This window comes from Mustela nigripes, chromosome 15 (assembly GCF_022355385.1).
Source record: "Mustela nigripes isolate SB6536 chromosome 15, MUSNIG.SB6536, whole genome shotgun sequence".
Taxonomy (NCBI): Eukaryota; Metazoa; Chordata; class Mammalia; order Carnivora; family Mustelidae; genus Mustela; species Mustela nigripes.
The window spans coordinates 11,451,295-11,581,868 of record NC_081571.1 but is presented as its reverse complement, the minus strand read 5'-3'; the positions used below and the strand labels follow the sequence as shown (position 1 = coordinate 11,581,868).

The 130,574-nt window shown below is 47.6% G+C and overlaps 3 protein-coding genes and 1 pseudogene across 10 annotated transcripts in view; 1 reads left to right on the top strand and 3 right to left on the bottom strand.

The window, feature by feature from the left end:
* Positions 1 to 532, bottom strand: part of LOC132002953 (transmembrane protein 126A-like) — a 73,705-nt pseudogene extending 73,173 nt beyond the window's left edge.
* Positions 533 to 9,041: 8,509 nt separating this feature from the next.
* On the top strand, positions 9,042 to 88,290 carry SLC7A1 (solute carrier family 7 member 1). 6 transcript variants are annotated; one of them, XM_059378280.1, is made up of 13 exons: positions 9,042 to 9,297; positions 47,386 to 47,485; positions 62,125 to 62,508; positions 65,490 to 65,648; positions 67,680 to 67,854; positions 73,789 to 73,910; positions 74,540 to 74,762; positions 75,754 to 75,893; positions 78,460 to 78,562; positions 80,334 to 80,551; positions 80,812 to 80,978; positions 81,647 to 81,755; positions 83,241 to 88,290. In XM_059378280.1, the coding sequence occupies exons 3-13, from the start codon at positions 62,139 to 62,141 to the stop codon at positions 83,342 to 83,344; spliced, it is 1,890 nt and encodes a 629-aa protein (XP_059234263.1). In that variant the 5' UTR covers positions 9,042 to 9,297; positions 47,386 to 47,485; positions 62,125 to 62,138; the 3' UTR covers positions 83,345 to 88,290. The 6 variants fall into 6 exon arrangements, with proteins under 6 accessions (XP_059234263.1, XP_059234264.1, XP_059234268.1 ...); XM_059378281.1 differs by having other exon boundaries at positions 62,122 to 62,508; XM_059378283.1 differs by lacking the exon at positions 9,042 to 9,297 and adding an exon at positions 9,364 to 9,566.
* On the bottom strand, positions 37,799 to 38,460 carry LOC132002569 (AP-3 complex subunit sigma-1-like). The gene is given in 2 exon segments (XM_059377629.1): positions 37,799 to 38,266; positions 38,269 to 38,460. Coding segments are annotated over 2 exon segments (588 nt in total). The 3' UTR covers positions 37,799 to 37,870.
* A 3,573-nt stretch (positions 88,291 to 91,863) lies between the features above and the next one.
* The window catches only part of MTUS2 (microtubule associated scaffold protein 2), a 569,391-nt gene continuing 530,680 nt past the window's right edge, over positions 91,864 to 130,574 (bottom strand). For all 3 annotated transcript variants that reach the window (XM_059377684.1, XM_059377685.1, XM_059377686.1), the window contains 7 exons: positions 119,656 to 119,870; positions 112,190 to 112,295; positions 106,256 to 106,329; positions 103,282 to 103,380; positions 102,089 to 102,208; positions 98,831 to 98,928; positions 91,864 to 94,775 (listed from right to left, as the gene is read on the bottom strand). In XM_059377684.1, coding sequence (XP_059233667.1) covers positions 94,562 to 94,775; positions 98,831 to 98,928; positions 102,089 to 102,208; positions 103,282 to 103,380; positions 106,256 to 106,329; positions 112,190 to 112,295; positions 119,656 to 119,870 — 926 coding nt within the window. In that variant the 3' untranslated portion in view covers positions 91,864 to 94,561. The remainder of the gene's footprint in view (positions 94,776 to 98,830; positions 98,929 to 102,088; positions 102,209 to 103,281; positions 103,381 to 106,255; positions 106,330 to 112,189; positions 112,296 to 119,655; positions 119,871 to 130,574) is intronic.

Here is a 130,574-nt window from a genome sequence, read left to right as displayed (position 1 = left end):
CTAAGCCAGACTTAGAATCTTCTGATGCAAAAGGTGAAGATCTTTCTTTCTTAGAATCTTAGATTCTAAGCCAGACTTAGAATCTTCTGATGCAAAAGGTGAAGATCTTTCTTTCCTCTGGTCACAGGGCTGACTTATACCTGGCTACAAGGCCACCATTCACAGGTAGAGCCAAGAAAACAGGGTACAGACCCCTCACAATAAGACCAATCAATCGACTCATGTTATGGTACAGATTTCACAATTCCAATCATCCGTATTCAAAGGTAAACTTAACCGAACCCTTGTAGGATGCTTCTGCCGTCAAAACTGGGATCACTGCCATCGGTGAGCCCGCAGCTGTGATCAGCCATACAAGCCTGTGTCCCCCTTAAAGAGGAGTTGAAAGAGACTGTTTGCTGTGAGACCACAGAAATAGCATTGAGTCTAATATAGGTTGACCCATGCTCAAGTAGATTCTTTCTGCTCTGGAGAGTTAGTTAATTTTTCTGGTTATGATATTGATAATTAAGTTTTCCTTCTTCTTGTTCATGATTTTCCATCTAAAGCCTTATGCTGTCCTCACAGCAGCTGGCGCCTCCAGCGGTCTTCCCCCGCCATGCTAGGGCTCACTCCAACCTTTGCTCAACTGGCCCGAGTTCGGCCATCTTGGGCTGACACACGACCGAGGTGAAAGCTTAGTTTCTTTCTGAAGCTTGTCGATGGCCATCTTCTCACTGTGTCCTCACATGGCTCCTCCTTTGGGTTCACACATCTCTGATATCTCTCCGTATGGCCTAATCTCCTTTTCTTATAAAGATGCCAGTCATGTTAAATTAGGGCCTCATTTAATTTAATCACTTCTTTAAAGGCTCTATCTCCTGGGGCGCCTGGGTGGCTCAGTGGGTTAAAGCCTCTACCTTTGGCTTAGGTCATGATCCCAGAGTCCTGGGATTAAGCCCCCAGTCAGGCTCTCTGCTCAGCGGGGAGCCTGCTTCTTTCTCTCTCTCTGCCTGCCTCTCTGCCTACTTGTGATCTCTGTCAAATAAATAAACAAAATCTTTGAAAAAAAAAAAAAAAAAGAAAGGCTCTATCTCCAAATACAGTCACATTCTGAGTTCTGGGGATTAGGACTTCAACATTAGAGTTTTAGGGGGACACAATTCAGTCCTTAACACACTTTATAATCCAGAACGTTCTCATGTGTTTTCTAAATTTATATGTCAATGGATATAGTATTGGACACAGTAAAAGTATGGGAAATTAGGTAAAAACCTTTTCATGGAGCACAAAAAACACTTTGGGAACCCAATAGGAAACATGTACCATTGGCCTTCACATTTGAAGCAATTTTAAACTGGAAAGGTGAGTGGGGATGATTCCTCTGTCTGTGCTGACTCTTGCCAGAGCTCAGGTTAGAGCTAACTTATTCTTAGTACTGGAGGGCTGGCCTGGCAAAGCAAGTCCAAGTCCAGGGCTCTAGTTAAACAGGGGCTCCAAAAGGTTTTCGTATGAAGAAAACATAATGTTAAAGAAAGAAAAAACATTGAAGGTGGGGTGCCTGGGTGGCTCAGTGGGTTAAAGCCTCTGCCTTTGGCTTGGGTCATGATCTCAGGGTCTTGGGATTCAGCCCTGCATCGGGCTCTCTGCTCAGGGGAGAGCCTGCTTCCTCCTCTCTCTCTGCCTATTTGTGATCTCTGTCTGTCAAATAAATAAATAATTCTTAAAAAAAGAAATTGAAGGGAATTGGAGCAGCAGGGGAAAAAATGGAAATGGTTAAACTTATTTATATTTGTTTATATGTATGTATATTTTAGAGAGAGCAGGCTTGTGGGGGGGGTGGGGAGGGGAGTGGAGAGAGAGGAGGGGTAGGGGCAGAGGGAGAGAATCTTAAGGAGACTTCACACACAGATGGCAGAGCCCAATGTGGAATTCAGTCTCAGGTCCCTAAGATCACCACCTGAGCCCAAATCAGGAATTCGTCCTTTAAATGACTGAGTCACCTAGGCACCCTATTATTTTAATATTTCTGTGTGTATGCAGGAGACAGGATATCCTCAACTTCTCAGAGCTCATGCTCTGGGGTCCCTGGTTATCTGGCACTAAATGCTTGAAAAGCTTGTCGATTTAAGGATGAAGGCATCGGTATTCTTTTACTACATAGATTTTGGGGTGAGGTGGGGACTGGAGGCAGAATTTTATCTTTTGTTTAGATTACAATTCTGATTTTTAATAACATCTATTGAGTTTGTTGTAAATTTTCAATGTAGAATATTGAGGTGAGTATACAAAACAATTAAAACTCCTTCTAGGGACAACATTTTTATATTTCCATCTTGTTTGTATATATTGTGTGTATAGAATATCTGCTTATCTACATGGATATAAGTGCATGTGTATATATAGAAAATTTTGCAGAATTAGCCCATTCTTATAATCTGAGTACTTCCCACAGCATTAAATATTATTTGAAAACAAGAAATGTAATGGCAGCTTAGTATCCTTTTCCATTTTATGAATAGATCTGAATGTATTTAATCAACTCTTCATATTTGCACACTTATGAACTTTCCTCTTTTGCTATTACAAATAAATTCATGTGGACATAAATCTTTGTGGGCATCTCTCACATTTTCTTACAGCTATATATTCTAACAAAGATATACATTGTAAGAAAGGCCCTTCTGCTCAAGGATAGGCACACTGTCTTTGTGGTAAAGAAAAAGCACTTTCTACCATAACACAGTCGTGTATACAGCTGGCTTCAAAGGTGAAATCGACTTCCTGAAAGTCGTGCAGAGATCCGATTTCATTCTCTGTTAGCTAAAGAGAGTCTAATTCCCTAAACCCAAGGGCTGTACTTTTCAATGCTAATGGATGCCAGGCATGTCACTGTCTCTTCCAAAGGGGTGATGTTTTGTCAAGGTGTTTATAATTCTTCCCAATCTAGCCCAGGGGAGAAAGTCCCTAGGATAGAAAAGCTGTATTAATCAGGTTTCTTTTGGATATAATTGACAGAGACCCAACACGAATGGCTTTGGCAGAAAGGAGTATCTCTCTGACTTCCCCAGGTGGACAGCCTCAGTGAGCACTGGAATGGGGACTTGGTGACTATTAGCACTCTCTGCATCTCTCACCTTAGACTTCTATGTGTCCGCTTCATTCTCTCAGGCTGGCTGATTCTCCACAGCTGCGATGATGGCTACTGGTGGCACCTGGCTGATACCTGTCCAGTTCTGCAGTCAGGGAGGAAGGAGACTTCTCTTCTTTCCAGTATTTCCTGTAGCCAGGAAATAATTTGCTTGGATCAGGGGCCTTCCACCCCCAACAAAATTTCAATGCTGACAGTGATGGGGTTCTGTGACCTGGTCGTTCCTGTTGAAGATGCAAGAGTAGGGGAGGTTGGGAGAGACAAGAGCAGAATCTCCCAAGAAAAGGGATAGTCCTGGTTCCAGCAGAACAGAAAGGAGCTGGTCAGGTAAAAGCAGAGGTCTTCTGAAGAATGCAGTGACAACTATGTTCTTTCCCTCCCCACCTGGACCCCCAGGGAATTAGGAGAGTGATGGCTTAACCACTCAGTCCTTACAGGGTCAACTACTGACAGCCTTTTCCTGCAAAGTTTCTGGTTGTAAGAACACTCCTTTATTATGAATGGTGAAATGATCCAATTTAGCATTTGCATGACCCCACAAATCAGTCTAGTTGTTGAACATTAATAGTAATGTTCTCTGGGTATTTGTTATGGTTCCAGATAGGATGTTAAAGGCTTTCCATGAATATCGTCATTCATTCATCACCAGCACCATAATCCTCGTTTTAGAAATGAGGAGAGTGAAACTCGGAGGAAATGAGGTAATTTGTCTAACTATTTGTAGCTTAGCAGTAGCAAAGTCAGGATCTAAAGCCATATTCTTTAACTCCAGAGTCCACATGCTTAACCAATCCAGGAAGGACACAGTCTTCAAACTGCAGAAAATGAAGCAACTCCGTTTCTTTGATCTGCTTAATAACAACTACTGCCAAATGAATACTTTCAATATGTAGACCTATACCAAGTGCTTTACATATGTGTGTATACATATTCATTATGCACACACATATGCACAAGCATATACATATATACATATTCATTATATTACATATAAATGTAGATAATATAAAATAGTTGATCCTTCAGCAACATATATGTGGATTTTTTATATCCACATATATGTGGAAAACTGTAAAAAAACACATATATGTGGATATGTGGATATATGTGTTTTTTTACAGTATAGCACTGTATATATCCACATATATGTGGATTTTTTACAGTATAGCACTGTAAATGTATTTCTTCTTCTTTATGATTTTTAAGAACATTTTTTCTCTAGCTTACTTTATTATAGGAATGTAGTATATAATACATATAGCATACAAAATATATGTTAACTGACTGTTTATGTTACCCATAAGACCTCCAGTAAATTGTAGGCTATGAGTAGCTAAGTTTTGGGGGCACCAAAAGTTATACACAGATTTTTAACTGCCTGGGGGTGGGGTGGGTGGTGGTGGAGGGCATTTGGTCCTAGCCCCATTTTGTTCAAGGGTCAAATGGGTAGTCTAATTATATATATATACACATATATATGTATATATATATATTTTTTAATATATAATAAGTAGTATATATGTCAATGTATTTTATATATACATGGTATATACTATATACTATACATACCACAGTTTTAGGTTTATAAAAAAATCGAAGATTATATAAGGAGAGTTTCCATATACTCCCTTTGCTCCACTCAGTTTCCCTTATTATCAACATCTTGAATTAGTTTAGTACACTCGCTACAGTTGATGAGCCAACATTCAATCTTATTGTCTAAATTCTATAGATTTTTTTTTAAGATTTTATTTATTTATTTGACGGAGAGAGATCACAAGAAGGCAGAGAGGCAGGCAGAGAGAGAGTGGAGAAAGTAGGCTCCCTGCCGAGTAGAGAGCCCCATGTGGGGCTTGATTCCAGGACCCTAGGATCATGACCTGAGCTGAAGGCAGAGGCTTTAACCCACTGAGCCACCCAGGCATCCCTAAATTCTATAGTTTTTAAAAAAGATTTTTATTTATTCGTGAGAGAGAGAAAGAGAGAGGCAGAGGGAGAAACAGACTCCCTGATGTGGGACTTGATCCCAGGACCTCAGGATCACAACCTGAGCTGAAGGCAGATGCTTAACACACTGAGCCACCCAGGCACCCAATTCTATAGTTTATATTAAGGTTTACTCTTTGTGTTGTACACTCTGTGGGTTTTGACAAATATATAATAACATGTATGCACCATTACAGTATCATTTGAAGTAGTTTCACTGTCCTAGAAATACCCTATGCTCCACCTACTCATTCCTCCCTCCCCCCATAAACCTTTGGCAACTACTGATCTTTTTATTTCCCTATAATTTTGCTTTTTTCCAGAAGTTCAAATCATATAGTGTGCTGCTTCTTCAAACTGGCTTCTTTCACTTAGCAATATACATGTAACTTTCCTCCATGTCTTTTCATGGGTTGATAACTCCTTTTTTTTTTTTTTTTTTTATCAAGAAACAGTATTCCATTGACTGGATGTATTGCAGTTTATTTGTTCAGTCACTTATTTGAGGACATCCTGGTTGCTTCCAAGTTTTGGCAATTATGCATAAAGCTGCTATAAACATTTGCATATAAGTTTTTGTGTGGACACAGCTCATTTGGGTAAATACCAAGGAATGCAGTTGCTGGTCTCTATTGTAGGACTGTGTTTTGTTTTGTGAGAAATTGCCAAAGTGTTTTACAAAGTAGTCGTACTATTTTGCATTCCCATCGGCAATGAATGAGAGTTCCAGTTGCTTCATATCCTTGCCAGCATTTGGTGGTATGTGTGTTTTGGGTTTTAGCTATTCATTGGGTATGCAGTGGTATCTCACTGTTTTAATTTGCAGTTCCCTAATAACATATGATGTTAAATAACTTTTAATGTGCTTATTTGCCATCTGTATATCTTCTTCAGTGAGGTGTCTGTTCAGGTCTTTTGCCCATTTAAAAAAACTTTTTTTTTTTCTTATTGTTGGGTTTTAAGAGTTCTTTGTATCTTTGTATATTTTCTCATTGTTGGGTTTAAGTGTTCTTTGTACATTTGTATACCAATATTTTATCAGGTATGTGTTTTGTGAAGATTTTCTCCCAGTCCACAACTTGTCTCTTCATTCTCTTAACAGTGTCTTTTTTTTTTTTTTAAAGATTTTATTTATTTATTTGACAGAGAGAAATTACAAGTACACTGAGAGGCAGGCAGAGAGAGAGAGAGAGAAGGAAGCAGGCTCCCTGCTGAGCAGAGAGCCCGATGCGGGACTCGATCCCAGGACCCTGAGATCATGACCTGAGCCGAAGGCAGCGGCTTAACCCACTGAGCCACCCAGGCGCCCCAACAGTGTCTTTTATAGAGCAGAGGATTTTAATTTTAATGAAGTCCAACTTAATCAATTTTTTCTTTTGTGCAATGTGCTTTTGGTGTTGTATTTTAGGAAAAGTCATCACTAAACCAAAAAATCACTTAGGTTTTCTCCTCTGTTATCAACTTATGGCATTTTTTTCATTTTGTATTTTATACTTAGGTCTATGACTTATTTCGAGTTAACTTTTGTGAAAGTTATAAGATCTGTGTCTAGATTTTTTTTTTTTGCACGTGGATGTTCAGTTGTTCCAGCACCATTTGTTGAAGAGACTATTGCTTTTTGCTCCTTTGTCAACGATCAGTTGGCTATTTTGTGGGTCTGTATCTGGTGTCTCTTTTTCTGTTACACCTTCACGCATATTTTTCTCCTCAGCTTTACCAACTACATATTTTTTATTGTCACCATGAACTTATGCCCATCTAGCAGGTGTTAAATCCTTATTTTGCAGATGAGGAAACTGAGGCTGAGAGAGGACAAACATAATTTCCCCAGGCCAGTGGCTAGACAGAAGTAGAGGCAAAGTTGAAAACCACGTCTGTCTGACTCTGATTCTCTGCACGTTTGTACTCCCCCATGCTGCCTGATGGTGCTAGGCTGGGACTTGGCGTGTCAAGCTTAACCTTACAAAGGGCTTTCCAGGGCCTGAATGCCAGAGTCTCCTTTCTGTACTGGTCTTTGAAATAATGCTTCATCTGCTCCTTGATTCTAATCAAGGTTGCCCTTTGCTCATGGTCCTTCAGGACCTGCCATGTGAGTCCTAATCTGCCTGAAATTTAGCTTTATTAAAAACATTCAGCCAGTTTATTTTTTTGAACTTTCCCCCTAACTTTTTGCTGAGATCTTGACCATAATTGTTTTTTCTCTGGCTCACACTGAATCCTTTTTGCTGTGAAGTTGCTTGCTTAAATTCCTTATCACTGAGATTCTCCTAACATCTTCCCGAAGACAAAGCCTGCTGGATTGGACTGCTAAACTGAGCATTTAGTTAAAAATCCTCTTGGTTAAGTTCTCCCTATATACCCATCAGTGCCTGGAACACTTGCTCTCAGAATTTACACATCAACTCTACATTCCCTCTCTGTGTTGCCCAAACAGGGCATCTCTACAACCTACTAAATTCTATTTTACTGCCAAGAGTCTTTTAAAAAAAATCTCACAATCATATTTTAAACACTAAGGGATAGGCTTCTGATAAGAGCACAAGGTTAAAAAAATAATACAAGGTTTATCACTCCCAAATAGAGATGAAATAGCTTGCAGAAGATAACACAGCAAATGAGATGGTGGAATTGAGATTCTAATCAAGATCTGGCGCAAAGGCAACGAGGATGGTCCTTGAATCACAGCAGGCTTCCTTCTGTGGATGGCTATGTCAGCAGGTGAAGGGGGCTGTGTGGGATTCAGGAAAAGCCCCAGAACAGGAGGCCTCCATAATGCAACTCGAGGGCATCATTTCACCACCTCACAATTGAAACTGTTTTAAAATAGCACATACCTAGTTGCTTATTATGACTCCAAACTGTTCATTTTGACACTGTTCAAAGTGCTTTACCAATATTAGCTCATTTCTCTGTGTTCATGAATATCTTTCTGAAGCCAACACCGTGCAGCTATGTATTTTATAAACTGCTAGTGTAGTTCCAAGACAGTTTCATATCCAGTAGCTGACAGTGAGTCCCAATTACTGACCAAAGACACTGTACCTGGGGGATGGAGGAGGGAGGGGGTTTGATGGTGTGGCGAAGACTCTGAGGCCATGAACACTGTGCTGTCATTTTTCTGTGCTTTTTGTTTTGTTGTGTGTGTTTGTTATTCACAAAGTTAGAAGGAGGCTGGCAGGATTAATCTATGACTCGCTCACGTCTCCCATGGTACAGATTACTGGATCTCTATAGGTTGTATTTCTTGTGTGGGGTTTTTGCAGCAAAGAGAGACAACAAAGAGGCAGCTTGTGCAGTGAGCACTGTGGGATTCGGTTCTAAAGTTTTTGCCATCTAGGGGAGAGTAACTCTGGAAGTAAGCCATTTTGACTAGCCAGCCGGTCAGGTGTGCTTGTGACACAGGCCGATTCAGGCTTCAGGGCCCTTCCTGATAAGGGGCAAGAGTAAGTTATTTATTAAAAACAAAGGAATAGCAATAATAAAATAATCCAATGACAAGTGAAGATTTACTTAAAAAAAAAAAAAAGAACTTTTGAAGTGCTTCCCAGATGTTTTATCTCTGGAAAAGGAGCACTGGTGGCGAGCTCGGTGTCAGCTCCCTGGGGCCCGCCGCTCTGGGCAGCACTGCCCTGCGGGCGCTAACCCGGACCCGCGAGGTTCCGGCTGTCAGAGGACCCGGGGATGCGATCGCGCCGCGGGCTCGGATTGGCGGAAAAATGGCAACAAGAGGGCGGAGCCGAAGCGAAGGCGCGGGGAATAGCCGCCGGCCCGGGGAACCCCAGCGCGGACACGCCCCTCCCCGCCCCTCCGCCCCGCCCCGGCCACCGCCTCGGGCCTGCCGTCCCGCCGCGCCGCGCTCCCATTGGTACCCGGCGGTTGAAGCGCGCGATTGGACGGGGGCTGCCGGGGCCGCGGGGCGGGAGCGAGGGGCGGGGGCCCGGCGCGCGGCTGATGAAACCCGGCGCCAGAGCCCGCCCGCTCTCCACGCTCCATTCAGTCGGCGCGGGCAGGTGAACTGCCGGGCGGGGCGCGAGGCCAGCCAGCGTCCGCTAACCGCAGCCGCAGCTCCCGCTCCCTACGCGCCGCGCCTCCGTCCGAGCAGCCGTCCTTCCAGCGGCGCGTGCCGAGCCCCTCCGCGGACTAGTCCGCATCCTGCCACCCGCCGCCCGCCCGCCGCCTCGGTGAGTGCCCGGCCCCCGCCGGCGCTAGGGCAGCTGCTCCGCCCCGGGTCACCTTGGAGGGGTCCCCGGCGCCGCGTGGGGCCGCGGGAGGGCGGCTCCGGGAGCGGCGTGGGTCCGGCGCCGTGGGTGCTGGCATCCTCCGGGGTGGGCAAGGGCAGGACGGGCGCGGGGCTGTGCGCGCGGGGCCGGTGCCCATGCGGCTGTCTCCTCCACCGGAGTCCATTTTGGTTCCCTGAAGGCGCGCGGCGTGGTGCATGATGCAACACCGAGTGAGTAAGCGTGGACGACCTGGCGCCGCCGTGATGCCCGCCGCGCGCGCCCGCCAGCGACCCCGCGCCGGGACGGTCCGGGTGGTCGCGGTGGGCAGGAGGCGGGACTGGCCGCATCAGCGGGCATGCGGGCCCGGCCGGGAGGCATCCGGAGGCCTGCCCTTACATGGCGCGGAGCAGAGCACCCCGCCCCGCCACGAGGTCTGCGATGTGTCATCGTCTTGGTGGGAGCCCGCCCTGTGGCCGCGGGGGTGGTCCCGCGGCAGGTGGCCGGCCTGGGCACAGCGGTGCACCCCCGCACCCTGCCTGCGGCGCCCACCTCTTATCCCTAGAGCTCGGGTCGCGCCCCGGCCCGCCTACACCTCTTGTCTGAGTTTCCAGGGTGATTTCGGGTAAGTTCCCCCCTGGGTGGGCTTCCTTGTAACCCGATTTGACACATGAAGGCTGAGTTCTTCAAGCCTTCCAGATGGTTTGGAGGGAGAGGAAGTTATTCTGGCTTAATAAAGACAACCTTTTCCCAGTGTGTTCCTTTCTGCGTAGTAGAAAACTTCCCAAACTGGGCAGGTCGAGCAAGCATTCTAAACCCGTGTGTACACAGAGCGGCCCTTGTGCTGAGTACTACTATGAAGTGCTATTTTAGCTCCTTCCCCTTTTCAGTGGGTGTGGGAGGCAGATACTGGTGGTATTTGTCTGGTGAGATTAGGGTAGTAGAGACATGTGCCTCCAGGAAGAAAACTGCACCTCCCAATACACATGGTGGGGCTCTCTCTCTCTCCAGGGAAGAAACCTAGACTTATGTTCTGTTCCAGGTGTAGTTATGGGAGGAGAGGGTTGGGATTTCAGTCCCCGGTATATTTCCTTAAAAATGTGCTCTTTAGGGACACCTGGGTGGCTCAGTGGGTTAAAGCCTCTGCCTTTGGCTCCAGTCATGGTCCCAGGTCCTAGGATCCAGCCCCACATTGGGCTCTCCGCTCAGCGGGGAGCCTGCTTCCCTCTCTCTCTCTGCCTACCTCTATGCCTACTTGTGATCTCTGTCTGTTAAATAAATAAAAATTTTTAAAAAAGTGCTCTTCAAAATTTGGTCAGTGGAGAACTTTTTGTTGGCTTGTGGCTGAATTTTCTAATTGTCTTTAATTTGAATTATAATTTACTTGGGAGTTGATAGTAACATTTCTTGCCCTTTATGTTTGGTTCAGATAGTAGGAAACCATGATACATTTATTCCCCTGATATTTTTAGTTGGTCTCAGTGGAAATTATCATTATTTTTATATGAACACACCCTTCTGTCATTAAAACAAAAGGTCTTATTTAAGCCACACAATCAAAATAGACGTTAGGGGACAAAGTCAACAATGGATTAACATAGTTTTCAAAGGTTTAGCATATTACAATCATGTTAATCATTATAGATAAATTTAAAGAGTGTCAAAGGAGTTCTGACTAAGCAAACAGGACAAAACTTAATAGAGATCAGAAATATACGCAGTTGGTTGAATCTGGATTTGGGCCAAACGAGTGCTCTTATCTATATAATAATTTGCTTTAGAAGGAAAAAGGCTTGGAAGGCAAGATTGCCAACCCTGGGGAGCTTGTATTCTAAGACACATGTTAATTATATTTGGTACAAGTACATGCTTATTGATTGTTCTAGTCTGGAGCTTTTTTTCTACTAAGATCAGTAAAAATATGTAATTATGTTGGAGGGCCCAGTATTATGTCTAATTGGATTAATCCTTTTTCATTATTAACCATGTATTTGGAGGTATTGGTTTATTAATCCTATGGGGGAATTTGAAATAAGAACAAGTAATGGAGAGAAACATTTTTCTATATCCCAGATGCATCTTGTAGCTGTTTATCATTTTATCGGGTTCAGGTCCAAGCAGGACCTGTGGATGGGACCCTAGTGTTATTCTGTATGATTGGTCTCTTCACACCTGGGGCCCATCAGTATCACTGCCCTCTTCCAGTTGAGGGCAGATCGCATGAACCATGAGGACTTTGCTTTTACTTTGGATGAGCTGGAGAACCCTCCGAGGATTACTTTAAATGCTGCATGGAGATTATATGGAGGTGCGGGAAGTGGGCAGGCATAGAAGCAGGGAGAAATGTAACTTAAGTCTGGAATACAATCCAACTTCATGTTGTATGTGCACAAGAGAGAGTGACCATATGTCATTTCCTTGAGCGGCGATGGCTTGGGCTGGGGTGGTAATGGTAGAGATGGGGGCGGGGGTTGAGTTCTGCTCCACCTGTAGACTTAACTACTTGTTCCAACTGTAGATTTTAAAGGGAGACTCAACAGGCTTGGCCCGGGAAGTTCACGTGAGGTGTGAAAGGTCAAATGCGATTCCAAGAAGTAGAGCTGCCATATGGTATTAATGAGATGGGAATATGGAAGAATGAGCATGTTGGGAAGGACTCTTCTAAAAGTCACAACTGACTTTTTTTTTTAGACATTTCTGTTCTCAAGGTTGAACTCTGTCTGCTCAGGGGCCCCTCTCAGGTGCATGACTGCATTGTAGCAACCGGCCCCAGTATGGTGGCTTCCTTCTTTTTCACCTAGCTGTCTTGCTTCCTTGAACCTAATGTAGGGATCTCTTGGTGCTTGCAGACTCCCTGTGCCCCTCTGCCACCTTCCAGTAAGCACCTTGGCTGTGGATTTGTCCCATGGCCAGGACGGGGACCCTCTGCCACACGAGGTATACCTCCTTTTTCATTCTTGGGCCTTCAGGGCACCTGCTTCCAGGGGTTTCTTGTGTCTTGGGGCAGTGGAATTGGTTCCCAGGCCAAGGTTGTATCCACCACAAGGATTCAGGTCTCTTCCAGCCACAGAATAGAGGCGTACTATCTCCCATGGCAAATTAACAGCCCTGTAGTACATCTCTCTCCTCTTTGTCCATAATCTTTCTCCCCTGACTCCAAAGCATCTTTGAAAAGAACCATCCCTGCAGTTGTTAATACTGCATTGGAATCTGTCATGGGAGGTTTAGTGCGTTTGCCACCTGTGAGTCAGAAGAACAGGTGACAGATTGGTAAAACAGTTTGGAGGACTGCTAAATATGTTCATCCCACTCGAAAGGCATTCCTTCAGATCTATGGCATTGGCAGAGCTGTGAGGAAGGCTGGTTACTTTACCCTTGGTCTGGAGTCCTTCCTTCTAGGGACACCAGCTCTAGGAAAGACATTTCTGGACACTGGAATCGATTCTGGCATAGGGTTGACCCATCCTGCCACACCCAGTCTTTCCTTTGGCTTTTCCCCTCTGTTGATTGTCAGTAAGGGTTCAGACTGCCAGATGGTACATTTGGTGACCGAATGGCGTGAATGAATTCGAGTCATGTGTGGTTAGGGGCCTTTCCAGCTTCAGTGCAGGCTGAGGTGAGGTGCGTTGAAAGGAAGGAGGCTGCTTTGGGAGCTGAGGACAGGTAGGAGGCATGCTGGGAACAGCGCCCCTGTAGGCTTATGGTGTCTGGCTTGGCCACGCTGTGGGCAGCCTGCTAGAGTGGCATTCAGACTCTCAACCCCGTGGACTCGCTCTATCCATAGATGGGGGAAGCCTTCCCTCTCAGCCTCCGGATAACGAAGCTCACAAAACTACGAATTCCATAGTATTCTTTGGATGAATAAAGGTCCCGGAATCAATATTGAGAATTCTTTCATGAAGTAAGTTTTTTCTGTTACCAGTCTACTGTTCTGACTATGGCAACCAGAAATCAAGCTCAGGGAAGCCTTCAAAGGCTGCTGCCAGGGGGTTGTATCCAAAGGTGGAAGAGAGGATGTCCCACAGCTTCCCTGAGCTTGTGCGTATTTCTCTGTCCTCTCTCCCTTTCTCCCGAGTGGATCGTGAGCTTGTTCTTCCCTTTTCTGGAGGCACAGAGGGCATGGACAGCTTTGTTCCCTTAACGTCCTGTATTTCTCCTCTAGTGCTTTCTCCAGAATGTTTGTTCAGATCACTTGACTGTGAGAACGAACACATCCTTTCCCATTTGTTCAGGAGTGGGTCCTACCCTCTCAGTGCTCCATGTGTCACGAATTCTCTATTGTAGCGACCAGCTCGAAGTACTGACTCTGGGCTGCCGGGGAGTGGCCTCTGCTCCGCGTGGCCAGCCTGAGTTCTCCAGGGATCATGGGCTGTGGGGGTCACAGGAGAGGCCAGGGCCCCTTGTGTAGAAGGGGCTGGGTCCCCAAGTGGGGTCTACTGACAGGGTCAGTGCCTTTTCTAATGTATTCTCACGTGTAACTTCTTCACCATATTGTTTGCCTAATAATCAGCTTCTCCTGCCTATCTTACAGGATCGAGAGGATTTAAGTGAGGTATAATCTATGTTATGTTCTTGACACAGCTTCTGGCACGTATCAACAGCTTAAAATAAGTGTTAACTATTGTACTGGAAAGAAAAGTCAGTTCTTTGGTTTAGATGTGGAGGAAATAATTCTTGTAACAAGTTTGTTTTGCTCTCCCATTCTGCCAAGGGGTTAAAATATAATCCCTTTTCCTTGGAATTAGATTGCTGGGGGTGGATGGAGTGCCAAGGTGTTGGGGGGACATTGAGCCTCTGAGGCATCTGCTGACCCAGGTCCAGGATCAGTGAATGTGACCTTAGTTCCTGTACCATTGTCCCCTCTAGCCCTCTGGGGCTCTGTTCACCACTGACCTTTTACATTTGGGGTCATGGGGAACATTCTGTAGCCTTTTTGCCACAATGGTGAAGGGAGACGTGAGAGAAAGAACTGTAGTCTCTGGGCCTCTGCTGGCTCTGACTGCCTTGATGACCTTGAAGCCTTAAACTCTTTGGGGACCAGGGACCTCCCTGGGTGTGTGGGGAGTCAGATTCCTTTCAGTCTCAGATCCATACACTTTGGGTTTAGCCACTCCTCTGGAAAGCTGAGCTCATGGCTCCATTCCTAGTGCTTGCTTGTCAGTGTGTGTCTGTGTGCGTGCGCATATAACACCGAGTAAGTGTGTGTGTGTGTGTGTTTGGGGGGGCTTATCTGCCCTCATCATAGTCATCCTGACACATTTTGTCCAAATTACCCTGATGGCTTTGGGTATAGAAACCAAAGCCAAACACTTCCACCTCTGTTTTCCATCTTATTTCATCCCTTTCCTGGAGGTGACAACAGAAGGTCCCCTAGGGCCTTGGGGTAGGGGTGCTAGGCACCTCCCCTGGGGAGCAGGGGAACAAGGGAGCAAATCCACGCTTACCCACTCTTGCTGTTGCTTCCTTACAGTGTTGTAACTGTTGTCTTCCTATCTTTAGGTCTCTTGGAAGTGTATCTTCTATTGGTCAATGAAGTGCCATTAACCAGAGTCTGTTGCATCAAATAGGAAAGAAGGGAGAGGCCGGGACTGGGTATGATCAGGACTCACCAGTGCTTACTGAGTGCTCACTGTGTGCTTGGCACTTCATGTGTTCTGGTAATCCTCACAGCTGCCCAGTAAGGTTGGCAATACTGTTTTGAGTGATGTGAAGCAGAAGCTCTGAGAAGTGACACAAGTTGCCCGTATGTATGCACTTGGGCAGTAAGTGGCAGAGCGAGGACTTGAACCCTAGGGGCCTGGCTCCGAGTCCCGACCATCAGTGTGCCTTGGGTGTGCGGGTGGCAGCCTGTGCCAGGTGCCCGCCTCCCCTGGGACTGTGTCCTGGCACGCCATGTGCAGCGGGTAGTGCCCGGCCGGAGATATAGCACGCACACTCGCCGCTGCTCAGTCCCTCGCTCCCCCTTGCTTCTGAGTGAGCCCTGGAGTCGCTCCGCTGGACAGCACCCTGCTTTCCTTCCGCTCCTGCCAGCCTGGAACGCAGTGCAGAGCTTTAGTGCCTATAGACAGCCATGCGGGGCGCCAGCCAGACCTGGAGCTGCTGGTGTGTGTGGCGGACACTGGCGAGGTGGCAGGCTTCCTGGGTCGCGGTCTGGCATCCTGGTCAGAGCGGAACTGGATGTGGTACTTGCTGCCCAGGCCACGGGGAAGCCCTGTTTCACTCCTGCATGTCGGGCCATCTGGGCTCCAGGAGAGCCCTCTGCAGGACGTCCTGCGGGAACTGGGAACTTCACAGGGGGGCAGTCAGCCTCCTTCTGGGGACCACATCTTGACTGCTGACTTCCCTAGTGTGCTGTGGTAAGCTGCCCCAGCCAGGGTAGCAGTCAGGGCCCTCAAGCTGGCAGGTGTTGCAGGGACAACTTTATTACTTCTCCTGCCTTTCTCTTCCTTTTCTCCTGGCTATTCCTGCCTTGTTTGCAAACATTGCAAACTTAAAGAAAAGTGGCAGGGGCAGTGCAAGGAGCTTCAGTCTACCCTTTTCTCAAGTTCACCCCAGTAGTTGTATTTTGCTTCTTCTACCCTTTCTATGTAGGTATCTACGGCTCCATCAGTCTGTCTCTACACACCCATATGTGTTTTTTTCCTGAATGATTTGAGACAGAGCTGAAGACATCATGCCCTTTTATTTACCCCTATAGACTTCAGTGTGTATTTCCTAAGAATAAGGATGTTCTCTTGCATAACCAGAGTATGATACCCCAATGAGGAAGTTGAACATTGATTCACATTATTATCTAGTCCACGGTCTGTATTCGACTTTCAGTTGTCCAAATAATGTCCTTTATGGCCATATATATGCATAAATACAATTTTTGTGTGTTGGGGAGAGGATCTTTCAAAGGAACTATGGTCTAAATTTCTATCTCACAAGCCTCTTTAAGAAAAAATGTTTCTGAAAGTTTGAATGCTCATTGTGAAAAATTTGGAAACTACAGAAACATGAGAGAAGGGGAGAATAAAAATAATGTGGAATTCCAGCACGGAGGCTTAGCGCCAGGCTGGGTGGAGGGCTTGTGGCAAGGTAGGTGTGGACAGCTTTTGCACAGGAGACCTACACCCCAGACACTCAGGGCAGGAGCCCATGGTGTCCTTGGGCTTTGGGGAGGAACAGGCTCCCTGTCTGGAGCAGAGCAGAGCAGAGGGGAGTGTTTTTCCTGCTCCTGCCCACCTCTTGGGTGGTTGCCCACCTGAGCAGGTGAACTTAACCACCTTGGGGTAGGGGAGGGTGGAAATCATTAGTGAATACCCAGAACTTGTTCAAGATGTGAAAAGAAATGATGCATGTCCTGCCTTGTCCAGTATATACCCCTGACTTCCTAGACCTAGCAGAGGGGGGGAATATGGTCATGGGCTTCAATCCAGAGAAATGGCGCTACCCTCTTGGCAAATACCTGTGGTTTTTTAACGTGCTTGTTAGGCTCGCCTCTTGTTGAACCTCTTGGGCCTCTGTGAGCGGGCCAATGGAGAAATAGGAGGTGAAGTTCTAAATGGTGAATTTTGCTCTTTGTCTGTGACTTTGCTCCCCAAAAGTTCTTGGGGGAAGGTTTCAAAACTTTTCTATGAAGTGTAGATCTTGCTCCTGCATTTCATTTATCCAGGCTGCCCTCTTTGTCATCACGAGTGATAACTGAAAGGGGCTCACTTCTTTGGGCCCTGGAAGGGGTCTTCACTGAGTAAATCTGGACTCTAGAATGGTTTTGCTCCAAGAAGCTGCTATCACCTTGTCCATGGCTCCCCATCCTTTTGTACCTCAGTTTCCCTGAGCTGTAAACCTGCATTATGTGTGAAAAAGGGCATCTGCAGGGCGGGATCAAAAGCCTCAAGTGTTTTTCCATGTGTTTATTTTTTCTTCTCCTGCACCAGACCCTCTCCTTGAAGGAGCTGGCCTTGAGAGTGACAGGGTGGGCAGCCGCCCAGACTGTGGACACCCTGCTGAGGCCACGGAACTCCTAACCTGGATGGGCCAGGACTGGAGAGCTGCTCTTCAAAGAAACCCTTTGAAGTGCAAACATTTCCTTTCCTGAAAAGAAGGGAAATTGAAATGAAAACCTATTGTTCTGTGCAGACAATGTTCTCTTGGATCAAAGAGAGAATGAGGCTTATAAAGGGAGATTCACAAATTAGTCCTTAATGTGGTGCATGGTGATGAAGGTGTGACTGCATTGGTGTCCACTGCCCACGCTCTGTGAGTTGGTAAGAACGTGTTTTCCTCCCCTACCTAAGGTCCTAAATCTAGGTTTTTCATGCTGTATTTAACTGTCTTGTTTGTGCTTTTGTCTTGTGGTAAGCATTTAGAAATGTCTTTTCGTAAATTGACACCATCCAGGATGGAATATTATGTAGCCAATGAAAATGGCATTTTCTCCCCCCCCCCTTTTTTAAAAGATTCACTTTTTCATTTTAGGGGGGCTGAGGGGCAGAGGGTGAAGGAGACAATACCAAGCAAACTCCCTGCCGAGCATAGAGCCCAAGGTGGAACTTGATTCCACAACCCCGAGATCATGACCCAAGCTCCAAAAGTTAGACGCTTAATGGACCGAGCCACCCCGAAAATGGCATTTTCAAAGAATACTTGATCTTATGGGAAAAACTTTGCTGTTAAAAGTGAAAGTAAGGTCTGGATGCAGTACTGTTGTGTTCATTATTATGTTATCTGAGATATATATTTGCACAGAAAGGAAACACTGTTAAAATTGGACTTCGGTTTGTTCACTGATCTGTGTGTAGCACTTAAAATAGTGCTCAACAAGTCCTTGTTGGGTGAATATTTACATAATTAGTAAAAATAATATTTTTTTTACTTTTATTTTTTTTTTTTAGAGAGAGTGCGTGCTCTTGGGGAAGGGAAGGAGGAGCACGGGGAGAGGGAGAGAGAATCTTAAGCAGGCTCCATGTTCAGTATGGAGCCTGACTTGGGGCTCCATCTCACAACCTTGAGATCAGGACATAGGCCAAAATCAAGAGTCAGACATTTAAACGACTGAGCCACCCAAACACCCCAATAAAACAGCATTTTAAAGGCGGAAGATTTTGGACTAAATAGTAACATTTTGGCAGGTGGAAAGAACAATACATTATTTTAAGTTTGTTGTACTGCTGCCCTGACATTTCAATTTGGGGTTTATTTTGTTTTTCAGTACAAATATGTTCCACATTTTGTACTTTGGTACAAATCATACTGAGAATGAGTGACTTTGACATTTCTAGTTTTGGAAGAATCATCTTCTGTTGAAATTAGACTATCAGAATGTTAAAGTTTTTCCTGGGTTGGCTATGAGGCACTTTCACAGATTGGGTAAAATCGTATGTTTTCATATACTCTCTAGCTGATGTACCATTGGAGCAGCTTATCTTGTCCTGTTGTTTTTGCCGGGTTTGTCCAGGATGTCTTATTTTTGAGTATTAATATTACCATGAGACATTGGATGTACGTTGGCCTGGTTTTGTTTATAAGTTCTTTAAAAAACACAGCATCTCACCTTTACCTGCAATGTAAGTTAGCTTTGAAAATGGCCCTAGTGTTGGTGGATTTTTGCAGGGCAGGTGAATGGTACAGCCATCCGTACCTGGCCTAGGTGAGATCATTTCATTCCTGTCAGAAGGACACAGGTTCTTAGTTTTCAGAGCTGCATTGGAAGCCTTTCCACCATGCCGTCTGCACAGGGTTCTGGAAGCCTGGTCTTTGGGAAGTCTTCCTTGGGGCTGTTTGTGATAAACTGGTGGCATCCACACACTGGTTCTCCTGTGGGTGGCAGCTTTCAGACTCCTGCGGCTGCAGTCCATAATAACAAATCAGTTTACACCGTGATCAAGTACACATATCGGGGCACACCATGTCTAGAGATTAAAATGAAAGTTTTCATGAAGCGTCCTTCATTGTTGTACCTGCCGTGCATCCTGATAATTTTCCTTTTCTATTACATGTTTAAAAAAAAAAAAAATCCTGCTGGCAACTTGCAGTTGGGCATGCTAACCTGCAAACCCGCCTGTCCCCCGCCCCCCGCCCCCTTGGTGGCCTGAGTTTCAGGTTTGCTGGGCTGGGGAATGGGAGGAATTATCAGTCCAGGCCGGTTTGGACAAAGGCATTCAGGGGGTAGAGGTTTCCTTTCGTGGTGATTTGAGGGTTTCTAACTGAAATGGATATTCTTTTTGGTGATGATTCCCAAGCAGGTGAACAGGGACACAGGGCAAGACCTGTGTGAGTTCCCGGTGTGGTTTCCTGCTGATGCAAACGGTGGGCTCGGTCTTTTGCTCCCCTCACGTGCTAGTGCTTTTGAAATTGGCCTGGTCAGGTTTTTTCATGTGTGGTTTTTTTAGAGATGGCCTGAACGTTTGTTAATTCTAGCACTTTGAAAAGTCTTTTTTGAGTATATTTTATTTATTGTGATTTGAAGAAGAACCTATCTGAATGATAAGCCTTTCAGAGTTAAAGATTTATGGGAAGATAAGGGAGAAAAGATACTCTAATAGAAATACTGATTTTTGGACTTTTAAGTCTGATGGATTAAAATTGAACAGAGCATTGAATATATAATATTAGTAATAGCGGTCATATCATTAAATAGTTTGCCTTGAAAACTTTGAATGGATTTTGTATAAACTTAAATCTTGCTTGAGAGTTGTTCGATTTATTTATTTTTATTTATTTATTTTTTGCTTAGAAAATAAATATTTTTTAGGTAAAAAGCCTGTGTACATTATTTTATTTATTTATTTATTTATTTATTTGGGGGAGTTAGTGATGGTCAGAGGGAGAGAATCTCAAGCAGACTTCCCGCTCAGTGTGGAGCCCCATTTAGGGCTCAGTCCCAGGACCTGTGAGATCATGGCCTGAACCAAAACCAAGAATTAGATGCTTAACTATCTGAGCCACCCAGGTGCCCCTGTGTATATAATTCTTAAAACAATTGTAAATCAAGGGAATTGATTCTGTGAACTAGAGCACAGTAACAGAACAGAATTAGAACAAGATAAGTTGCCTGCTTTGTTGAAACATTGTACAAAAGTCTGTCCTTGTTTCTTGTAAACTTCTTATTTATTATGCTTCTCAATAATAATAAATTTATTGTAAGAATTCAGAATACTTAGTTTATAGTCTTTCAAAAATTCATCTGGGGGTGCCTGGGTGGCTCAGTGGGTTAAGCCTCTGCTTTCGGCTCAGGTCATGATCCCAGGGTTCTGGGATCGAGCCCCGCATCGGGCTCTCTGTTCAGCAGGAGCCTGCTTTCCTTCCTTTCTCTCTGCCTGCCTCTCTGCCTACTTGTGATCTCTGTCTGTCAAGTAAATTAAAAAAAAAAAAAAATTCATCTGTAAGAAACAAATATTACTACCGCTACTGATACTATTAGGGAAGAATCCTCATGAACTTAATTTTATGCTCTTATATATGTTAATATTATGTGACATATGGGATAATCTGTTATTGTATTTGCATAACACATCCCTCGTAAATCTTTAACCCCAATTTGTAGCAGCTGGTTTTGTTAAAAAAGAAAAAAACAAAGCACTTTTGTCAGGAGACATTTCTTTCTAGAGAGCAATCTTGGGTGATATTTGGCAAGAACACTCATTAATTCTTTGAGTAGTCTGAATTAACTAGGAAGAATGTCTCACTAGTCTCAGAGTTGGATACCATTGGAATTTTGGAAATTATTAGGTGTCGTTCGTGGCCAGATTCAGTCCTAATTACTGAAGGACTCTCTCAGGTCTGGGCTGATGAGTCAGGCAAGGGAATTGCCACCCTGGATTTCTTGGGTGATTTTGAGTGAGGGCAAGAGGCTGGGGAGGAGAACATACTCTGCACAAAGACATTCCTGTTGCTCCTGGCTGGCTGTTAATTGTATTGCCTTGACAATCTGCAAGGGAGTTCTTGCTGAATCACCTCAGAGAGCCTTTGAGCTGGTGGGAGGTTTGGAGCCTCTTAGGGGAGTGTTGGCTCCCCAGCAGGGGTCTTTTTCCAGTGAGGTGTGTGACTGTGTGCATGAAGGAAATAATATTTGCCCTGGAGAAATGGTGGGAGCAAGAATAGAGAGAAGGGGGGTGATCCCTCCATCCTGATGCTTTGTAGGAACAAGCAGCACTGTCCCAAGTTCAAATGAGTAACGACTCAGAAACCGCCATTCTCTCCCTTTCTAGAATTGCTCCTGCCACTAGACAGAAGCTGCTCTTGAGCTAACAGGACTTTATGGCTCACTTTATTCTGTGTGTGGGCATGGATATAGGCTCCTCTAAAATTCTGTGGCCTGAAACCATAGTCCTGCTAGGTCTGGACATCCACAGGAGGCCCGCACTTACAGATGCACTTGTACACTAATCAGATAAAAACTTAAACTCAGGGACGAGACTAACCGTGTCATATTTTGTAGCGCACAAAGCAAGAGACTTCGACCGTATTGTGTATGTTGGATGGATTTTGCAGTATGCCCCTTACTTACTACTTTATTCTTCCGTCACTGTCTAGAAATCATGGAGGTAGGCACACACGTGGATTAGGCAGATGTAATAGGGCAGATGTTAAGGAGAGAGCAAAGGGATGCATTTCAATAAGTATGTAAGTTAAATAACTCGCATAATGAAATAGTGCTTTTCGTAGCCTTAAGGTCAAACTTCAGGAGGCTCTAAACTACCTAGACCAGTACACACGCATACAGGTCCTTCCCTGGAGATCTCCCAGAAATGCAGATCTGATTCAGCAGGTCTGGGGTCGGCATTTCTAACTGACTCGTGGGACCTCTTGGATGAGCAGGCATCTGCCTACTGCTAGAGCCTGGAACTAATCAAGGAGACGTAAGCTCCCAAAGACAGGGCCTGGGCACATTTGTCTTTGTGGCTCCAGTACCTGGGGGCAGTGCTTGGTATTGAGTAGAGGCTTAAAAGGTAACCTTTTCAAGAGCTCAAGCAGTTACTGTCCCAGAGCCCACAGGCTTCAGGGCCCCTAGGATGGGAAGGGTGTGGGGGCCCACTGGTATACTCATTTCTGACCAGCCCGATTATCTGTTTACAGCCAATTGCAGATAGGAAGTGGTAAGTCAGATCGTAGAGGTGGGGCTTCTAACCCTGGAGACAAGTGATAGCTGGGGCCCTAGCAGTAGAAAGGCAGCAGAACAACATAAAAGGAGATGCAAGAAGTAAATAACCAGTGTGGTTTGGGATACTTAAGCACAGCGGCCCCCAGCCCTCCCCACTTCAGGATGTCTATGTGCACAGTCAGTTTCCCTGTCTGAGAACGGGTGAAAGTTACAGTCTCTCACACTGTAGACTGTGTTGAGGTTTAAATACACCAAGTGAGTTGAGACTCTTGCCCAGTATTCCATAAATGTGAGCTATCTATTTTGTATCAGGGTTGATATAGAAAGGGCATAGAAAGGGTTAAGCCTCAGCTATCAGGGAGGTTTCTGCCAAGTGAGAAATCCGGTTCCAGAGGCTGCACATACATGTGTTATTACTTGGCTGGTGAAGGAGTAGGTGTAAATTAACATGCGAGGCGATTCCTCCAGAAGGCTGGGGAGTGGTGCAGTGGGCTCAGGAGAGGTTCCTGCTTGTTCTCTCTTAGTCAGGAAATTCTTCATGCAAGAGATGAATGTCAGGAACTTTCTAATTAAGGGGCAGGGGGAGATGTGCCAAGGGATGGGGCATGGCGGTGCCAGAGTGGGTATGAGAGGCGAGGTTCCACAGCCTCTGCTCAGAAGATATTGAGCCAGGATGCCACTTAGCAAAGGAGGGCATGCATTTGAGTGGATGCTCAGGTATTTAATCTTGCATTTCCTTGTGGTTGATTCAGAGCATTTGCAGAGATGGATGGCTGAAGGTCAAAGGGGTGCTCAGGCACAGATCCCATCCACCTCCCAGAGGCACTAGGCTTAGCCAAGGGGAGAGACTTGCCTTTGAATAGTCGGGGAAGAACTTGGCTGCTTTTGATAACCATTCAGTTAGAGGCTCTGTGCCTAGTACACATATTGGCATTGGGGCATTTAAAGTTTAAGAAAGAAGGAAAGGCAGAGCAGTTTCTTAAAAAGCTTTGGTACAGTCCTGTTCCTCCATGTTTCACTGCAAATGCTGTGAAAATGTCCAGAAGTCTTCCAAAGTCCTTGATCTGAATGGTATTCTTGCACCTCTTCACAGGGTGGGAAAAAGGGTGGTGGGGGGGGGGAAGCCATGGGAATGTTATTAAATTCCGTGTGTATTTTTATTTTTTTTAAGATTTTATTTATTTATTTGATAGATCATAAGCAGGCAGAGAGGCGGGGGGAGGAGTGGTGGGTGGGAAGCAGGCTCCCCACTTAGCAGAGAGCCTGACGTGGGACTCGATCCCAGGACCCGGGGATCATGACCTGAGCCGAAGGCAGAGGCTTTAACCCACTGAGCCACCCAGGCGCCCCTGTGATTTTTATTTTTGCTGTGTTTCCTGGGTTCCTTAATTCATATGCTTATGAGAAGTCTTTCTGTCAGATGGCATATAGAAACATCCTTTACATTTTTCTATGAAATTTGACACTTGACATCACTTCTGTAAACACTTGTGAGCCATGACTGGACCTTCTTGGGAGCTCTGGGGATGGCGGTGGTGACGGTGGGCTCAGTGTGTGGGATTGGGGACTGACCCATGCCCTGTACTCCATGCCCTTTGGTAGTTTCTGCCTCTTGCCTCCCATAGGTGTTGCCTTTATGATATTCCATGATGGCCTCTTTTCTTTGGGACTATCAGGTTTTATTTATGGCACCTCATACAGGAATGTGGAGGGTGGTTTGCAATCAGCCTTTTTATACTTTTCAGTCTCAAGAAACCTGCACATTCTTTATTTGTCTCACCAGGCAGTAAGATGAGCGACTTATATTGGGTGAAACTTTGCAATCTGGTCTGTGAATAATCACTTTGCTTTTTAGCACTCGTCATGTTGGCAGAGATAGGTCTCTAGTTAAGCAGAGTGGCCAGGTAAGGAAATGAAGGCATGTGCTAAGGTGTAAAAAATGCCTTGTAAAGAAGAAGGTGCAAGTTCCACTCTTCATGCACGTCTGCGTATTGTCTGAACACCACAAGGGGTAACTTCTGGAGTAGGGGATGTTTTATGAACGTGCAAGGAAGTCATGTGTGGTAGAGGGACAGCAGGTGTCCTCAACACAGCCTGGGGAAAGGTGGTTAGCTCCTGGAGCCCTTTGTCCTTTGTTGCCTAGACACAAGGTCCTCTTTGGGACTCATCACATCATCCTCTCCAACTGCCCCCTGGTTTGAGCTCCCCCGTCAGTCCTCCATGCCACTGGCCTAGCCATGGACTAGTGCGGTTCTGGGCAAGACTGAGCACTCAGGGCCCCATTTTCTGCTTTTGAATTTAGAAGAGATTGGGTTAGGATACTGTCTTTGGGGGTTTCCAGTCCTTAGCAGGAAGTTGGTGACATTGCACAATTATGGAGCCACTAAAAAGCTCCATGAGGTTTGATGTCTATACTATAAAAAGTAGGTGTGGAGTGGGAATAGTGGTGATCTGCTATAGCAGAAAACAGAAGGTGTGGTGTTAGGTTGGTGCGAAGATCTTGACTCAGAAGGGTCACCTTGCCTGTATTAGCTCAGAAACAATGAGCTAGGCTACTAGTGCAGCCACGGGAGCACAATGGCTCCTGTAAAAAAAAAAAAGTACCAGGTAACCAGCACCCACATGGTCTGCCCGACTCCCACTGGTTCCCCCCCCGGGAATGCTCCAGAAGAACCATGCTGGTCACAATTGTGTGTTTCCTAAGCTCATTTCTGGAAAGAGTGAGCAGTCCTGGACGCATGTTCATGGTCCCCTGCCGGGCTGGTGGCTGTTTATCCGGAGACAAGGGCAAGAACTTCCTAGCAGGGGCAGCCAGTTGCTGGGGTCAGGTGCTTGGCAGCAGTATCCAGTTGTGTGGGGCGTCTCTCGCGGAGGTTTTGGAATGTCGGGATAGGCCATGAGAAGCTTTAGTGCCAAAGGATCTCCCTGGGGAAGGAGCTTGAGAGAGGTGATTTTTCAAAGGACAGCCAACCATACACATGAAGACAGACACAGGCCCCATCACGGGAGAAAGTAAGCAAGCTGGCCCATGTTAACCCGCCTGGCTTGAGTTGGGCATGGCCTCTCAGCAGCAGCAGCAGCGAGAGTGGTCCTCTGCTGGAGGCTGGGTTTCTGGAAAACGCTTGCCGGTGTTCTTGCTTCTGCTTCGCCTCTACCTCCTCGGAGAGACCTGTTTCTCCTCAATGGAATGAAGAAAGAGGTCTGATAGAGAAGGTTCCTGCTACCAGGAACCGTGTGCAGAGAAAAGGGAATATGGGACTTTTTAAAGTTTGCTGCTTTTGATGGGTTGTGACAGAGAACAGTACTGACGTATTGAAGGGTCACTGCTTTGCTAGTGGTGGTGAATCTTCCCGGGGCATGGAGCGCCTGACTTCCAGGAGGAGGTGGCAGCTGAGACCTGAGGGTCAGCTGAGAGCCTCACATTGGTCTCTGCTGGGAAGAAGCCTTCCCTTTGTCGCTGTTCCTCAGCCCTCGCCATGTCCTGGAGTAGACTAGCTTAGGGACAGATGGTGGGACACCTGGCTCCTTTCATGGGCTGAACTGCAAGGACCCTCTTCTAACGGCGTTCTGCCCAGGGTCCTTTAGATTCACCCTAGTGGATGCGATCCGGCTGATGACGGAGCTTTCTCAGTTAGATGTGCAGATGTGTGTGTATAAAAATAACACACCGGTGAATTGAACAGCGCACACTCAGCTGTGCCACCGAGTTCACGTAAGGTTCAGAGGAGGACAAAGGATGGCAGATAGTCAAGTTTGCAAAAAAGAAAAGACTTCGCTTGTACAGCTGAAGTTCAGATATCTTAAATATCTGCTCTCTGGACAGAAATCCGATAAGGGTTGTATTACAGAAGAAGGGAAATTTCTAGTCTGTAAGTCCCAAAGAAGGCTTTGCTTTTGTTTCAGAATGGAGGGGGAGTTTATAAGACGGTTTGCTGGAAGATTTGGGACTGCCCGGTGTGGCAATGCCAAGGGAAGGGAGTTTGATTAGCATCTGAAACTCCCTGCAGGCCACGGCCAGATGAGCCGCAGATTCCTCAGCCAGCTCTTGAAGTTAGGTTGTCCCTTGTCCAGACTTTCACATGTCTTAGAATACAAAGCAAATCATGCTTTCTGCCTCTGGTAACAAATTGACAGAAGCAGAGGGAGTAGAGGCCAGAAGGGAAGTGGGCTCAAGAAGAATGTCGTTATTGATAGGTGGGGGGAGCCAGGGGTGTTCGGAGTTTATCACCAATCTTTTGCAAATGCTATCATGGGACATGCCTGCTAACAAAGCAAGCTTTGTGGCCAAAGACAGGACTCTTGGCTGGAGTGCACCAAGCCTGACTGAGATGTTATGTCTTACGTTCTTGGCTCTCCAAAGCTGGGCTGCTTGACATTTCGGACAGGAGCAGGACAAACTCTGGGCCTAGGATGCCCATCCGAGTTGTCTTATTACATTCTGTGGTCCTTATAAAGTGAGTTGCAGCCACAAGATGGACACAGCCCCCTCTTGGAACTGAATACCTGCAGATTCCCCAACCCTATCTGGGTGTTCCCTTCCATCCTGTCCTCCCTTACCTGGGACCTGAGAGGGCTGTGCCCACACAAGCACGGCAGCCCTGACCTGGTCCTCACCTCTTCGGCAGCTCTGTGTCTTCCGCGCCCGCTCCCACCCCCAGTGCAGTGCTTTTAATTGGCTTGTGCATTTGGCTGCAAACGTGGGAGCCCACTGAGCGAGTCTCCCTGCTCCGGCTGACCCTGACCGAGCTGGGTGGGAGTATGGAGTTAAGAGCTGGAGTCCGGCCAGATTGCTGGCCAGAGCTATGGAGAAAGCTCGGGATGCCATCAGGAGCAGTTCCTACTGGAGGGAAGGTGGCCTCAGAGAAGAGGCACAGGAAAGGAGAGCCTTCAGCCCCATCTGACTGTCAGGTTCACTGCCCCTTTAACCAAAGCAAACCCATATGCTATGTATAGAACTTTATTTGAATTCTAGAATTGACCTTGTGTTTCACTGTTGATAATTCATAAAGTTTCATACTGGCATTTAAATGTAGATCATTAATTTAAGAGCTCAGCAATAGACATGACAAGATAGGGCTAAGGCCTCCTCCAACTTAGAACTACCTGGATGGACTGTGGTGCCAGACAGGCCTGGGTTTTGGCTCTGGCTCCAGTGCTGACCTTGCACAGGGACCTGCTCCAAGCCTTGCTCCGCTCATCGTTCAGATAGATACAGGCTTTCGGGGCATCGGATAACCCAGGGAGCGGCCGACCGGTGCTCTCGGCTCACAGCTACATCCTTCGCTGTCAGGCAGTGGATGTTGGTTCCCTGTGTATATCACTCCCCAGTTTTCTGTTTACCTTCTAGTGGTGGTGGGGATGGTACATTTGTTGTCCAGAAACGCACACCACAATATATGCTCCTCGCCCAGGGTTCCTCAGCCAATGAAAGGTAAGAACCATCAGTGCAGGTCCAGCGGACAGCTCCCTTGCAGCTTGGGTATTCTGCAGGATACACATGAAGGCGTGTTGGTGTCAGCCATTGGAAAGAGGGGAGAGTTGGGGATGTTAAGAAACATGTCAGTTGCATTAGCTAATTCCTAACTGTGAGAAAACTGGTCAGTCTTACATATCTGAGGTAGCTAATGGTTCTTTCTGTAGAATGCTTTTTATTTCTTGCCTTTGCCCGTCTCATGAGTTGATGGTCTTATTCACAGTAGCAGTAGGCAACATTAAGCATTAATGATGTTTGTTGTAGGTTAATAGTAGAAGGTGTATCTTCAGCTCTGCCTGAGGAACTGTGGAGCCTTTTTCTGGAAGTTGTAAGGCAGGCATGTGGCTCCTCCATGTCAGGACAGAGATCTTCCCTTTGGACCAGCTTTGAAAAAATTAGTACTAAGAACATAGACTCCATTTGGAATTTAAATCTTTCAGGCATTGGTATGAAAAACCTTTGAGTTTAATTTGCACATAAACTCCCTTTCAGCTTAAGTCTTTTAACTCGGTCATAAAATACCTAGAAGTCTAGCGGAGGCATAGAGTGTTTGTTTTATGCCAAGAATTAGCATATCCATAAGCTAAATACAGCTTTCACTTTGTCCGGGCACGAGTTTGTTTGTAATTTCTAAATTTGGGGCCTTGTAGCACAGTGGAAAGTTCCACAGTAGCAAAGCAAATAAAGGGTTGGTTCTTTTCAAAAATTCCAAATATACTGTGGACTTATCCTAAGTTAGAAGAAGTATACAGTACTCTTTATAAAAATATATGTCCCCCCTCCCTTTTTTTCTTTTTCTGAAGTTTATTGTTTTAAGGCGTCCCTGGGATTTCTTCCAGCACAGATCAAGGGAAATTGGTGCAGGGTTGAAAATACTTTTATGTTTAAATAAGAAAATTGTGTTGTTCTTAGATGTTTGTTTGATTAAGGGCTCCCATAACTAAGGAACAGTTACAACAGTTACATAAAGGGGCATAGGAAAAAAATGGCATTCTGAGCTAGATTCACTTTAGTTTGGAGGTGGTGGCCTTTCTTCTCTGCTTTATTCATGTGAATCTTAACATGTGCTTCATCAGGCAGCATTGCAGGTGTTTTTGTTTGTTTGGTTTAGGTTCTGCCCAGACACTTGTGATTCCTACCACAAACAATCCTCCACTGACAAACTAAAGAGCAAAGACTATTAGCTCCTGTGGTGATGGCCACAAAGTGTTAAGATTCACCCCAGGCTCGTGTTTTCAATAATCATTATGAGAATTCAGATTTTTAAAACAAACTCTTCAAGAAGTATAGAATCCATTCATTCGTTGAGCAGCTATTGCTTGTGTGTGGAAGGTGCCAGCCCTGTGTTACCAAAGTGCTTGCCCTTTATGGGGCGGAACTCCTGGGGTTCTCTGCAGATACCGCCTTTGCGGCAAAGCAGTTGGCTGAGAACCCTGTTTTGTTTTGTTTTTTAAATATCTGATAAATGGATTTTTAAATTTTTAAATTATTTTTAAATTTTATTTTAATTTTCAGTGTTCCGAGATTCATTGTTAGAACCCTGTTTTTTTTAATGATGAAACCAAGGAGAGTAAATGCCGTGTTTGATCTGAAACCAACTTTGATCTGAAAACTAAGCTCTTACTACTGTCCTAAGACTGCTCACAGTTGCCTCTCTTTCTAATGTGATTCAGTGAACTGTCATCATTCCTCACCCCCATTATCTCTCGGAAATAGTTCATATGGTTGGCTGTTCCCTTTTCCCGCAGACGCTCTCCTTTTCTGGGTCTGCGGCAGAAGGCTCCCTCCAGCCCGCGTGCGAGGGCGTCACCACTCAGCTGCTGGGACCAGGGAAGAGCCTTTGTGGGGAGGCAGTCAGGACATTGGGGCTGATGGCTGTGGGCAAGGAGGACATGTGGTGGGGCTGAGGTGATCAGGCCTGAGCCGTCAGCACCAAGCTAGGGTTATCAGATTTCGCAAATGGAAGTACTGGAGGCCCCATTAGATTTTAAGTTATAGATAAGCAATGGTTGCTTTTCTAGCATAACTTTTTTTTTTTTTTTCCTCTAAGAAAAGTATTTTTTGGCATGCTTAGGTCACCATTGTGATACATTGGAAAGATACTTACACTAAAGCTTTATTCTTTGCGTGAAATTCAGATTAATTAGGTTTCCTATATTTGGTCTGGTGGCTCTCTGCCAAGCTAGCTGAAGACCTTCTGTGTCGTGGCTCCTGGAACCTTCCAAGGGTGAGGGTGTGGCCGGCCAGGAGACACATGGAGCCACACTCCTTACTTCAGAGAGTCCATCTGCTTGTGGACTTTTCCTAGAGTTGCTCTCTTCCTCTCCACTCCCTTCTTAGCCTCCCAGAATGCAAATGTTCCCCACAGTCTCTTACCTGCCTTGCTGTCTCCCAGGGAGCTCTGACCCATGAGCACGCCCCTCTCTCCGGGAAGCCCCATCCGGAGCCGTCATGTCAGACTCTCATGCGCCCAGCTGCTCGTGGGCAGCCCCGGGGGCTCTGCTGGACACTCCGTTTTGATCTGAGGATACTTTGACTATGTGAATATACACGTTTTCTTAGCAATATCGTCACAGATAAATTGTTGATGAATCTATTTCCCTGAGTGAATTTCAGTTTTAAGTCAGTTAAGTTTCTTTGGAGCACCTCTTAAATTTTGTATTTTTTTCCTGAAAGTGCTCTCATCAGGTTAGATTATGTTCCATTTACATTTTCAGGAAAGGTCTTCTGCATCTGTCAACCATTCTCTGTGGCCGACTCTACTCAGTGTAGCTTCTGCTGCTGTGTGTTCTGTGCCTCTTGTTTCTTCCAAGTCTGGTTTTATCCTGGATCACATTTTGCAGAGTTGGGTTTTTCAAACTGAGTTGTCCTCTGTTGGTTGTGTGTACGAGTTAATTGTCTCTAGATGGTCTGTTTGGTCTACCATGTTGCTCATTCTTTTCTCTCATAGGCTTCTAGCCTGTCGGTGTATTACGAACGGACGCAGAGAGAGACTGGTGGGCTCAAATGGTCAGGGCCTCGGTACCTCGGGCTGGCCTCACTCTCGCCTCAGTCCTGATGCTTCCAATCCCAGACTTAGGATTCACCTCCCAAATGTGTTTTTCTTGACATCACTTCTTAAGGAATCCTCTGTGTCCTTGTCAAGCGTACTTGAGGTTTTAGAGTTCACTTTGACTTGCTGTCATCCCCTGCCTCTAATGTCCAGTCATTTATTGCATCCTGCTGACCCTCCCATTCCCCACATGCCTCTTCCTTTCGAGTCCCACTCCTATGGCAGTGACCTCAGCAGTAGTGGCTTTTGGCTTCCCAGCCCTCCATTCTTCGGAAATCCTCCTGTGTGTTCTCTTGGTACGTTTTTCCATACTTCCTTTCTGCTCTGTTAAATGATAGGCCCCCCCCCCCCCCCGGGACAGGAACCCCGTAGCTTTCTCCATGCCCTGCAGTTCCTCACGGAGTGCACAAGCCGTGGAATGCTCAGGAAGGGCCTCCTAGATGAAGGATCGTGTGCTGCCAGAGGGCCTGGGGCTGGGCTTCAGGACAGGGCTTCTGAGGGCGTGGGTGTGCCCAGGCGTGAGAGCAGGCAGTCGGCTGTGGGCCTCCTCACCTGCCTTTGGCACCTCGTCACACCGCCCACAGGTAACCTCAGCGCTGGGAGCCGGTGCCTGCTTGGCCAGTGGCCATCTGGCATGCTTCCCAGCGACATTTCATTTGACCTTTCCTTTGAAGAAGGGTTTTGAAGCAACACTGTACATGTAAAGGTCAACAAAGAAGAGTGGATGATATGCCGACAGAATGTGAGTTAAAAGGCAGGAAATGAGGCTGCTTGATATGACCAGGTTGGAGGGGATGAGCGGAAAAAAATGCCCCCGAAATAATTCTTTAATCATTTGTCTTTAGAGACGTAAAGTGGGACATGGAAAACAAACATTTCCATTCAATGTATACACAGTTTGGCAAAACAAATAACTGGGCTTTGTGAGCGTCCAGACCTCCCGGCAGGAGGAAAGCGGCCTCTTGACTGGGCATTCTTTCCCCACCAGAGTTTAGGGTGGAAGAAGTCAGAGGAGCTGCCCCAGTGGTAGAGCAGGTAAAGCAGAGCATTTTATTTTTCTAAATGAAAGCGAAAACTTACAGATTTGTCCCAAAAGCCAAACTAGTGAAGAGGTCTCTGGGTGGCTTGGTGTCGTCCAGGGGAAGGACCCACTGCCTGTGCCACATGACCTGCTCATTTTTAAAGGAGTGCTTGCTGAGTGTTTCCTGGCGTCCGAATGACATGGGGAGGTCTAGGACGGCCGGCTGTGGTCCCTGCCAACCCCCAGCAATGCACACAGCAGAGGAGATGTGTCTCAGTGCTACAGAAACCAGGATGTTTCAGTCTTTTAAAATAAAAATCAGTGGCTAAAAACTCAGTTATTGTTAATTATACCATTTATATAAAATTCATATATATTCTATCCATTGGTCTTATCTTTTTGATAGTTTTAAGCCAACTTAAAGATTTCTAGGCAACAGCCCTGAAGTCTTTTACCATCTGAATAAGGGAAGATAGAAATAAATCAATCAACTTATTTTTATGGTTTCAGCTATGTATTTGAATAGTGCCTTGTCAATTACTGAATACCTTCGTATTATAAAAGTGCAGTTATTTTGAGTACGTGACCTTCACATCACTTCGCAGGCTGGCTGGTAGTAAGATCTTTCATAAATTAAGAAGCTAATAAAAACAAAAGCAAACATATAGCACTTACTGTGTGCCCGGTGCTCTTCAGTGCAAATGTTAATTCATTTGGACCTCTCCCAAACTCTGAAGTGTCACTTAGTACTATTGTCCTCATCTTGCAGAGGGAAAAAAAGGAATCTGGTCTTATCTGAGACTTTAATTTCTGTCTCCCCTCTCTGTTCCTTGGCTCTCGCAGACGGGAGAAGCCAGGGGTGGGCTGAGGTATAGGTGAGGTAAGTAGTATCCTTATCTCAGTTTTCAGGTGAAACAGAGAAGTCTGGTGACTTGCCCGTGATCGCACAGCCGAGGGCAGGCAGGGCTCCTGATTCCTCAGATCAGTGAGCAGGTATAAAATGGGACAGAGGAAAAAACTTTTCCCTCTCAGTATGCCTTCAGGTCAATAACGTAGCTTGCTGGGAGTTGCCAGGCCTTCCCACCCAGGCGCAGGGAGCTCTGATGTTCTCTCCCACGCTAGGCTCCTAGACAGAGAATGTTCACAAGAGGGACGACTGCCCGCAGCCGCCATTTCATTTTATGCCGTAAAGACGTGGTGAATGCGCCTGCCTAGGGATTCGCACTCAGGCAGGAGGTACTGGGTAGTTGGCTTTGTTGGCTGGTCCAGGTGATGGGCTGATATGCAGGAGGCTGCGGGTCAGGAGGCCTTCTGCACCCGACCCTGGCCTTCTCCGTATCGTGGGACTGGGCCGGCTGCGGACAGACTTGAGGGTGGCCTTGCTGTGTTGGCGAGGGCACCGTGGGGGTGGTATGGAGGGTGTTGCTGGCCAGCCACGGGGTGACAGAGGGGGCTTCAGGTTGGGGGGAACCTGGCTGAGTAAAGAGCATTTTGGGGCGACACTCACACAACTGCTTAGTGACTCCCACACAACCGCTTAGAGCTCCGACGAGCACCACAGCCTCTCTCCGAGGCTCAGTTTTCTCATTGTTGATTGGCTGTGCGTCTGAAACTCCGAGCACAGAGTCTGTGACATACCAACTGCTCAGATTTTATTAAGTTGAAGGCTTAGGAAAAAAAGCCTTTTTAAAATGCGGTGTCTTGTTAAAACTCATCACTCGACTCTCTCTGGGCATTTTTGAGACCACACTAGGTCTAGGGCAGCTCTGGGGCAGCTCACTTTGGAGGAAGAGGGTGAGTCATTAGGTGGTCCAAGCCCCGTCCAGCTGTGCAGTTCTACAATAGAGGCATTGTGCTCCGAGTAGGCCCAGGCGGCCCACATTCCCAAGGTGGCAGAAGCAGCTGCAGACATCCAGAGCTTGCTGCCCCTAAGGCCGGAGTCATCAGGGCCCCCACAGGGAACAGATGGTGCTCTCAAGCTGGGTAATTGGTGGTGAATTTAGTAAAGCGACTATTTACAAAGTCAAGGCCAAGGTTAGGGGGGGTCCGACCGTGTTAGTGGCGTGGCCTGGCCTTGCCAGGGGGCCCTCAGTGGCCCCCTACCCTAGGCCTGGACAGACAGGGGAGGGTTTGGTGACCACAGCTGGCTGTGTTAGAGAGTGTCTTCCTTCACAGAGTCTCTCTCCTCCTGCTGGCCCTGGAGAGCTCAGGGTGCACACAGGTGGGCTCCCGGTATGTACTGGAGAAGGGTGGAGGGTCCCTGGCTCTGGGCACACAGAAGAGGAGGTGATTTTAGGTGTTGGAGGACAAAGACCATTTAGGTGAGTTGTGTATTCTGACATTTTGGTTTGCTTTAGATAAGACTCAGTTCTTAAAATGTGGTTCAGATGAGGACAGAGGTTCATTTTGAAAACATTTAAACTGATGGCTTCTTTGGTAAAATTCCTTCAGTTACTTAGAATCCTTAAGACCTGCATGCAGGTGCTTCTCAGTCATTCAGTGTGTCTGGATTTAGGTTGTCTCACTCGTAAACTTAAAGGAATGGGTTAGGGCAGGGCTTAGCAAACTGGTCTATAAAGGGCGGGTAGCAAATGTGTTAGGCTTTTGGGGCCAGATGTTTTGAATGAGAATCTTTCTCTTCCTCTTTTTCATCCTCCTCCTTAAAAAAAAGAAAAAGGAAAGAAAATTTAACTGTGAAAACCACTTTTAACTTCTCGTCGGTAACAAAAGTGAGCCACACGCTATAGTTTGCCAACACACAGACCGCGTCTCTGTTTCCCTAAGTGCAGTGTGTGTACCATGTGTGCAGTTTGAGGGAGGGCACAGACAAACATTTTTATCTTAATAGTATGCTAAGTAGCAATGGATGTTAGAAAAAATAGACACGTCTGTGCTCACTACCTGTACAACTGTAGCCATCAGGATCTCTGCAGGAAACAGACGGCCCTTCTGCTGGGTAATGGAGCTGAACTGAATATTTGAGTTCAGATCATTTTGGCGGTACTCCATTTGAGAGTAATACAAAGCTTTCTACAAAAAATATTTAAATTACGGAAGAGGTAGATACCTTTAAGGAAGGATATTATGAAGAACGGTATGCACGCTACAAAGATAACCGCAAAAACTCACGAAGGAGGTGTGAGAATAGATGGGTTTGGAATGTATTAAATTTTCTTGTGACTCTTTCCTGCCACTGGCCATTTCTTGATGATTTTTTATTTGGGAACTGTTTTACACAGATGAAAATGTTCTCAAGAAGTGCCTCAAGAAGAGATTTTGTGTAAGTTAATGGGAGAAAACAAGAGGACAGAGCCGTTTCTCAATTGAGTCCCGGCTGATACACATGGCAGGCGTGTCTGGTGCCCCGCCTGCCTTGCTCCCCTCTCTCCCAGGGAGAATGGTTCCCTGGGTGGGAGCCCTGTGGAGTCCTAAATCACATCCTGCCCCCTTAGGTTTCCCTAAGCATTCCTGTATAGAATTGCTCTAACACAGCCTGCTATTTCGCCCCAGGAGAACAAATTAAGTCTATCAAAGTACAGAAATTCAGAGGGCAAGGCTTGCAAGTGCTTGCTTAATTCCCTCTGGTAATCACTGGGCTGGCGCAGGCAGGCTCCTCTTTTCCTGGACCTGTGCCCCTCCCCTGGCCACATGCAAGACTCATTTGTCTCCATCGGCTTCCTTAGAGCTGCCGCAGGGTCGGGGACATGTCCGTGGGAGGGCAGGGGCGGGCTGACACCTGCCTGCGTTGAGTTGTACCCAGGGCTTGTAAATGCCCAGGAGAGTAGTATGAACTCACTTGTTGGGTGTGCCTGGGCAGACAAAGGGCTGCCTCCAAGCCTCCTGAGCATGCCAAACATTCAGTGCAGGAAGTATCCCGAAATTTGTTTCCCATACATTTTTCCTTCTAGCTCCCCAAGTTGGACATGTCTTTTCCCTGCCTCACTGGTGATTTATCTGTCTTGGTAGCGCACCTTGATGATCTTTGTAAATTCTGCACTAGTGCGGAAGAGACCTTATTGGATTTTTTTTACTGCTTGATGATCTTTCACTTCTGATCAGCTATGAAAACCTTCCCATTTTCTCTGAGATCCAGGCCACATACGCACAGAGTGAGGGGTGTTTCCCTTGTATCCCGTTGGAACTCAAAGCTTAACAAAGTATATTATGTAATGGACTGTACTCTTCTTCAGTTTTATTATCCTGTGCCCTGTCACAACGAAGTATCTTGGCCATGTGTTAGGCCTGGAGCTCATGTTTGCGGTGAAACAGAATGAGAAAAGACCTAGTGCTTGCAGGGAAGGTGTATTACGCCAGAGATAATTGCCCATTGGTGAAACGCTCAAAGCAAAATGACTGTTACGTACCATAAACGCCTTGTGTAGGGAGGTGGAGCTCCTCTTACCAACTGCAACCAGCACTGTAATTATTGATTTCTGGGTCAAGGGGTCAGAGGTAGAATTTTGACTTGGGGTGGAATTGAAGTACATGGAGAAAGTGCTGCTGTTGCATGGAACTTGCATGGAAATCCTGGGATCTGCCCAGGTGCCCTTCGTAGGAAACCATGCCGCTGTCTTTGGTGGATTGGGCTCCTCCTAGCTTTTATTATTTTTTTTAAACAACTTTATGGAATACAATTTAGTACCATAAAGTTAATCCATTTAAAGTATAAATTCAGTGTTTTTTTTTTTTTTTGTTATAGCCACAGTTAGGCAACTATTATCACAATTTTAGAACATTTCCATCACCCCTAAAAGGAAGCCTATGTGCACTAACAGTCACTCCGCATCCCTATTCTATCCCCTTCCCAGCCCTAGGCAACCATTAATCAACCTTCCGTCTTTATGAGACATTTCGTATAAACAGAGTAACACAATATGTGGCCTCTCGTGACTGGTGTCCTTCCGTTAGCGTGGTATTTTCAGGGTCCATCCACATGGTGGCTTTTGTGTCAGTGTTTCACTCCTTTGTAAGGCTGAATAATGCTTCATTGAATAGGTATTTTGTGTTTTATTTATTCATCATTTGATGGACATTAGGGTTATTTAACCACTTCTTGGCTATTCTCAGTCATGCTGCTGGGAACATTTGTGTACAGGTTTTTGTGTGGATACATGCTTTCGTTTATCTTGGTTGTATATCTAGGAGTAAATTGCTGGGTCATATGGTAAGTATTTTTTTTTTTTTTTTAGGAATTTTCTTAGTTTTTTTTTTTTTTTTAAAGCAACTCTTTTTTGTTGTATATTTTGAAGTGTATATTTCAGTGGCATTAAGTACACTCGCATTGTTGTGCAGCCATCACTGTGTTCCTCCCCATAGGTTTTTTTTTTAAATAGTGATAAAATATACTTTTATTTACTTTGTTGAGTTAGAGGGTTGTAAAAAAAATTATTGCTAAAGTAGATATCAGGCAAACAGAAAGGTGCTTTAGAAAGTCCAGTTACCTTGGAGTTTATTTAAACTAAGAGGAAAAGGTCATAATGTTTTTATGCAATACATACTTGGTTCTTTAAATAACCATTGTGACAAATAACAGAAAGAATTATGGAATGCTGCACTTGTGAGCCATACAAAATACCAACATTTTGGATTGTACATAATTTAAAGAAACGTCTCAAACACTTTTTGAAATACTGTAGTAGCCAATACACAGAGGCATGCTGTAGGTGGGCACAGGAATACAGTTTATAAAAGAAAGAGAAACATCACACCGGAACTACTCAATTTCTTCAAAATCACTGAGCAAGAAAAGCAACATTGAACTTCCATACCGATTTTACACAACTTTTATACAGTACCTTGACTTAAATCCAAGACTTTCCTCCTCTATTTTTGGTAAACAACTGCATGGTAAACTTAGATGACTTTTCCCCCTGGATTTTACCTGGGAGTGGCCTTTTTAATTTTTTATTTAAAAGAGGGCAGGTTTGGCACTTTTATTCTGATGTCACCAATGTTAATATTTCTTGGGATCTCAGGAAGATTCATATTCTTTACAGCTGATACAGCATGGGCTGGAGCTCCCGCTAAGCCAGCCTCAGATTTCTCCAGCTTATTTTGTGCATCAATCTGAGTAACAATCTCATTCATGTTGGTCTCCAGTACCATTCCCCCCATCATCATTTCTGCAAGAATATTGTGAACCTTGTCTACGTGGAAAATTAAATCCAGTTCACAGACATTTTCAAAACACTTGTCTAATGTTTCCACAAATACTTGAATTAGATCTAAAATGCCAAGTTCACTTTCTGAAGAATCCACACAGAAGACAAAATATAATGTTGCATAATGTCAGTTTGTTATCAGATCAGTTTGTTATCAGATCCTCCAATTAACAATCCTCCTTCTAGGAAATTACAAACATTTTCATCTTCCTTAGATACCAAATGGAATGTCTCCCTGATGATTTGCTGTTGTGTAACTTCACTGTAGGGCTGGTAGAACTTGGAGAGCCATGGCTTCCCCTGGTTGTTGAAGAGGAGGATCGCCTTGATCATGGCTGAGTCGGGCCGACGGGGTGGGTGCTGGGGGCCAGTGGGGGGGCGGGCGCGTGAGCCTCGCCTCAGGATCACACCGGTGATCCTTCCCCACTCCCCATAGGTTTTTATGAAACAATCAGCACGTCTCTTGGCCCCCAGAAAAGAGAAGTAACTTTAACTTTGACTTGGCAAAGGGAAGGATTAATAAAATGCCAAGTCACTGCCTTTTGAGAGGTAGAACAGGTGAAGGGTCCTTGGCTCAAAACCATAGCATCTGTCTGCATGGATGCTACTGCTTTCTTTTTTCTTTCTTTTAAACATTTATTTATTTATTTTAGAGAGAGTGTGTGTGGTGGGGAGGGGCAGAGAAAAAGAGAAACCCAAGCAGGGTCTGTGCTGAGCACAGAGTACAATCTGGGGCTCTGTCCCACAACCCTGAGATCAGGACCTCAACTGAAACCAAGAATCAGAAGCTTAAGCGACTGTGCCATCCAGGTGCCCCTGGTTTAAAAAAAAAAAAAATGTTGGTTAAGAGCAGCACTAGGGAGGAGGTGGGTGACTTGAAGAGGCTGCCTGAGAACTGGGAGTAGGGGAACTAGAGAGGTGGCTACTGCCTGTATTCTCTGGGGGAGCCCACTGAGTGTCTTGGAGCGATGACGCTGTCCTTCCCAGGCACCTCTCCAGGGCACACAGCATGAGTTCAAGAGCCTTATTTTCCTGCTTGGGCCCTTACAGGTGGCCCAAGAGAATCCTGAATAGAAGGGATCATTTGTAGCATTTACTGAGTCTCAGGAGAATGTATCAGTGTAGGGCCAAAATACGTGTGTGTGTTTTTAGGGGAAACCAATATAGAGCTAGAAGAGATCTTGGAGAAGGTTTGCATGGACCATGGACAGGAGAGCCTTGACTTCCTTCTGTCCATGCCTTGGTGGGCTGGCCCCTTTGCCCTCTCGGGACCCTCTTGTGTTTTCCCACACCTCCAGATTTCCATGCTGCTCAGCCCTGTCTGGGGAGTGCCTACCTTCTTCCCTCAGCCTCGCCAAACCTTCACCTTGGCCTCTGTCTCCCCTGACCACTCCTTCCTGGGTCTGTTGCTCTGAAATTCCCCCGTGTCTCCTTTCTCTGCTGCTCATTTGGAGAATACCCTGTGGTTTTTGTATTGTATGTGTATGTTTCGTGAGTACCTCTTTTTTTCAATAATATGTCACTTCCTTACTGGCAATGATTGTATTTTATTAAACTCTTTGGGTTCAGTTACTGGCAGAGAGAAACAGAGGGTAAGTGCCACAGTCTACCCCCGCAGCTTGTAGTGAGATAATACTTTTAAAATATTGACAAACCGTGTAATTAAGAACTGATTATTCACACATCAAACAATTGTTCCCTTCAACTGGAGAATTTCTTAAAATAGCAGCTTCCCCTGGCTGCATTTATCTATTTATATCGCTCATTAGCTATTTGGTGGAGAAATTTCAAAACGCCAAACAGGAGCCAGTGCATATGCAGAACGGGATGAAATGAAGGCAGAGTATTTCTGAGATGATATCACTTATTCAGGGACAGTGTCCCAGGAGTGTAAGTACTTTAAAAAATACAGATTATATTTATATGCATAATCTCAATTTATTACTGTTTTTAAACAATTCCATGAGCTGTGCAGTAGTTTCCTCTTGGGAGAAGTGAGGAAACAGTTTCAGAATAATTTGCCCGAGCTCACTGAGCCGGTCAGTGGTTGAGCAGAGTTTGAAACCAAAGTCACCTTGAAGACCTATCTTTGCCGCCTCGCTCCCTCGCATCTCATTGCATTTGCTAAGTGGGAAGATCCCCCTTATGTCTGATTAAAGTTTTACTGTAGTTATATCATGGCCCACTGCCGTGGGGGACCGATTATACATTCACGTAGATTTTCAGTAGCATTAAAGGTAATGGAGCGTCCAAGTGGCTTTGGAGTCAGGTGCGCGCAGGTTTGAACCAAGGCTCGGCTTTAAAACTACTTTACAGGGCTGGCTTGCCCTCAGTAAGATGGGTGCAACAGCTGTGTAAACGTCAAGGCCTGGTTTGAGTGTTAGATGAGGTCGTGTACATAGAGCGCCTTACATGGGGCTGGCACCTAATAGCCATTTCATTGGAATGTGAGCCATTCTTCCTGTTCTTGCCTTGGGGGATATGGCTGGCTTCAGATGCGAATGCATTACTCCAAATGGAGGCAGAAGTCAGAGGCTGGTTGGTGAGAGCTCCGAAGGGGGAGGGAGGCAGGTGGCAGCTTGGAGAGTCACTTCTCTGTGCCGCCTCACCCTCCCCCGCAGCACCGGTCCTCCCTCCCTCTCTCCTGCCTCCCCTCTCTCTCCTGTCAAACCCATGACAGCCTGGGGGCACTTCTGCATTAGGTGGTGAGTTGGTTACTTCCAACTCTGAATTTATTATTTCGTTTTTCAGATCTCAGGCATTAAGAAATAGAGGTTCATGGCTCCTTGGCAGGCAGAAATCTCAGGGAGAGAAGTGGCCATCCTCCTATGCTGAACACTGCCTCGTCTCTGTGCTTTCTCAGAGCTGCAGAGTAGAGATATCTTTCCGCTCCAACACTGAACCCGTGTTTTGCAGAACAAGAGGACTGTTTAATGAAGTGGCAGTGGGATCTTTCCGTCACGGTGGGGTCCTTCCCTGAGCTCCTGCACCTCACCTGTGAAGTGGGATGAGGCATTCTTTCTGCGGCCCTTGTGAGCACGTGGGACTCAGCCTGCTGGTTCCTTTCTCTCTCAGGGGACTGCCCTGGCCATCCCAGCTCTTCCAGGTTTGACCTTCACCTTCCAAGCAGAGTCATGCAGAGTGCCTGGGTCTCCAGCCTTCTACAAGATACCAACTCGCCCTTAGGAATGAGAACTCATTAAAAAGTGAAGCATGGCTTAGTCACCCGTGTTTTTTAATTGTTTACTCTTCCCTGTCTTCTGCTTGCCTCTTCGTTATTCTCAGCCCTGGTTTCAGGACAGTGGAGGGTTCTTCAGCAATGTTGTGACAAGGTTTCACTTTCTCAGTGAATATGCTTGTTTGCAGATGTTATTGGAAGCTTTAAGAAAAAAAAATCTTAAACCAGTTCACTTAAAAAAGTCCATAGAACACTTTGCAGCAGACAGTTTCACACAGTAAAAGGCACGCTTTGTCTCCCTCAGTGCTCTGTTGGTACATCTCTGCTGCGGACGCTGCCCCGAGCGCCATAGGATGTTGAGTGGTGTTCCTGGCCTCTGAGCACTAGATGATGACAACACCCCCCTGCTCCTGACTTGTGGCAACCACAGGTATCTCCAGGCATTGCCAGATGCCCTTTGGCAGGAGCATAAGCAACCTTGGTTGAGAACCGTTGCCCTATAACCTTAGACCTGGCCCCTCGCAGCTTCTCTTGCCACCCTTCCTCTTCCCTTGGCATCACCAGGAGACATAGGCCAAGGGGGAAGAACGGCCTTCACTGGCCTGTTGCAGTACAAAGAAGATTTGGGAGGGCTTTTTGTGGAGTATTTTGCCTCTTGGTGGAAGGTTGAGTCATCAAATTGTGAGTCCAGTGACCTTTACCTTGGTATAGAATGGCTGGTGTAGTTTTAATTATTGAAGGATTGTGGGGAGGATAAATATCTTGCTATTTCCTTGACCACATTTCCTTTACCATATGAAATTTTTTCCCCTCATAAATTTTATAGAACCACAGATGTCTATATGGAGTCTGTGGTCTTTCAAACAGCATTTAGGCTGTAGTGTTATTGCTGTCTCAGGGAGGGGACAGAAACTGGTGTAGGTCTCCAGTTCAGGTAGGATTCGGGTGGGCATTGGAGATTGGAAAAAGAGGTAAGGCATTCACATTCTCAGGTGGACGCTGGAATCCAGTGTGTGAGTTTTCCTGGGAAATCACTGAGTAGCAGCTGTGAAGCCCATGGTCAGGGGTAAGCCCTTATCATTGAGAAGCCGGGAAGCAAGCACGTGTTAGGTGGTCATGGAGCTGTGGTAGTCCCAAATGTGGGTCCAACTGAAGCATAGGGGAACGTGATCTGTCAAAGTATTGTGGTTTCTGGCGCCCTGCAGGTCTGCTCCTTGGGAGTGAATTATTTCAGTTAATAAGGGTCTGGCCATTCTGGATAGACCTAAAATGTGGTTTTAAGGGAGGCTGAAGGAGAGAGCAGGGTTGGCTCCCATGTTCCTGTGGACCTCTCTGCGGGGTGCAGGCACAGCCGCTGGGGGGTTCCATGCTTGATGTGGTTCCTGCAGTTCCCACACAGCAGGCTCCTCGTGGAGCAGGGGATGGAGTCTGAGAGTCTCTGGGCACAGGGTTGGATCCTTCCCGGATGCCTGGAGGCCTGCCCCGCTGGCTCTGGGGACATTGCACGCTCCTTTCTGGACTTCAGGCTTTCGTTCCATTCTCCACTTCTTCCCTTGAACAGAAAACTGATGTCTGTTTAACTACTTGGCAGCCTCTTAGCCTATGCTCCCTTTTACTTTTTTTAAATTTTAAAAAAATTTTCAAAGATTCTTTATTTATTTGACAGAGGGATAGCACAATTAGGCAGAGCAGCAGGCAGAAGGAGAGGGGGAATCAGGCTCTCTGTTGAGCAGGGAGCCCGATGTGGGGCTCGATCCCAGGACTCTGAGATCATGACCTGAGTCGAAGGCAGCTGCTTACCGACTGAGCCACCCAGGCACCCCTGTTCTCTTTTAACCACCAAATATCTTAGGCTGAAATTTGAAAACTATTCATGCCAAAGAAAAGAATTAATCAGGGTTTGCTTTTTTAAACTACAAATGCTCCCCTGCCAGGATTTGGACATCCTCCGTGCCCACTCAGGGTCTGGCTTGGCCCTTCCATAGGCACTCAGCCATTCTGAAGGAGCTCTTGGTTCAAGTCAGTAGACATGATAGAGATCGCCTAGTTGCCTTGAACTGTGCTCCCTGTAGCTTTGTTCCTTACCACAGCCCTAGCATCTGCCCTTCTTGTGGGGTGGAGCACATATTTGTGTCACTGGAGCGCCTCCTGTATCTGAAAATCTCATGGAATTGCTTTAGGAGAGCAGAAGCATGCTTCTTCCAGTTACTATTTCACCCGTTCTCATTTTTCAAAGAGGGGCTTCCAGTCACAGAACCTAAGCTCCAGGAAGTCAGGGGTTTGGGTCTGATCAGGCCCCTGTTGCATCCTGGTCTCTAGAACCATATCTGGCACCCAGAACATTTGTGGAATGAAGAACAGCATAAAAACACACTCATAGGCAAAGCAGCTTTTAAGTTGCCAGAAAGTTGGGCATTATGTTTAAAAAATGGCCAAACATTTTTGGTGCTTCATCAGTGTACCTAATGAAAAGATCTGATTCCTTCTGATATCTGAACTGTTCCATAGAAATATGCCTCTGATATCTAGACTGTTCCATAGAAATACACCATAGAAAAACGTGCTGTTTTCATGTTGCTGTGCATACATACGCCCTGTCCAAGTGCCGGGTGCCCCCATTACACAGAGCCCCGGTGTCACGGCCTCACCTTTCCAGGCCAGCTCGTCCGGTGTGCTTGCTGCTGGCTGTGTTTATGAAATACAGGAGATCAAATCCTTCAAGTGTGAAGTGTATGTAGCATTCTCATTACTCTGTTTTTTAAAAAAAGTGAGTTGTCAAATCTGCTGAAATAGAATAAATCAGATAGAACATTCTTGGATTAAAGAAAAGCGGTACTAATGAATGTATTTGCTATGCATTCCAATCCTATTAATCCTGATGAGTTCAGCCTGGATTAATGTATGGCATGCTTTTCTTCAGGACCTCTGAGTTGGGCATTAACTGCTTGTATACCAGGACAGGAAAGTGTGAGCAGAGTTTTGTGACATGAGCTTGGATCCAGCGTGGCCATGTTCGCTTGACTGGACAGCCCAGAATGCAGCAGTTCTCAAACCGCTTGGTCTTGGAACCCCCCTGTGCTCTGTAATTGTAGACTGTGGAGGACTTGAAGGAGTTTTGCTTATGTGGGTTGTATGTATAAATGCTTATCATGTTACAAATTAGAATCTAAAACAACTTCAAGTGTTTATATACTAATCCATCTAAAAATAACAACAGTAAATCATTTTATGTTAGCATAACATTTTTATGGAAAATACCTAGTTTCCAGAACAACAACAACAACAGAAAATTAGTAAGAGTAGCGTCATTTTATATACTTAGCAATCTTTTTAATGTTCAGCTTAATTGAAGACAACTTGATTCTTATGTCTGGTTATGCATCAGTCAATTTTGATGTGTTGTTTTAGTTGTAATATATAAAGAAAATGTGACCTTGGATAGGTACTTGGAAAAGAAAGAGGACTGCAGGAGTCTTTATGGACAATTATGGGTATTCTTTTTTGATACTGCACGAAAACTTGAAAGGAGATAGTTGGTTCCACAGTAGAATCTGAATCCATACTGATAGGCTTTTTTTTTTACTGGAAAATGGGTCTGTTTTGTACATTAAAAAAAATCCATTTTCTCCTTTGAATCAGTCATTTTTCCATGTATGATTTTGTTTCAGTGAATTACTGTCTTACTGAATTACACAGATCTTCCAGAGGTGGACAGATTTTATCACGTAATTGTTTTCTAAAAATCACATTTGTTAGTATCACCACCAGTATCATCAGAAAATTCTCTTAAGTTTTGAGAAACTTTCAAGTTCTGGGTGACGGATCCAAGTTTCCCAAAATTTTAAGTTGTTTGTTTGTTTGAAAGGTCAAATTTATCAATGGCAACCAACATTATCAGTTGTTTTTCTTCTAGATTCTGCTCCTTTTATTCCAGATAGAGATCCGATCATGGCTCTTGGCTCTCTCCCTTCCCCAGAGAACAAAGTGTAGTTTTCTTGGCTTGGCCATAAGGGCTTGCCCCCATCTCCCGGCGCTTTGACAGTTTCCAGCCTTGTTTCCAGCCTCCACAGTTTTTTGTTTTGTTTTCTCATTCACTTAAAACCATACACATTTATTGTCTTCCAGTTCTGGATGGAGATCAGAAGTCCGAAATAGGTCTCACCAGGCTCAGGTCCAGGTGTTGGCAGGGATGTGCTCCATTCCTAAGACCCTGGAGAGAATTTGGCTCCTTGTTCTTCCCAGCTTCCAGAGGCTGCCTGCCTGCCTTGACTCCTGGTCCCCTGACACATTCAGAACCAGGGTGGCTGATGGAGTCTCTCACATTGCATCCCTCTGACACTGACTCTCCTGCTTTCTCTCCCATCTTGTAGGGACCCTCACTGATTCTATCAGAAAATCCTCCTATTTCAAGGTCAGCTGATTAGCATCTTTATTCCTCTTGCAACCTTTATTCCTCCTTGCCATGTAACCTAACCTAGTCACAAGTTCCTGGATTTGGGATTTGGACTTTTGGGGGGGTGGGCAGTATTCTTCTTGCTGTCACATTCAAGCCACTCTTTTTTTACATTCAGCTCCTGCTCTGTATGTGTTGGCTAGACTCATCTTCTAAACATTACGTCATCGCATAAGCCTCTTCTCAAATCTCCAGGTGGAGCCCTCGGAGGTGGAGACCCCCATGTGAGCCACACCATCTTGGTGCCCTTGTCGCGGAAATGTGTCTGTATGTCGGTCTCCCCTGCTGGACCGTGGCCCTCTCAGGGCCCTTGTGGTTTTTGGCGCATGAGAGGGAACAGCAGTGTGTTGTTTGTTTTGGGCTGTGTTTGAGATGCTACCGAATGAATATCTGTTTCTTTGGTATGATAATGGCATCACACTTCCGTAGAAGAGTGCCGTTCTCAGGTTACCAAAGTGCTTAGAGGTCAAGTGTCATGGTAGCTATCATAGCTCACTCTCAAGTGGCTTCTGAGAACAGTTTATATTTATATAAAGATAAAGAAGATAATAGCAAATGTTAAAATTGGTGAATGTAGGTGAAGACTCTGTAAATGTTCATTTAACTTTTCTGAGGGTTTGGACATTTTCAGAACAGAAGGGGAGGAGAATGGAGTATTGATGTGGAATGAGTGCAGGTGAGGATGGAGTCAGATTTTGGTTGTGGGAAATCCGTGTGCTGCTGCCGAGGTTCTGGAACTCTCCGCGTTGATTTGCATCTTCTTGTGCCTCTTTGGCATACTGATAATCCTCTCTGGGTTCACAGTGGTGCAGATTGTATTCAGGAGGCTTCATTAGACCCCTCCAGCTCCTGGACAAGCCCATGAGTGTGTAAAGTAGAAATGGTAAGATGGAGGAAATGAAGGACTGTGTGCTACTCCTCGACAAGCCTCTTCCTAGGATGCCCCCTGTGAAGGTGACTGATCCCACTTGCAGACGGTGATGACTCCAGTCACTCGATCGCATTCGTTGTGGGACTGTAGGGCACTCCGCCAGCTTGTCACGAGAGCACACATCCTATGTTTAGAGCATCCCAGCCCATCCTGGTGTCTGCCGAGCAGGGCTACACTGGAGCCCATTGGGTAGCTGCTCCGGGAGAGTCTGCTGCAAAATGCCTTTCACGGATGGTGTCCCCCTGTTTCCTAAAGGACCCAGCTGAGGCTGTCTGCCTCTGCTGGTCTCAGTGCTCAATGCCATTTTCAGAGGGGGGATTTACTCCCCTCACAGCTCCTGGCGAGGGCCTCAGAGCTTGTACTCACCTGCCCCTATGTCCTAGATCTGTGGAGGTGGCCTGTCTGGCTGATGCTTTGATACCATCCTTGTTTGAGATAGGATCATCACCGATGGAGGTCACGTTGTAGGATCACTGGTTTGGAAGCCACCTTGTCCGGTTTCTTGTCTTGTTTCCCACCCAGTAGTGCTTCACTCCGACCCTCACCTTCTCAGTTACCATGCCATTCATCTTTGTAAGGTGGGGTGTCCTTCCTGCTGCTGAGCAGGATGGAGTCATCCCTCCTTGTCGCAGCCAAAGGTGTGGTGGGGCCAACAACCAACCTGATGGGGCCTAATGATTCTTCTTTACTTTCCAGGAGCAAGAAGCTCCCGTCTCATCCCTCCTGAGACGTCTTTGCTCCAGGACCCAGGTGATCCTCAGGTGACGAGGTGACGAATTCTTACGTCCTATTTCAGGTACATTCTGCCCACCTGCACATCCTGCAGGACCGTCTCTTGGGTGCTAGAATATATTGTCCGTTTAGTCCTTCTGTTGGCTGTTGACTTTATAGGTTAAGGGACAGTTGCACTCTATGTCATCATCTTTTAAAGCTTATGACTACTCTGCCTTTTCAGAGTCCTCTAGGTCTTCAGGCCCATCCACTCAACAGAAGACAGATGTTTCTCCTCGCTTTCATGGTTTTATTGAATTCCTACATTTCCTTCAAACAGAACTCGAAATACCCTGCAGATGACAAGGCTTCTGAACAGAGGCCACCAAGGCATGCTGTGGAGAGATCTGTCAGAGCCTGCCCCTCCATCCTGGTATAGATGCTGGTGTGTGGCATGGTGTGTGGGACTTGGTGGGACCTGCTCTGGGCCAGGGCCCCTGTGCAGTAGTCCTGATGCACTGTGCTGTGGTCCTGCCTTTGACTCTTGGAGCCTTTGCTTCGCAAGGTCAAGGGCTGGCTCCAGTTGCCTTCCTGCTCTCAAGCTTTTCCTCTTGCTTCTACCCCCTCATTCCTCAGATTTTCCCTCTTTTACTTAGGGATCTTCCTGTAGCTTGTTCTTGGGTTCAGGTGCTGTAGTGATCTGCCATAGGTCAGTGTATTTCAGGTGGGTCCTGGGAGCCCCAGAGTCCTGAGGAGGCCAAGGAGCCAGGCAGGGAAGGTGGGGGAAGGTCAGGGCTAGCCAGTGGGGCACAGTGTCTCCTCTCTGTCTTTGTCAGAGTGGTTCCAGTTTTATCTGATTCTCACAGTTGGGTTCAGCAGAGGAGGTGGTTTGGGAAAGAAGGGTTCTTCTATTAAAATAGTTAAAAGCTATCATTCCGGTTATTTTTTGATTGAAGTAACAAGTTCACCAAGTATGGGCACTTCATTGTTATTGTCACTATTTTGTGCATTTAAAAAAACGGAGGTAAAGTTTTTCAGGCATGTGTGTTTATAAAAGAACCTCACCTGATGCTTCTCTCTCTCTCTCACATTCTTACAGTCCTTTGGGCCATTCAGACTCTTAATTCCAAATATAGCTCTATCAAGAATGCACCTATAATCAAGGTCATCCTTCATCAGAGGGACTTTGCAGGGGATATGGCCCATGACCTTTGCCACAGGGAAGCATCTTCAAGCAAGTGGCCTTGAAATTAGGAGGGCTCCCCATGGCTTCTATGTCCTTGGGAGACTCCCCCCTTGTTAATCAGGCTATTGCAACTGGTCAATGTCAGAACGAAAGTGTAGGTTACCAGGTGCACTTTTGTGAAGACAATCAGGAAAGCTGGATCCTTGCCAGCAGGGTCATGGGAGGCTATCCTGCGTTGTGCCAGAAGCCATTGTGGACCTCGGATGTCCTTTTCTTTCCTTCTCCTTTCAGGTCTTATTTAGTAAAAGTGCTTAGAGTGAGTTCATTCTGCACTCTTCCTCCTCTTCCTGCAATAGGCAGATGTGTCTGTGCTGTCTTAACAGACTATTTTAGAACCTCTTCCTGTTGCCAAATACCAGAGCTTGGCCTGTGTGTGTGTGTGTGGAGGGGGGTGGTGCTGAGTGTTCACCTTGGGGTGAAAAGTCTACATCAGATATGTTTCTCGGATCAGGACACTGCGACAGAATGCGTGGGGAAGCCATCCTTGGTTCTCAGGCCTTTGGGCTTATGTCGTGAACTGCACCTAAATCAGGGGAACTAGAAACCACCAGGAGGTAGGCCCTTCTTGAGTGAAGAGAGTCCTACCAGGTGCCAGATGGTGACAGAGGTGGTACGCCCCCTGGAGGCTTTTTGGTCTCTGCCACATTTGTTTGTGCTCCTTGGTTTATCATAACCGTCTTCCTGCCCAGAGGGCAGGCCACCAGGTCGCTTGGTTCCCTTCCCTGGTGTTTCCTCAGCACCTAGAAGGGCGGGGAGGCATAGAGTAGGCCTAAGGCAAATATTTGCCTAATGCTTTGATGCTTGCTTTAGTCTTCCTTCCCAGACTGTGTGCACTCTGAGCCCAGGGAGGGTGCATTGCTTACCTTTATCTCTCCTATAACTCCCAGGAGAGGGGCCCGGGGCAGACACGCCATTCTGTCAAAATGACATAATAGTCATTTAATGCATGCCATTTTTCCAGAGGAGGAAATGGCTTTCAGATCACTTAGACTTAAAGAAAAAATAGTTGCAATTCAAGGAAACGTTAACGCCACCATTAAAACAGAGAAAGTTAAAGAAATGTTGGGCTCTGGTTTTTAGCTTCTTGAAGATTTAAAGAGAGAACAGATGCAGACTCACTCCCTGCCTCATGACTGGACCACGGGAGAATAACAAACCACCAACCCAGAGGCCTGAAACAACACCCATCTGTTTCATTGTTCCTGTGGTCAGAAGTCAGGGCACAGCTTGGCTCACAAGCCTAGAGTCAAGGTGTTGACTACGGTTTGGTTCTCACCCGGAGGCGTGGCTGGGGTAGAAGCTGCTTCTAAGCTCCCTTAGGTTGTTGGGCAAATCCATGTCCTCAAGGTTGTAGGACCCCAGAGCCCTGGCCTTTTGCTGGCTGACATTCATGGCCATGTGGCTTTTCCAAGTGTGGCTCCTTGGTTTGTTAAGCTGGCAAGGAGAGGCTGCTAGCAAGATGGAGCCTGATGTCATGTCACGTAATCACCGAGTGACGTCAGCACCGTTGCCATGTTCTGCTGACTAAAAGCAAGTCCCAGTTCCCCCACACACTCAGGGAAACACCAGGAGTGGATCGTGGGGCCACCTTAGAGACTGCCGACCACAGATCACCTTCTTGAAAAGCGATTGCCATCTACTGTCCATTTTTGTGGAAAGTTATTTTAAAATGCTCCTTTGTTTTCTCCAAAATGACCCATGCTTTAAATCCTTTAAAGGATCACAACTCTATAGGGTCCATTCCTTCTTCTAACCCACTCGGATGTCCTCTGTGCCGTCCTGACCCTGCTGGGTGGGGGTTGCCCCCAGAGCGCTCCAGTCCACAGCAGGAATGTCAGGTGAAGTTGCTGTTTGTGGAACCTGGCTTTGGATTCCACAGTCCAAGCTGGTTTGGAACCTGGCTGTAGTTTGTCACAGTGTTTGTGTAGGGAAATGTGGTCCTGAGTCTCAAGTGTGACTTACTGGCTGTGAACTTTTAGAAGGCAAGACGCCCTCCTAGTAATTTTTTTTCTGTGGCAGTGTCTATGTAGACAGCGTTATTTGGGGCGTAAGTTGTGATGTCTGTGGGTTACCCTTTAAAAATTCCTTAAAAATAACAGGAGTCTGTGCTGTGTCTCCTCATTCTCTGGAGATGTGGACCCTGATTGTTATAAAGCAGTCACCAAAGAATGGAGAGTTTCATGAACGGCAGTCTGGATGATTGACTGTTGTTACATGGAGAGGCTGTGGGGTCACATTCAGGTAGCATTCTGTAGGGGACAGGGTGATTGGATTGCCCTGGAGTCTTCCATGAAACACAGCAGGTGGCGCTGCCTGGGACAGAGGATGCATCGGTGCTCCATCTCACACACTGCAGGAGCCCCCGCACACTGAATGCTACTCTCTTGTCTGGTGCAAGGAGCGACATTTGTCCAACTTCCTGGGCTGCCTTGCCCATCTAATGGCAGCCTGACCCGCTGGTAGTCCTCCACCAGCATTTGGTGGTTTGCTCCAGCATTTTGTGGTGCACGGACCCCTGTGGAACTGGCCATTTTCTTCCGGGACTTCAGAGTCATTTCTCGCCCAGAGAACAGAGACCATTCTGGCCCCACATAGCGGAGGTTTCCTCCCAATATATTCTGGAAGGTAGATGAGTGCAGCAGGTCATTGCCGGACTTCAACAAGGAAGGTAGCTGGCCGCACAAGGAGGCTGTGACATCTCTTTCAACATTTACATGCTTTTCTTTTTGGGATGAGGGCTTGCGATTTTGGCTACTGGTAAAGTGTCATTACAGGAAGACCAACCATAAAATGCGGCATTTCCTGCTGAGGGGTTATTCGCGCATGACATATGCCACATAGATAATTCCCATGGTAACTGTGGGTGTGTGGAGTCTGTGTATCTTGGGGCTCTTTGAGGAGAAAGCCCAGACAGGGAGCAAATGGCAGGTGAATGTGAAAGATTAGAGCCTTTGCTTGTGCAAAAGTGCTTTATTAGTAAGATTAAAATATCATGCTCAAAGGCAAACATAATTGATTTGCTCCCCAGAGAAAGAAGGCTGAGCCACGAGCAGTCAGCTGTCCCGGTGCTGTTTCCCTCTCCACTCTGTGTTTCCTGACAAGACCAGAGCAATCCTTCTAAGAGAAGGTTTTTGAGATGGTCTTCCTTCGCTTAAAAATTTCACGTCTGAGTGTCAGTTTCTCAGCTTGCCATTCAAGACTCTAGTAAAAGGATGGTCCTGCCCCACCCGCCTGTCCACCATGGTCACCCCATTTCACCTGGGTCATCTGATGTGTGTCACAGGCAGTTCAGTGGGCCTGTGCCTTCCCTCCCTGGTCACCTCAGCAGTGACATGTGACCCACAAGACGAACTCATGTCCCTCATGGGTACACAGAATATGCACAAAAACACACATGCCTACGAGTGTCTCTCTTTCAGCCACTATAAGCTCTGAAGAACCTCTGAATCACTCCTTTTTTCCCCCCTTAAATCTCTTCGTTGGAACCCATGTTGCCTTTTCTGGTTTCAGTCTGCTTCCCCAAATTTGATACAGACTTCGGCTCAGAGGATGCGTAGGAACAAGGCTGGTAAGAGGTACGACGAGGTCTGCCTGTGACAAACCCTTTACTCGTGGCTGTTTTTCTAGGTTAAAAAAAATAGCTGAATATTGATAATTTCATATGGTTCAACCTAATCCTGTGTTAAAGACTATTTAATTAGACTCCATGGCTTATAGCACTGGGGGACTCTTCCGGTCCTGGAGGTAGGGGTTGATAAAGGTTGTGGAAGAATTTCTTCTTTGTTTTCTGGGTTAGCCCTGAGTGGGTTCCTTTCTTTTCACATTCACTTTTGGAAATTTCCAAACATGCACAAATGTAGGGAGAAAGCGTAATGAAATCCCATGTACTCAATTATTCACATCTCCCAGGTAGACTCTTGACATGGATTTAACTTGTCTTTGGACGCTTATGCCTTCCTTTTTTTCCACTTGTTTGTTTGTTGGTTTTATTAGAATATTTCCGGGGCGCCTGGGTGGCTCAGTGGGTTAAGCTGCTGTCTTCGGCTCAGGTCATGATCTCAGGGTCCTGGGATTGAGTCCCGCATCGGGCTCTCTGCTCAGCAGGGCACCTGCTTCCCTCTCTCTCTCTCTGCCTGCCTCTCCGACTACTTGTGATTTCTCTCTGTCAAATAAATAAATAAAATCTTAAAAAAAAAAAAAGAATATTTCCTTCCCCTTAACTCAGAAGCAGTCCACACTCATAGAAAAAATTATCCATATGCAGAAAATAAAAAATGTCCTTAATCACCTGTTGAAAGACAACTACTTCAGTTTCCCTTCCAGGCCATTCTTCATATAAACTCATATTCAGTATGTTATTATTATTTCCCAGAGGTGCTATTTCATGTTTCTCTCTCTCTCTCTCTGTTTTCTTTTTCTTTTTTCTTTCTTTTTTTTTTTTTTTGGACACTTTCTCCCTGCTTTTTTAAGGGATATAGTATCTCCAACATAATATCTAATCCATCTGCTTTGGCCTGCTCTTTCTAACACATACTTTTCTAAGCCTTGCTGTCTGTATACTTTCCAGAACATTCCCTGAAGCCTTGGTTGGGTGCTGGAACCCAAAATTCCCACCTTTCCTCACTCCCAAATAAAGTTCCTATTGCCTCAAAGCCCATGGGTCTTGCCCAGCAGCTGGAGGGAAGTAGGTGGATTATGTTAATTTACTCCACCATTTGAATAACTAATTGACTTAATTTTTACAGAGGAGTTGTCATTCAAGAAGAGGGTGTCACTTAACCCTTGTGAATCTTTTATTTGTAGGATCAGGTGACCCATTAAGAATTGTCAGAAGCATGGAGAATAAGTTTGGTCGAAGTTGAGTCCATTTGGCACCTGGCATAGATAGGGTTTCTGGAATCCAATGCATATATATATATATATATATATATATATATATATACATGCATATGCGCGTGTGCATGTGCATAAACTGCCTTCTAAACTCCACTCTTACTCTCCTGAGAGGAGTAACAATGCTACTGTTGGTCTCTGGTGGGGATTAAATGAATTTGCAATGTGTTTCTTTTGAGGAGCTGGTGTAGAATGTTCCTTGTTTCCCAAGAACCCTAACCTCTTTGTGAGTCTGTTCTCCAGCTCAGTTCAAGGAGCTGGACCTGATTTTTCACAGCTGCTTTGTCTACCTTGGAACCAGTGCATTTCTAGAAATTCCAGGTTTTTTTTCACAGAGTTGCTTGTGACCATGGGAAGATGGGGAAGCGTGGAAATTTACTGGAACTTGGTGTCTAAATCTGTGAACTGCCCGGGTTTGTTGAGTGAATGCATTAGTAAATGTAAAAATAATGGGACTGTGAGTGTGCAGTGAAAGATCAGTTTTGTGTGGAATCCTCTGCTTTGCTCCAGGTCTAGATGCCAGTTCTCCTTGTGCTTTTTGTAAGAGGACAGTTCTGGAAGGAGCTACAGAAAACTCTTTCAGGATACCTTGGAGGCCTAGAGAATTAAAGAAGCAATGTTGAGTTAGTAAGTTTGAATTCTGATATTAGGGGAACTTTATTTAAGCATTGCTTTTCTACTTGAGAGACAAACATATAACAGCTTTTAAGGCCCAAGTGAAGTGCTTAACAGTTCATGTAAAGCTGACTTAATTAAATCCCCCACTCTGCAGGACCAGGCTCCTGTTCAGTTCTGGTTAATCAGCATTGTACTAGAGATGCTCACAGAGTTTGTAGCTCACTTGGCTTCAGATTCCAGATACAGAACGTTTTTGTCACATACAGCAAAAGTAGGCATGATTAAAGGCATGTATTAGAGGAGCTCTGAGCTCCTGATGGAATGCGTGTTTTTGTCGTAATGCATTTCTGTACACGGGGCCAGGGCCTCTGTCCTGATAAAGGACAGCCTTCCCTAGTGATGGAAATGCCATCCAGAGACATAACTACTGTCTAATCACATCCTGTTGGCTTGAAAAGGAGCATTTCTAGATTGTATCTGGGTATCTGGTTTTTGTGAAAATGTGCTTCGTAGTTCTTCCCCTGGCTTCTTGTTTTTTATATCATTCTTCAATTTGACTAGATAATATTGAAAAGATTTGACTATAGCTAAGTTGGGCAAGTATCTGTGTCAAAGCCTCGCTTAAAGACAGCCCTGACGGCGGGAACCCTTCACTGATGGGGATTACCTGCCTTCTGCTACCGGGAAGCAGAGACAGCTGACAGTTTGCAAATTGATGTTTTGAAGAAAGAAATGAGAATGAGGAATGGCACACCAGAATGCCGACTGGTGTGGCAATAATAGCAGCTCTTTGCATTGGAAGAATAATGGATTTTGTTTTTCAGTGAGCTCTTTAATGCGATGTCTCATTTGACCCTCATGTGTACCTGCAACAATGGGACAACAGTGCTGTCTCATCTTTAGATCTGGAAACTGAGGGGCACCTGGGTGGCTCAGTGGGTTAAGCCTCTGCCTTCAGGTCATAATCTCAGCATCCTGGGATTGAACCCACATCGGGTTCTCAGCTCAGCAGGAAGCCTGCTTTCCTCTCCCTCTCTGCCTTCCTCTCTGCCCACTTGTGCACTCTCTCTCTGCCAAATAAATAAATAAAACCTTTAAAAAAATCGTTAAAAAAGATAGATTTGGAAACTGAGAACCCCAAACACTGACTTAAAGATAATGAATTACAAAAGCCTAGGCTGAGGGTGTGACAGGTACTCAAGCTGTCCCACTATGGAGTGGAGCGGGGAAGCTGTCGCTCAAGGTGAGACAGGAGATGGGGATAGAGCACACCCCGAGACACTTTCTTGTGAGGAAAATGGGAATTGTTTCAAGGCTTCGTAGACAAGACTATGTTGCATAGGTTGGATTTGAACCCAACTGACAACTTTTTACATTTTTGTTTGTTTGGAGAAACAGAAACATACTCTTTAGTAGCTCAGACCATTAGATAGAGAGACCCTCCTGAGTTGTTGGAGAGTAATGGCAGTGATTACCTAAGATGACGGTCGGTTTCCTATCTGCTTCCTAACACCGAGTGTCTGCTCTGGGTGCTCTGTAGGATGTGGTCCTGTGAACACTGCTCTGTGTATCCTGTGTGCTAGGGGATGGAGGAGCGCTTAGGCGCCACTCTCGTGGTGGGACACACAGAGACCTTTCCCTCCGCCGGTCAGCCCCGCTTCCTGCCCCTGCTTCTCTCCTGTACCAGCTCTCCACACCCTCCGTGCCTGTTCTTCAAACCTGCAGATCCTGCTTCAGAGGATGGGGCAAGTCTTTGGGGCAGAAAGACTTGGGCTTGAACCCTGATTCCATTGTTCACTGGCTACATGCTCTTCGGCAAGAGAGAAAGTCAAAGGAATGACTTGGTCTATGGTGGGCTGGGCATCATTCATTTAAAAAAATCTTACCATGTGATTCTCTTGCACACCCAAGGTTGTGAATGACTGTGTTCTGGTAATGCTGGGTTTCCTTATTTCTGGAATGCAGAGTATTGCCAGATAGATAAAGTGGTGTGAAGATTAAATGAAATAATTTATCTAAGGGATCTTTCATTTGGCTGATGTTCCAAAATGTTAGTTGTTATTAACTAGTGCTATTTGTTTTCTGCTTTAGAAAGTTAACACATCTCATCACAGGCATTATGACAAATACAGAAACGAAGAAAACAACCTGTAATCTAAAAGATTATCTCAGTGTTTTGGTCCTTTACACACCCCTCCCCCTCACCTACGTGCTCACTGGGATAATAAAATGGGCTTTTTTACTTGATATTTTCCCAGAACATTAAAGCTGTTGAAAACGCTTGTCTGCCTGCATACCATTTCGGCAACAGATTTGCCCATGACAGATCTTGTTCTAGTTCTTTGGTTAGTATGGCACTGTCCACTCTCAGCCCCTTGGGTGCATGATCTGCTTGGGTCTATGTGCTTCGTGAGCTCATGGGACTGTGGCACCACTCAAAGCTACCACGGAGCCTGGTTCCCTGCGCCTTTGTGTTCCTTGCCTGGCTGAGGGCCCTCTCATGGTCAGTGTCTGCATTCCTGTTTGCCTTGCTCTTTGCCATTTCTGCTTTGGAAGCTCTCTTGAGTACTTTCCTTTTCCCTGGCTGACTTCCTGACCTGTGCCGGGAAGCTGTGCTGCCCTGGTGGGTGTGCACCCGAGGTGGGTCCTCATGGCCGCCTCCTGGCCTGTCCCCCTGTGGCTTGGAAGTCAAGACCGAGGGGCAACACCTCTACTTTGCTGCCTCCTCCTGCTTCCCTCCGTCCAGCAGCTCTGCTCCACTGTGCAGACAGACTCAGGGCTTATGGCCACGTGTCGGGCTGTCCACACTGCTGCTGATGGGACATCAGAAGCTTCCGGCAGCTTTCTGCATTTAGCCCTGTGGAATCAGTAGAAGGAGGCAAGCCATGGACGGCTGGGCTCCTGGGGCTTTTTCTGATATGGCCAGAGTGTTAAAGTCACCGAGATTTGGACGACGGGTGGGTGCTGTGAGGGCATGTGATCACATTGGATCTTGTGCCTGCCCATGCCAGTGAGAAGCCACGTTATCTGTGGCCTGTGATAGAAAAGCATAAAGCATCTTTATTACTGAGGCTTCCGATGGAAGCAAGGAAATGCACAGGTGGACTTACGGACCGTACGCCTCTGTCCTTGCCTAATGAAATCACGCGTCTTTTCCTCAGGAAAGGACAGGTGTCCCATACTTTTTAAAGATTTGCATTATGACACTCTGCTATTACAAGTACTACTTGTTTTTTATTAACCGAAGGAAATCGGAAGATTTTCGCGTTTACAAAATAAAGTCAAAAAGCAAAAATGGCATTCAGCATTTGTTTTGCAGCGCCAGAGCTCTGAACTGTATCTGTGAGTAGCTCTGCTCTATCTCAATTTTCTTGGTGTATCCATTAGCAAGATGTGTCCTAAAGTGTCAGAAAAGACTAATGGAGGTGATTTTTTGGGGGTCTGGGAACGCTCAACAAGTTTTCCATGTAATTAATGGTTGTTTCTTTGCTTTACACCGTTTCACTCATGAAGGGTTCCATAACAACACGCTACTTTCAGATGGCAAGGGGGGAGGCCTGAAGTGGCCTTTGAGATGGACAGTGAGACCTTCTCCTTTGGAGTTCCATCACCCGATGGGCCCAGCTTCTGGAGCTGTCGTGTGTGCTTACCTCTTCCCACCCTGACACTCAGCTTCCTGGGGTGGGACCATGGGTTTATGCATTTCCATAAATCCTGGCTGTGTTGAGCTTAGGGCATCAAAATGGAGTGAGATTGGTGAGATGTGGTGGGATTTAGTGTAGCTGTTGATCATTGTACAGATTCCTCCCCACAAGAAAGGATGACCTAATCTTCAGATAACACTTTCAAAACCTCTGTGGCAACTTTCTGCATAAACCCCAGCAGCAAGAAGTTCATAACAACCCACCATTGTGGGAATTTGAACGATTAGATTAGGTTTATGCAGATGGGTGTTCTTTCGTCTCCCTGTTGGTTGAATGACCACCTGTGGGGTTTCAGCATGAATAGAAATAGTGGCATAATGTGTACAAAATCCTGACAGTTGATGCCACTCAGAGAATATAGTTTTATGCTACTTCTAGGGAGATGGAAAGGATATTCCTTAAACTTGAACCCAGGACATGGCAATTATCTCATTTTCAGCTACCCTGCTACTTGGAGACCCGTGCCTTCCCTGGGCCATCCACTCCGGTCCTCCCAGTGGCATTTGGCTGCATTGTTTTTCCAGCGTCTTCCAAGGGAACTGAGCTTGCCCTTACCCCCGATGGCAGGTAGTACTTCAGCAGTAACCAAGACACGAGCATCACTTGTATGCCAACTGCACGGCAGTAGTAAAAACTAAATAAGAAAAAAACAAAAAGAAAAGTAACCAAGGTAAAAATAGTGGGAAGTCTCCTGTCACAAGTCCATTCTGTGCTCCCCACGCCGTGTTCACAGAGCAGTTCCCCTGGGCTGCAGGGGGCAAGGAAGGGGCCCAGAACTGTCCCTAGAGAAGAGAGATGCTGTGTGCCCATTTAGGGGAATTGAATTGCGCCTGTCTAGTCACATTTTGTACTCAACAAAGACTTCCCTTTCCACTTACGCTTGAAAACCAGTATCTGTATCTAGTTATGCAATCCAGTAAACTGCCCCCTTAAGTCGAAGAGGGTACTGCACCCCCAGCATTAGGAAGTGAGTTCCTTGAGCAGGTTTCTGGCTGATAGGCGCGTGCCCACCTGTTGCTGGTGGTTCATGGGCATTTGTGCTCCCCCTGCCCCCACAGCTCTGCACGTCCTGGGGGCTCGTTTTGGCCTGGCACGATCATGGCACTCTTCTTTGCCTTCTGTTCTGAGGAAGCTCAGAAGTGTGTCCCCCGCATATGTCTGGGCTCCAGTAGCTTTTGCTTCTGCTCCAGACAACAACGGACTTTGGAGAAAGGTGTATAAATTATGGACCAGCCCTTCCAGAGCCCAAGACAGAATGGGTCTTATCTTTTAGAGGATGGCAGATGGCTCATCCCACCTAACCGCCTGGGCCCCCGCTCACTCTGTGAAAGCCCAGGAAAGAGGATGCTGTTTAATTGCCCTGTCCTTGCCTTGCACTGGCTTTTATTGTTTGGGGGGTGGGGTGCACTTACTTTAGGCAGAGGACTTCTAGGAGGGGCAGTAGGCACTCTCTAAAGGTCAGTGGCATTTACCAGTCAGGTCAAAACCGGTGTGCGTCATAAGGAGCTTCCCCCAATCCGCTTCTCTTCCCTATGAGATTCCTGTCTACCTACAACACTCCCCTCCCTGCCAAAAAGGATGTCCAGGAATGATTTTACAGGGATTTTGCACATCCCCTAGTGCAGCCTCTTCTGCCAAGGGTTGTATTGAAATGTGGCCTCTTTAACTCATTATTCAAGCCATTGTTTCCTGAGAGTTTTGTTAGGATTTACAATCTGACTTGAATAAATCCAGTTAATCCCCTAAGGAAGAAAGGGAGAAAAGAAAAGGCAGTTCTAGGAGGAATTACACCCTGGGCTCTCTCACCAGTGCTGGTCCTTCCCCAGGCCCTGGGGCCCCAGCAGGTCTTGACTCTCTGGGAAACCTGCTTGCCCCAGGTATCCCTCGTAGCCTCACCTCATAGCCTCGGAAGCAGGCCAGCATGTGGTCTGCTGGGCTCTGTGCTTGTTCTTCCCTTGCTCACAACGCCTGCCCTTTTCTGCTCCTGTCACACCCTCCTGTCTGGGGTCTTCCTGCTGCACTACGCTCCACAAATAATGTCGTCTTTCCTCACTTCCTCCCCACCTTCCAGCACAGTGATATCATTTCCTTCCCACCTGGAATGCCAGGGCCCTCGATGAGCACTTGGGGCCCAGTGCCTTCCGAGCTCCATGACCTGGTTTGACCCTCGACTCTCAGAGTTATTTTTCCTCCTCTTTATAATGAGATCAGAACATATGACTGTTATTCCTAGCTGAAAACTTCTGGGTCTTGAAGAAGCTTTTTTTTTTTTTTTTTTGGTCTTCTCTTGGCCAGTCAGATGAAGTAGAGAGAGGCCGGTTCCCATTCCTGTGTGACCACATGGAGCGCCATGGCCAGGGGCTGGGGGTGGGGGTGGGGGGTTGCCAGACCACTCTGTGCCCGGTGGCTGAGGCTACAAGGTGTGGGCGGGCAGTCGGCTTGTGGGTGGTTAGGTATGGACTTTGCTAGATCTGTCAGTCGCCGGTTAGATTACTGTGTTTTCTGGTGTCTTGATTGTAGCAAGGTGAGGTCAGTACCCATATATGGATGATCAAGATGAAAAAGCAATGATGTTTTTTTCCACCTCAGTAGCTAGATAGCTTCTCTCTGCACAAGCTGTTTTTTTTTTTTTTTTAAATAAACTCTTTAGTTCAGCACAGTTTTAGATTTATAGAAAAATTGTGGCGCCAGTACAGAGTTCCCATGCTCTTCGCACCAGCTTCCTCCATTGCTAGCACCCTACATTAGCGTGTGCCCCGATCTAACTAATAACCCTACTTTATTTAGATTTCCGTAATTTTCCCCGAGATCCTTTTTCTGTTCCAGGACCCCATGCAGGACCCCACATGACATTCAGTGGTCATGTCTCCCCAGGCACCTCTTGCTTGTGACAGTTTCTCGGACTTCCCTTGTTCCTATGGCCCTGAGGGTTTTGAAGAGCACTGGTTAGGTGTTTTATAGGATGTCCTCCATCTGCCGTTTGTCTGGTATTTTTCTCCTGATTGGATGGTTTGGGGAGGAAGATCACAGAGGTCAAGTGCCCTTCTTGGCACATCCCATAATCAAATGTTTGTCGTGGTTGATCGTGGCCCCCTGGTCTAGGCAGTGTAGGTAGAAACCTAGTTAGGTTTCTCCACTCTTTTCTGCCCTTTTCAGACTGGCCTCTGTGGAAATAAGTCACGTGTGCAGGCTACTTGAGGCTAGGGAGCTCTGTTCCATGTCTGTGAGGGTGGGCGCTGGCATCCTGGCCCCTTTGGGACGAGCTGCCCAGGCAGGATTGGCCTGTGTGTTAGCGGACGGGGAGTGGTATGTTGGCACAGGGTGCGGTCCGTGGTCTGCACTCATCCTGGGACCTGCGCTCGGCTTGTTCCGGGTGACACGGGTTGGCTGACAGCAGCTGTTGGTGAATGTGTGCCCTCTTGTGATTCCTGCTCAGAAGTGGATCCTCTAGCACATTCTCCTAACATTTTAGTCCAGAAGAAAAGGGCTTCCTTGGAGGAGTAACAGTTACTCCTAACTTACAATAATTCAGCATTTTTTCTGTTCTGGACCTGTATTAACCTGGTTCTTGCTCTCAGGGGATCCAAGGAAGGTCTAAAATAGCATTGCCGGGGCGCCTGGGTGGCTCAGTGGTTTAAGCCGCTGCCTTCGGCTCAGGTCATGATCTCAGGGTCCTGGAATCGAGTCCCGCATCGGGCTCTCTGCTCAGCAAGGAGCCTGCTTCCCTCTCTCTCTCTCTCTGCCTGCCTCTCCATCTACTGTCAAATAAATAAATAAAATCTTTAAAAAAAAAATAGCATTGCCATTGCTATTCAAGGCATCTGGGTTTTAATAATTAAAATATGGTTGGGGTTGTCTTCCATAACCTCATATTTGGAATAACATCTTGCTTTTCCAGGGGAATTGCGAGATTATTGAGGACAAGAATTATGCCATTAATTTGTGTTTTTCATACTGTGCAATTTCTGCCTATAGACGGCTCTCCCTTAAGAGCTGCAGTAAATGTGGAAGTTCAGAGACCTCAAAGTCAAGGCCGCTGGAGGAACTGGCCTCCTGGGCATTTCTGTCCATGCTGGTTAGGCCTGAGAGGGGTAGAAGTCATAGGTGGATGTTCTGATGACCAGTTGTGGAATTCTGAGATGTAAAATATTTTAGCCGTCAGTGATGATAGAGGACATGGTGGCTGTCTGTGTTGCAATAGGAGGAGGTTAATGCATTGGGTAAAAGGCAATAATAAACGCTTACATTCTTTTTCTCTAGCAGAATTGAACAACACGATGGGGTGCAAAGTTCTGCTCAACATCGGGCATCAGATGCTGCGGAGGAAGGTGGTGGACTGCAGCCGGGAGGAGAGCCGGCTGTCCCGCTGCTTGAACACTTTCGACCTGGTGGCCCTGGGGGTGGGCAGCACGCTGGGTGCCGGTGTGTATGTCCTGGCCGGAGCTGTGGCCCGTGAGGATGCGGGCCCCTCCATTGTCATCTCCTTCCTGATCGCAGCGCTGGCCTCAGTGCTGGCCGGCCTCTGCTATGGCGAGTTTGGCGCTCGGGTCCCCAAGACAGGCTCAGCCTACCTCTACAGCTACGTCACCGTTGGGGAGCTCTGGGCCTTCATCACTGGTTGGAACTTAATCCTCTCCTACATCATCGGTAGGTCCTAGGAGGCCTGGAGCCTGCCCCCTTCCCTCTCTGCTGTTCTCACCTCCAGACCACAGCCATGCTCTCCTCTGCTCCCTGAGTGGACCGAGACTAGCTCCTCTCTACGACTGCCCTCCTCCCTTAACTGTGGTACATGCTTCCTTTCCCCTTTGTTAGGGGGGCCTGCCTCGGGGGTATCGCTCCTCCTTCTGGTATGTGCATCGGACCTAGTGGAGATGAGCCAGGCCAGCAAGAAGGTCAGTCCTGTGAACACAAGAAATGGAGGTTCAGTGGGATGTCCTTACTGCTTAAAAGGAGTGTAGTCCCTTTCAGTATTTTTGATTACTGATGACTAGAGTAAACATATCACTGATAAAGGAAAATTTAGGAAATACAGAAAAACGCAACACAGAAAGTAGACATTGCCGAATCTGACAACCCAGAGAAATTAATGGTTATCCATTTACTCCTTCTTTCAGCAGCTATTTCTTGAGCTCCTCCTCTGTGCCAGGCATTATGCTGGATGTTAGGAACACCATGGAAGGAGAAGACAATCTCTATTCAGAAGAGTTTAGGGATCTATTAATATTTCTGTCAACTTAAATTTTTTTTTGTCCAGTATGTCTCTTTATTTATAAAACAACATATAATAAACATTTCTCATCTATTAATGGTTTTTCCATAGTAATATTCCAAATGATTGCATATCATTACGTAGTTTTATGTATGTAGCATAATTTTTTAGGTGTTCTCCTAGAGTACTTAGATTGTTTCCAGTTGTGTAATTATTGTTATAAATAGTTTAATGTCATTTAATGTCTTCCGGCACGGCCATGATTTTTTTCCTTTAAAATAGTCTAAGAAGCAAAATGTGTAGGTCAGTGGGCCCGCGTCTTTTAAGGCCCATGTTGCCTGCAATCCTCCAGACGGCCACAGGCTGTCTTCCTCACATACTCACTGACCCTGAGCACCAGCATTAAAAACAACCAACAAACAAAAACACTCAAAATACAAAGTCTTCTTAGTATGGTAGGTGAAAAGCTATTGTTTCTTTTGATGTTGTTTGTATTTTGGTTACAACCAAGGTTGAACACATCTTAAAAGACTTAAACGAGACTTAAAAGAGACAAACACCTGAATGTAAGAATAAGCAAAGGATATGAATGGCCAATTCCTACAAGTAGAAGTATAAATAGGCTCTAAACATTCCATTTCTATTTCAGCAAACTTTTTGTAATATTTTCAAAACACAATAAGACGTGGTAAGTGGATCCCAGTAGGCTCCTGTGTTCCCTACACTGGGAATGGCGTAAGGGTCTATGTGCTGCCTGAGGGGATGCGGGGCCCAGGGGCTGTGTGGGGCACCTGCTGCCGCTTGCCCAGGCCGGCTGGCGGAGGGCTCCTGCCACGCTCTCTGAGCAGCACCTTCCCTCTCTTTTCTGGAACTCGTGGTACCTAATGACAGCCAGCATAGCTTATGCTTCTAAGTTTGAAAATACAATTCATAATTTTTTTTTTCAGTACAGCACTAAAATTTATAATCACAAATGCTCCTGCAAGCTCAAGTGTCTGAGTGGGAATGTAGCTGTTTTAAATGGGTTGTTATGTTCCCTTCGGATTTACCTGGGCATAAAACAAAACCTGAGCAGGAATCGCCCTCTGCTTCTATACCAACAAAGGAAAGACTCTTTGCCAGCGTGCTGTTTGCTTATGTGAAACTGACTCATGCATGTGCTACTGTGGGTCATTCTCGGCCTCAGCTTTTGGGAAGGGTAGTTTTTCTCAGCAAACGTGGGTTTTTTGAAAGCTATGTTTCAAAGATGGGGAGTGAAGGAGGCCAAGAAGGAAGGCCGGGTAGCCCCTCTCACCCCTCACAGTAGGTTTCGGAGCCTGATCAGCTGTGGGCTGGCCTCTGTTGGGGAGAGGGGAAGACCATTTTTTTCCCTTGGGCTGGCGATGAGCAGAACTCGTAACAGCCTGGATGCTAAGGATGAAGACACATGGTTAAATTTTTGAGTTGTCAGACACACACTCAATAGGAGACCCACTAGCAACATTGAATCTCGTCCCCCAGCCATATTCTATGGGTGATCCAGACCACAGTCACCGGCGAGTTCCCTTTTGAAAGGAAAGGAAAGTGCTATATGTGAATATTGGAACTGTAGTGACGTTTCCTTGAAAAGCAGTGATTTGATTCAGGTTGAAAGAGCATGCAGTCAACAGCTGTTGGCATTTGGGGTGCTGTGTCCGTTTGTGATCCTCAGGGTGGGGACTGTGGGATGGAGAGGAGGAAGGCTGGGCTGTGGCTGTGGTCAGACACTTGGGGACCTGTGGGCAGGTAGTGGGAGCCCAGGTTTGGGCACAGAGCAGCAGAGGGGGCCGGCGCCAGCTCCGGGGTGAGCAGGTGACTGTTGCTGAGGGGGATGGTCAGCACATGTGGATCTCCTTGTTCCATTTTTACTGGGAGAACAGCATTCCCTGGTGGGTGGGGACCCTCAGCTCTGCTGTCGGGAGGGTCTTAGAAGAGAAGCTTCCAGAGCTAGATGTCTCAGGCTGCCCACCATAGTCCCTAAGTAGATCACGAAATCAGCTTCATGGTTTGCCACCAGTATTTCTTTTAATAATGAAATAAAATAAGTAGAGTTGAAAAATACCACCAGCGTGCCCCTCAGGTGCTAAGGGTAAATAGCACTGTTCTGCAAACTGTTGATTATTCAGTTGTATATTGGAAACACAGTACCGTGAACATACTGGGTTGTGGTGGGAAGTGTGTTTCTCTCCGGGCCTGTGAGGCTTCCCCAGCCCCATCACTTTGCTGCAGGCACTAACTGAGCCTCACTTCTGAGCTAGCACAGACCGGGGTCTGCCTGCCGCCACTGGGTCCCAGCGCATCATCCATGACCCCTGGCATGGTAGCTGTGAAGTGGAGCCTGATGACAAATGCTGTTCATTGTTTTCCATCAATTTCCTCTGGTGCATCTGTTTCATGACAGGTACTTCAAGTGTAGCGAGAGCCTGGAGTGCGACGTTTGACGAGCTGATTGGCAAACCCATCGGGGAGTTCTCGCGGACGTACATGGCTCTGAATGCCCCTGGAGTGCTGGCCGAAAACCCAGACATATTTGCTGTGATCATCATTCTTATCTTAACAGGTAAAGCCACGCAGTGGGACACCTCGGTTGGGGTAAGGGGCCTGAAGTGCAGGGCAGGCTCCCATGAGGCCCCTTTCTAACTGTTCCTCATCTTCCTTTCCCCTCCTCTTGTTTCTTTCTGTGACGAATGCAGGCATCTTGTTGGTCTTAGCCGCTTCTTGTACACACAGGGTGGACCCATTGACTAGCTGTCAAAGCTGCTTGTCATTTAATTCAAAAAAAATCTCAGGTATTTGTATAGCTATTTGTAGAGTGGGATTTTGTTAGTATGGTGGGCTTTATTGTTTAAGTGACCCAGGAATTTCCCTGACTTCGTGGAAAGCATTTGTAAAGGGAAGTGGCATTCTTCCTCGGGGAACAGAGAGGGGAAGAGGTCGGGCTGGGCACCAGTATGCGCCTTGGATGCTCGAGAAGTCTTGGATGGTTTTACACCTAACAGCCAACAAAATGCCCATTAAAGAAATGTTTCACGGGACATTGGGGTGGCTCAGCTGGTTGAGCGTCTGCCTTTTGCTCAGCTTATGATCCCAGGGTCCTGGGATTGAGTGCCGCATCGGGCTCCCTATTTGGCAAGGAACCTGCATCTCCCTCTGTGTCTGCCTGTGCTCCTCTGCTTGTACACTCGCTCTCTCTCTCTCTCTTTCTCTCTCTGTGTCAAATAAATGAGTAAAATCTTTAAAAAAAAATTTAATGGCAGAGTCACGGGTACAGAATTTTAAAATTACAGATAGTGCTTGAAGATGACTGAAGGCAGCTTCCTCTTAGTGATGCTTATCCGTGTCCCGGCCTCGAGGATGGGAGTTTTTTTTCCATGTGGCACTTAACTGTATAAGCATTAAGCTGAATGCAGATAAATCCCCCTTTGAGACTAGAAGATCTTGGATGGGTTCTAAAAACAACATGCCTTATTTTACGCACCATGTAATTGAAATCATCTTGCATAGGACAGTCTCAGCAGTATTTCTGGTCCAGCTGGCAGGAACGTGTATCAGAAATTAAGTTTGCACTGGGAGATTTTCATAAACACGAGAGGGAGGGACGCCAGAGAGAAATAGAGCACAGCACGAGGAGGTGTTCCCTGTGATTAATTGCTCACTTCCCTTCTAGCACCTTCATTTCAGAATCAAATCTTCTATTGTGAAATGCATTTTTTTATTTTAAGTTTATAAAAGGTGCGCATGGCAGGGCAGCAGTCTCAAGTCATAAGTGGTGGTCACCTGTCACTTGGACACCTTTCCATGTCTCTTTTCTTCCCCAGCCAGGAGTTTAGCCACAGCAGTCCCCAAATGGTGTGTGTACCCACAGGTGATGATGTGGCCTAAGTCTCCGAAACAGTGTTGTCATGTGGTTTCCATGTGTTTTTATCACTTGGGTCTTTTTACTTTTTTTAATGTGAGTTTATGATCCATCCGTAACTTGTCTAGCTTAGACGTCGTTTTACATGCACTGAATCTGATGACGAACCTTATGGTTTGTGGTGCCGCAATCACAGAAAGCTGCCATTGCTCATACTGCTAATGTTGCACGGTGAATCTGAATAATCTTCCATTCTACCAGCAAACTCACTCAGCCAGATGTCTCCTCCTTGGAGAAAAAAAAAAATCCCACTGTGCCCTCAGGGGAGTCCCAGGAAGTTATGTCAGTGAGTGGAGAGGATGCCGGGAGAGGGCCTTCTCTTCATCCCTGGGAGGGGGTTGTGCTCCAGGAGGGTGGGCTATGGTGTTCCCTATCGCTGCAGTCCTTGGGTGCCTGCCGGGTGGCACCCTTAGCTCCAGAGGGGGCCTGCGAGACCAACTTTGATGGCTTTGGGAACCACTGTGTGGACTTTGGTTAGTTTGATCCCTGCCTCTAGAAAGATGATTAATTCAGCCCCATTCCCAGAAGCTCACCGAAATCTTGGGAGGTTTGGTGTCGCTTGGATTCTTCTTAACTCACCCTCTCGTCCCATCCCTGTCCCTGTCCCAGGAAGGACTCCTCAGGCACAGAGTTCACACCATCAGGCAAAATTTTCTTGTTTATGCGCTTTTTCAGGACTTTTAACTCTCGGTGTGAAAGAGTCGGCCATGGTCAACAAAATATTCACTTGTGTCAATGTTCTGGTCTTGGGCTTCATAATGGTGTCAGGATTTGTGAAAGGATCGATTAAAAACTGGCAGCTCACAGAGGAGGATTTCCAGAACACATCCAGTCATCGCTGCTTGAGCAAGTGAGTTGTTTCTCCTTCCTCTCAATATGTGACATTGATTCGTACTTGGTACTTAAACAGACACGCACGTTGGGGGCATGTAATTGGCCAGAACACTACATGCCTTTTTTAAAAAAGTAATTTGAATTTGAATTATTTTTTTTGTGTGTAGTAAAATAGCCGAGGGCGTTTCTTTGGTTTGAAATTTTGTCAAGTTTCATTTCCCTGAACTCGACAGTGTATTGTCTGATAAAGGAAGATATTCAGGAAAACAAAATCTTCATTCTAATTCTGAAATTGTACATAGTTGAAGATCGTTGTCAGACTCCCTAAGTAATCTATTCCTCAAATTCTGTTTCTTGACCAACCTCTGAATTTGGTTTCAGAAAAGCTTTTCTCGGCAAAGCCATGGTGCTATCCCTTGATTATGATTCCTTCCTATTAATAACATAGACAGAAGAAGAAACCTGGAGGACTTTTATCACAGGCTTTTATCAGAGGCTTTCAGAATTACTGATTTATGAAAATGTGATTATAATAGTCTTTCTCCCACCCTCAACTTGGGGTGTGTCAGCCCTGAAAACCCCAACACCCTTATATTCTCTGACTCAAAATAACCAGGATGAGGGGCAGGTGACAGGCCAGCTCTTAGACCTGTGCTTTTTTAGGACCCTCAGGGAAGCCTCATCGACAAGCTCCAACTATCTAGAAAATAAAAGCCAAGCAAATTAGGATGTATCTTTTGGATCTTTTTAGGTCAGATTTTTTTCAGGGGAATCTTATGGTCCTAGGATAGAGAATGGGGAGTGAGATTTTTGTCTACGGTTCTGTTGTAATTACAACCAAGGGTTACACAGCTCTGGTAAGGAGAGCTTCCTAAAATGCAGTGTCTTTAAAATGATGTCTCAGCCCCTGACATGAGTGGCCCAGGTTGACTGACCCACGAGGCTGCACACAGGCTTGCAGGGATCCAACAGGTTGCTCCATCCCACCCTAGGATGGGGTCCTCCTCTGTGTGGTCAGAGCTGGGCTCTCCTCGAGGGAAAGAGGGTATGAGAGAGACTGTGCCCATGCTTTGGAGGGCAGATCCGGAAGACACACGTATGTCCCTTCTGCCAACATTCTGCTGGTGAGAATCCAGTGGGTGGCCACATCTAGCTGCAAGGGAGACTGAGAAATGAGGTCGTCCCACACTGGGGATCTGAGTGGTCACACGTGAACTTGGTCTCTGGTTCAGGCCCAGATGTATCTTACAGTGATCTGGTCACTGGACAGGCATTGATGTGTGATGAGTTCACTACTAGAACACAAGCAGGAAACTGTTGAATGTATGACATATTATATGGTTAACTATTCAAATAAAAAAGAGTCTTCCTTTTGGAGACTAAATGACTACAGAGAAATGAGGATTTAAAAAAAATTTTTTTAAAGATTTTATTTATTTATTTGACAGGGAGAGAGAAAGGTCACAAGTAGGCAAAGAGGCAGGCAGAGAGAAAGGGGAAAGCAGGCTCCCCGCTAAGCAAGAGGCCCTGATGCAGGCCTTGATCCCAGGACCCTGAGATCATGACCTGAGCTGAAGGCAGAGGCTTAACCCACTGAGCCACCCAGGTGCCCCTTTAAATTTTCTTTTTAAAAGTAAGTTCTATGTCCAAGTGGGACTAGAACTCCCGACCCTAAGATCAAGGGTCACATGCTCTACTCACTGAGCCAGCTGGGCCCTGCTGAGAAATGAGGGTTTTTAATGTAGCATTCCTAAGCTTTCCTGAATCCTATGTATGCCAGATTTATTGGTGCTCAGTATCTCAGGGTAGAATAAAGCCAGTTCAAACTAAGCTTGGGAGTAACAGTAGATTTTGAAAACTTGGGACGACTCTCTTGCTGGTGATGGTTCACAGGTCACGAATTAAATCTAGATGGCGTGTCTTTTTCCTGGTGGTCGATGGAGATTGAATATTATTGTTTTCATGAAGAGCTTGTTTGTGCCTGCTGATAGTCTTTCCTGTCTTGGGTAGTCCTCACACTCTGGGTCCCGGTGACAAAGGACTGTGCTGCCCCCAGCCCCCAGAGCACTGCCCTGAGGTAGAAGGCTGCCAGTCTGGGGCACAGTTTGCTCTTTGATTTTGTCAAAACCTAGAAACTTCTTTCTTCCCCTTTATTTGCAGCCATAGATTTGTATTTCTGAGCATGGCTACGTAGTCTTTCATGAAATTGCTTGTCTCTCTGAAATAATAGGGCATTTCCCAGCCAAACCATGCAGCTTGGAGAGCTTCAGCCACAGTTGGTGGCCGTTCTCACCCCACCGGGTTGTGATTTTGTGATCTGGTCTCCATGACTTGGCTGTGGACGCCCCTGTGAACCTGGAGTCTGTCTGTGGCTTGGCCTGGACTGGGAATATGACCCGACAGCCTGGTGGGTTCCTTGCCGCCTTCGTCTCCTGCTACTTCTGGCTTTCTTAGCCAGAGTCCTACAGATGGACCACAAGTGTAGCAAAGTGTAAAGCCACAGCACGACTTGGAACCGTAGTTATGTTGCATATGGTTTCTTGTCAGGGAGGATGGAAACCCAAAAATAACATTGGCTTCCACGAGATAAAGGTTTCGTTCTCTTAAGTCAACATCTGCAGGTGGTCAGTCCAGCGTATGGCTTCGGTGGGCCGGAAATCCAGTTCTTCCGTCTGATGGCTCTGTCCATGGCCCACATTCCCAGCGTCACTCCAGGGTCCAAGATGGCGCCCAGCAGCAGGAAGGAAATGAGAAAAGGAGAGGAGCAGCCTCCCTCTCCACTTCATTTCCCTGATGTTTCTCAGGAGATGCGTATCTCATGTCTGCTCAAATCAAGGGGCCACAGCTCGCAGCTGGAGTCGGAGAAACACACTGTCTTTATTCTTAGTGTTCCTGTGTCTAGCTAAAATAATTAAGTTCTATTACTGTGAGGAAGAAGGGGGTATGGCTTTTGGGAACAACTAGCAGTATATGTCAGGGTGGCAGATGGAAGTCAGAAGAACAGAATCTTAGCGCAGGATGCTTTCCACGGATGCTGTGGGAAAAGGCCACGCGGGGGAGAGGACCTCCCGCATCCACACCATGGAGGCTGCCTGTCAAGACCTCACCCCAGGCTCGCAGATGTGGTGGCCACAAGACAGCTTTTCTTTCCTGTGCCAGTTCCCCTCTTTGCTATCCTGGGTGACTGGCTGGGTGGCAGGCGGAAGAGCTGGGCAGCCCAGCTGCAGGAGTCGGGGCACCGGGCTGAGGTCTGGCTTTAACCTGCTCTGCCAGCTGATGTTGGCCAGGTGTGGGCCACGGCAGCCCCTGAGAGCTTGCTTCCCCGGGTCTTCGTGTGTTGGTGGCTAGATGCTGACTGGGCACAGCCCCCACACGCGGAGAGCACATCGATGACAGATTCACATAAAGAGCCTTCACAAAACATTTGTAAATGCTTTGGTTTGAGGCCATGTAGAACAGGTTGTGTGACTATTTCATAGCGAGCCGCTGTCCCGGGAGCAGAATACCCAAGTTAAACATCGAATTTAATTTTTTGAGTAGGTAATGTTTTCTCCTGGTTCATTTGTCATGATGTTATGAAAAGGTTTGTTTCGAGAATTTCTGTTCCCATTCCTTTCTTCATCTGCCTCATCTCCCACCCTGCCATGGGTAGTCATTTTTATCATTTCTGTGTGTAAGCTTCCAGCTTTTATTTGTATAAATACAAGCAACTACAAGTATGTATTTCTATTTATTTTGTATATTATGTATATAACTTTCATACATAATTTATGTGTATAGTCCCTCTCTTCTTACATAAAAAGTAACATTCTGTCTCCACTCTTCTGCACCTTGCATGTTTGCCTTACTAGCACATTCCACAGGGCTTTTGTACGGGGACTGTGTCCTTTGTTGTGGTGCGTGGAGTCTGAGCACCACGGGGCGATGGAGGATCTGGAGGAGCACCCACAGCTGGTTTCACGGCTGGTGGCTGCGGGAGCTTACATAGGAACAGCCCTTTCCCTGTGGCTCCCCTTCCATGGGATTCCTTCCCTCATCTCTCTCTGAGGAGCCGGGAAGGATGCCCTTGTCTTGTTCCAGCTCTCCATAACTCCGTGCTTTCACCGTTACTCCTGCTTCCCCCGGCTGCACGACAGAGGCATGTTCCAGCCCTGGTCGTCTCTCTCAGGGCCTCTTTTTGGGGTTGGACGTGTGTAACAGCAGTCCTGACACTCATTTATTCTTCGCGGCTGTTCCGTAGCTCTTGGTGTTAGAGGGCTTGTGGTGGCAGGAGGGCATCCAGAGGGTTTCCGTACCTGTCTGTCTGTCTGTCTGTCCCGGCAGGCACAGGGGAGCTGGGCCCAATTCCAGGTCTTGGCAAAGACGTTCCCATGTTCTAGTTGGGGTCAGAAGTTGAAAGGGTCTGCCAGGAGCCCCTCTGATTAAGAGTCCCCCTTTCCTGAGCTATTTGACTGTCAACTGTTTTGTTTTAGGCTTTGGCCTCAAACATTTTATTATAGGAGTCAGCTCACCAGGGCATTCTGTGTTCTTTGTGATTTATGGATGTGGTGGGCACGTCCTGTGCCTTGCCGACTTACTTGTCCTGGGCCTCCATTTTTGTATTTTGGGTGGGGGTGACTTCCCTTTGAGTCTGGCAACAGTTTTTCCTACATCTCTCACTTGTGGGTTTCTTGGGGTTTCCCTCACGTTGCTACTTACTGAACTGCCATGAGTCCCAGATTGAGGACCTTACTCATGCTCTGACTTCCAGATTGTGAAATCAAGGATCCTCTAGAAATCAGTACAAGGGCTCAATCCCCATTACACAATAATTGGGACCAAAGTGGCTGTCTGTTTTATTAGTCAGTTGATGAATCCCTCTGAAAGCAAATTGGGCCAATGAGTTGCTAACCCAATTGACATCTGTTTATAGGACTAGAATATTCTGTATGGCTCTTCTAATGTTAGGAAGCCAGGTGGTCTGGGGCAGGTTGCCCTGCAGAGCTGGGCTGTCATCAGCCTGCTGAGTTAGGAGAGGCGATGGGAAGGTGGTGACCATTCTCTGGAAACTGCGACAGGACGCCTGCAGCCCTGTGGCCAGCCAAAGGCATGGCTGGTGAGGGAGGAGCCAGGCCATCCTTCCTGGGGCTGGGAATTGGGCTGTTTTTCAGGTGGTGGCAGCGGACCAGGGTGTACACGGCTTAGAGCCACTTCGTGATGGGCAGGGCCTGGAGTGGCCATCCAGAGTGTGAGTGGTGGCAGGCCGCGAGCTCATGTGGCTCTTCTCGGCATGGGGCACACTGTTTCAAGTCAAGGTTCCACTTCGCTGGAACTATTTTCTGAACTGTAAAGGATTTCTGGGGCTGACAACCTGTATATGGCCGTATATTCATTACTTCAGCAATTGTGTCCTGAGCCCCATCCATGTGCCCTTGCCATACTGAGCTCTAGTCCCCACCCATGTAGACATCCCTGTTTACCGTGTGCATGTGAGTGCTTGTGGGCAGGAACCATTCACTTTCCTTCACTGCAGTGTCTCTGAAAATGTTTGAGACTGCAGTTACTGGTAAATATCGGAGACTTTTTGCATTGTGTTCCTGGGGTGGGGGCCACACACCCATTTGGCAGCTCTTCATTTGACAGTCCTGGGAGAGAGGCCTCACTTGCTGGTTTCTTCCCTCTTTCCTGTTGGACACCCTGTGTCACAGTTTCTCCCCTGTCCCCAAAGCCAATATTCAGGGATACTTCTGGAAAGAGTTCAGTGGGTGCCCTTGTGGCTCTGGGCTATGTAAAGGAGGGAGGCCTGTGGCCCGCGGGGTCTAGGGACAGCTGCCTCGGGGATCATTTACTAGGCGTCTGGAGGGCCCCAGGCCAGCAGTGGCCAGGGGTGGAGGGGACACACTACTGTTGGGAACAGCTTTTCTTCAGGACTGTGAAGTGGGTGTTATGATCTTTGGCTCTTTTTCCCTAGTGACACAAAACAAGGGACACTTGGCGCTGGTGGATTCATGCCCTTTGGATTCTCCGGTGTCCTGTCTGGGGCAGCGACGTGCTTCTATGCCTTCGTGGGCTTTGACTGCATCGCCACAACAGGTACGGCTCCTCCCTGCCCGCTGGACGGGTCCTCCTCCCTCGTCAGACAGGCTGGGCTAATTTTGCCCAGGGGTGCTGTTTTCCTTCCTGTGGGGCAATGCCGGCTGCTGCTCTTTCACACGTGAGTAACGTGTAGATCTGTAGCTTCCTGCTAATCTTTCCCCCCCTTTTATCACTTCCCCAAGTGGCAGTGCCTGGCAGGAAAGCCTGCATCACAAACGTGACTAACTGGTGTGCTGCTAGGACAGGATAATGACAGCGTCGCTCAGCCCGATTTCATATCTGGGCGTCATCAGGGAGAAACGAGGCCATTAAAAATATTGTTATCCGGGTGATTGAATAGGCCGGGCTCAGTCGGGCCTCCTGAATTTTCTCTGCCAAAGGAAACAAGTCTTTTTTCCTTGGCTGAACCGGGGCCTAGAGGCCGAGAACACCCTCCCTGGGCACTATGGGTCCTCTGATCCATGCGCGGAGGGCCACCCATGGTTCCCAGAAGCTCGAAGACCCCGGTTCCCATGGGGCTGAGCACGTCAGGGGTGTCATTCGTGGGTGGCGCGGGCATCTTGTGGGGCTGGGGGGTTGCCCCTTACTGTCTTGCCCTCCTGGGCCCGATTCCTTGCTGCTTCTAGGTGAAGAGGTCAAGAACCCTCAGAAGGCGATCCCCGTGGGGATTGTCGCGTCCCTCCTCATTTGCTTCATCGCTTACTTCGGGGTGTCGGCTGCCCTTACACTCATGATGCCATACTTCTGCCTGGACAAGGACAGTCCCTTGCCCGACGCCTTCAAGTATGTGGGCTGGGAAGGTGCCAAGTACGCGGTGGCCGTCGGCTCACTCTGCGCTCTTTCCACCAGGTGAGGCCTTCGGCGGTGAGGCTCTCGGGAGGGTGAGAGGTGGTGGGCTGTGTGCGGCCTGACACACAGGCATGCCGCTAATCTCGCTTTTTTCCCCCAAAGAGCCAGCACCCCAACCCTGATGAGGTGGTTTCTCCTCCTGCTGTTAGCAACCATCCCGCAAGTTGTTCTTGGTATTTTCACCCTGAAGACTCTGAGGCCTACTTTCTGACATCTACTCAGCAAGGGTCTGGCTTGCTGTCCCCAGCCTTGGCCCCTACAGCAGGCCACCTCTTTGAACACTGTATTTTGGCCCTTAGTTTTATCATAAAGCGGAGGCTGCCTTAAAAAAGGGAATTAATGTCTTTTTTTTTTTTTAAGATTTTATTTATTTATTTGAGAGAGGGACTAAGAGTGAGAAAGCACAAGCAGAGCGGGAGGGGCAGAAGGAGAAGGAGAAGCAGTCTCCCCACTGAGCGGGGAGCCCGAATCAGGGCTCAATCCCAGGACCCTGGGATCCTGACCTGAGCGAAGGCAGACGCTTAGCTGACTGAGCCCCCCAGACAGCCAAGATAAAGTGGCTTTGAATAAGAAACATTTTGCCCCTGATGTTTGCTATTAGCCTGTACATACAGGAAACGTTTGCTAATCGTTGATTTACCACAGAGAAATCCTCATGAGCCCAGTGAGGCTTTTATATTCTGTTTGATTCAGCTAGAAATACTGTGGGAATAAATACAAAATTTCCTTTTCCTAAGAACTATGAAGAAGATCCCATGCATGTTTGTTAGGTTAAGCTGTTCTTTCACTGAGCACATACAGTAAGTGCTTTTTCTGGGGTTGATGCGATGAATTTTGTCTGCCAGTCATGGGCTTCCCCTAGTTTGGAGGGTGGCATTTCTCGGTGAGGAGTTCAGGGCAGCATGGTCTACCACGTAGTGATCATGTTAGGAGGCCTCTCTTCCTGATGGGATAGTGTTACATGTGCTTTTTGCCTTTCCCTCCCGTGCAGTCTTTTAGGTTCCATGTTTCCCATGCCTCGAGTCATCTATGCCATGGCTGAAGATGGACTGCTATTTAAATTTTTGGCCAAAATCAACGATAGGACCAAAACACCAATAATTGCCACGTTGACCTCAGGTGCCATTGCTGGTAAGAACTGGAACTAATCCCACCTGCCAGTATTTTAACAGTGGAGTTACTGCTGGTCCCTAGGGAAATACCTTGAATTGTGCTGGTCTGTGAGAAGTTAGAGCTGGTCTTCTTAACTTTTGGTTTTCACCCTTGGAACCTGATTTCCTGTAAGATAGCCACCCTTTTGACTAAAAGCAGAGGCCAGTTTTACAGAGGATGTGATGGAATTCTCAAAAATGTTTGAATCCTTTTATTATGATTATCCTCTCATTGGACAGAGCTTAGAACACCCACTATCCCTACAGAGCCACTTGTGTTTCCCATTTTCTGAATGTTCCTCAGTAGACTTTGGTGGGATGACACCTTCTTGCATGGTAACAAGCTGGAAGACTGTTTAGTTAGTACTGGAAGTTCATTCTCTGTGTCTCTTAGCCTGTGGATCCTCACGGTAATGAGAAGCCCTTAAGATCAGTGTTTTAGGTAATGTGCTACCTGTTCTCCAGGAGATATCGGGGGTGTTGCGGGGGAGGCCGATTGCTATAAGTTTATAATGGCAGGCTTAGAGAAGATTTATCTTATCAAGTATCAGGTTCCCCCCCAAGAGGATGGTTTTGACAGCTGAAATCCATACACAAAGAACCTTGGGGCTCTGCGATATTCCAGGGGCCCCTGATTAAGAAAAGGGGAGCATCGAAGGACTGTGCTATTGGTTTTCTATATTTTCTCCCCCAATAATTGCTTCTCCCAGCCCCAAGAGACAGCCATAATCCAGCCTGTTGTACAGAGAGGTTAAGTGAGGGGGTATACCCACACCCAGGAGACCTGGCTTTCAGTTCCTGATTGGTTTTTATGCCAAAGTGGCTGGCTCCTTCCACGGTCTTTTTGGGATATTAGGACATATGATACCAGTTCACCCTCTGTACCGCAGGGACTAGTCAAATAGCCACTGGTAAGACATTTGACCATCTTAAATGAATGGATTGTTGTTAATAGTATCTACCCCTTTATCAAAGTGTGTTTAGTATTGTGAATTAATGTCACATAACGAAAGAAAGCTAGTTTTTCATTATTTAACAAATTTGTTGTGTAATTGTACATTCTTGACCACGATCTCAATGTTCAGGTTAAGGGACACCACATGTCAGAATATGACCAATATATTTAAGAGATGAAGAACGGGAACTAGTTAATATTCTTTCAGGATTTACATGTAATTTGATCATATTAAAGACTGGACTTTAATTCCCTTCCTGTGCTGATCAGAGGAGCTCAAACTATAATCTTTAAAGTGACTATAAAGTACGTGCATTCACCAAACCAGGATTTACTCTTTCTTTTCATTTGGCAGGAGTGGTCAATGGGTATTTGGTTTTCTGAAATCACCCCACATGGAAAAAGTCTGGCTGGAGTTTCTTTGTGGGTGGGGACATAGGCATCTGCAGCCTGCACAGCTGGACACTGTTCTGACTATCCAGAAGGCCCGGCATTGCTCTTTGATCCTGTTATCTACCCTCAATGTAAATTTGTTTTAGTTGGAGTAGTCCGTAGGGGCTTGAGAAATATTTGTGGAAAAGGAATGGTTTTGTGTTTCTGTTTTAACTTGTGTTGATTGCCTATGATTTGAAAATACCCCAAAGTAGATCTATCCAAGTTGTTTAAATGGGAAACCAGACAAGTGTACCCATATAAATAGAGAGATAGACTCTCACAAAAATTACAAAAGATTTTCAAATAAGCATGCATGTTGTAGATTTTTATAAATGGGGTCATGGTAGAGGTACCAGTATTGTTTGGAGATAGCACTGCTTTCCATACTCAGCTGTCTGGGTTAGGAGCCCCTGTGGATCCTCCCAGAGCACTGGACTTGACCTCATCCACCTGCTCATCACTGTTGCCTACTGATGCCTGTGTTGGATGATATACTCGGGGAAGCTGGAGACTCTCTGGTCTGCCCACTTTGATGGTGTACATCTTTGCTGGGGTGCGCTGACCAGCGTATTCTCAGTGTGTGCCAGATGGATGATGAATGAATGGGTAGGTGATGGCCGAATGGATGGATGGGTGATAGGTGATGGATGGACAGAGGATGGATTGATCCATGGATGACGGGTGGATGGTTTGTGGGCAGATGGATAGATAACATGTAACTGTCTATGAGTCTGTACAGTGCAGAGAAAGATGCACTGGGCTCCGCCACAAGAACCTAGTTGAGATCCTGACTTTTCCACTTCCTAGCTGTGTGACCTTCAATAAGTCTTCCAACATGTCTGACTTCAGTTTCTCTATCATAGTGTAGTGATAGCTTGCAGAGTTGCCATGACGATCAAGAAAGGTCCTGTTCATGGAAGTGCTCTTCATATAAATGTTAATTATTGTTACTATCTGCTGAGGACCGTTAATGTGATTTAATCCTGAGCATTTCTTCTCTTTAAGCAATGTCGTCACAGTGTCTTTCCATGGAAAGGGCTGGGGTGAGGAAGCAAGTAAAAGCAGCTCCCCCTGTATACCCTGGATCGTGGGTGGGTGGTGGTTCTGGCTGTGATTGTGGGCCATCTGTGGATCCTGATGCTTGTCTCCTCCTCAGCTGTGATGGCCTTTCTCTTTGACCTGAAGGACTTGGTGGACCTCATGTCGATTGGCACTCTCCTGGCTTACTCTTTGGTGGCTGCCTGTGTGTTGGTCTTACGGTATGTATGGCTTTTCCGGATTCCATGATAGATAGTGAAGATGTACCCTGTTAGCCTTTTGAAAGTTCAGGTTAATGGTTTATAAGGTGTAATTTCAGGTTCTTGTTAGTTCCTTTGGGAATTGCCCTAGAGAGTGTGGGATTTGGTGGTTGAGAGTCTAGTCACAGAAAACATCATTGAAAAGAGTCAGGGGGCTCACCTTTCACTATCACGTGCCCTCATTTTTCTGGCGGGATGTTAGGAGGAGGGAGGTGACAGCTTCTCAGCCTAACTGTTGGGCCTGGTCCAGGGAACAGAATTTTTGAAGGCTTAGGGTAATGATTTCAGTTTGGTCCAGGGTCTTAGCTTGGAGGGTACTGGGGACTAATCCTGGTGGGAATTGGGAGAATCCTTGTATGATTCTTAGGGCAGTGCTGTCCTATAGCAACACCGCAAGCTGCCCCAAGAGAAGTCAGTCCCAGTACATGGCACTGAGTGGCCGAGGTGAATGTTGAGCAAGACTTCCCAGGCTCTGGCCGTGTCAGCTTTGTGGACGCTGGGCCAGCCCCTGGATGGCCGAGGTAAAGCAGTTCAGGGCCCAGGAGTGGTGCCCTGTGTTCTCAGCTCCCTCGGTGTACCCCCTTCCCAGGCACAGCCCTGGGCTCCAGCTGTCCTTCGCTCTGAAAGGACAGGGTTCTGCTTCCTCACTACCAGGAAAGGCTCAAGGGAACATTTATCATGAGAATATGGAGTCCTGGAGACTCAGTGTTGGTCACCTGGGCAAAGCCTCATTACTTCCTTTCGGGCATTTATACTGGCAAGGGCATTTACTCCATTTGTCCCATTTCAGGAATGCTTAGCACCTACTCTGTGTAAAACGGGCTGAACCTCAGCCGTGGCCGTGTAGCATTGGCTAAAACTAGTTTGCTAGTTCTGTGACCGTTTATTCCGTCCTGAGGGCTCAGCCCTGGAGTCTTCTCTGAGGTTCTCCTTACACTCTCATTTGACCAAATGGTGTTGACATAAGTGAATCAGTAAAAAATGGTTAAATATCTTTATGCTCACACTTAGATTAGATGCAAAATAATTCAGAAAGCACTCTGGTTTTCGTCGCTGGTAGAAAAGATTGGAGCTCTGTTCATTTTGGGTGGGAAGATAAGGAGCCTCGTTTAAAATGAATGCTTTACTTGCAGGAAGCTTATGTCTTGGAAATCATGCCACAGGCCCAGTCTTTCGGCCAGCTCTGTAAAGTTGTTTATTCTAAGCCATTTGGAGTTTTAAAAATAAATTGATGCAATTAAGTCTCACAAAGAGAATTTCTCAAATCCATCAGCTTGCCGACACATTTCTCTGGCTCTTGGCACCAAACAGGATCCTAATGTCACAGCTTCCTATTTCTGTTTGTACTTTTAGCTCCCTTCAGCTGTAGTTTTGTTGGAAGTGGCCAAATATTATAAGCATCCAAGGGCCAGTACTATTACTCAGAGCAAGGGAAACCATCTCAGGATATTCCTTTGGGCTAGTTCATGGGGAAGGTCAAGTTGCCTCAAATTGAGACCCCAAGGAGGAGGGTATTGCCCAGAAGCAGAAACAGAAAGAAGCCGAGGACTCAGGTCTCCTCCTCTGTATCTACTTTGCCAGAGAATGCATCGTTCTGACCATCTTCTTCCCATTTTATGCCTTGTGTCCTGGGCAATTTACCTTTGAAAGCTTACTAAGAACTTGAGTCAATATGTATCCTTTTGCCCAATGAAAGCACATTTTGATGGTCACACAATACCTTTCTTTACAGGTATCAGCCAGAGCAACCTAACATGGTATACCAGATGGCCAGAACTACCGATGAGCTCGATCAAGTGGACCAGAATGAATTGGTGAGCACCAGTGATTCCCAGACAGGCTTTTTACCAGAAGCAGAACGGTTTTCTTTGAAAAACATACTCTCACCCAAAAATATGGAGCCTTGCAAATTCTCCGGGCTAATTGTGAACATTTCAACCAGCCTCATAGGTAAGAGCCTGCCCTTCCCTGTAAGGTGTTTGGGGTCCTGCTTGTTGGTATTGCAGGGTTTCTTGTCCCGGGTGGTGGAGGCAAGTGCTGGAAGGGATAGAGATAAGCATCTGTCTTGCTCCTGGACTGTGATGTCAGCTGCTCTGCCCTTACCGTAATTGGTGGCTGCAGAAATGGAGCCTCCCTCTCCGTGGGTTTTGGGGCTATCTGTGGGGATCTGAAAAAAGATTGAATTGCACCCCTCTCTCCCTCCTTCTTAGCAATTCTTATCCTCACCTTCTGCATTGTTGCCGTGCTCGGAAAGGAGGCTCTGACAAAAGCGGAGTTGTGGGCCATCTTTGTGCTTGCTGGATCTGTCCTCCTCTGCTCCCTGGTTACCATCATCATCTGGAGGCAGCCTGAGAGCAAGACCAAGCTTTCATTTAAGGTGAGCAGCTCTGCCCGCAGGGAACCTCCTGGTAGGCTCTGTGGTAGGTGCCCCAGATCCCAGGCCTTCTGCGCCCTGCGTGAGCTCTGCCAGGCCAGGCTGTGTGGAGCAGAGGGGCTGGCTGGCCAGCCTCAGGGACAACGGGTGGGGACCCGACCCTGGAAGAAGGCACCCCTCCCTGCTGTAGCTCTTAGGTGTCAGTGACGCAGCTCACTGCTGGGGTAGCTCACATGTGTCCATCTAACGTATGTGGCTGGCGCATCGCATTACTAAGCCTTGGAGGTGACCAAGGTGTCTGCATTTTAGCTTACACAAGTAATGAAGTAGTTCAGTGTTGGAGATAAGGAGAAGTCCCTCTTCTAGCCCCTTCTTAAACAGGAGATTAGCAAGAGGGGAAAATTAGAGTAGAGTCCACATTGGCACTTGGTAGCCTAGAACCAAACCCCCACCTATTAGAGTTTGCCGGTGCAGGGGTGCGGCTGTGCATATGTGTGTGGGTTGGGGTGCACTCACCTTCTCTTCCCCATATAAAGAGCGCAGTCCATCTGTTTCAGGGGTAGGGGCTTTTCTTAGGGCATTTTTGCTAAATGACTCAAAGGCAACACCCCCTGCACTCCACCCCCTACAGACTTGACAATGCACCCCCCTCACCCCACTCTTCTTTGCAGGTGCCCTTCCTGCCGCTACTTCCCGTCCTGAGCATCTTTGTGAACGTCTATCTGATGATGCAGCTGGACCAAGGCACGTGGGTCCGGTTTGCAGTGTGGATGCTGATAGGTATGTGAGGTCAGGGTTTTACTGTGATGGCCTCTCTCGGAGGCCCCTCTGCCCCAGGCCCCGAACCTGTCTACGCTGGTCATTTGTCTTTTCTACAACTTGTGCCTCTTGTCACTGAGCCTCTCTCATTTCCAATCTCAAAGCATAATGAAAACACATGTAGTCAGGGGTTTTCCCTCAGTGAGGGTCTCCCCTCCCTTTCAGATACTTTTCATTTTAATTGCTCTTGCCTGAGCTAGTTATGTCATGGCAAGAGTTGAAGGTAACAAGAACAAGGCAATGGTCTACTGTTGACAAAGCACCAGTCTATCTCCCTGGACCATGACCCTCCCCAGCCCAGCAAGCCCCTGCCCACTGGCCCATGTGGGAGATTTGGGGTCACCGTTTGGGTGCTGGCCCTGTTGTAGGTCGCCCGTGGCCTACCCCCTACCTGGGTATCCAACCCAGGAACTGCAGGAAATGGACTCAGGCTCCTTCCTCAGTGCTGGTGACCAAGGAGTTTCCTCTCACCCTCAGTGTTGGTGACAAGAGCTATAACGCCAGGACTTTGTTTCTGCCAAAGCCTCCGCCCTGGGTCACCACGCTTGGGGGGCAGATAGCTGCCGCCTGGAGATCCTTCTCTGCAGGCCTCACATTGTCTGCAAAGTGTGGCTTGCAGCTGGTTGGACAGACGTCCCCTGTAGAGCCTTCCTGTGGGAGAGCTGGTCAGTGTGTGCAGTCGTGTGTGATCGGCACACATTCCTCCACACCGCAGGGTGAGGCACACATTCCCCTGCGACGGCGGACGACCCCTGTTTTAAGCGTACTAGACATGAGTCTTGGGCTCCAAGCCGTTAGCTTAGTTCCAGGGCTTTGAGGCCTGCCCTCTGGCATGAAGGTTGCCTCAGGGCCAGACGACGGTAGTGCTTGAGCGGATGGTTAGAAGCTCAGATCTCTGGGCCCCACCGAGGGACCTCTGGAGTCCTGGACATCAGAACAGACTGAACTCCTGTGTTACACACGCTTGCAGGCGACTTGAATGCCGCCTCCTATCTGACAGCCACATAAGTAGAGAAAACAGAGACAGTGGGCTTCCGGAGGCCGTGCGAACAGCTTGGGGAGCCGTGATGCCCGTTGGAAATCCCACCCTGGCAGGGAGCAGCACGGGCCCATCAGTAGCTCCAGGGCACAAGCTGGGTGGTGAGCAGATGAAGCTGCGGGATCAGCACTCGTCCCGGGGCCCCTAGCCTAGCTGCTCCCCCTGCTCAGGATCCAGCCCAGTGTGAGGCTCTCCAGAAGGGCATGTGCCCTTGCTGCATGTAGAGGTGGGAGAGCTGCTTTTGCAGATGTTAGTCAAAGTTGTGTCATTTCTCCGAGGGCAGAAAGTTTGCCCGTGGGGGCTGCTTGTGCTGGGTTCGGGCCCAGGACAGGCAGCGTGGAGAGGCTTTCCTGGGTGGGCTCCTTCACCAGCTGTGTTCACATGCGCGCTCTGCTCTCGGCCTGCAGGCTTCATCATCTATTTTGGTTATGGTTTGTGGCACAGCGAGGAGGCTTCCCTAGCCGCTGACCAAGCAAGGACTCCTGACGGCAATTTGGACCATTGCAAGTGACATGCAGCCCCTCCCTCAGAGGTGACCACAACCCCGAGGGATGCCCGCAGAGGTCCTGGGAGCACCTCACTCTGTCCACCAGTGCATCAGGACCCACCCACATCTACACAGCCCCAGTGCAGCAGACGCTGCAGCTACCTGAAACGCAGCCTTAGCCCACAGCCCGTGTGTCCTGCTTAGACTCGCTCCGCAGCAGGTGCACAAGGGCCCGTCATCTCGGACAGCTCCCCAGCAGGGGCCGCTTGGCCACAGCTAGCCACCGCGGCTCCTAACACCCCTCTGAACATGGAAAGCGGCCCCGTCCTCTCCATCTCCGTGTGCATGCTGCTGTGTGCTCAGGCAGAATGGAAGTCACTGTTTCTCGTCTCCTTGGGAATCCGGGCCTCCCTCCCTGGGGACCATTCTGGTATTAAACATGTGCACACTCCAGACTCTCCATAGCCATCTCCCCAGGTGGCCCCCAAGGCCGGCTGCAGAGGCAAGGTGAGTACTCCAAAACATACGTCCCCAGAAGTCTTGCCCCTGGAGCCAAAGGACAGCAGTTTACCTTAAAAAGGAAAAGCAAGACTGGTTTCCTTCTCCCATTCCTGTTCCCTGCGTTGCTTCCAGAAGAGGCTGTGAGGACTGTAAGCTCTCTCCTCCTTCCCCTTCCAGTCAGGGGTTTTGCTGCTACACCGGACAGCCCCGCACACTCCAGTGGTGCTGAGGGCAGGCGTTTCCGTCACTGACCAGGAGGAAGGGAGCGCCGCTGTGGGGACGCGGCAGCAGGACCAAGGCAGGGCCGCCTCTCCTGGTGCCCAAGTGTGGGGACCTCCCCCAGCCGCACTCTCTCGCTCCAGGCCCCAGGCTGGTTCTGGCTGCTTCTGGTATCTCGCGCCAACAGTTGTGTGTCCCAAGCAACTGGAGTGTGGCACTGCATTCCTGTGGGACTGGCCTTAGATTAGTAGAGCTTAGAACGCTGTATTCTGTGGGTCTTTGCCAATCACTAAATCCTGCCCTCTGATGCTTGTGGGTTAGCATTTCGAGTCTTGTAAGGTTCTCAAGGCAGGTGTCCACTCATTCTGAGGTGACAGTGGCCGGCCCCGCTCGCTGCTTCTGGTCCCAACAGGATCTGTTTGGCCCCTCCTTAGATAGAATCAAACCGAGTCCTCTGTTAGCATCTGCGAATCACTCCAAATTAAGTTGGCACTTCGTGTTAACTTGGAAAATGACCAAATATTTCCTTGGTGTGTTGTTGCAAGCGTGGGGTCTGCGCGTGAGAATGTGGGGGTCATACTGCTGTCCAAGCGTTGTGGATTTGTATCTGGATCGTAACCTGGCCCTGGACCCCCTGCCTCTGTCAGTCCCAGAGCCGGCTTGGGTCCCTGCAGCTCCATGCTCCGTGCTCCCTCCTCGGACCCTGCAGCACCCCACACTCTCACCCACTCTGCGGAGAGGAGCCCAAGGAAACGAGAACACTGACGCAGTCTTCCTTCCCATGAGAACGTGACTTGGGAGACAGAAGGGCCTCACGTGAACTGGAGGGGAGGGAGGAAGGCATGTGGACACCCTAGAAAATGTAAATGCTGCTTTGCAGCTCAGACTCCCACTTCTTCCCTCTTGTCCGACCTTGGACACAAATCTGGTAGAAATAAGCCTGGTAAATTGACGGCACTTGTCTGATCTCCCTCAGTAGGTTCGGAGAGAATTGCAAGAATTTGTGGGCCAGCCAAATGGCAGGGTCGGTCAGTGGAGGGCTGGTGGGCCGGTGGCCAAGAGCTTGGCCTCTGCCCCAGGCCCTGATCACCTGCCTGGAAGCTTTATTCTAAATATCATTTGTGAATGTTATAGAGGGAGGAGCATAAGGGCTCAGAGCATGGGTTTCCAAAGAAAGGTATTTAAATTTATGTAGATTGGTGCTGTATAATATTTTGATAAATATTAACTTATTTCATGGGGTTTTGGTTGTCTGCTGTCTTCTTAGAATTTGTTAGCTATTTGTTGGCTTGATTTGTCTGTTACTTTCCCACATAGGCAAAGAGAACTTGAGGGAAAGGTAATATCTGAGAAAAGTGTAGGGGAGAGAGAGAAAAAAAAATTTTTTTTACCTTAATATCTTTTTCTGGCTGAAATTTCTGTGCAAGACAGCAGGCAATAGACTGTATACAGATGACATTTCAGCTGGCAACGTGTCTCCTTCTGCCGACTGACAAGATGTGTTCGCTGATGCCATCCCACGGAATGCGAAGCTCCTGGAGTGGGAGGGTCCTCCTTCCTCACCCCAAAGTGGGAAGTGCCTCCAGAAGCCTCGGAAAAGGACACCTGAAGGTCCCGCAGAGAAATAGTTGTCATGGTCACTGTGCTTTTATGGAGACTAATTTCCATTCAGTTGCCAGGGGTTTTTTCTTCTGTGTATGAGGGTGGTAATGTAAGGAATGATGTTTGGGGTCAGTCTCCCCAGCGCTGTTAGGCTTTTTCCCATCCCATCCTTCATTCCTTCCCCAGAAATAAACACATACACGCGCCGGGGCATGCACACACACAGGCAAGAAATAACCACCAGAAATGCCCAACAATTGGCCTCCCTACCCCCCAAGCGAGAATATGATTATCAGTTTCATGGCTTGGCCAGTATTTTCTATACCATCAGAAATTCCACACTTCTAGAGACATGCCCTTTGGAAATGTTGTGTCTGCTTTTATCTGTGACCCAGTTGCAAAAAGCCATATTGGTAAGACCCATTTGTGTCAAACAAGTACCCCTTCCTGCCTCCCGAAGTGCCCTCTGCCCTTCTGTTTTTGTGACCCCATGAAGACTCACAGAGAAGCCAACAGCAGGGCCTCAGGACCTCTGCTGATGATTGAGGAGTGTGAGGGGTCTCCAGGGAAGCAGTCAGACCCTGTGGGCCAGTGAGGCTGAGCCTGCTTCCTGGAGGGGGCCTTGGGCAGGAGATAGGGCCTTTGCATTCCCCTCACCCCACCCCACCAGCTCACACCCCTTCCACCCAACTTGGGGCCTGATTTGTTTTTCCAAACCTGTAAGAGTAGATAGGGCCATTTTTCCTAGGGTGTTTTGGAAAGACTCTAAATCAATACTGTTGTCAGAACCTCTCCCTCTCCAGTTCCCCAACCTGTGGTTCGGTTCCACTGAGTCATCTCACTTAAGAGATCGGCCTCCTGGTCCTGTGTGCTGTGGTTTGGCTATCACAGGCTGCCTGCCTGCTGTGTGTGCACTCTGGGGGCTTCAGCTGCCCCCAGCTCTCGAGGCTCTGGCACACCCTGTTCTGTACCTTTGGCACAGCCTGTGTGTGCCCCCGGCTGAGGCCTCTGGCCCTTGCTTGTTGGGCTTCGTCCATGGCAGTGGGCACGAACTGAACTGCATGCCTTCCTTGCAACACCCAGCGGGTGTTCAGAGCTGAGTGAGTTCTGCAGTCTGCCCGGGATGGTCTCTAGCCTAACACTAGCCACGGCTGTGAGTCCAGGGTCCAAGGGTGGGTTCCTTGGGTGAGTGTGGACATGCCTCGGAACGGCCCCAGCCAGAGTATAGACGGACTCGGGCATTTTGGGGCCATCACCAGGAGAGGACACCTGCCAGCTCTGAGCAGGGACCGTCTTCTGATCTGCGTGTCTCACTTGTATACATCTCATCAAAGTTGATTGTCCTGTCAGCACCCAAAAGCCATGATCACCAAGATGGGAGTGAGGAATCTTCGTGCCAGGCCCCATCGCCGATGTGTTCTCGCATGGACAGAGATGTGTGTCTGCAGGCCTGTCTGCACTCTGCTGGCCATAGGTGTGCAACATTTGTGTGCCTGTGTGTGGAACTGTTACAAAGTTCTTGGCAGATAGAACTAAATATATGCTATGTATGGTGGTTCTGTATAACTTCAGATATATGTTTGACATCATAATGAGAGTATTGTATGTAAGGCTCCTCAGGGAGTGAGATAGACATTTTGTCAGACTCCTATGGACTTTTTTTGGTAATGAAATGATTCACTGATCCAGTGCTGCAAGAAGCTACACTCCATATTTCATCATCATGGTTATGATGCCTGATGGGTTTTTATGGCAAAAGAAGAAAATGTCAACTGACTTTGATATTCGTCACTATAATCCAGTCTTTCTGTGCCCGTTGCTTCATGGAGCAGCAGTGCTCTTTTGAGTGGGACACTGACCGGCCAAGGGCCTCAGGGCACAGTTATCAAGGAACCCCCTTCCCCTGACCCCGATGGTCCTGTAAGTGTGTGGAACTGCCGGCCTAAAAACCCCCATGAGATCAAGACCTTGGCTGTGAAGTCCAGCAATTGATCTTCTCAGGGTCTCAGGGTATGAGCAGGGTCAGGAAGCAGGGCTGGGAAGATGTGCTTTGACTGTTAATTAATTAACAAGGTATACGATGTTGTGTTTCTTGATGACAAACTTTTTAAAGCTTGGGACTTATTTTCGATTTGAGAAGTTGTAATATATATTTAAAGTAAGTTTCCCGCTTAAGTTGTGCCTTCCAGCATCGATGGGTCTAAAGCACGGGATGATGATCCCAGTGAGGGCTGGTTTATTATCAAACCCACAGAGCTGTGGTTTCTCCAGTAAACTTTTTCTTCTACTGAACATGGAGCCATTATTAAAAGAATTGTGTTTCTTATTATGTAAATTGTATAATATTTTTGCTTGTTTGATGTTCTATTTTTCTAATAGTTTTCTTATAGTTTCTTATAATTGTAATACTAGATTTAGAATCTGATGCCCACTGCAAACCAGGCTGTCTCTGCTGGTCTCTCCTGTTTTTATTTTAAGGACAAGCGTCCATGTCCACCCCTTAAAAAAATGTGAAATTCTGCTCTGTATCCCATTTTTGCTGACAACACTGTATGTTGACAACTTCCTACTATATGTTGTAAAATCAGATTATTTTGTGGTACAGTATCTCATGCTTCTGCCAACTCTAATAAATTCTATGGCTTTGGCATGCACAGTGTGATCTCAAGACTACCGCCGGTAGGGTCCCCAAGCTTGGCAGCGCCTCACAGAGAGTTCCAGATCCTGCCCTTCCCTTCTTTAGCATCCTCTGTTTCTCCACAGCCGGATGTTGTGATGTTTCATTGGCCTTGGGGCATTTGGTGCAAATGCTCATTCCAAAGTCCAGTCCCTCAACCAGGGAATCCCCCAGCCCTCAGTTTAGGATCCTCTCATGCCATCTCCCCACCTCCCACTCCTTCCAGACCTGGCTTGGGTTTGAGGGGGGCTGTCTGTGCACCAAGATTGCTGCCCCCCAGGGGCATAAAGCCGCTCATCCACCGAAGCCCTTGGGTGCCCATGCGCCAGCCGCCTCGCACCACGTACACCTCAGCCCTGCCCTGTCCTCTGCTGCACACAGTCTGTGCAGGAGGATGGGGTGGGGGGAGGGTTGCAGCTGTCCCTGGGGCTGCATCTCTCCCGCATCCCCTCCACCCCCAGGGAAGGAAGCCTTTTCTTGGACAGGAGGCCGACTCTGTCCAGGGGTCTTAACTCTCAGACACTACCAGGCAGCGATTCAATGACCACACGGAGAAGTTGGTTGCCAGCGGAAGGCAAGGCCCAACCTGGGCGTGTTCTCAGCAGACACCCGGAGCCCTAGGAGAGCAGGGCAGGGGGAGCTGCGGCAGGTTCACACCAGGTTTACAGGAGAATCAGTCTGCAAGCCAACCCCCGCCCCCCACCAGCGCCATCCTCCGCTTGGCACCAGGCCCCAAAGCTCGGACTGTGTGCCGCCTCCCTGCTCCACAGCAGCCAGAGTGTGCCCTGTGGCCGGGGCCGCGGGCTGGCAGAAGGCGGACCCCCGCAAGCGATCGCTCGGTGAGAGGTCCTGCCGACAGCTTGCAGGCGCCGGTGAGCCGAGCGCAGGGTCCCCGGCCCCGGGGAGTGGCCACGCGGGCAGGTAGCGTCTGGCTTCCTGAGCCACCAGGCACCTAGAGCCCACCTCCCAGAACACGAGCCGGAGCTCGGTTCCCGCGGCGTCGCAGCGCCACCTAGTGGCCAGTGCGGGGTGGGCAGCCCGAGGAGCAGCCCCGCCCCCCGGCCCCATCTCAGCCATCTCTTAGGGAGCCCTGAGCCCCGACTGGGGATTCCAGGCGGGAGGTCTGATGGGGAGCCACCTGGAGCAAGCTTTCCCTGGAAGTGTGGTTATGAAACACTTCTGGGGAGTCAAAAGCTGCCTCAAAACAGCTGGGCATCGGCAGCTCCGGAGGAATCCTCCCGAGCTCCTCACTAGGCTGCGTATTCCTGCCCAGCCTTGAAAACAACCAGACAGAGCCGGCAGGGAGGGTTGGGACGCCAACTGTGGGTAACCCTGTACGCCCTTCTTCAAAAGGGTACAGTTTAATTTTACCAAACTCTGGCTGCCCACTGAGCCGTAAACGCTGCTGTTGAATAAAATGCAATGTGAGTAAAGGCTCAGCGAATAAAAACAGGTGCCGCCGTTGCTAATGAAGGCAGCGCTCTGGCCAACCCGTCAGCTCCGGATCCCCGTGGCTCGGGACTGAGTTGGGGAAGAGATACCTGCAGGTTAGACTTTCCCATGGATGCTTGGAGGTGTTGCTCCTTGAAACGACGAAGTTACTGAGTGCCTGCGCTTTACAGTGTGGCAGGGGAGGGCCGATGGCAGCACGGCTCCACTACATTAATTTGGGTGCAGTTAAGACAAGAACACACTGTGCGGACAGCAGCAGCTGTACGGGGGTCTGGGAGTGGGTGCCTCAGGCCTGCTACCCTGGGCTGGAGGCACAGAGCACCGGGCGGGGCCCTTGGTCCCATGCAGCAGGCTGGTCCCAACTCAGAGCTGCACACCATCTGATCCCCGCTCGGTGCTGGCACGGGTGAAACTGGGAGATGTGGTGAGTGAGGCAAAGGAGCCCATCCCTCCTGAGTGCATCTTCCCTCCCCGCTGAGTGCGAGAACCCGAGCTTGGTGGGGTGCTCAGGACACCTTGGGTGGCCCTGTTTTTGTTTCAGGAAGTTAAAAGACATTTCGCCAATTTAAGTGAATGAACACCCAGGAAAGGCTCCCAGCCTTTGGTGGTGGCTTTCTTTTTTTAAGTCTGGGGGCCCAAACTCTCCAACGGGCAGCACTCTGACCCTTGAGGACCATGGACGTGATGACAGGGTGTGGTCCCCGAGTTGCCACTTGACAGCAGGATACGGATGCTGCATCATGGGCACCAGCCATGAGAACAGCTCTCAACTCCAATAGCAGGCGGCAAGTGTCCGGCTTTGAGGTATCGACCCACACTTAACTCCTCCACCACTCCCCTCCTGATGCGCCAGTCCATATCGCCCCTGCGGGGGTGGCGGGCACAGAGGAGGGCGCTGAGTGAGCTGTCTTCAAAGATCTCCTCTGCCTGCTGCAGGTAACCTAGGGGAGGGGCCGGAGCTTTCTACAGGCAGGAGGAAGCCAGCGCTGACCTCTTTTCCTACATGTGCCAGCGGGCGAGTCACTTCACTTTGGTGAAGTGGAGGTGCTGCTGGGCACCTTGTTTCCCTCGTGTGTAGGGGGAAGGACAGTGAAAAGTAATGGCTATAAAAGTGGAAGGCACAAGACACCCCGAAAGAAAAAAAGAAACAGTTTGGGACAGGTTGACCAGGTTTGATAGGTTGATGACGATTAAGATCGTTAATCAACAGGTAGTCAGCATCCACCATCTGAAGGCGTGGGTGGTTCAGAGGGAAACCACGGTGGTCCTGTCACATCCTGAAGTGACTTGACATGATTTATCGCCTGTATGGGGTCCCTTGTTCGGCAGCTGTTCTGGAGGGCGGGCTTGCTGGGGTCTCTGTAGAGTACCTGTTTCTCCCACATGCCTGCAAAACCCGGGGGGTCTCCCTTGGAACCCCAGGAAGGGCCAGGCCCACGTGGACACTGCAGGGTCAGCTGGCCAACCTGAGGCGGGGGAGGAGTGAGGGCAAGTGCTTTCGGGTAGAAAGAGGTGTCCCGCCCGCATTTGGGGGAACTACTCAAGAGCCCCCCAGGGTCCTGTGCTCCCCCCACACCAGGCCCCAGCCCCTCGGCTTGGGGAAAGAGCTCATGATAAGGAACTGCATGACAGTGGCCGTTGTCACTGGAGAGACAGATCTGTGTTGATCCAGATAAAACTGACAGGCTTTAGGACACATCATACTCTCTTTGGGGCAGAACCATAGATCTATTTAGGTCTGATTTTGAAATCAGTGGTGAGGGGATCGTCCTCAGTCTTTTGTGTCCTTTTCCAGCCCTGTTCCTGCGGGAACATGCCCCAGCGCATGAAGATGGCCTTGCCAAGCAGAGCCTCTGAGCTTTTCCCTAGTACAGGGCAGGGCTGCTGGGGGGTCTTTGCTGGAAGACAGCTGCAGGGCCCCTGGACCTGCTGTGTCTGGGGAGAGGGGTTCTTGGTGACCATCAGCTGACCCTGACACACGCAGAAAGGGAACGTAGCCTGCCAAACTTCTCCCTGCCTGGGATCCCAGCCTCAATTTCCTGGAGTCCAACAGGGCCAGGCTGACAGGTACATCAAGTGCATATCACAGAAGGTCCCTCAAGTTCATTTTAATATGCTTCAAACACAAATATGCAACACAGAAACTGCAGGGGCCAGATAAATAAGGTGTGACCCCATTCCAATAATCACCAAGTGGGCCAGCCCGTCAGCTCCCTCCCCTCCGCGGACATTCCCCCACCCTCGCCCCGGAACCTCATCCAGTGTGTGGAGGGCAGGGGTGGTTGCAGGGCTCAGACATGTCTCCCAAACACTAGGAAGAGGCTGGTGAGGGTTGGTGGGTCCTAGGCAGTGGGGAGGCTACAGCGTCGGTCTGTAGAAACCACTCCAGCCCAGGAGGAGAACAGCCGGGAGATTCCATGTTGAGAGAGGTCCGGGTCCTAATGGTGTGTGGGGCGGGGTGGGGGGCAGGGGTTGTGAGGATGGGACACAGCGTCTGCCGTGCCCCCATGTTTGAGGTTAAGAGCAACACGTGATGGGTGCCAACGACGAAGGAACGAAGCCAGGGCAATGTGGGAATTAGCTCAAGTACCGAAGGGCAGGGCTGGTGAGGGCAACACTTCAGTTCACCCAGTGAGGGGTTACTTAGTTCTAACATCACTATGACTTTGACTGCAATAGGCTAACACACGGTAGCACATTCTAACATAACACTGACTTCTGTATTGCTGTGTAACTGCGTTTAGCAGGTGTCCAAGTGGTTCCTCCCGGGCGGAGCCGAGCAACCGCCAAGCGACGTTTTCGAAGGCGGTGCCTGCTCATAGAATCAATAATTGTGTATTTAGTCAACGTGGCATGATCTACTCTAGTGGAATGCCCAACTCAACATCACAACACCATGCAGAGCTGCTAAAGGAAAAGAGACATGTTTCTTCAATGGGGATCTACTGTGTATGTCCCGAGGATGGGCAAAGACCCTTGGAGGTTTGCTAGAAATGAGATGTCCCTGAGGCCAGCAAGCCCAACCTTGACTCACACGAGGAACACAGACCGGGCCTATCTTCCGGCGGGCCGCGTGCGAGCCGAGCAGGCGGGGCCCCGGGTAAGGTGGCCCCTCCCGTGGAGCCATTGCCTCCTGGCTCTGGGGCCCTGGCACAAAGGGCATCCCTGCATGAGTCTGCTTGCCTCAGGCAGGCTCGGAGGCAGCCCTGTGCTCGGGACCATTCTGAGGGGCCGTCTGGAGAAAGTGCAGGGTCTTTGTCGCAAACAGGGAACAAAGGCATCGTTATCGTCACCATATCAACTGTTAAAACTACGTCTTTCTCTGTGTGTCATGCTCCTACCATACCACAGCACTACGGGGAGAGCGTTCGTTCACATTCTACGTCTACCTTTTCCAAGACAAATGCCAGTCCAGGAGCCAGGGACCGCCGGCTGGCCTTTCCATCAGGTTCCTCTGTTGGGAAGAACCTCCTGGGCTTAAGAAGGGACCTCTGTCGGCTGTGGTACTGCTTGGTCATCAGGCAGAAAATACGCCTGGCTTGGTCGTGTGATGGTCGAGCACAGCTTGGAACGGATCCCAGGATGGAAGGGTCGGTGTTCTGGAAGCCCCTGCTAGAACCCCTGAGCCATCTCAGAGTATAGTGATAGGGTTGGGTTATGGAACCAAACTGATGGGAGGCTGGTTGCCTATGAAATGGGGGCCTGTGGGTCATCTTATGGTGGGATGACCATTTAGAGAATCACATCGGAGCACCCCGGGGGGGATCCCGGAGGACGCTTTCCTACTCTGTGCTCCGTCCGAATACAGATCCTATCAGCAATTTCCCTTCTGGAGGATGGAGCGCGGACGGTCTTGGCCAACTCCAAGGTCATCCTCACCCTCACTCCAGAAGGTCATGCTCCTCCATATTTTCCGGAGGGTGTAGTAGCTTCATGATGGATTCCAAGATGCCACTTAGGAAAAAAGCAAAACTTGTGTTTACAAGACTGGGTGATTCACTGTCGTGAGTATCATCGGCAAAACTGCTAAACCCTTCAGGGCATCCTGCTGCTGTCCTTTAGGCACTCACGACAGGAGTATTAATAATCAAAACTGGCGAATGGAATAGTAGTGACCTCACATCATGTTGACTAAGAAGCAGACTGTTCCAAAGGCAGTTACCGTTCACAAATCGCTGGTGTTTGTGTTAGAGTACCACTTCGTGGTAGGCGGAAAGGCGCTTCTTCTTTGTATCTTTTTTTTTTCCTTTTTCTATTTTGGGTAGAAATATTCCTGGGAAGCTAGATAGAAATGCATTTTCATATCCCAATAATTCTTAGGCACAAGTTAGAAAACTGCTGACCTTCACCAAAATATGTCAGCACATCATGTTATAAAAAAATGCAATTCAGAACCGCTGCATGTGTATATACGTGTATCTCAATATACACACAGATCGGTGCAGTACACATGATTATTCAATGTATATTCAAAACTGAGCTATTTGTAACTAACCTGAAATTCTGCAGTGAGAGTTCATTGCTCGAGAACAGCTGGGAGTTTCTTTCTTTTGGCTCTAACTACGGTCAAACGTTTGCACACCAGACACTACTGTTTACGCTTTCCTAAGTGCCAACACCAGGGCAGTCTTATATGAGGATCAGAAGAGGACTTTGCTTAGGACGCAGCTGTGCAGCTACTGAGCATGCGCGCAGGGCCCGCCGCGGGCCGGCCCCGGGTCATGACTCCCTCGGGGTGGAAGCTCGGGGTTCGCGGGAGCCACGGCTCCCGCAGGCTGCATGGTGAGGCGTCATCTGGGCGTCGTGCTGACTCTGGCGGGAGAGGAGGGCCCTGAGGAGGAGCCACGGTAAGTGGGGGACGTGGGGGAGAGTTTCACTGGGCTCGTTGGGTCCCCCGTTTGGAGCTTCCAAAGCAGCTCTTCGTTAGTTCGGCTCAATCTCTTCTTCTCCTGGGTTTCCTTCTCGACGTATTCCTGGAGATTAGCATTTTCCTCCGACAGTTGTCTGCGTGAGGAGAACAAGAAACAGTCAGGTAGCAATCCTGCGGCGGCGGGGGGATTGGGGGGCACTGATCGTGAGATTCACCAGGCTGGTGGGCTCGGGGCAAGGTAGGAGGCGGTAGGCACCTGCGGGAGGACAGGGGCAAGTGGAACTGCGGTGACCAAGAGCCATGGGCCGAAGCGTGGTTTCCACTTGTCCCAGGAACACATCTGCTCCCAGTAGACTCCCCATCCCTCTGCCCCATCAGGGGAGGCGCTAGCTGTCCACAGGACAGAGCAAATGCTGAAGGCAGAAGAGGAAAGTAGGGAGGTGGGGAGCTGGTGTGGGTGTGCCGCCAGGAGGCTGGCAGTCAACGCGAGGACAGCACGGGACGGTGCCGTCGGCCTCAGGGCCCCTCCCGGCCTCCCTGCCCCTGGTTGGGGTCTCCATGATAGCACTGCCTTCCCTGGCTGCAAAGGCTGATCTGTGCACCTGCCCGCCTGCTGGACCGGGAGTGCAGGGGGACAGGGACCAGAGCTGCCTTCTTTGAATCCACAGCGTCCAGCCGGGTGTCTGGCACAGAACAGATGCTCAGTTGATGTTTGTTGAGAAAAGGATGTGCTAAATGAAAAACGAATCAAGGCATCCGTGCCATCGGTCGTGAAGTGTGAGTTGCTCGATTTGTCATATTTTTTTTAATAAATGACAGCACCTGTGAGGAACCGAGAGGGTGAAGCCCATTATGTATTTTGCAGCTGGGTGAACTTAGCCCGGGCAGCCAGCTCACTTGGATCAAGCCTGGACTGGCTCTTTGAACCAGGGTGCCTCTGTGATTTCCTGGGGAGGCACAGTGGCTCAGGTAGAGCAGAGGCTCCGGCCCTCCTGCCAAAGTGGGGGGAAAGACCTGCTTCCCTTACATGGTCTCCCCTGTAACCCTCTGGGATGGGAATGGGCCGCCAACACCCCGAGGTCAGCTGTAGGGCAACATGTGTGAATGTGTGAAAGCATATGCGTGGGACCTGGGAGGGGGGTACACACAAGAGCGTGTGTGCATTCGAGGGAGCATGACCGTGCAAGTCTGAGAGCGTGCACACGAGTGTGCATGTGTGTGACAGGAAGCACAAGGATGTGTGTGAGTGTGTGCACAAGTGTGTGCTTCCCCCAGTGACCCACGTGGATCCAATAAGGAGTACAGCTGAGGAGTGGGCCAGGGCTTGGGCGTGGGGCTCAAGGAAAGGGCTCTGTCCTCCTGGACAAAATGCAGGCACACCTCATGGTACCAGGCTTCCCTTTACTGAAACTTGGCAGACACTGTGTTTTTTTCTAAGTTGAAGGTTTGTGGCAGCCCTTGGGAGAGCATGGCTGTCGGCGCCAAGCTTCCAGCAGCGCTGGCTCACTTCACGTCTCTTGAGTCATATTTTGGTATTGTTGCAATATTTCAAACTTTTTCATTCTTGTTATGTTTGTTAGGCTGATCTGTGGCCAGTGATCTTTGAGGTTACTACTGTAATTGTTTCAGGGTGCCACGAACTGCACCTGTACACGATCACAAACTTAACCAATGAATGTGTGTGTTCTGACGGCTTGGTGGACCAGGCTTTCCCCATGGCTCTCCTCTCTCCTTGGGTGTTGCCCTATTTCCCGAGACACAACAATATTGAAGTTAAGCCAGCGAGTAACCTGACAGTGGCCTCTAAGGGTTCAAGTAAAAGGAAGAGTGGCATGTCTCTCCCTCTAAACCAGGGTTTAGTAAGGAAGGCATGTTGAGAGCGTTGATGGGCTGAGAGCTGGGGCCTCTTGTGCCAAACAGGCAGCCCAGTCGGGAGTGCTAAGGAAAGGTTCTTGAAGGACATTAAAAGTGCTGCTTCAGTGAATACATAAATGATAAGAAAGTGAAACAGCCTTTCTGCTGATACGGAGAAAGTTCGAGTGGTCTGGAGAGAAGAGCAAACCAGCCCCAGCATTCCCTTAAGCCAAAGCCTGACCCCGAGCAAGGCCCTAGGTCTCTGTGATTCTGGAAGGGCTGAGAGAGGTGAGGAAGCTGCAGAGAGAAGTCTGAAGCTGCAGAGGCTGGTCCATGAGGTTGAAGGAAAGAACCAGCTCCGTAACAGAAGGTACAAGGTGAAGCAGCAAGGGCTGGGGGAGAAGCTGCAGCGAGTTCTCCAGAAGGTCCAGCTACGATAGTGATGAAGGCAGTTACACTCCAGTGTAGACAAGACAGCCTTCTACTGGAAGAAGATGCCGTCGAGGACTTTGAGAGCTAGAGAGGAGAAGTCCGTGCTGGCTCCACAGCTTCAGAGGACAGGCTGACTCTCACGTTAGGAGCTAATGCAGCTGGTGACTTCAGCTGAAGCCGGGGCTCACTGACCATTCCGAAAATCCTAGGGCCCTTCAGAATTACTCTAAACCTACTCTGCCCGTGCTCTAGAAATGGAACAACGAAGCCTGGGTGACAGCACGTCTGCTTACATGTTTTACCGAATATGTAGAGCCCCCTGTTGAGAGCTACTGCTGAGAAAAACGATTCCTATCAGAATGCGACTGCTCACTGACAACGCAGCCAGTCATCCCAGAGCTCTGACGGGGACATACAAGATGAATGTTGTTGTCGTGCCCGCTGACACAACAGCCATCCTGCAGCCCCTGGATCATGGAGTAATTTTGACTTTCAAGTCTTAGTCTCTAAGAAACACATTCTGTAAGCCTATAGCCATAGACAGTGATTCCTCTGATGGATCTGGACAACTGAAAACCTTCTGGCAAGGATTCACCATTCGAGATGCCATTAAGAACATTCATGATTGATGGGAAGAGGTCAAAATATCCACATTCACCGGAGTTTGGGAGAGGTTGGTTCCCACCGTCCTGGAGGACATGGAGAGGTTCAGGGCGTCCGCAGAGACAGTCACCGCAGAGGTGGTGGAAACAGCAAGAGAACTGGGGTTAGAAGTGGGGCGGGAAGATGGGCCCGCACGGCGGCCGTCTCATGATCAGACTTGGACGGACTGAGGAGCTGCTTCTCGTGGATGAGCCAGGAAAGTGGATTCTTGAGCTGGAATCTGCTCCTGGCGGAGATGCCGTGAAGACTGTTGCAGTGACCACAAAGGATTTAGAATCTTACATCAACTTAGCTGAGAAAGCAGCAGCAGGGTTTCAGAGATTGACCCCAGTTTAGAAAGAAGTTCTGCTGTGAGTGAAATGCTGCCAAACAGCATCCCACGCTACAGAGGAATGGTTGGTGAAAGGAAGAGTCAGGCGATGTAGCAAACTTCACTGTTTTAAGAAATTGGCACAGACCCCTCCGCCCCCCACAGCCTTCAGCAGCCCCCACTCTGATCAGTCAGCAGCCATCCTCAGTGAGCCAAGACCATCCACCTGCAAAAATGTGACAACTCGCTGGAAGTGTAGATGACGGCTTGCCTTTTTTAGCAGTGAAGTATTTTTAAATGAAGGTGTGTCCATTGCTTCTTTCGACATAACGGTATTTCACACTTAGTAGACTCTAGGAGAGTGTAAATGTGACTGTTCGTTGTACCGAGAAACCATTCATTTGGGGGAAAAGTCATTGGATGGCTTCACTGAAATACTTGCTTGACTGCAGTGGTCTGGAACCGGAACCACAGAAGCTTTGAAGCCTGCCTGGAAGCTGCACCTGGCTGATCAAGCCCAGACTCTGCTTGACTTTGCTCTGACAGTGGAGGGGAGGACCCCCGCATCCTTCCTGGAAGGTTGCAGCCCCTCAGAGCAGGGGATGGAGATGGGAACGGGGTTACTCAGAGCAGCTTCATTCGGCTGCAGGCTTCGCTGGCTTGGTCACTCCTTGCCGTCCCCACTGCCATGACCAGGCTGCCCCAGGACCACAGCTCGGCAGCCGAGGCCCTGTGGTCCCCGCGGCGTGTTTTCTTCTTGTCTTCCTATGCAACATGCCAAGAGCCTGTGTGGGGGGAAGCCTCCCAGCTCAGAGGAATGAGACGCAGTGGATGCCGGGATAAACACAGAGCCCTCCCAGGAGCTCAAGAGCAAAGCCGTGTTGTAGGTGATATGTGCTTCGTTAAGCTCAGACACCCAGGCCCACCTACCTTGTGACAACGGTGTTCTGGTCAATCCTTGCTTTGAGGTCTTCATTCTGCTGCTGGAGAACTTGGATCTTTTCTTCTAAGATAATGTTCTTTTCCGCCTACAAAGAAAGCAGTATAAGAGGTTCTCAGCGAGGCCACGACAAAGATAAAAGACCAGTGCCCTTGGCTTCTGACCTTTGGAGGATTATCAAGAATAGTGCTTTGTGGGGCACCTGAGTGGCTCGGGGGGTTGGGTGTCCAGCTCTTGATTTTGGGTCAGGTCATGATCTTGGGATCATGAGATGGAGCTCCATGTCAGGCTCCATGTCAGCCAGAGTCTGCTTGCCCCTCCCCCTCCTCACACACTTACTCTGGCTCTCTAATAAATAAATAAAATCTTCAAAAAAAAAAAAAAAGGAACAGTGCTTTGCAAACTGCAGTTTGCAATGTATTAATTAGTGGGTTGCAAAATCAAGTTAGAGAGATGTGAGTAGCATTTCTTTTTTAAGCAAAATAAAACAAAATATCAGAGTGCACTCTATATAGTAAAAGTATTTCTTATTCATATTTTAGCTATACATGTTTTTTACATATATGTGTGTGTGTATCCATCAGGTTCCTGTGTAGAATACATATTTTTAGAGGTTTTACTTATTTGAAAAAAAGAGTGAGTGAGAGAGCACAAGTAGGGGGAGTGGCAGGCAGAGGGAAAGGGAAAAGCAGACTCCCCGCTGAGCAGGGTGCTCGATTCGGGCCTCAATCTCAGGACCCTGGGATCATGACCTGAGCCGAAAGCAGACGCTTAACTGACTGAGCCACCCAGGTGCCCCTAGAATATGTTTGTTACAGTGTGTGCTCCTGCAGTCAGAGACAAGTTGTCAGACGTGAGTGGACACCATCAGGACCTAGTGTGGCCGATGGCCTCTGGTTCTTCCTGACAGTCAACTGCATAGCATCGGCCTCCCTGGCCCCGGCGTGTATGCTCGATATGACATTCTGAATTAACGGAGGGATAGAAATATAAATAACATGGACACATTTTTTTCCTTCTGAGCATATGGGCAGCCAGGAACCTGAAACCTGAGATGGGCTTGGTATATGATCCAAAAATAACATTTTCCATGGCTATTATTCTCCTGCAATTTATGCCTTTTTCTCTGTGTGTCCCTTAGGGCCTTGTGGAAGTACAGTTCCATTCTAAGATAAATTCAGAAATAAATAATAAATAATTAATTTATTTTATTTTATTTATTTTTTTTAAAGATTTTATTTATTTATTTGACAGAGAGAAATCACAAGTAGGCAGAGAGGCAGGTAGAGAGAGATAGAGAGGAGGAAGCAGGCTCCCTGCTGAGCAGAGAGCCCGATGCGGGACTCGATCCCAGGACCCTGAGATCATGACCTGAGCCGAAGGCAGCGGCTTAACCACTGAGCCACCCAGGCGCCCAATAATTAATTTATTTTAAAGGTTTTATTTATTTATTAGAGAGAGAGAGAGAATGAGAGAGAGAGAGAGAGAGAGAGCATGAGAGGGGAGAGTTCAGAGGAAGAAGCAGAGCAGGGAGCCTGGTGCGGGACTTGATCCCGGGACTCCAGGATCAGGACCTGAGCCGAAGACAGTTGCTTAGCCAACTGAGCCACCCAGCTGCCCAGAAATAAATTATTTCTTGAAGAGAAAATGACAAATTCACTGTTGGGTCTTAATCTTTGAGGAGAACTGTCGCCCTTCCAGGACCAGGACTAGGGGTCAGAGCCAAAGGGCTGGGCTCTGTCCCACAAACTTCCCTACAGCCTTCATCTTTGCACTCAAGAAATGGGAAGTGATTACACTGCTTCTTGCTTTATGCCTAGAAAGATTTCTGGAAGGAGAAGTCATGACTGGTTGTAGAATGCCTGGAACATTCTGGCAAAAACCAGCCAAATAAACCCTAAAGTTTGTGGGGGACTAGACAACTGAATGCGGACGGCTCAGCCTGGAGGGTCGTCAGTCCCTGTGTGGGCCTGGCTGGGAAGGACAGGGCTCGGACCTTGCTGGGAAGTTCTGGGCTGTTGGGAGGCACCACAGGGTCACCACGGCCCAGGATGCTGGTTAGTGACAGCCATACTGCTGTCTGCCCCCATCCTACCTGATAAGCACGTGCGGTATGAGACATCTGCAAGGAGCGGGGGTGCTAGATTAAAAGGGGACATGACAACTGAATTCAATAGGTGCATCTAGACCGACTCCAGGGTTGAGAAATCCAGCTTCAAGGGATATTTCAGACACAAGCAGGGAACTTTACAAAGTAGATGAGATGATCCGTGACTGAGATGGCAAGTACGATCTGCTGGCTGGGAGAAAGCAGGATACAAAGTTCTCCCTGTGTGGGGCATGTCCACAGTACCAAGGAAAAGTTCTGGGAAGTACTAACAGCACTTGGAGATATATTCTAATTTTCTTGATTTTGTTTATCTTCTAATTTTCATAATGTATGTCTTTTCTCTTTATAGCATCAACTTATATTTAAATATAACAGTAAAAAAGGGGGAAAAAGGTCTATCTGAGACCCTTAGGCCAACTTCCACATCAAGATAATGTCTCCTTGCAAGCTAGCTTCTCTGCTACCAACTTCGAAAGACTTGTCTCCAGCTCTAGGTTTTGCACCACCCTTGTGCCTGCCGGGGAGGGGAGTGAGCTCAGGGGGGCTCCATTTCCCCAAAGGGGCGCCTTTTCTAGTTCTGTGGAAGCCAGCTTGAAGGGAAGGCAGAGGGTTATGAGACCAGGCACCGGGGCCTGGGCCTGGATTCCCAACCTCTGGGTGAGATAACGCCCTCTGCCTAGACCTCCATCTGCATCTGAATCTATGAAAGGAGACTCTGGATGGTACCTGCTCCAGTAGACTGCTGTCAGGGGTTAAAGAACAAAGACTTAAAGTGCTTTGTGCAGTGCCTGGCATACACCTCCGTGATGCTGCACTTACGTTGGCTTACCACCCATCCCTCGCAGGGAGGAGGGAGGAAGCAGCAGTCCGCCAGGGGAGGAGGGATGGATGGGGAATGGAGGCTGCAGTTAGGAGGCCTGCCCCGTTGTGCAGTACAAGGCCACCTCGGATTCCTTATCAGAATTCCTCCCTTCCTAAGAAGGTTCTTGAGACTTGGCCATGGCATTTTCTGCTCAGGTGTCAGGGATGGACAGGGAAGGGCCCAGCCTCTGCAGACAGTGAGTGAGGACGTCTGTGAGGCCCACATGGCATACCACTCAGGTTACTGGGGCTCTCCCAAGGAGGCAGGCTGACTCACCAGTTTTTCCAGCTCAATAATCTTCTTTTCCTGCTGGTGTATTTGCTGATTCTTCATCTCTAATACCTGCTTCAGACTCTTCATGTCTTCTTCCAAGTGCTGATAGGGAGCCAATGCGATCTACAACAGCGGAGAGCAAGAGCTATTTACCAGGGGGCCCAGCAAAAGCCCAGTATTCCCCAGTGCCATGAATTCAGCAAAATCTAGCCTTTTGTAGCAAGCTTCCCGGGAGGCACTGGAGTGTGAATGTGAGCCCACTCACAGCCTTCCCTGATAAAGATGCTCACTGGTTTCCCACTGGAGATGCTAGGAGAAATCCAGCTCCCTGGGGAATGAGAGAGGTAAAGCTATCATCCACCAAAAAGTCTGGATTCTGGGAGGGCTGGATGTTACCAGCCCATCCCCCAATGGGAACCCTTGGGGTCAAAAGTCTAAATTCATCACTAGCTTTTAACATGGACCCAGACTGCTTGATTCACCAGACAAGTTGTGATTTGCAGGTCTCCCCTGGGCCCACGCAGAGTGGGGGTGGGGCATCCTTGTAGGGGAAAGGAGCAAAGTAGTTGAAAAAGCAGAAAAGGCACTTTAGAAAAAGAAATGCTACAGTGAAGTTGCTGGGTATAATGACAAGAACGACAACAACAAAATATAGGACATTGAGTCAAGAGTTCCCAACAAACCACCTTTTTTTTTTTAAAGTATAAATATTACATGGGATATACTTATACTAAAAAAATTCACCTCTTTATAATTCAAGTTTAACTGGGTGTCACATATTTTATCTGGCAACCCTCCATCAGTGGGAGGGAGTTTTGCCAGCTTTTCCGGAAACCACTCCACTCCCCCCACTAAGGCAGGTGTGAGTGGTGTCCCCTGTACCAGTGCAACCAAAGCTGGGGGAGAATGGAGTGGAAGGGGGGGTCCCAGCTGGGGTGCAGAGCTCCCAGGAGCTCTGGGACAGTAGCTGGGGAGCAGTGTGCCATCTGGCAGAGATAACATGTCATTGGAGAAACCCACAGCTGTCTGTCTTCTGTGTCAGAAGAGACACAGACAGGGTACTGACAGGGACCTCTTCTGGCCGGCTGTCACTCCGGCCACAGATCCACACAGAGGTCCGTTCCAGGGAAGATTGCTGAGGGGACTCCCGGGGTGAAGCCCCCCTGGGAGCCAAGAGGCCTGGGGAGCATGACTACCTCCAGCTGTTCTTCAGTGTTCTTCCTCAGAGCCTCCTCAAAGCGTCTGGCTCGGTCCCGCAGAGACTGGCTCTGGAAGGTCAGTGTGTCTACCTGGTCCTGCAGGGAATGACAAGAAGCCCAGCTTAGTCCGCCGCAGACACAGTGGCCTGGGCAGCTATGAGGGAAGGGCTACCCGGCCTGGTGCACTCTCTGAGGGGTCAAGAGATCAGAGGCTGCTTGGATCACCTGTCCCACGGGCGTCACCAAGAGGGCGTCACATGGCATTGAGACTGCGCATGAAGCGTCCTGACCCTGGGGTGTGGGAGAACTCAGAGCAGGTGTCTCGACTTCAAGGTGCCTCCCAACATGAGTGTGCTGCCCTTCCTCTCCAAATCGGCAGCTTGTTGAAGGGAGGCAACACACCAGCCATGAGGCAGCTCTCTGTGTGCAGGCTGAGATGATGGTGATTCGGAGGAGGAACCATTTCCTGCCCTGGCTGCTGGGCCAGGTGCAACTGCCCTCAGCCTCCCCTGCAACCCCAGCAACGCCTGATCACTGCTGCCAGCAAAGGATGCCAGGCAGTGGGCTTTCTCGCAATGCTAGATGGTGCCTCGATTGCACAGAGTATCCCAAAGTTCTCCACCCCACGGCACCGTTTCTGTGACATTAAAATGAAGGGACTTAGGGTCTCCCCAGGAACTCTTCTGACAACAGAAACGGCCTCATCTCCCTCATTTTAAGAGCAAGGCATTGTAAATTATGTAATCCCACATAAAAACCCCGTCCTGGAGGAAGCCCTGGCTTGCCTGCTTTCTCTATCTCCCCAGAGGACCCTGTTCTGCAAACCATCTTTGGCAGGTGCTTTTTCCTCTTTTTTTCTTTTCCTTCTTTCTTTATTTCCTTTGTTTGTTTGTTTGTTTGTTTCCAGTTATTTCTGATTTCATTTTTAAGAAAAAGAAAAGCCCCCACAGTGTCATTAAACACAAAGTCTGGTGCATTAGGGTGACAGAGTTGTCATGGGTGGTCTGCACACACACATGGGAGCTGGGGAATGTAGATCCCAGCCCAGTGCAACCCCGGCTGGGGTCTGGCACAGTCACTGGGCGGTGCGGTCATCTTCTAGAACGGGACGACACACAGCTGTACCACTACCCAGCTCCCACACCAAACTTGTCCACACTGTCAAAACAATGAAAGACGCATCTGGCCAACGCCCCCTGGGGATGGATCTAAAATGTCAAACTGTGTTTTTTCTGCCTTATTCACCAGGACTCAAAATAGATCCACAGGCACACAATGGTGCCCTCCAGCAATCAGGCAGAAGAGACTGTTTTTCAGCTTGGGGTGGCTCCTTTGAGTCCAGTGGAGAGGCAGAAAGGCCCAGCTGGTGACCCAGCATAGCAAGGGCCACTCAGGAATTAACCAGTGGCGTGACAGTAACAGCAGTAAATGTAACAGTGCTGAAACTATTATGACAGTGACAGCAGCTCCTTACTAACATCTACTGTGAGCCAACCTAATGCTCTGCACTTTACATCCGTTACTTCCCTTAATCTGCTCACACCTTGAGGAATGTACTGTTATCGCCCCCATTTTACAGATGAGTAAAGCAAGGTTTACAGAGCTTATGTGACTGTCCATGATTTCAAAGCTACTAAGAGGAGGTACACTGGGCATTTAAACTCAAAGCTTACATCGCTTATCCCCAGACCTGTTGCCCTAAGCACCAGGAGCCCAGAAAGTTTGGCTTCAACAATCTCATCCTCTCTGTACCAAACAACCCAGATGAATTCTGCCCATTGAGCATTACAACCAAACTGTGTACAGTTCATGACAATTTAATGTTAGTGGCAGAGTGAAGACTCACATGTGATAGAAAACCCTCACTTCTTTTGGTTTTGGGACTGGAGGGGTTTGTTACATCACGATGTGGTCCTGGTTTATGTCCTGGCAAGGAGTGCATCTGATGGTATGGGATGTGGGGCACACGAAGGCAGTTTGGGGTTAGATGCTGCAGCTGAGCCATGTGAGGACTGTACGGGCAGAAGCATCAGCGGACGGATGGATGAAGAGGTAGGGGATTGGGGGGGGGGGTGGGCTCACAGCAGGTGGTTGCCCATTTTTAAACTTCTGCATATAGTACATTCAGTAGCTGTGACGCTGGTTAGCTCCACAATCCTGGGTTCTTTTCTTGGAGAGCAGGCTCTGTGCAATGAACGTTGCCAAGGGAAAGTATACCCTCAAAGAAGCAAAATTCCTACCTTTGTCTTACAGTTTTAGTCATCACCTTCCATAATTTCCAGATGTGAGTGCTCCTAATAATTAACAAATAATCTTGTTATAATTGAGGCAACCTTAGTTGGGAATGGAAGCCAGGCCACAGACCTTGCCCTTGCTTCCCACGCGGCTCCGTCCTATGGGTGGGGGTGGCCTGGGTCCCCAGAAGGAAGGAGGGAGAAGCACGTGACTGGGGAGAGCAGTCATTCTCCCCGTAGAGGTCAGAAGGAAGCCAGGCAGCTCCCTGGCCTCTGAGACCCACATTTTCTGCAGGTGGACAGTGGAAGGCAAAGAAGGTTCTTTTCATCTCACCCACCTCCAGGTGATTAAAGCCCCTTTTGTAATTCCCAGAACATATGCTATGAATGACCCCTTTATTCCCCCTGCCTGGAATGTTCTCCTCCTCAAGTCCTCCCTTTCGTTTGGACACAGCTCAGGTGCCCCTCTGAGCATGGCAAGTGGGGAGCAGTGTCTTGGAACTCCTGTGTGCTCACTAATGGTATCATTCATGGGGTGTAGGTCTGTGTTACCTTTCGTGTTGTCTGTCACTGTTCAGGTCACAGCTGTCTGAGCAGACAGTAGCTTCTCAAAGAGCAGGGAGTCTGTCCCATTTACCTCTATATTCCAGCGCTTAGTATGGAATCCAGTACCCAGCAGATGCTGGGTCAATGTCGGCATTTATCTAGATATCAGAGTTAAGAGAATGAATATTAACCTGTAAGGACAGCCGCAGCTTTTCAAAATTTTCTTCCAATTCTTTCTTTTCAAGCTCGTGGGTAGACATCAGTTCTGGAGAGAAGAGATCAGAGAGTCAAGTTGGTCTTTTGAAAAGGATCAAACAAGACTCTGCCAGACTTAGGATGTAGGTATATAAGGGACACTGGCCGATAGCTCCATACTTGGAAATCAAATGCAAAGACTAGGACAAAGAAGGAAAAGAAGGGAAAGAAGAAAGAAATGAGGGAGGGAAGCAGACAGAACACAAGGGGCACCTTGGTGGCTCAGCAGGTTAAGCATCCAATTCTTGATTTCCTCTCAGGTCATCATCTCAAGATCATGAGATCGAGACCCACATTGGGTTTTACGCTGAGCGTGGAGCCTGCTTAAAATTCTCTCTCTCCCTCCACCTCTTTCCCACTCCCTCTAAAAAAAAAAAAAAAAAGCCACAATCGCGCTCACAAGCACATACACACCCGTTCTTTCAACCTGCTCTACCACCACTCCGTATCTATCTGTATCTATCTCCACGATACTTGTCATTCTCCAAGTTTTCCTCAGGTAGAACAGCTGGGTCACCAATGTTAAATCACTCCCCTTTCCACCATGATGCAGCAATCTGGGGCTGAAGAAGGTGGCCTTCCAGGGAGCGTGTTGTTGTGAGCGGCCATGCTGCCAGCCTGGGCTTGCTGGGGAATAGCTGTGTGAAGGGGGCCAGGGCTGCATCTGCAAGGGCACCTTGGTGGCCTCTGAGCCACACTTTGGAAACAACAGATCTCAAAGATTTGCTTGAGCAAAGAATTGATATTAAGACACTCGGACAGAAGGAAGGACTAATTGAACTGCTTCCTCTTGGAGAGTTGGGAACAATTCTATGCTGTGAAAATTGTCATTCCAGTAATAATTTGCAAGTTAGGCAGAAAGAGATGTCATATAAGAGTTATTAGTGAGTGGATTCTATTTTCCTCCAGATGGAAAAAATCTTATTAGCTGGGTGAGGTGTATCTCATTCTAGCTACACAAGCAATTTGTTTTCATCTCATAACTGCATGGAGGAAAGGTCCCATTAATCAGCCAGGATCACATGCTTAGAACAGGAGAGCACTGGAGGCCAGCAATTATGATTCTGGCTGGCATGAGCTGCAATTAGGAAAGACTTTGTGGTTTCCACTGACCCAAATCTTTTAAGTAAGGATGGCAAAAGTCTCTAAGAAATCCAGTTGTTTATAGCTGAAATTTACATTTGGGGAAAAAAAAAAGTTTGTGCTGATTTCACTGACATAAAACCATGTAGGCTTCTGGTCCACGTAGCTCTGTCTACATGATTAGTTTTAATAGTCATCGAAAGCATCGCCCTGATCATAGTAATGAACTTCTTATCTATCATTAAATATGCCTATGTTCCCTTGACATTGAAATGACTTGGATGTGGTACCTAAGTGAGATTTCATTCACCAGAAAACTCTACCAGGTCTATTTTTATGAAAATACAGAAGAAAAGGCAGCAAGCACTGCGGTTCATTGCACTATTTCCATTCATATTCCCTTTCCAGAGACCATTTTCCTACAGTGCAGTGATGGATTTTAGAACACTTTCAGATGATCCCCAAAACACAAGATAAAAGCTAGTACCTACTCTGGAGATGGTATAAACCATCACTAGTATCTATAATAAATTTCATTATTTTATGGTCATTATATTTTGTCCCATGCTTAATACTGTGCTCAAAGACAATGGTTCTCAAATTTGGCTGGATGTTAGAATCATCTTGGGTGATTTTAAAAATCCTGATGCCTAGCCTGCACCCCAAAGCAATTAAATTAGAATCTCTGAAATGGGATTTACACATCAGTATTAAAAAAAAATCCCCAGGTAGTTCCAATGTACAGCCAAGAGTGGGGATTGGTACTTTAAGTGGGAGACATGCTCTCAGGACACAGGTAATACATTTAAGTAGTTCTCAGGGAAGTACTCTTCCTTGCCTCCAGCCTGGACTTATTTTTTTTTTTTTTAAGATTTCTTATTTATTTGACAGACAGAGATCACAAGTAGGCAGAGAGGCAGGCAGAGAGAGAGAGAGGAGGAAGCAGGCTCTCCGTGGAGCAGACAGCCCGATGTGGGGCTCGATCCCAGGACACTGGGATCATGACCTGAGCCAAAGGCAGAGAGGCCTTAACCCACTGAGCCACCCAGGTGTGCCCCCAGCCTGGACTTGTTCATGTACAAATAAATCCCAGAGATGGTAGGGCTGGTGCTTGAGGGAAGCAAAACATGAGTACTGATTGTCGCACAGTGGGCTTTGTGGTTTTCAAAGAACATTTAAAAAATAAATTTTAAAAAATCTGATGTTGGGGGCGCCTGGGTGGCTCAGTGGGTTAAGCCACTGCCTTCAGCTCAGGTCATGATCTCAGGGTCCTGGGATCGAGTTCCGCATCTGGCTCTCTGCTCAGCAGGGAGCCTACTTCCCTCTCTCTCTCTCTGCCTACTTGTGATCTCTCTGCCAAATAAATAAATAAATAAAATCTTCAAAAAAAAAAATCTGATGTTGGCCACAAATCAATGTGATACAACACATTAATAAAAGAAAGAAGAACCATATGATACTCTCAATAGATGCTGAAAAAGCATTTGACAAAGTACAGCATCCCTTCCTGATCAAAACTCTTCAAAGTGTAGGGATAGGGCACATACCTCAATATTATCAAAGCCATCTATGAAAAACCCACTGCAAATATCATTCTCAATGGAGAAAAACTGTTTTCCGCTAAGGTCAGGAACATGGCAGGGATGTCCATTATCACCACTGCTATTCAACATAGTACTAGAAGTCCTAGCCTCAGCAATCAGACAACAAAAGGAAATTAAAGGCATCCAAATTGGCAAAGAAGAGGTCAAACTATCACTCTTAGCAGATGATATGATAGTATATGTGGAAGACCCAAAAGACTCCACTCCAAAACTGCTAGAACTTGTACAGGAATTCAGTAAACTGTCAGGATATAAAATCAATGCACAGAAGAAATCCGTTGCATTTCTCTACACCAACAACAAGACAGAAGAAAGAGAAATCAAGGAGTCAATCCCATTTACAATTGCACCCAAAACTATAAGATACCTAGGAATAAACCTAACCAAAGAGGCTAAGAATCTATACTCAGAAAACTATAAAGTACTCATGAAAGAAATTGAGGAAGACACAAAGAAATGGAAAAATGTTGCATGCTCCTGGACTGGAAGAACAAATATTGTGAAAATGTCTATGATACCTAAAGCAATATACACATTTAATGTAATTCCTATCAAAATACCAACCATTTTTTTTCAAAGAAATGGAACAAATAATCCTAAAATTTATATGGAACCAGAAAAGACCTCAAATAGCCAAAGGAATATTGAAAAAGAAAGCCAAAGTTGGTGGCATCACAATTCCGGACTTCAAGCTCTATTACAAAACTGTCATCATCAAGACAGCATGGTACTGGCACAAAAACAGACACATAGATCAATGGAACAGAATATAGGGCCCAGAAATAGACCCTCAACTCTATGGTCAACCAATCTTTGACAAAGCAGGAAAGAATGTCCAATGGAAAAAAGACAGCCTCTTCAATAAATGGTGTTGGTTTTGGGAAAATTGGACAGCCACATGCAGAGAAATGAAATTGGACCATTTCCTTACACCACACACGAAAATAGACTCAAAATGGATGAAGGACCTCAATGTGAGAAAGGAATACATCAAAATCCTTGAGGAGAACACAGTCAGCAACCTCTTCGACCTCAGCCGCAGCAACATCTTCCTAGGAACATTGCCAAAGACAAGGGAGCAAGGGCAAAGATGAACTATTGGGATTTCATCAAGATCAAAAGCTTTTGCACAGCAAAGGAAACAGTTAACAAAACCAAAAGACAACTCACAGAAGATATTTGCAAACGACATATCAGATAAAGGGCTAGTGTCCAAAATCTATAAAGAACTTAGCAAACTCAACACCCAAAGAACAAATAATCCAATCAAGAAATGGGCAGAAGACATGAACAGACATTTCTGCAAAGAAGACATCCAGATGGCCAACAGACACATGAAAAAGTTCTCCATATCACTTGGCATCAGGGAAATACAAATCAAAACCACAATGAGATATCACCTCACACCAGTCAGAATGGCTCAAATTAACAAGTCAGGAAATGACAGATGCTGGCGAGGATGCAGAGAAAGGGGAACCCTCCTACACTGTTGGTGGGAATGCAAGCTGGTGCAACCACTCTGGAAAACAGCATGGAGGTTCCTCAAAATGTTGAAAATAGAACTACCCTATGACCCAGCAATTGCACTACTGGGTATTTACCCTAAAGATACAAACGTAGTGATCTGAAGGAGCACATACACTTGAATGTTTATAGAAGCAGTGTCTACAATAGCCAAACTATGGAAAGAACCTAGATGTCCATCAACAGATGAATGGATAAAGAAGAGGTGGTATATATACACAATGGAATACTATGCAGCCATCATTTACAATGACGTGGATGGAACTAGAGGGTATCATGCTTAGTGAAATAAGTCCATCGGAGAAAGACATCTATCATATGATCTCCCTGATATGAAGAAGTGGAGATGCAACATGGGGGGTTAAGGAGGTAGGAGAAGAATAAATGAAACAAGATGGGATTGGGAGGGAGACAAACCATAAGTGACTCTTAATCTCACAAAACAAACTGAGGGTTGCTGGGGGGCGGGGGGTTGGGAGAGGGGGGTGGGGTTATGGACATTGGGGAGGGTATGTGCTATGGTGAGTGCGGTTAAGTGTGTAAACCTGGCAATTCATAGACCTGTACCCCTGGGGATAAAAATATATTATTTGTTTATAAAAAATTAAAAATTAAAAAAGAAAAATTTGATGTTGGGCCACCGGGGTAGCGCAGTTGGTTAAGCATCTGACTTTTGTTTTGGCTCAGGTTGTGATCTCAGAGTTATGAGATAAATCCCTGCATCAGGTTCCGTGCTTAGCGTGGAGTCTGCTTGAGATCCTCTCTCCCTCTCCCTCTGTCCCTTCCCCTCATGCTCTCTCTCTCTCTAAAATAAATAAATACAACTTAAAAAAAAACCTCTATGTTAACTTTCAAACTCTTAAAAATCATTAATCTATTTATTGAATTTCATTGCTTTTAATATGCTTTAACAACCAGTTAACTAGGGAAAAAGATGAGGTGGGGAGAGAAATTGAAAAATAAATTATATATACTAATGGAAATGCATGTCAAAGGTGTAAAAAAGCTTCTTTCACAAAGTAATAATCTTAGTAAGACATGGTAGATGTTGTTACTGTTGTCATGACCCACAAAAAACCTCTACATATTGAAAGATCATTCAAAGTTACAAAAAGTATAAAAAGAAAGATTTGGAACTCCACGGGGAATGTGGTGTCCGAGTATGAGGTATGGAGACCTAGATCCAGCTGGACTCTGCTGTGGCTCTGAACACACCACAAGTGTGGAAAAAGCCCACCCATCCCGGGGTCGCCATTTTGTTTTAAAAGGCCACAAACAAGGTAAAACACAGGATTTCCAGGCCTACTTTGAAAGAGTGGTTCTCCAGCTTTGAAACACATTAGAATGATCTCAGGAAGCCCACAGCAGCTACAAGGGATTCCCAGGTGGAACCCAGGCTGGTGTCCGTCCCCTGGCACAGCTCCTTGGGGTTCTCATATCCGGGCAAGTTTGACAGTAAATGCTTCTGAGGAAAGGAATAGTTACCTGGATGGATGCTGGATTTTTCATCTCTTCCTTCCATAAGAAGCAACACAAAAGACACACCAGGATGGAGAGGAAGGGGAAACGGGAAGAGGAGCAAGAGAGGAAGGGGGGCAGCAACATCTTGGCTTGCACAGCCCACCACAAAAGGCTGCCCACATCGAGGCTGGTAGCTACCTTGGACTTTGTGGTGGTGGTCATCCTGTAGGATCGCAATGGCTACCGTGTGGTTATTTTCCATCTCTAGGAGAGCAGCCTCATGGCTGGCCGTGAGATCTTCTACCTGGAGGAGAACACAGCTATAGTTACACACAGAGATGGAGGAATGGGTGGCAGGAGTGTCCTCGCTGCTTGGAGAACGCAGTTGGTATTCAACTAGTAGAGCGATCTGTGACCAAAACGTCGAGGACAAGCCATTTCGCTGAGATCACATCCATCTTGGTCTTGCACCAAGGCAGGGGAGCCAGGATTTGGTGATGATGTGGTAGCCCCCTAAGTCAGGGGGCGGTCACAGGGAAGTCACCGCTTCAGCCCAGCTGTCTGTAGGAGGCTGGCAGCTCCCAGTAGGGGACAGCTGCCTGAGCCAGCTCTTCACTGCCCAAGGCCTAGCTTCTGGCCCACCCCCTTCCCACTCCCATTCCTTCTACCGAATCCATCATGGAGAAAATGGCAGATAAGGAAAAGAAGAGGGCCTTCTGCTGGATGGTTGGCTCTCTGTTACCCAGTGGCAGGTGGACAAGACAAATGGAGGGAACCTGCATTGGTTCCTGCGCTTAACTCTCACAGTGACATCACGAAGTAGGTATTTTTATGCCCATTTTATAGACAAGGAGACCGAGGCTTAGAGGGGTTTGAAATGTTTTGCCAAGAGCTTGTAATAGGCAGAGCTGGCCATCCTGCCTAGGTCTGTCTGACCCCGCTGGGGAAACTCTCTCAAACACACCGTTGTTGTAGCCTACCCTAGCAAGACCCTCACCGGAGCTTCAGGATGCTCTCCCCAGCGCCAGGACTGGCCGGCAGATCTGTGTGTGCTCAGCGCCCCTGCTCCCCGTAACCTTACCCTCCAGATCGCAATTTGGACTCCCTCTACCCCCTGCCCTGGCAATGTGGAACTACACTTGTTTCTCTGGCTGAAGGCACATTTCTAGAATGTAATCACAGGCAGTGTGGCTGCTCCAGGATTTTTATTTTGACCCCTCCTGATCTCTGCAAACCGCCCCACCCCCAGTGTGTTTACTGTTTTTGTTATTGTTGTGACTGTTGCTTTACCCTCCAATGGCTGACTTTAAGGAGTAATTTCAACACCACCCCCCCGCCGCCCCACAGTAGCAAACCAGAACAGCATTTTCCCAAAATTTTGTCAGTGAACCATTGTTATAAAACACCACCGTACCTTGCACTGTGCATGGGCACACGCACAAAACCAAAGTTCCACGATACAGCCGGTTCCCTTCCTCCTTGAAATCACCTGGTCTTAAAATTTCTATCTCACTTTTTTTTCAAAATGCCGGTTGCAAGTCATGAAATGTATTTCACGGCCTACCAGTGTATCAAAGTCTGGCATTTGAGAAACACTGAACCAAAAAAAGGGCCCAGGGCCTGACGCTCTTGGACGGACAGGTGAGAACACATTGCTTCTGGCAGGTAATAGCCAGCCATCTCTTAGAGTCCTTCCTTTTTCTGGGGCTGACCTTTGACTCGAAGGGAGGAAGGGCACTCCCCAATAAAGAATACCCACTCGGGGGGTGCCTGGGTGGCTCAGTGGTGTAAGCCTCTGCCTTCGGCTCAGGTCATGATCTCAGGGTCCTGGGATCAAGCCCCACATCAAGCCCCACATCGGGCTCTCTGCTCAGCAGGGAGCCTGCTTCCCCCTCTCTCTCTGCCTGCCTCTCTGCCTACTTGTGATCTCTCTCTGTCTATCAAATAAATAAATAAAAATCTTTAAAAAAAAAAAAAAAAGAATGCCCACTCGGGAAGTGGATGCATCAGAGTATTTTTATTTTAAAATGGGAAGGATTCCCATTCTGGATAGTGTAATTGCATAGGAGAATTTGTCGGACTTCTCTTTCCTATGGAAAATGAGAACTTTTCACTGGCAAAACCAACAATGAACTCTACCGTGTGAGGAAAGCTGCCCAATCATATGCAGACGGACATGGTATGCAATGATTTGCTTTTATTTGCCGGTCACTCTTGATTAAACAATCTTTTACTTGAGGCTCAGAGCTATGAATGTACTCGGCAGAAAGGCTGATTACCACAGTACTTAATTGTCCAATTCCTGTTTATATGAGGTTTTCATAGCATCTTTGTCCCGAGCCTTTTAGTCTCCTGGAAAAATAAATCACTGATTTAAAAAAATGAAAAAGATGGAATATCTTTTCTTTCTGCTTTATTACTGATGTCAGTTAAGCCCATAGGACACTGTAGAAACAAGTAACTCCACATTATTTGGAGTTACGTTACCCAGTTTGGAATAAAGAAACATCTTTCATCCATCCTTGGTATGGTTCTAATTTATTAGGCTCTTATATAAATTGCCATGGTTGGTTTCAGGAAAGACAGATGAATGCAAAGGCTAGGTTCCAGAAAAGTCCCGTGTGCCCTCGGAGCTGAATATGCCTTGACTGGCAATTCTACGTTATGTTTGTGGCTAAACACATGCCCTTCTGGTTTGTTTGAAGGAGGGTCTTTGACTTACTGGTGATAAAATACTGCCCCCAATACGTGAAGGGCACGAGCTCTCTGTTACGGCCTCTCGGAGGTGCTTTTATGAATGAAATACTAAGTCTCTAACTCGGAAAGGGCATATGCAAGGAATGGAAGGCCCAGTACCATTTCAAAGGTACTCCCAGTTTCGAAGGGAGCCAATAAGCCAAAATTTGGGCACAATAATCCTTACTCTTCAGTATTTAGTAATTTCAGTAAGTTCTATACATCTTTATGGTTTTTAAGGCATAGAGAAAAGAAGGGGCTGTCCACTCTTGGCATGCCCTTTCTCGTCATGGTATTAATCCCCACAGTTCCCATGGCTCCTGGCTTCTTTCTGGAGCACAGTTCCCCCTCCGAAGCGGCCAGTAAGGTCTCTCAGCCTGAGAAGACTGGAAACCTTTTGAAGGCAAGTGAGGAGATTCAGACAAGTTGAACCAAGGGGAATACAAGGTCATTTTGGGCACACAGATCACCCAGTCAGAGGCTAAAGGCACTAAATTAGCAGACTTACGCTGGGTGAAGCATCCTTCTTTTCCATCTAGAACCCTGGGTAGGGGTCCCTTGAACCATACCTGGGCCACCCTCCTCTCTCTAGCAGGCAGAGGGAGCTGTGGGCTGTGCCACAGAAGAGGCTATCGAGGCGCCCTTGGAAGAGCCCTGGCGGGTCTTCCTTGAGGCAGCTGTTCCCTGAAGCTGGCTACACTCCCCCAGCTGCTTGCGTGGCTCAGCAGGGCTGAATTACAGCAGAGCAAAAGGTTGGAAAAACCACCCTCAGATGGGTAAGACTGCAGCTGTGGGGCCATTTGCAAAATACAGTTGTCTGACGCTTTGGCAATTCACCTCGAAAAGACCTTTAGAATGAGAAAGTCTCAGTTTCACTCATTAAACCCAAACCACATTCAACTCCCATCTGTGCCTACCCCAGACTCTACATTCATAGCTGGTCAGAGAGGGAGCCGGCCCATGTTTACTCTGCCCAGGGCTCTCTTGACATTCCTTTCTAGGTAAGGACAAGCCCCTCCTTCCCTTCCTATCCTGGTACAGCCTCCCAGCCAGACTGCCCAGTGTGACTTCATCGCGTCCCTGGGGTCGCTGTCCCCATGCAGCCCAGCACGTGGGCAGCGCTGCCCGGAAGGCCCTATCTTCTCTGCACTGCCTCCCCACTGCATGCAGGGGCTCTGGTACTGGAAGACAGCAGGCCCCCGGGGACGTCACTTGGTTTGATTAGGGACAGCGTGGTTTCTGCTGCTGGCCACTGAACACCAACTGCACATGACCGACGTAATGCAACATGATGGACAAAGTGGCCTCTGTTGGTCTTGATTAAGTGTGGGGAGGCTGAGCCTGCCAGCTAGTCTAAAAGGGTGATTTTTTTCCAGGAAAGGATAGAAAGTATGTCCTGGAGAGAAGGCTGGTGGGAACTCTGAAGAACCAGCACAGCCACTCAAGAAAAGGCTCTGCTCAGACTTTATTGAGCAGAATCCATAATGCATCTCCCCGGAGAAGAGTGACTTCAGGGCCAGGTCAGGGAATAAGACAAACTGACGAAGGGTCAGGAAGCACTGGGGTCAAAGGTCACAAATCTGGTCACTGACTACCAGGCTGTGTGGTTAAGTATCCATGGGGGACAGCCGCAGGCAGCCTGGAAGGAAGGGCGGCAAGCTGGACAGAGAAACCATGACGCTTGGGGTGCACAGGGAAAAGCATGTGCGTTGATTGTGAAAATCTGTCCTGCGTGCTCTATGTGCTTTGAGAAAGGAGAGCTTTGGCGATCTTTTATTAATGTGAAGCAAACTAGAAAATGAGAGCTGATTTTAATGACCTTTTACTCCTGCTTTTAAAATCAAAGTCCTACTCTATCTTGGAGGTCACCGAGGAAAGCCAAGAGGCTTTCCCCATGCCCCCCGCTCGTGCCCCTAACCAGAGACTGCAGGACAGGGCCCTGCTTTTACAGACCAATGATGCCAGGCCCCCTCAGCAATTCTGATTTAACTCCTGTGGGGTGAAGATGAGGAGGGGCGTTTTGTCAGAAGTTCAGGTGTAGGCAGAGACAGACAGTCTTTGCCCCTCCAGGCGAGCAGATGGCTGGATCTCTGCTACGGAGTGAAACTGCAGTGAACTCAGAGGTCAGCCTGCCCTAGCAGTGAATTCCTAAGTTGGGTTAAAGCCCCCTAAAATCCTACATGTTGAAATTGACACTGCCTCCCCATTGCCAGCCTGGGGCACTGGGGCACAAGGAGAAGCCAGATTGTTTAACTTGGTTTTTAAGGCTCCAGGAGCACAGACATGCTGCTACCTGCAGAGTTAGCATTGCCAAGTGTAGCTGTCCCTGATAAGGAAGACCCACAGGGTGTGGAAATCCCCACATGGGCAATTCACACCCCAGACCATCCAAATCTCCATGGTGGTCATGTCCTTGAGGCTTCTCCTGCACTAGACCAACGGGCATTGATTCTGTCTGCAAACTGGGAATGCAGGACTGACATGCATTTCACCTTCCTCTCCACTGCCTGCGTGCTCTCTGCTGAAGAAGGGGAGGGTCAGGATAGCAACAGAACAATTCACAGATTTAAATCGCCATTCCTCACCCACCCTCAAACCAACAGGTTTCCATAGGTCAGGTTTACCCGCATAGAAAGTCTTCAGAAGCTATTTCCCTCATAAAGCTTTCCCCTCTCTTATAGCTGGAAGTAATCTAAATTCCTAAATGCGCCCTCTGTAATTCTCACCCAGTATTACGGTTCCTTGGGTCCTTGTCTCAGAACTGCCCCCGATCCCTAACCTGCAAGTGCACACGTTCTATATCTTGGTATCTCTCCCAGTCGCCTGCCATAATGCCTTGAGTGCAGTCGCATTTGCTAAATATTCTTTGCACTGATGAATGAATAAATGAATCTCTAGCTCTTATGAAGAATTGAGAAGAACAGAACTCAGAGCCTTCCTTAAGGTAAATCTTAAATGTGTGGCTTATGTAACTCATTCTCAAGGGGAAAGTCAATCCCTCCAATCCCTCCCAGTATTAAATCTCTACAAGGCTGCTGTGGCCCAGCCCAGAGGCCGGGTGAGAGCACATCTCCCAGTGAAACTCCGTGAGGCACCCCCACAGTGCCCCACCAGTGGACAGGCTCCACTCAGCTCTGGCTTCAGCTCTGTGGTTCCCATACACAGCACCCCGACATGACCTCTGCTCGGAGGACTCCCTCTAGGCATCTTCTCCTCGCCTCCTGGCATCTTCTCAACCAACCCCTAACTGCAGATCAAAAATCTTTTAGTGGCTACGGCAGAAAATACGTTCGTTCTGTGTAAAACGGGGAACGAACAGCCCAGGGATACAGAGGCACAGAACAAGTTGGTCTCTGCACGCATCTGAGAGGTACCGAGGGGCCAGGAAATCGGGACGGCTATGGACAGCAGCAGGTGCGAACACCTGCTCAGGGGAGCGCTTCTCCGCAAACTTAGGAGGCAAGATGCTGGGGCTCAGTTTCTGATCTTTGCCGCAGTGGGTAACCCTAGCTGCCAGCTGCTCTGTTTCCTGGGCTCAGGGTTTAATGCACCTCAAGCAGGCAGGTGTGTCTGGTTTCCACAGGCTTCTAGAAAAGGAGATCGCTAACCTGAGAAACCGAATAAAGGGCTGTCCAGTGGGAGATTTCCAATTACAATAGCAGTGCTTATTATTACTCTGAAATGATACTTGTGCCTTCTGCGTTCACAAGCCTCCGGGGACGGCCATCCAGGATGTCTGTCTGTAAGGTGTCCAAGGAGAGCAGCCTGGACACTCACTATAATGAAGGGCCGCTCAGCACACGCCCCAGCATACAAGAGCACTCTTCACAAATGCCAGTCTACTTCAGCGATGTCGCCGGCAGACGCCGTGAACTAACACACCTATTAGAAGCGGGCATTAGGGCATCAGAGCCTTGGAGGCTTGGAAGGAAGAGCAGAGGCAGGAGCCGAACTAGCTCTCAGGGGACCCATGTCTTGCTGCCCGAGCTGCAGTCCTGGAGGGGAGCTGGCTTGAGGGGGTGGGCATGACCCCGGGAACCCTCCCCAGTTGCTCCAGGGTGCACTGCCCTCTCCAACAAGACTGGCCCGCTGAGGTTAACTAGAGGAAGTCATCCCTCATTCAGCAGGTGCGAGCTGAGGGCAGGCATGGCACAGCGCATGAGGCACCGATAGACCTAGCCGAGAATTTGAAGTTCGTGCTGGACAGCATGGGACCCCAGAGCCAAACTGAGTTCCACCCTGACTTTTCTGTGCCCTGCCCTGTGAGTTCTGGCTGGTTATTTAACCTCTCGGTCTCGGTCTCCTCACCAGTAAGATGGGGGTGATCACAGTACCCACCTCGCAGGGCTGTTGCGAGGACTAGGTGAGTTAGTATATGAAGAGAGTTAAGAGCAGTCCCCTGGCGCATCACAAGTGCTAGGGGCATTTCCTTATGATAATCACTGCCCTCTGTGGAATATACAGATGAGAAACAGGGGACCTGAGTCAAAGGCATAGTTTGTTCAACAGTGATACGCGGCTAGAGTAGGGAGGAGGCAGGAAAAGTGCGTATGTGGTGGGGGAGGAGCTGTAAGTTTCGAGAAACAAAGAGCCTCATGGAGAAAGTGACTTTGGAGAACAATCTGGATGAGAGGGAAAAAGGGAGTCATGGAATGTCTGAGAGCATTCCAGGCAGAGCGAAAAGTACTCCCCACCCTCCCACCCCCCCCACCCCCCGCCGCGCCCAGTGGGAGTGTGCCTGGGAAGTAGGGAGCTGGAGGCCAGGGTGTCTGTGGGGAGAAGAGAGGGGACAGCAGGAAGAGGTCGGAGAGTGAACTTTCCAGAAGCTCACCTCCTGGAGTGGGGCTTCTTGCTAAAGCAGTGCTGGCTCCCCTCCACTTTGCACCCGTGTGTCCCGACAGCAGAGCCGGAGCCCCAGGCGGACTGACCTGCTCCTGGTGCTGACACCGGACGTGCAGCAGCTGGGCGTGGTGCTCCTCCTGCAGCCGCACCATCTCCGCCTCAAACTGCAGCTGCAGCCGCTCCTCCAGGTCCTGCAGCTCCGCCTGCTGCTGCCAGCCCAGCTTCCGCACCTCCTCCTCGAACCGCCTCTCCAGGTCCTCCTTCTCCTTCTGTAGTTTCTCGCACTTGGCTGTGTGGAAGGCTGGGGGAGGAGTGGGGGGGAATAACCCCTTTTAAACAATGGGTTACGGGACCAAAGGCATCACACCCAAGTGTCTTTACTCCCTACCGGTGGATCACCCTGGTCACCGTCACAACCTGTGCACATCCCCTGTGTAGGGGATGGGGACAACCAGGGCGAGCTCCTCTTACTCCTGCTTCTGGAGAGCTTCACTGTTTGCAAAGCGCTTTGCCCTCTACCACATTTGATCCTTACAACAGATGCTGGGTGTTGAGGTCGAACCTGAGCCCCAGGGTGCTCATGGGACTTGCCCAAGTGTGCGGAGAGAGAGCTGCGAAGGCAAACTTGGGCTTTCTGACCGCAAGCCCTGTGTACCTGGACTACAGCAGGGCGTCTCCAAGAGCCCACAGACCACAGCCATCAAGATACAGGGTATTGGTTAAAAATGCCCGCTCCTAGGCATGCTCTGAGTGGGTCAGAGTCCCTGGGGCAGGAACTCAGGATTTACTTTTCACAAGGTCCATGGTGACTCATGTCCATTGAGGTTTGGGACCTGAGTGTCCCTGGAATCTAGGGACAGGATGGGGAGGGGCTGGGGAAGTGAGGACAGAGAGGAGGGAGGACACGCTGATACAGAAGGCTGTTCCCTTGGGGCTGAAATGCCAGGTGGGACAATCTCAGAGAAAGTGCAGGGATGTGGAGCTTCACAAACCACCATTCTTCTCCGCCAGAAGGAACAACCGCTCAATACCCCTTGGCGTAGGCATGATACCCGGCAGAGCCGTGGTGTGTTTTCTGTGCAGGGGATGGGGACAGTGGCACAGCCCATACCCAGTCGCCCCAACCCTGCCCCTGCTCTGCTTAGCATTTGTGCTTCCCTAAGGCGACAGGCAGGAGTGACGGCTTCCATTTTCAAGATCGCTGCCTCCACTGATAACTGTTTTCAAGAAGGAGAAAAACAGCCTGACATCTATCTGCTCTGCTTAGGCCACCTGGAGTTGCTCACACCCAGCACACGCACACAGAAAGGTGCTCACACACAACATGTACGTTCCACAAACGCCCTCCGCTCTGCTCGACATGCTGGGGAAACACGGTCACGTACTTTGTAATGGTGTAAACGCCAGCTAAATGGGATCTGCACCGTGTGTGTGTCTGTGTGTGTGTGTGCACGCGCGCACGTGCGCGCGGGGGGCGGTGGTGGTCAGGAACACACACCCAGGGGAAGCGAGACTGCATTTGAAACACCCTGATCAGAAGTCCCACCCTAAAGAGGCAGCTAGTTCAAAGGCTCCTTTGTCATGTTCGGCTCTAAAAACGTTCTTATTCAGCATAGGGATGTTTAAAAACATTCTTCCCCTGATGAGATGAGTGGTGGATTGGCTGGACAGCACGCAGACCCATTGCCCTATGAGAACAGTGTGTAAGCAGCAGGCCAGCCCAGTAGCCGAAGACCGACCCCAGCGGCCTTCCTGCTCTCCTGCTTCACCTGGCCTAGGGTCCCAGGTCCCGGCATGGCATCGGCTGGAGGATTCTGAGGCGTGGTCTGGAGAAGCAGTTTGCAGGATCTGCCAAGGTAATGGGGGGAGCCCAGGGTGGGACGGTGGGTGCTGTCCCCTCCAGGTGCGGGAAATCAGAAAGCGTACCGTCTTAGAGAATTTAAAAGCAATAACCAAATGGACTTGGAGAACTCTCTGCCTTTTAAAATTACCTGGTACCAGCAATTTTGAAAAATGTTAGTGAAAAATAATCCTCCCCAACAAAAGTTGGCCTAAGTTCCAAACAATTACTATAGTTACTGTTGCGGTTTTTAAAAATAATTTTTGCGCTTCCAAAAAAATCACGGAGAAAACTTGTATGTACAGGACAAATGATTGTACACATGACATTTGTCCCCTAAACGATTTGAGAATAAGGAGCTACCTGTTGTCCCACTAACCCTGAATTCCTTAGTGTATATTCCCTGCAAACAAGGACATTCTCCCACATGACTACAATGTATTCATTAAGATCAGGACATGGACCCCGATCCACGATCCAGTAGTGCCATCCAATGTTCAGGCCCACTGAGATTTCACCAATTGTCCCAGTAATATCGTTTCTAGAGAAAGGATCCGGTTCTGAATCATCAAGTTGCTTTTAGGTGCATGGTGTCCTCACTCTCCTCCAGTCTGGGACAACACTTGGTCTGCTCTGGACTTTCTGGACCTTGGCACTTTTATTTTATTTTATTTTTTAAAAGATTTTATGTATTTATTTATTTGAAAGAGAGAGAGAGAGAGAGAGAACACACAAATAGGGGGAGCAGCAGAGGGAGAAGCAGGCTTCCCGCTGAGCAGAGAGCCTGATGTGGGGCTCGATCCCAGCACCCCAGGATCATAACCTGAGCAGAAGGCAGCTGCTTAACTGACTGAGCCAGCCAGACACTCTGAACTTGGCACTTTTAAAGACTAAAGGCCATTATTCCAGAACATCTATGGATTTGGTGTGTCTGATGATTCCTCATTCCTAGGTTCGGGTCACGCGTGTTTGGCATCACAGAAGCGGGATTGCATTCTCATTTGAATGTTAACCAATAAAAATGAAATTTCTTTTTCAACTGGGTGTGTAGTGAGTCGGGAAGATAATGCTTATTACTGATTATTGCAAGGTTATACGAGAAGTGATCCATGGTATAAAGGAGCAATGTACGAATGATCCATCTGGAGCGTTACATACACTAGGGATGTCCTTAATATTGTTGTCACCTCCACTGAGAGTCAATCTTTTGGGCAAGGTTTACCTAAGGGACAGATTTCTGGGGCTGCTAACAAATACTAGTGTGAATAACAGACTCAGTCTGAGGCTTTCTGGTGCCTGGTAGTGAGGTCGTGGTGGAAAAGGTTGAGGGTTCTCCCTTACACCTGATTGCTGGAGGCTACGGTCCCTATAAAAGGACCTGACAGTAACTAACAGCCAAAGGGGCTCTGGTCTGGAAGTAGCAGTGGGGAAACACTTGCTCCCAGAAGTTCTGGCTCACTGGCTTTAGCCTAGTTCTGGCTTTTCCCAAAGACCCTCCAGCCAGGGAAATTTATTAGCGGTTTCACCAGGGAATTTAGCTGGCAAATAAATAAATAAATAAATAGGCTCTCAAGATCCACAGACCAGGTAAGAGGTGTGTATATAAAGACAGGTTTATCCTGGGGTGACTAGATTTTATTTTTAAATTAAAAAAAAATTATTTAAAGGATTTTATTTATTTGAGAGAGAGCCAGAGAGCATGCGTAGAGAGGGGAGGGGCAGAGGGAGTGGGAGAGGGAGAAACAGACTCTCTGATGACTGGTGAGCCTGACACAGGACTTGACCCCAGGACTCTGGGATCAGGACCTGAGCAGAAGGCAGACACTTAACTGACTGAGCCACCCAGTTGCCTCCTGGGGTGACTAGATTTTTTTAATAGCACAGAACAAAGACCACAGAATGTGCATTTAAAAAACAGTGATTGGGAAAAAATATAGCGGTTGATGGACTGAGACAAAGTCGAAATGAACCAGAGGGGCGCCTGGGTGGTTCAATTGGTTCAGAGTTGGGATCTTGATTTCAACTTGGGTCATGATCTCAGGGTTATGAGTTTGAGCCTCATATGAGGCTCTGTGCTCAGCACAGAGTCCGCTTGAGTTTCTCTCTCCCTCCGCCCTTCCCCCAGGTTGTGTGTGCTCTCTCTCTAAAATAAATAAATAAATCTTTAATTTATTTATATTAATTATTTTAATTTGGAGGCAAATAGAGGAGCTGTAATTGTACCTACACTGGGGAAGGATGGGAGTCATCTGACAGAAGTAGCAAGGACACCACTAGATGACGGCTGGGGACACACAGGTAGCCTCAGGGCAGTTTCTGGATTCCGGGGCCTGCTTGGAGGACATTCTTTTTCCTGTAATTTGGGTGGACTAACTTCACTGTGGTCTCTACCCCACATAGCATGCACCAGTGGATGGGGACAAAGTAGTGACAATATGTTTGATTTTATTTAAAATAGGTCTACAAAGCACTGCATAGACAGGTGACAAAGATGGCCAAAAGGTCATGATGGTCAGCACCATTCCTGATTAAGCATATGCAAACCAAAGCAAGAAACGATATTTCATCAATAAGGCTACAAAAGATGAAATATTCTGATAACACAGGGAAGATCTGAGAAAGTAGAATCTAATGGACCATTCGTGGGAATATGATGGATAAGCCGCTTCCGAGGGCAAGAACATCTTTCAACATTGACATGCGAGGGGTGGGAGCCTTTGGGGTGTGACAGCTACAGAGCACAGGTTTTTTGCGGGAGTGATGAAAATGTTCTAAACAGATTGTGGTGACAGTTGCACAACTGCAGATACACTAAAAACCACAGAATTGTACACTTTAAATGGCATGATAGGGAAAATACCTCCGAGGATTAATGTAGATTTTTTTATGGAAGGAAAGGTCATATTCTGATTGGAAAACATCCGTATAACAAGGACAAGGATACATGCTGGCAAAATGAAACAGAAATGCAAACCCCACCAATTCACTGTCTTACACACACGCACACATACACCGATACCTGCGGAACATGACGGAACATGAGGGAAGGGCAGAGGGAGAGAGAAACTCAATTCTTATTGCCTCTGAACTAGAGATAGAGCGAGTATATAGAGCTCAAATGAAAATAACAAAACATGCTAATCATGTATTTTGGTTTTGGTAAGTGCTATTTTGTATGGGAAAAAATTTATTCATTATATAGTACTCCTATCAGTGTTGTTAATTCTAGGAGATTTAGGCAGTAAGTTGACGCTACAGATTGTGTAGTTGGAAAGAAGCAGGTAGAAAGGTAAAGAAACAAATGAAAACCAATCAGTTCCCTGGAGAAAGAAATGACATGATGCCCTTGAAGCCTACAATTTTGCAAGTGCACAAAGTAGCTCTCAGATGGTGACTGCAGCAGGATTTGCTTTGGGGAAGCAGTCTGGGCTAGTTATAGAAATGATCAGTGCAATATACATGTGGGACAAATCCTGTATATAAAGCGATATAGGTAACCAGCAAAAAAAAATTAGGTAAATCTTTTTGTGTCATTATGATATCTGTAACATATTATTAAACAAAAAAGGTACGATGCAGAAACAGTGTGATGATGTAATTCTATTTGGAATGAAATATATCTTTATTTCCACTTCCCTTATTCAGGGGGTTGTGTGCTTAATTATAGGACTCCAGGTCCAATGAACACCTGCAACAACATACATTTAATTTAAAAAAACTATTATTTCTTTATGTTTCAAAAGTTAAAAAAAATTAAAAATTACTATCATAACTGGGACACCTGGGTGGCTCAGTGAGTTAAGGGTCTGCTTTCAGCTCAGGTCATGATTCCAGGGTCCTGGGATCGAGCCCCACATTGGGCTCTCTGCTCAATGGGGAGTCTGCTTCTCCTTCTCCCTCTGCCCGCCACTCCCCCTGCTTATGTGCTCTCCCTCTCTCTGACAGATAAATTTAAAAAAACCTTTTTTTAAGAACTACTATCATAATGAAGAAGACAGGGTTTGAAAAGGTTATGGCATCCAGTGGTCAGAACTAACAAGACTCTTCTATCTTACTTGTTATTTTATTGATATTAGTGGCAGGATGATTCATGGGACTGGGAGTCAGAGACGATTGGTTTTCATCCAAGAGCTGTCGCTGAACTACACTGTTGCCTTAAGTAAATCATGAGCTGTGAAACCCTCTGTTTTGCTGTCTATAAGGTGGCAAAGTAATCATTTTTTTCACATAGAGCTCCAATCCCCAAATTCCCAGTTGCTATTAGGTACAAGTGAGGGGACACCTCTAATTTTCCCATGCCGCCCTGTTGTAAGCCCTGAGCCTGCAGAAGACACTAGATAGAAGAGCAGCTGGGACCCCAGGAGGACAGCTCCAATAAGGGAGTCCCCAGAGAAAGAAAAGTCACATCATGTCTTTCTTCTGGTCAATCTTCAAAAATATATCTATTCGGACATTTTGTAGACAGATTAAGGTAGGCTAATTTAATAGCCTTACACAACATCTGGAGTCTTACTTTCGTTCATTCTTTCTTTTTTTCTATTCTCGTGAAAGCATTTGGTACATTATAGTGGGAGACACACACCATGATAATACATCCTTAGAACCTAGGAAGCTGAGACAATAATTTTGATTGGTTAAGAACATATAACACTTGTAATTCACAAGCATGAGTTTGAAAAGCAAAAGCAGGATTAGAATCTGTGGTGCAGTTAAAGCCGAACACATAGGGCGGTGTATGTAAGAATGTATACGGTGGTGTGTATGTGTGCATATACACTATAAGACTATATAATATTATTAAAGCTGCATTTAGCACATCCCCAGATATGCATAATACCACGATACCAACCCATCAGCTGGTGAGTGGGACACATGAAGATGTAGGGATCCTTGGGACACTGGCAGAGAAAACTGCTGCGGCACCATTTGTAAAAAAAAAAAAAAAAAAAAAAGTACTGTGTTGGGGCGCCTGGGTGGCTCAGTGGGTTAAGCCGTTGCCTTCAGCTCAGGTCATGATCTCAGGGTCCTGGAATCGAGTCCCGCATCAGGCTCTCTGCTCAGCAGGGAGCCTGCTTCCCTTCCTCTCTCTCTGCCTGCCTCTCTGCCTACTTGTGATCTCCCTCTGTCAAATAAATAAATAAATAAAATCTTAAAAAAAAAAAAAAGTACTGTGTTAACCACAGCTCATAATCAACTGAAAGGAGCAGAATTCAGTGAGTAAGATCAATTTCCTGTAAACAAATGGCTGATGGTCTTTCAAATAATTACAACTTTTTATCAGTTTGCCAAAGAGGTAGCAAAGATAAAAAAAAGATAAAGGTAAATACCACGCAGGCTCTACTGCTCAGGACAAAGGTATACGGAACGATATTACACTGCCTTCTGCATCATAGCAAGGGCTTTAGTGGACACAATTATAAAATCACCTAAAAATAAAGAAAGGAGGGCCACCTGGGGGGCTTAGTGACTGCCTTGGACTCAGGTCAGGATCCCAGAGGAGTCTCGCATGGGGCTCCTTGCTCAGCAGGGAGCCTGCTTCTCCCTCTGCCCCTTCCCCTGCTTGTGCTCCGTCTCTCTCTCTGACAAATAAATAAATAAATAAATAAAATCTTTAAAATAAATAAATAAATAATGAGAGACAATACTTTGTTTATAAGTATTTGTACAGTATATAAGTATTATAATAGTATAAGTATTAATAGTAACCTTATTATTTACTAATATACTTAATAAGTATATATTAAGTACATAAATAATAAGCACATATTAAGTATGTAAGAATCTAGTATATCCTATGTCAGTATCTAAGTATTATAAGAGTCACTGAATTCCTACACTGAGCTGTTAACCCCCAGTACCTCAGGATGTGACCATGTTTGGAGACAGGATCCTCACAGAGGTAGTGAAGTTAAAATGAGGGCATTAAGGTTGGCTCTAATCTAATCTGACTGGTGTCTTTACAGGACCCAGATGCCTGTGGAAGAAAGATGATGTGACAGAAGGGGTCCTTCTATAAAACCCAAGAGGAGAGAGGCCCCAGAGGAATTAGCACCCTGCCAACACCTGGGTCTTGCACTGCCAGCCTCCACGACTGTGAGAAAATGGCTTTCTGTTGTTTAAGTCCCCCAGCGAGAGGGACCTAGTTAAGTGCAGCCCTAGAAAACTGAAGGAGTCACCATCGTCACATACAGATGGAGCGAGATCCCACAGTTACAGAGACTATTAAGTTGCTTCTTTAGGGAGGGGGGATGGTTAATTAAACAGACATAACAACTTTCAAGGAAAAAAATTAAAAATTAACCATGATCTCCCTACATAGAAAAGATGAAATTTTCAATTGCAGGCTCCCTTCATAGCTGTTGCCGTGGTGTGAATTCTTAATATTCTATTAAGAAATGTCCTAATGCTTTTAGGAAGTGTCCTGATGCTTAAAATTTTCACGGCTTCCTTAGATTCTCTGTTGATGTACCACAATTTATACTCCTTTATTGCTGGAAATATGGTCCATGTCACCCATATATTATTTTGCTTTTTCCATTAGGATAACTCCCCCAGAGTGGAAATTATACGGGGTTAAATTTTATGAGCGTCTTTACACTGTGAAGTTCTTCATTTGGGTTTTTGTTTTGTTTTGTTTTGTTTTGTTTTTAATGCGGTGATTTTGTAACCAACGAGTGCCCACTAGGGGGAGCCATACTGCCTGAAAAAATGCCCTCTGGTGGCGAATGCCTTTGTCTGCACTTGTCGGATCCCAGGGACAGGCAGAAGGCTAACAGGGTTGGTCTGCAAACAGACTGCGTGAGTTCTGGCCACAGTGTCCTTCACAGCCCTACCCTCAGCTTCTCTGTAAGACCTTCGTTTTGATGAAAATGTCAAGGAGAGAGAAAAGGACATGAAAGTTCCATTATTGAGCAGAAAAGAGACAGAAGGAGTCAGGGAGAGTCCTTTACCTGTCTGTGTTCCTACCAGTGGGACAGGGTCACACCCACAGGCAGGCCGACAGTTAGTAGACAGTGACTGAACTTACTGAGCACCTGCCCTGTGCCAGCCCCCCCGCAGCCCCCCATTCCATGGCATGGTGTGAATAAGACATACGTCATGGGTGTCAGAAGTAAGTGAACAAAACTTTTAAATAGCAATGTTTTCGCTAGCTAAAGCTTTTAATAACTACAGAGAAGTAAAAGAAGGATGACACTAACAAAGGACCAGTGAAAGGGCCGGTTAGGCTGAGGCAGGATGGACCAGGGAGGTCTCTCTGGGAAGGCAACATCCAGTTAGTTGTGAACGACAAGAGAGAGGCAGTGCACGGAGGACTGGAGGCAGGGAGACTCATGTGCAAGAAACAGCAAGTACAAAGGTCCTGAGCCCAGAATGTTTCGGGGTCCATAAGGAACAGAAAGACTTCCATGGGGCTCGAGTGTCCATGACAGGGAGAGTAGAGGGAGGTGAAGTTCAAGACACAGGCAGGGTCAGGTGGTGCAGAGCCCGAGGTGTCTGAGGAAGAGTTGGGGCTCTACTCTGGTACAGTGGGAAGCCCAGATAGTCTCAAACGGGGGATAACAAGAGCTAAGTAAGCTTTTACAGGATCCCTCTAGTGGCTGCAGACTACAGGAGCCAAGGATGGGGACAAGAGCAGCAATGAGACGATGCGTGTGGAGCCCCGGCAGAGTTCATGGTGAGGGGAACTAAGTCTACAGCAGGCTGAGGGATGGATGGACGGGCGCTGTATTTGGGAGGCAAAGCCACCGTAACGTGCTCAAGGATTGGAGGAAAGAGATGAAGGAAGTCAGGAAGCATGAATTGGGTGACTGGTCTGAGCAGTGGGGGACAAGGGTGCCATTTGAGGAGATAGGAACATGGCGGAAGGAGTCCCACCAGAGAGAAACACCAGGCATTAGGCATCAGACAAAGCTCTCCTGGATTCATAGATGAATGCATACACACCAGAGGGCCCACAGTTCACAGAGGCTGGGGGGGTTCTCCTCTAGTCCACCGTACCTGGGAAGGGCTTTCCCTTCAGGATCCTGAATTCTGACAAGCCACTTTAATGATGAACGAGGACAGGCTGTATTGCAGTGATTCGTAGGCTGTGGTCCATTTTATAAAAGTGTTGAGGTGTTCAAAGCCTGACACCTCAGGAGAGATTCCAGTTAGTAAATCTCTCCCAGGGAAGCTGGGGCAGTTTGGCAGCTGTGTTTTCCTCCCTGTGGGGGTGGACATGGTTTCTGAAAGAATCCACAAGATCTGGCCGTGGCAAGAGAAAGAGCATTTTCCAGATGTTAGGAGTTTTGGTAGCTATGGGACAGATACAGAAAGGTATCTTCCTGAGGTGTTTCACTCTGAACATTTCACTTACTTATAGGTCAAACTTTGGGAACACAGCCCCAAGAGTGGATGATGATATACAAGACACCTCAAATTCCCGAACATACGTCATGATGCGCCACAGCCCACTCCTCACCACTGACACGTTCACCCAGGACTGAGTGTGAACAAGTCTTCCTGTGCCCTGACCCTGAGAAGCACAGTCCCCACACACCAGAAGGTGAGGATGGTGGGTGCCCGGGGCGGGGGGGAGGGCGGTGTTGTGGGGAGAAGGGCAAGTCCAAGGGGGAGGAGTTGGATGGCGCCTAGGAAGGAGAGGGGAATGGAATATTAATGTTTTAAATTTTCAGGAGCTGATTTTTTTCAAACATGGGCATTCCCCTATGAACTCATCTCAGCCTCTCTTCATTACTACCAAATACAACGGATCAATTCTAAGCAATAAAATGCACCACCTCAAATTCTTCCTACCCACAAATTTTTAGATATAGACGCAGAAGGACCAGTTTTCACGCAATCGGCCATAGCCCAAGAGTGTGTTTAGGATTAATGGAAACACCTGCCCGATGCCCTGGCTAGACCCATTGCCTTGACCAGTGGACTCCCATGCCACTTAGCAGAACACCAGGCCGCTCTCTGTAAACACATGCTTTCTGGAACAAGACTGAAGGATCCCTCCCTGCAGAGTCAGTCGGTGCGGGAGAAGGCAGCATGGGAAGCCACTCCTCTTTCAGGAAGCCTGGAGTGTTCTCACCTTCAGACTTCAGGTTATCCCAGTTCCTGGGTTGCTGTCTCTATGGTAGGGGCAAACCCCATTTAATTGGCAACAGTGTCTTGAAT

Excerpts from the sequence above, each read along its gene's own strand:
- SLC7A1 (XM_059378285.1), top strand. The coding sequence starts at position 62,139 with ATGGGGTGCAAAGTTCTGCTCAACATCGGGCATCAGATGCTGCGGAGG. Across the intron at positions 67,855-73,788 it reads AGTCATCGCTGCTTGAGCAA|TGACACAAAACAAGGGACAC; the intron begins GTGAGTTGTTTC and ends CTTTTTCCCTAG. Across the intron at positions 78,563-80,333 it reads GCCTGTGTGTTGGTCTTACG|GTATCAGCCAGAGCAACCTA; the intron begins GTATGTATGGCT and ends CTTTCTTTACAG.